The 136,856-nt window shown below is 38.2% G+C and overlaps 3 protein-coding genes and 1 pseudogene across 5 annotated transcripts; 2 read left to right on the top strand and 2 right to left on the bottom strand.

The window, feature by feature from the left end:
* Window positions 1-1,322: 1,322 nt before the first annotated feature.
* LOC306855882 (growth arrest and DNA damage-inducible protein GADD45 gamma-like) lies at window positions 1,323-2,001 on the bottom strand (the record flags this gene model as incomplete). The annotated part of the gene is made up of 3 exons (XM_079394822.1): window positions 1,323-1,436; window positions 1,541-1,748; window positions 1,859-2,001. 3 exons carry the CDS (start codon window positions 1,999-2,001, stop codon window positions 1,323-1,325), a joined length of 465 nt encoding a protein of 154 aa, XP_079250948.1.
* A 2,784-nt stretch (window positions 2,002-4,785) lies between these two features.
* LOC306855879 (growth arrest and DNA damage-inducible protein GADD45 gamma-like) lies at window positions 4,786-5,617 on the top strand (annotated as a pseudogene). The gene is made up of 3 exons: window positions 4,786-5,096; window positions 5,208-5,409; window positions 5,504-5,617. The product of its transcript is annotated as a growth arrest and DNA damage-inducible protein GADD45 gamma-like (transcript).
* Window positions 5,618-8,702: 3,085 nt separating this feature from the next.
* Window positions 8,703-17,375, top strand: LOC306855870 (uncharacterized protein). 2 transcript variants are annotated; one of them, XM_079394805.1, is made up of 8 exons: window positions 8,703-8,823; window positions 9,791-9,842; window positions 10,076-10,143; window positions 10,345-10,384; window positions 12,993-14,047; window positions 14,192-14,350; window positions 14,503-14,595; window positions 16,407-17,375. In XM_079394805.1, exons 5-8 carry the CDS (start codon window positions 13,487-13,489, stop codon window positions 16,731-16,733), a joined length of 1,140 nt encoding a protein of 379 aa, XP_079250931.1. In that variant the 5' UTR covers window positions 8,703-8,823; window positions 9,791-9,842; window positions 10,076-10,143; window positions 10,345-10,384; window positions 12,993-13,486; the 3' UTR covers window positions 16,734-17,375. The 2 variants fall into 2 exon arrangements, with proteins under 2 accessions (XP_079250931.1, XP_079250932.1); XM_079394806.1 differs by lacking the exon at window positions 8,703-8,823 and adding an exon at window positions 9,128-9,150.
* A 47,352-nt stretch (window positions 17,376-64,727) lies between these two features.
* LOC306855887 (ephrin-A5b-like) lies at window positions 64,728-114,523 on the bottom strand. The gene is made up of 5 exons (XM_079394824.1): window positions 113,720-114,523; window positions 74,575-74,867; window positions 65,359-65,424; window positions 65,133-65,207; window positions 64,728-65,015 (listed from the first exon to the last, which is right to left on the bottom strand). The coding sequence occupies exons 1-5, from the start codon at window positions 113,842-113,844 to the stop codon at window positions 64,891-64,893; spliced, it is 684 nt and encodes a 227-aa protein (XP_079250950.1). The 5' UTR covers window positions 113,845-114,523; the 3' UTR covers window positions 64,728-64,890.
* Window positions 114,524-136,856: the final 22,333 nt, after the last annotated feature.

A 136,856-nucleotide genomic window follows, 5' to 3' on the forward strand; every position in this document is an offset into this window, starting at 1 on the left:
GTTCAGATTACAGGCTCTCTGTGCTTTCATTGAAGCCCCTCTCTCAACGCTGAGAGCTGCAGCAATCCGTGCAGAAGCCATGGGTGGTTTGTAAACAATACAGCGACTGACAGGGAACCATACGAGTGCCAGCCCAACACTCACCCCCGCGACACCGCCTTCACCTTCCATCTGCGCTGCTTGGCAGATGGAGTAGCGTCGTGGCTCAGACATCTGCCGAGGTAACAATGAGTTCCTTGTGCTGGGGCCCCCAATTTAATGGGACAGCGCGCTACTATTGTGCTGTCGCTATACATATGCAGATAACCAGCGGCTGCAGATGGCAGCTGACACTATGCTGCACCCAATCCAGAGTTACTTCAGAATAAAAACTTTAGGAATGGCTATTATTCACTGTAGACGTCATTTTATGTTTAGAGAATAAAAATGAAGCTAAAGAATACGCGTGCAGCGAGTTCAAGATATATGGCGACTACTTTAACAAGTTTCTGGAGTAGCCTATGTCACTAGGAAATTGATGCATTTTGCAATGCCGTGTCAGCTAAACAAGTAGGCTACAAGTTATAAAACAACTCAACTTACTGAACATCGATCCAGATATTGTGTGTGAATGTGTTAGAATGCAATGTGTTTTTGACATCTGCTGAAAAGTGAACACATGACACAGTTGTTAAGTTTTAATAAATTTATTGTTTTATGCATTATTTCTACAATGCAAAAGTTGTAATGCAAAGTCTGAAACATTTAAATATGTTTTACTTACATTTCATATTAAATGCTTTTAAAGTGAAACCTTTAGAGATTTCTAAGTTAGTTTTTTTTCTTTTTTATCATATTAATATTTCTAAAGTGAAACCTTTAGAGAATAAGACAATTCTGGAAAGTGGAAAGCACATTGCCGACAATAAGGTACGTTATATTGTGCAGCAATTACATTTTTAAAAACGTCCGAGATGTTAAAGTCCATTTTTAAAAACGTTGCTTCGACGCACCGCCGCGTCCTCTGCGTGTCCAACCCATGCGATATTTGCTCTGTGGAACAGAGGCAAAACTCGCTTCTCCTTCCTCTCCAAACCTCATCCGCACAAAGAATGAGGGCCATTGTGTCGCTCTCGTGGCATACCTGACCTCGTTCACATAAAGAATGAGGGTCATCTTGGCATGGACGGGACGAGGAACGACGTAGAACCGCGAGGGCCACTCGGGCCCGCCTCGCGCTGCCTGGACGGTTCAGCCTCCTTAGGAGCATCCAGGGATGTGGAAACATCAGCATCCTTCCTCAAGGTTTACAGCATCTCAACAGAGAAGAGTAAAGCTCCAGATCAACGCTCGGGCAGAGTGATTTCAGGAACCCACTCATTATAACTGCGACTTTCTTCACAGAACAGGTGAAGCTTCTCCAGAGCTGGATCCTCGCATGAGTCCTCAGCTGGGTTCTGTTGTGATGAAGAAAAATGCAAGTTTAGCACGGCACCCAAAACGTTGCAAATGCATAGTGCTTTTGCTAATGAGTGTAAACTTTTTTTTTGCGCATACATACCGTGACAAGCACGCAGTGAGCATCCTCAAATTGTTCAGCTTTGTCACCAACAATCTCAGAAAGACTTTGCATGTCATTCACTCTAACGATGCTGATGTCGTTGTCGAAACAGAAGGCTTGGATGAGAGTGAAATGGATTTGGAGAGCGATGTCGCACTCAAACTCCTCATCCATCGCCAGGACGCAGAAAGACACGCTGTCTGGGTCACTGAAATGCAAGAAAAGGCAAATTATAAGGACAAATTGTACTACTAAACCAGTCGAAACGCGTAATTAAAGATGTTGCATGAAGGAAAAATCAATAGCCAGCATACTCACACATTCATAACTTTGGCAGACTCGTAAACGCCAATGGTAAGGCAGTCGTTCGCTTTCGCAGAAACCAAAACTTCTTCCAGTGCTTTTCCACTGCACTGAGCTCTCTCGCTGGGCTTCTGGATGAGAACTTCCTCAAGAGTCATGATGATGATGCTGGTAGTAATTCCACAAAGAGCAGATAGCAGAACTGAAGCTGGATGTAATCCGAAAGGATTTGTGCTCTAATGGCGTGGCCTCACAGCTTTATACTCCCCGGGTCGTGGTGGATATGAAAGAAGCGTTCTCTGATTGGTTCGTCTGAACGGTGCATTGGTATGCTAATGTTATTGTCAAGCTCCGGCTCGTGGCAGATGTAATGTCACTTTTGAAGAATTGCTGCAGACTTTAACTAATTATTTAGATCATTTCAGTTTTATCTTAAAACCAAATATACGTTTGACCATGTTGTTTTTATACTCTAGGCTATTTTTATTTAATTAATATTTTTTACACTACATTATTTTGCTATGTTTTATGTTTTTTAGTAATGTTTCTTTCTTTTTTTTTTAACTCCAGACCAAGTAGGTTATAAGTTTAAAAGTAGCCTTATATCTCTCGTCACTCTCTTTTACAAATTTAAGTCAATTTATATACTTGGAATACATTTCTCTTTTAGACCTATATGCTACGTTGTTTGATTTAAACATTTAGTAGGTATTTAGCAATTTAGTAAAGCGAAATATAAATATTACTAAATATTACTGAGGATCAAATTACATTTCTACAAGCTATGTTTTCGCCTAAAATTCAGTATTTCAGTAGAGAACTTAACGGTGAAAGTGAGCAAATGTGGATAAGGGATCGCATCCCCCCGCCCTCAGCGCAAAAGACAGGTGGAGTGTGGCCATCTGTGGACACTGAAACGGCCCTATTGTGAGTTCAGAAACTTCTATTATTAGACGCCTTTACAAATGCAAATAAGATGCGCGTGCCATGACGCCCGCTGCCCAATCTGGCCTGCAACAGCCACGGACCCCGTGATCAGAGGCAGCTTTCCAAATGTATATAGGCCACCCTGAAAATTCTGCAGTATTTATATTCGTATATTTTCCACGTGCAGAAACATTTACATCTTTAACGCATTTAATGATGTGCGTTCAGATTTGGTTTAAACTCGCTGATATTTTGGTCATTTTGGTTTTAAATTTGTATACAAAGATCATTTGGGGGAAAAATACTATGTTATGAATCATGTAAAAACATATGAATCACTGATCATTACGAATGCAAGCTTATATGGAAAGAAAGAAAGAAGTAGGTTATTTGAGAGGCTCGAGATAACAGGTTGACGCTGACTGATGCAGGCCTATTGTTTCCCTGCAGAACAGGAGCAGATGGAGAGGCCTCACTTTAGGATGCCCCCATTGGCCCCTCGCAGCCCAGCAGCGCATACGACTATTGTGTGCAAGTTTTTTGTGTCTAGAATGGTGCATAGATTCAGTTAAACTTTTGGTTAAAGTGAAGCTGCAGATAGGAAAAAGTACAGAATGTAAAATTATGTTTAATTTAATGTTTTGCAAGTTGAGTTTCATACATGCAAACGATATAAATTACAGCCTAAAAACTTTGAAAACAAAATAGAATACACACTTGCAGAATACAGAACGTCCTATAGAGTTTAAATTTGTGCTTTATTTACACAGTACAGAGCACAAAAAAAAAGAGAAGGAAAGAACTGGTTTCAAATAGCAAACACTTGCAATGAGTAGATGCATTGTTCTTGTATCACATCTGCAGTCCGGGCATCCCGTCCCTGCCCCCCTTATAGTGCGCGAGAGTGACAGGTGTTCCAAGACAAACCTGCTCGAGCGCAAAACACACTAATCGAGCAATTGCTTTTACTTGTTTCTCCTGCAGCTGTAGATTACCATTGCATTTTTCTCTATACGATTTAGCTGTCACCAAGTCAACCAAAAGTTTCTTCAGATGTGTTGAAGATTTAAATAAAAGTAACAAGCATAGGAATAAACAAATATAGGCCTATGGCTTACATATTAAACAAGTTAAGGTTATTGGTTCTAAATGCAGTTCAGAATGTTTATATCACGTTTATTTTCGAAAGGCACCATAAAAAGTGTTTGTATCTGCAGGCAGATAGAAGTCTCAATAGCTACATGCAGCAGAAATTTGCTCAGCTGACCCTTTATCTTCCCCCATCAGAAGATGGGGAGTGTTTCCATAGCAAAAGCACGTCCAGATGCCATAAGTCCGGTCATCTTTGGGTATGCAAATTAGCCACGCGTATGTGATACAATCAGCAATAGGTAATAAATAACCTTGAGTACATAAAATCAACACCAAAGGTTTTGTGAATTCACCCATTTGTTATAACCATATTATCCAGATTTTATTTTTTAATAAAAATGCTTGCTGGAGTTATATTTTGTTTGTCATTAATACATTTAAATAAACCAGTTTTATTCGCAGATTGAGCAATGATGGAATGTATAGGCCTACGTGTTGGTTAAGTCACTCATAATGTATTTATTGATTAATTTTGTTTTGATTGTTTAATTTTTTAGGTTAAAATTTATATAAGGAAGGTTATTGTAGGTTCTAAAACTGGTCAGCGTTGGCCACCATCAACATTTTTGTATTCATTAGAGCTCATAAAACAATAAAAACATTTCAATGAACAACATTTATTGACAAAAAAATAGTAAAACTTAGCTTAAATGTTTAAACTTATTTTAGATGATATAATAGCTTGTCGCATCGCAAAAAACATTTCTAAACTAGCATATCTCTGTCAGGCCATGCAACATGCGCGCATTATATTTCTCAGTTTGTTGAAATTACGCCACGTCTTTTGAGTAGAATAAGCTGGTCTATTTAATTAGGACAAAAGTGAAAGGATCAGAGTTTGATCCTTTCTTACAGTTCTATAGATGTCAAGCATGTCTAAAGGCACGCGCCTGGGATACGTCCGTTTCTTTATTGTTCGGAACAGCCAATCAGAATGCGGGGTCCAAACGCGTGCCACTCTCCCACTATAAGTACTGGTCGCGTGTCAGCTGGAAACTCACAACTTATTTCGCTCCGCTCGAGCCACTACTGTACCTCAAACACAGCCACTGCCTACTTCAATCCAAACCAAGATGGTGAATGAAGGAAAATCTCTTGCTGAAGCCCTGCTGTCTGCCAAGGCGGAGGGTCGCCTCACTGTTGGCGTCTATGAATGCGCAAAAATAATGAACGAGTAAGTTTGGAGGAACTTCTTCCATGCGACAGCTAATCCACGTCTATTTGACCATATTATTATGCTACTGTTTGGGGGTAACTCATTTCAATCCAACTTTTGTTTTCACAGGGACCCTGATTGCGTGTCTTTCTGCCTTTTGGCCACTGATGACTTTGAGTGCGACATCGCTCTCCAGATCCATTTTACTCTAATCCAAGCGTTTTGCTTTGACAACGACATCAGCATCGTCAGAGTAAACGACTTGAAACGTCTCAACGCTCTTGTTGGTGCCAAGGGTCAACTTGAAGACGCTCACTGTGTCCTTATAACGGTGAGACTATGTTCATATCTAACATTTAAATGCAAGAGCAAGTTAATTTCTCCAAAGACTTGTTTATTAAACCCCGTCTTCTCTGTTTTAACAGAACCCAGCTGAGGACTCATGGGAGGATCCAGCTCTGGAGAAGCTTCACCTGTTCTGTGAAGAAAGTCGCAGTTATAACGAGTGGGTTCCTGAGATCACGCTGCCCGAGCGTTGATCTGGAGCTTTACTCTTGTTGAGATGCTGTAAACCTTGAGGAATACTCGACTCATCCTTCGAAGCAAGGATGCTGATGTTTCCACATCCCTGGATGCTCCTGAGGAGGCTGAACCGTCCAGGCAGCGCGAGGCGGGCCCGAGTGGCCCTCGCGGTTCTACGTCGTTCCTCGTCCCGTCCATGCCAAGATGACCCTCATTCTTTATGTGAACGAGGTCAGGTATGCCACGAGAGCGACACAATGGCCCTCATTCTTTGTGCGGATGAGGTTTGGAGAGGAAGGAGAAGCGAGTTTTGCCTCTGTTCCACAGAGCAAATATCGCATGGGTTGGACACGCAGAGGACGCGGCGGTGCGTCGAAGCAACGTTTTTAAAAATGGACTTTAACATCTCGGACGTTTTTAAAAATGTAATTGCTGCACAATATAACGTACCTTATTGTCGGCAATGTGCTTTCCACTTTCCAGAATTGTCTTATTCTCTAAAGGTTTCACTTTAGAAATATTAACATGACATAAAATATATATATATATTTTTTTAAATCTCTAAAGGTTTAACTTTGGAAAAATGTGATTTATACAAAAAAGAAAAGAAAAAAAAGACTAAATATTTAAATATGCTCTTAAATTTGTTTGTAGACAAAGGAAAATGAAATGATTAAATTTTTCTGAAGATGTTACTTTAGATATTTTGTATGAGACAAAAATGAATAAAAATAAAAGATAGTTTGAATTACTCTTTTTTGTGAAACAACTTATTTTTGTACATGTCATGAAAACTACTGAGTCGGCAGGAAACTGTCAGTGATATAGGCCTCATCTTTGGTTGCAGAGAAAACATTAATAAGCAGAATATTTTATTAATGTCATAATTTTTACTCACAAAAACTGAAAAAACTATATGCATGCTCTCAATTTTTATGCGATTTGACTTTTATACTAAAACATGACATAGTAGTCTTCCCACAAAGGCCTAAAAACTAGGTTATTTATATTTCTAAGGCTACATTTATCTCTAAATCATCCTGATTAGCCTGTGAGTTCATGATGAGTGAGATGGACATCTCTTATAAAATTAACCAATAACATTTAGATCTTAGAATGAAAGTTGCACTTTTATGTAGACATTTTCTCAACAGAAGCACAGAAGAAACCATAAAGCTCAACCAGTATAATCTGTAATGAGGGACAAACCTGATTTCTCCCCAAAAAAGATGTAATTTATAGTCCTAATTAACTCACCAAAACATATACAGTAATGAAGAAAGAAATTTAGTTATTTAACAAATTACAGGCCAATCTGAGCAAACCACAGTATAAATACAGTGTTAACTCTAATATATATTATAAGCAATAAAACAATATTTACATAATTACATATTTGGAATTATGAAATGAAGACCTTTCTTTTAAAATAAAATAAATTAGAATTTCATAGTAACTATATATTATTACTTAATATCTCAGACTGCTGATGTACGGATGGCCAAAACATGGAGACATGTCTCTTTTGATGTTTGTTGTAAACAGTCTGCAAGAAAGAAAACAGCGATAAAATAGTAAAATAGCAGATTTCTTGCATTAGTATTGTAGAGAAAAAAGTACATAGAGTTACGGATCCTTAGTTAAGTCATAGCTTCTCTTCTGCAATATATTTGATTGCATTATATTATTTTTAGCCAATTAAGTTGAAATAATTAAGCAAAAAGTACACTATGCAATTCAAAGTTGTCTGCTAACAACTACTGCAGACTGCACTGAAAACTTCACACAAGTTTACACAAATTTTTACTTCATTGCTTTGAAGCTTCACATTTACAATTTCTTGACACATTAAACACATTGGTTTAAAGTGCATTGCTTATTATACAATAGTCTCATTCGCCTCAGGCACATTGTGATAGAATATGTTAAATGCATTCTCCAATGAAATTTAAGCCAAGTCAAGTCACCTTTATTTATATAACGCTTTTAACAATACAGATTGTGTCAAAGCAACTTTCCAATATCAAAATAGGAAAATAGTGTGTCAATGTAAAATGACAAGATTAAACACTCAATTTTCAGTTAAAGGCATTTCATTATTGAATTCATTGATGGCATCGTCCAGCTCAGTTCAGTTTAAATATCTGTGCAACCAAGTCGACGATATCACTGGAAATTAAGTGTCCCCAACTAAGCAAGCCAGAGGCGACAGCGGCAAGGAACCAAAACTCCATCGGTGACAGAATGGAGAAAAAAACCTTGGGAGAAACCAGGCTCAGTCGGGGGGGCAGTTCTCCTCTGGCCAGACAAACCAGCAGTTTGTGCTGAGGACTCATCTGGTTCCCGAGGTCTTGTCCCAATTGCCATCTAGGTGACAAGGTCTTTACTGGGAATCTGTCTCTGGGGCTCATCTAGGTGTCCTGATCTCCGCTGACATTCAGGGCTGTAGAAGTCATCTCTAGGTGCTGATCCACCATCTGATCTGGATACGGACTGGATCGGGTGGCTACAGTGATCTCGGAATAAGAAAGAAACGGATTAATATTAGATGCCATTCTTCTTACTATGTAACAAGTACATCGGGTGTTATGGGAAGTGTTCCTGGTTCCGGTTGACCTAATTAATGCAGACTAACAATCCTTTAACGGATTTGAATATTAGAAGCATATTAGTGTGTTATGTGTACGCCAGGTTAAAGAGATGGGTCTTTAATCTAGATTTAAACTGACAGAGTGTGTCTGCCTCCCGAACAGTGTTAGGTAGATTGTTCCAGAGTTTGGGCGCTAGGAAAAGGATCTGCCGCCCGCAGTTGATTTTGATATTCTACACTGTAAATGCAAACATGGTATTTAATTAAAAATAGTAAATTGACCTCAATCAGTTTTTATCAACCTGCTATTAACACTCGCTTTTAGTAAGTTACTTGTACTTTGAGGTTGAAAAATCTTACCAGCTCAGTCTACTTGAGTTGGATTCATTTAGAAAAAGTAAGTTTATGACCTGTGGGCATGCGCAGATCAATCAATAATCCCCAACCAATCAAGCTGCTTCGTAAGGCGGGTCTTGGCGTGGCGGGATTCGTAATTTTGCAAACGGTACGTCACATCATGCCCCAACTGACCGACCAGATGAAGCTGGATCTCGTTGAGCTAAACATCGCAACGGCACTTGTGATTGTCGTCAGCAGCATAACAGCGATTCTTGTGCTTGGCACACTCATTTGGTGAGTAAATATTTTACCATTGTGCAGACCGTTTTGTTTCTGTAAGTCAGCGCCAGTGTTTTGTGCTTGCTAGTAATGATGTGTGTAGTAATGTCGGCTAACGCTAGCTAACTATATTATGGACATATAGTGGCTATATTTTGATGAAACTTGGTCATTACTTTATTATTTTTTCAATCCATAACTTCCTCGGTGTTGAAAATAGGTAACTTTCAAGACTTTTGTAACGTTAAAATTGAGGAAAAACTTTAGTGTAACGGTCGCGGGCGTGCTCGTCACGCGCACGCGCCCGCGCCCACCCGCCATGCCAGTAACTTTTGTCGTCGAGTAAGTTAGCTGCTACTGACTAGCATGATGACAGACTGATCCCGGCGGTTTGTGAGTTTCCTGAGCTTTATAACTGTTGTTTATAAGCTCAGGCAGAACATCAGAACAAGTCTGGATGTATAATTTTATTTTAAGATAGTCTGTAAAGTTAGGACTATAGTGCTACTAATTTAGCTAACTTTAGCTACCAACAATAACAGTCTGTGTTTATCAAAAACAGGATTACCACTGTGTGTCGACATATGATTGGGGATATCACCACAGTCACTTAATGTTTTTTTTATTAAACACTTCGCACTTAACACTAGCAGCTAGTCGAAATTCGTAGCTGTGCTGTTTCCATGGTTACTACGTGTAGTACCCATATCAGACTTGGTACAGACAAGAGTGTTTACTGTTTACCTGTCTGAAAAGATCTTTACACTCAGTTTATCATAGTCTGTTATGATAGGGAACGTATTTGCTGGCATACTCAGTGGCTTACGTTATTCTTTAAGGTCATCTTGTACATAATATGTACATTTTAATACTGGGAACTGTCGTTGTGGGTTATAGGCCTATGTTACAGTTTTCACATGTACTTGTTTGTGAGCTTTGGTTGTGTTAAATTGTAGTATTTTTTTTAACTGTCCCCTTCCAGGCTCAAGCAGATGGTGATCAATCCACACACTCCATAATCCCAGCAATAAAAGGTATTTTCAACTAATAACTGTATTATTATTGCATGCTAAAGTAAAAGTTATGCTTGTATCAGAGCAATTGGATTACAACAAAAGCAAATCAATTTAAGAAAATCAAAATAAATCTATCTTGTGTGTTGAAATTATTTAATCATTATAGTATATTTCATCATACAGAATATTTTGTGCATATTTTGAATTTCAAATATTTGATGTAATTTAGTATTTCTGGACTGTCTCTATAGATACTCTGGGTTCAATTTATAGTCCATCATACCCAGGACTACAGTTCCCTTGATGTCTAACCACATAAGTGAGTCATTTACCATTTACCTTTTGTACTGCTGTTCACTTGTCTTAACGAAGTTCAGTGATTAAAAGCTTGATATTTAGATTTTTGCAAGGATTTAGTTTTTCCTATAGCTCTGGTATTTCAAGTCTGGTACTGCATGTTACTGTTTTTGTCTTTATGTTGCTAGGCTTGATGCTAAAATTATCTTTTCTTTCTTTTCAGATTTTTCAAAAAGACAAACCGTTTCCTATGCAGTGGACGTGTAAGTACTGCACATTTTGTGCTGAAAAGAGGGGTTACTTACTTAAACATTACCGCTTAAAACATGGGTGCCACACTCGAATATCACCACTACCATGCCTTCACAAGGAATGCCTGTGCACATTTAAATCTTTCAATGCACTCAAAGTCCACTTATCAACCTGGCACACTCAAAAGGACCTAGGGAACGAGGGTGAAACTGCTTTCCATTGTCAGCTGTGTGACTTTGTGGAGCCTTGCACTGAAGCTGACTTTTTTACTCATTTACGAAGACATTTGAAGCTGAAGCAAAAGGTTTCTTGTCCATATCAAGGCTGTAACTTTCAGAGCAATGTTTATTCAACCTTTAATGCACATAAAAGCAAAGAACATCAAGACCACAATAAGATGGCATTCAAACCTGAAATTGTGTCACATAATGAACTTGAGGAACCTCCACCTCATACAAATATTCAACCCGAGGATAGTGCCCCTGAAACTGATGAGGTTGAGTTTGAGGTTACTGAGCTCAGTGAAGATGTGGAGAACTTGGAGAGTCAGTTGGAGCATAATGTAGCTGCTCTTTTTCTGAAAATGTCATCAATTCTTAACATCTCTGAAAATGCCCTACAAGAAGTTATAGAGCAGATCAACCAAATTTATGTGCTTTCACAGCCATTGTTACATACATCTGTTGGAAAAATACTAAATCAACATTGTGGAGATGTTGAGGACTCTTTAGTGAGTGAGATAGTTAAAGTATTTACTGAGAAAAATGTATTCCTGAAATTCACCTCTACTGGGGGGTCATTGTCAACCACTAGCAAGCGAACATCATACATTTCAAAAGAATTCTCAGTGGTAATGCCTGTTGAGTTTGTCCTAAAAAATGACAGGCAGACATTTGTGTATATCCCCATACTAAAAATGCTGCAGACATTACTAAACAATGGAGACATTTTAGATAAGGCCATGTCACATGAGACAAATTTGTCACAAGGCTACAGATCTCACAGGGATGGTTCCCGGTTTAAAGACAATTCTCTCTTGACAGAGGAAGAATTCAGGATTGCTCTTTGCTTGTACATAGATGATTTTGAGGTGGCTAACCCCTTGGGAAACTCCAGAAAGAAACACAAGCTATGTGCCATTTACTGGGTACTTGGAAATCTACACCCTAAATATCGCTCCTCTCTTCATACCATTCAGCTTGCTCTACTTTGCAAGGTCAGCAGTCTCAAAGACCATGGTTATGGGGAAATTCTCCGCCCACTCATTCAGGACCTTGTTTTTCTTGAGCAACAGGGTGTATATGTTGAACAGTTAGGAGCCAGCATAAAAGGCACAGTATTATTTGTTGCAGCAGATAATTTAGCTGCCCATTCTTTGGGAGGGTTCTTTGAAAGCTTCACAGTAAGTCAGATGTGCAGATTCTGTATGGCCAAACGGGAGGAAATACAACACAAGGAAGTGCGGACAGGCTCATTTCCACCAAGAACAAAAGAAAATCATGATAGACAGGTGCAAGATGTATTGCAGGATCCTACCATGGCTCAACAATATGGCGTGAAAAGAAGCTGCCCACTTAGTGAAAGCTTGGAACATTTTCATGTTGTCAATGGCTATCCTCCAGATCTTTTGCATGATCTTCTGGAGGGTGTTGTTCCGGCTGAACTGGCCTTGTGCTTGAAGGCACTAATATCAAAGGGATATTTCTCACTTGAAATCCTGAATGTGGCTATTAAACAGTTTCCATATACATTTTCAGACAGAACAAACCAACCCCAGATCATCGCAAAGAACTTTGCTTCCAAAGCAACAATTGGAGGAAATGGTCATGAAAATTGGACACTCCTCCGCCTTCTGCCACTACTGATAGGTCATCACATTCCTGAGGGGGATGAAAACTGGGAGGTTTTAATGAACTTAAAAGATGTAGTGGAATTGTCAGTGTCTGCAAGCTTCTCAGACGAGTCAGTGTGCTTTCTTGACTGCAAGATTGCAGAACATAGAGATATATTTCAGAAAGTTTTCCCGAACGAGAAGCCACGACCAAAGCACCACTACATTGAGCACTACCCTCAACTAATTCAAACTTTTGGTCCATTATGTGATGTGTGGACAATGCGTTTTGAAGGCAAACACAAGTTCTTCAAGAAAGTTGTGCGTCACATTAACAACTTCAAAAACATACCCCTTACTTTAGCTCTCAGACACCAGCATATGATAGCCTTCCATTTAGCTGCTACCTCCTTTTTCAAGCCATCTGTTGAAATTAACAAAGTGAAGTCTGTAATCGTTGCTTCATTTCCTGAAAATGTGAAGAACTGTCTCTATCTCAGGAATAACTACCAGAACACAGTCCTTGTAGCAGCTTCTGTGTGCATAGATGGCATTAAGTACAGTGCTAATATGGTCATTTCCGTTGGATCGTGCTCAGGGCTCCCAGATTTCAGACAAATATCAAAGATTGTGGTGATCAATACAGACATAATATTTGTCTGCAGACTCATGAAATCATGGTACAATGAGCATCTTAGAGCATACGAGCTCTGTAGTAGCCATTTGCCCACGTTCTCTGTCACTCAGTTGTCTGAACTAAATGATGTTTTCCCGATTTCACTTTACAGAGTTGGAGACAAGCAGCTTGTCACACTTAAACGGCACATATTATGCTGAGAGAGTCAAACAGTTATCAAAATGGACCAGAGGTTGTTACTGAGAGTCATCATCGCTGAAGATGATATAAGGAAGTTGACTTTAAATAAGAGACCACAGTCCATTGAAGAATTCAAAGTGCAACTGGTGGATAAACTGTCACTGCAGTATGACTTTAAACTGCAGTATGAAGATCAAGACTTCAGTAATGCCCTCTGCAATTTGACTGAAATAACTGATTTACCTGAAAGAGCTACAGTCAAAATCATCCCTCTTGTGACTCCATTTAACAGCATTGTCATCACCCACCACAACATCAGACACTGAGGGCAGCACAGCAGACACTGAGATCCTGTCGACTGTAGGAGCATCACCATCGCTAAGACAACAGTGGCCAGAGTTCTTTGACATACCCAATTTCTCAGTAGATGTTGAGTATAGGCTCAGACAGGCAGATCTTGCCTTTATGAAAGATGAAACACGTTTGACTCTACCACGAGATATGAAGCATGACATACTAGAAAAGCTTGCTGAGACGATGTACAGTTTCAAGGCATACCCTGAAGATGATGACTTCAGCAGTGTTGCAAAAGCACTGATTAGCAAACACCCCTGCCTCACTGAGCCTGGACCACACAGATGGTATGGCTGGAAAAACAGCCTTAAATTTAAGATGGCCAATTATCACACAAAGCTTCGAAAAGCTGGATGTGAGGATGTAGCAATCAATGGAGGCAAAAGAAGTAAAGGCAACCCAGAGGGAGAATCCTCAAGCAAGAATATCAAACGGCCAAAAAGAGGTGAAGCAAACTACCTGCCTAACTTACCTGAAGGACATGATGAAACAAGCCTAGAAAATGCCAGAATGGTTCTAGTGGAAGAAATGAAGAAAAAACAACCAAATGGCACTCTCATTTCACAAATGATGGACCAATCATTCCCACTACGCAGACAAGAAATTGTAAAAAAGGTGCCTGCTGTACAGAACATGGTTGAACGATGGCTAGCACTCTTCACAGAGAGACAGGTAAGCAATTTTTGTTCTTAACCAATAAAATAATACAAATCAAAAATAAATTCAAGGTGTGTGGCTAAAAATCCAAAACACCTGTTGGAATTTTAATACCTCTGCCACCTCTCCATCCCTACCCACCCCTCTCTACTTTTTCAGGTGTTTGCTGAGTTTAATAGAATCGCCAGTAAGAATCTTGAGGGAGACTTCTTTGAGGCTCTGGACCAGTACACCCCACGTTTCATCGAACTTTTCAAAACAAAAAAGGGAACTGTTGGCCAGAAACTCAGGGAGCTGATGCAGCACATGAGCTGGATGGTAAGTAGGTTCATTTTGCTTTTGATCTGTATGATAGTTCATCAATCAAGTTCTAAATGAGACGATCCAGACCAACCTATTTTATTTCCTGTCTGCTTGTGCTTTGCAAATTACTCAGTTAACTGGTCTTTTCTCTCTCTGTGTATCATTAGACACCAGACGTCACAGTACTTCGCTCTGTTGTCCTCAAAGGCATTCCCATTTTGCTCGGTGACGACTCCAGTGAATTCTACAAGACCTGCTCTGTAAGTACTTGCACATAAGACAAAGTTTGGTCTTGTAGGAAACTCAGAATTGAAGACCAGGAGACTTGGTTCTTTCTTCAGCAGGATTCTTTATTGAGAACACGAGCTGCTGTAGCTGCAGTCATCAAGTCTGACTAACGTAACTTTACATGGTATCTTATAGGCATTCAGTGCAGTGTTTCCCACAGAATTAGATTATATTTGTGGTGGGGTGGGGGTTGGTGATTAAGGCACAACAAAAGGGTTAAATATATCATATATTTTTATTGACAAGTACACATATGTCCATTGCCAACACTTAGTGTCAGATAACTTAAAGACATTGCTATTGCTACATTTTCTATGACTGCTCCACAGACTTGTTGCTAATTTTACACACACACACACACACACACACACACACACACACACACACACACACACACCTACCTGGACCTGGAGGTGGACACACACACCAACCTGGACCTGGAGGAGAACAGACACACACACACACACCAACCTGGACCTGGAGGTGGACACACACACTCAAACTCTCTCTCACACACACACACACACACACACACACACACACACACACTCAAACTCTCTCTCACACACACACACACACACACACTCAAACTTACTGACACACTCAAACACAGGCTCACACGTTCAAAGACTCACACACACAGATTCAAACAGACACACACACACACACACACACACACACACACAGACTCAGACACACACACGCACTCAAACACAGGCTCACACACACTCACACATTCAAAAAGACTCACACACATTCAAACACAGACACAGACTCACACAGACTCAGACACACACAGGCTCACACACACGTTCACACACACTCTCACATTCAAAAAGACTCACACACACAGATTCAAACATAGAAACACACACACTCAAACACAGACTCAGACACACACACACACACACACACACACACACCAACCTGGACCTGGAGGTGGACACACGCACTCAAACTTACTGACACACTCAAACACAGGCACTCACACACTCAAACACAGGCTCACACACACACACACACACACAAAAAGACTCACACACACACACACACACACAGATTCAAACACAGATACACACTCACACACTGACTCAGACACACACTCAAACACAGGCTCACACACACTCACACATTCAAAAAGACTCACTCAAACAGAGATTCAAACATAGACACACTCACACACACTCAAACATTTTTCATTTTAATATTGGCGGTCTTGCCTCGAGACTAGTGAAAATGAAATGTGAAATCACCAATTGCATTTTATTTTTCAATTTGACAGGGATGATGCACTGTCATTGTGATGAAATCATTTCATTTCATTCTCAATTTTGTCACACATTTTGCATACAGTTTTCTGTAATGAAATCGTTAATCTGGTTTTAATTTTAATCATTTAATTTATTTAAATTTGGCAGAAAATGTCTTCCATAGATCTTAAACATATTCTTAAATTTGTAATCCTACAGTCTGCATGATTATAAAACTATTCCTGTGTTGACATAGATGTAATTCTATCTGCTCGATATACAACATACATTTTGTACAGTGATTGATGTATTTTGTAGGTTGAAAAGTCAGTGTCACTGTTTGAGAATGTATAGACCTTGTTGTATCTCCATAGCTTTAGTTTAACCATACCAAATATATTTTGTTTGCTTTATTGTAACGATCCAGTGTGAAAACATATTTAAAGGCATATTCTCTGATACCATTACAACACTAAAAATGAATGTTTTAGAATAGCATAAATTGCAATGCTGAAGAATGTGTGTCTTTGTAGGATACAGCGAGAGGCGAGGCCCTAGAATGCATCACTGTTGGTGTGCTGACAGTTGTCAGTGAAGATAGTCCTCACGAGGGTCAAAGCTCAGTGGACCTCCAGCCCATCTCCACTGCCATCATTCTGGAGGGAGGTATTGTCATGGATCGTATTAAAAACTTGCCTCAGGCAGTTTGTCTGTTGTTTGGGCTTACATATGCATTGCATTTGGATTACCCAAAATGCATGGCAAATACACTCAACTTCATTCAGACTGTGATGCTTGGACTGGGAAAGAAAAACCTCCCACCAAAACTGTTAACTCTGAAGAACAGTCTTCTGGGTTAGAACGGTAAAGAGCCGTCGGCTATTAGATAGCACTTTGTAAGCTTTGCAGCCATTAATGTTCTCCTGTTATCAAGAAAGTTTGATGCTTTCATGCAACTGTTCTCGCTTATTTACGTTCTCAATGAAAAAAATTCCAATGGTAAAGTCTGTACCATGTTATGCATGTATGCTAATGGTGGAAATAGTGCCACGTTGTTGTTGCAAAGAGTTGTTTGTTGTTATTAGATGATAATGTCAGAAAAGAACCTAGCAAGGTTGTCCTGTTTACATTTTTGTTTTGGGAAAACTTTTAATAGTTGTAATGTAGTACAAACACAAACCCCAAGGAGTGATGTTTTTATTTGTGTTGGTTTAATCCTTGGACTGCTTACTTTGGGACACAAAAGCATTTGTTGTACTTTCAGTTTTGATCAGAAATGCACTGATTTTGCATGCACTGAAGTCCTGTAGTTATCAGGTGTTTACCTGTTTAATATTGGGAGACTGTTACATGCATAGAATTAGCTCACAGAAATGTTTTTATTTTTTTTTAAATATTTTTCCATGTCATTTTATACAGTTAAATCAAACCACAACTTCGTTGTTTAGCTGCTGTTTTGTACTTGAATGTGCATTGAATAAATGTTGTAATAGAGCTGAATCAACCCAGTGAGTGTTCTTTTAAATTATATGTTTGTGGTGTGCTCCTGCTTGAGCCTTTATTAGATAGTAACAGCAAAAATAGATAAGAAATGGGGGAGAGAAAAGGCCACATGTTGGACCCAAACCTGGGCAGCTGCAACAAGGACCCATTAAAGGAAATTGGTTTCTTTAATTTAAGTGAACTTGAAAAATGAGTGAGCAGAACTAAAAGTGTTAAGTTGTAGGTATTTATTAATTCTAAGTGGGGTTAAATGTATATCAAGCAATCCACACAAAATGAAAAAATTAAGTTAACACTAAGCATGGCTATTAAGTTACATGAACATAAAAAAACCTGTTAGTGGTACTACTTGATTTAGTACTGCACACTTAAAATAAACAAGCTTTTTTAACTCACTAATCTTAAGTTTACTTTGCTTAATTTTTTTGAGGCAACGAGTTTGCATACTTTTTTTAAGTAAGGTCAACTAATTACATTTTAAACCTATAGGTATTATCAAATGGCCAGAGTTTTGAGAACGCAGTGAATGTGGAGGACTATAATACAACAAGAGCTCACTCAAGTACTGAGGAGCTAAACCATTCAGGGCTTTATAAGTAATTATAAAATCTATATGATGTTTAATAGGGAACCAGTGCAGTGTTGACAGAACCGGGCTAATGTGGTCATACTTCCTGGTTCTAGTAAGAACTCTAGCTGCTGCATTTTGGACCATCTGGAGTTTGTTTATTAAGTGTGCAGAACAATCACCTATTAAAGCATTACAATAATCTAACCTTGAGGTCATTAATGCATGAATTAACATTTCACTGCATTTGACTTTGAGAGCATAGGTCTCAATTTAGATATATTTTTAAGATGAAAAAATGCAATTTTACAAATGCTAAACACGTGGCTGTCAAAGGAAAGATTGCTATCAAATAGCACACCTAGGTTCCTAACTGATGATTAAGAATTTACAGAGCAGCCATCAAGTGTTAGACAGTTTTCTAGGTTATTACATGTAGGGGTTTTAGGTCCGATAATTAACACCTCTGTTTTTTCAGAATTTAGCAGTATGAAATTACTTGTCATCCAGTTTTTTATATTGACTATGCATCCCTTTAGTTTCTCAATTTGGTGTGTTTCGCCGGGCCGCGAATATATAGCTGAGCATCATCAGCATAACAGTGAAAGCTAACACCGTGTTTCCTAATGATATTTCCTAAGGTTAACAGGTAAAGCGTGAAAAGTAACGGCCCTAGTACTGAGCCTTGAGGTACTCCATACTGCACTTGTGATCAAACCTCTTCATTCACTGCTACAAATTGATGGCGGTCAGATAAGTACGATTTGAACCATGCTAATGCACTTCCTCTAATGCCAACAAAGTTTTCTAGTCTATTCAAAAAAATGTTGTGGTCGACAGTGTCGAACACAGCGCTAAGATCCAGTAGTACATTATACCATGGTGTTGGACTCTTTTCCTTAATCTAAGTGTAAAGTAGCAACCGGATATAAAGTGCTAGAAAAGAGAGAGTCCATAGTTTCTGTTACATCATCAAGTTTTTCTGTGCTGTTGGATATGCTGAGGAATTGAGATAAATCAGGAAGATTATTTAGAAAGCAGTCTATTGTGGTAGAAGTGATGGTTCTACCATACTTGTAACAAGGAATAGAATGTACAGTTTTAGCTATATGGAGTTTACACAAGACAAGATAGTGATTTGAGATATCATCACTTTGCTGCAGAATTTCAATACAATTAACATCAATTCCATGTGACAATATTAAATCTAGAGTATGATTTCGACAATGAGTAGGTCCTGAGACATGCTGTCTAACCCCAATAGAGTTCAGAATGTCTATGAATCTGTGAAGCATAATTTCCTCCGCTCAGCTCAGATAACAGAACCTTCCTAACAACAGCATCTGATTGGTGAAGAAAGTGCCATCTGGTCACCCTCCCACACTTCCCTCATACAGTCTCAAACTTATTATTATGTTCTGAAACAATAAAGTAATTCAATATTTTTAGTTGCAGTTTTTTACTCATATAACCTTACAGGCAACTGACCACAGACTTTTAAAAACAAAATTAATATTTGTATATTTTTAAATATGAATGTTAATGAAACTCTCCTATGACTTTTGTATTGTTTTCCCATTTCTGTAACTTTCCTTTTGCCATTTTTACTTTTTACCTTTAAAATGGTTCTGCAGTGACAATTTTTTAAAAGTAAAAATAAATAATTCCATTAACATGAAGCCATAAAAACTGCACCATGTACTATTGTGCCAGACTTAGTTTGAAATAGATTTTGAGCATTTCATACAAGGTATCTGAAGTCATCTACTCTTATACCTCACATTAAAATACTGAGCATGATTGCAGAAGTTATAAGCAACTGTTTCTCAACTTATCTTTTAATCAAGCTATGCATTTAATATTTTTAACATTCAGAAACATATCATGACCTTGCCACAGTGTGCAGCTGAACTTGCATCACCCCTACAACTCACTCTTTGTTTTAAACTACCAAAAGGGTAAAGAAGCAATCAAATAAGCCCCTGCAGAACAATAAGTCAGCATGCAGGCGAGCTCCATTGTGCTCTTTCAGACAGCCAGCACCTGCAGAATACAAATAAAGCCAAGCCCTAAAACCTAAAACCTACCCAGAGACTAGGCCACAAAAACATCTCCATCTGCTCTGCTGCATAATGAGCTGGAGTGAAGGTGCCTCGCAGGGGAGGAGAGGAAAAGGGACGGGGCGGCCCTGTGCCTGGCACAAGCTGGTCACTATACAACCGTCCCCCTGGGATATCTGCCTCTCACCCCCCTCCAGCACAGAGTGGCCCTCACAAAGACCTCCAACGGGGACGTGTTCTACTGGTGTACCACTTTGGAGGACTGAGGGAGGGCCCACACATGTTCCAGAGTCGAGGTCTGCTGTTACGTCCAGACACTGATTGATATAAGAGCATGCCATGTGCGTGGAAGAGTGCTGCTCTGCATACACCCCCACAGCTGTCTTAGTCTGAAAGGGCCTTTAACTGCCTTATAATATTACATTATCCCTGTGGTCCTATCGCATGGTTTGGAGTGGCCTTTTCAGCCAGCCCTCATCCCCTCCTCCCGAAGCGGAGACACCCCAGGAACAGCAGCAGATGGTGATGAAGGGTGAATTGGGAAGGGCTCTCCTGTTGCCCAGGCTACGGCCATTGGTATTTCTGTTGTCCCAACAAACACCATAGCAAGAATCAGCCCTGGGGTGATACAAAACGCAAATGGAGGAATGTTTTAATTGTGATGTCAACAAAATCAACAAGGTTTTTGATGAGCTACACTGTTAAATGTGTTTGTAAAAATCACTATAGTTCACTTTTACTATGCATAATTTCATGTGTTAATTTGAGTATTATATAATTAGATTTTTCAAGATGTTTCAAGATTTTGAAAGGTTTGAAAATTATTAATATTAACATTTATAATGCTTTAAATTGTAAATTATTCCTGTGGTGACAAAGCTGAATTTTCAGCAGTCTTTATTCCAGTCTTCATTGTCACATGATTCTAATATGCTGATTTGGTTCTCAAGAAATATTTATTATCAATGTTTTTACTGCTTAACATTTTTTGTGGGAACCATAATACACTACTATTCAATATTTTGGGGTAAGTGCAGCCAAAAGTGACAGTAAAGACATTTATGATGTTACAAAAAATATTTTATTTTAAGTTGTCCTTGTTTCATGTTACATGATAAAAATAAAGTATGCATAATTACATGCAAGTAACCCTAAACCAAACCCTAATCCTAATCTTAAAGTAAGTACATGTAGTTAATTAATACTACTCAGTACTTAAATGTATAATTACACTGTAACAAGGACACCTTAAAATAAAGTGTAACCAAATATTTATATTTCAAATAGATGCTGTGCTTTTGCACTTTCTACTCATCAAAAAATCTTAAAAAATATATAATGGTTTTCACAAAAATATTAAGGAGTAAAAACACAATTTTTAACATTAATAATAGGAATCATTATTAACAATGATTTCTGAAGAATCATGTGACACCGAAGACTGGAGTACTGGCTACTGAAAATTCAGCCTTACCATCAAAGGAATGAATTACATTCTAAAATATATTAACACTTTTTTAAATTGCAATAATATTACACAATATAACCATGTCACTGTATTTTTTTAAATCAAATAAATGCAGCCTTGGTGAGCATAAGAGATGTTTTTCAAAATTATTAAAAAGCTTAATTACTTCAAACTTTCCTAGTTAATTCTGGCTAATTCATTCTGGTTGTGTGTTGCCCTGGCAGGCTGGAAAGCGGGCCTGTAGATTATAGTGTGCGGTAAGAGAGGCTCCAGTCTGCAGTGTATGGTAATCACTCATTATGTGAGCCAACTGTCTTTATGAACAGGGTCAGAAGGTCAGCCCTCCTGCCCAATGCTTACAGCCCCGCACGAGCGCCAGGGCCTCCACATCACCTGCTCAAACATTCAACTACATTTGGAGCTTTAGTCTCAATAAATCTCACTTTGATTTAGCAGGCAACCCAAACTCCTAGCTTGATTTATACGGCATAAGATGATGCAAATATTAAATTGTAGCATTTAATTTTCAGCATTTAAAAATAATTTATAATGGCAGTGGGCGACTATTTACTCTAAAGGTGGTCATATAGCGCAATTTTACAAGCAAAAATGATCAATAGTGTAAAGATGCTTTCAAAACAAGTAGCTATCTGTTGGTGACCAAATTGAACCTGTTGCGAAATCTGCACGGAAAAATCTTTCATCCTCACAAGAAATTCCAATTTGTGTGGATTTCATATTGAAATAACTAGATTTTGCTGGCGAACTTTCCCTGAACACCAGTAAATATGACTGTAATTTATGTGTAAAAAAGGTAGATGCTAATTACATAAGTGTAAATAGCAGTAGATGTTTGCACCGAGAATAGCAACAAATTGCACTGCATTTTGTTTATAATAATTGCAAGTTGTGATAGATGCTGTTCTCACAAAGTATAAATAAGTAATATGCTATTTGTAGTAAAAGTAAAACATCTGCGCAACAGTAGGTTGACTTAGTGGAAAAAAAAAACGTTGCCAACAAGGTTGGCTATATGCATTCAGTTAAAATTATTTACATTTTCAAAGCACTGAACTACATGGCGTGTAGTGATAGTTCACAAACATGAAGAAAAAAAACCTCTCATGCCATTCCAATCCCAATGTGGCTTTGGACCCCATTTACTTTCACTGCATAAGCAAAAACAGTTTAAACACCCTTCAAAATAAATTATTTTATGAAAGAAAGTGTGTGGAACAACATGAGGGTGAATAAATGAACTAATTGCATATCGTGTCCTTCTGACACTTACAGTGATAAGAAATCCTATTTGTATGTGTACACAATCCATTGTCTCATTACAGAAGTGTCAGCCTCATATCAGCGAAAGATCAAGGGCGTGTAGAGCTGATCTATGCTGGCAACTGTTGACAAAATGCAACTCTATCTGCCAGACAATGTTATGGCTCTTGAAGATTGCTGGAGGCTTACCACACTTTGCAGTCTGTCTTGATAGCGCTGGACTAGGCCGGATCAGTTGTGGTTTAGGGGGTTTGGGTCAGGGAGTTTGTCTGTAGTGGCCAGCTGTGTCGTGGCTCTGTTGTCAGGCACTGCTTGGGCCCTGAGGGATGCAGAGGAGCCGTATCAGATGGTTAAAAGGAGGAGGTGCAGAGAGGCTCCCCCATCTATGAGCAGACAAAAGCTGCAGCCTCCTCTCCTGCTCCTAAACTCAAAGGAGGGGGGGATCAGGGGTGTGTTAGAACAAAAGTGCACAGAGCCTCCTGTCAAAGGAAAAGAAAAAAAAACTCCCCTCCCTTTGTTGAACTTCTGAAAGAATGGCGTGGTTGCAGTGGCAGCTGCTGCGTCTGTACAGGACATTTGAGATGCCCCCTTTCATAAATACAAAGTCTGGAACCGGTGGGGGTTTGTAGAGGACAACGGGTATTGAGGATTTGTGTTCAAAACCAAAGGCACACTTTGGAGATACGACCATCTCGTGGCAGTAAAGGGAGGCGGAGGGAAGGGGGGAAGGTGTGGTGGTCTGATCTGCTAAAGAAAAAAAAACTTTTAGAGATGACAGCCTTTAGCGCGAGTATATCCATCACTTCACAAAAGAGATCCACAGGGCAGCCATATGGGCAGAGGATCCTTGTCTTTTGTCTGGAAATCACCGGTACCTTTTATCACAGCTTAAACAACCACTAAGAATTCAGCAAACAAAAGCTTTGGGGTATTTAGGAATTTATTCCCCTTCAAAGCAAGTTGTGTGCAGTTTAAAAGTGGGTGCAGTTGTGTAGACTTTAGTTTTAATGTTCTTTGGAACAGAACTTATTTATATGACTCCTTTATGAATTTCAGGAATTTAAAAACAGTCTGTGTTTAAAAATACTTTTGTAGGAATAAATATCTGCAGTACATTTATTATGCATGCAGCTTGCTTTGTTTTACAGAGTGCATGTGAGAAAGAGCTACACAGTCGCTATTTTAAGGAAAAAGTTCAAAGAGGCCCAAGATAATTAATCGAGAGAGCCTTGAAGAAGTTTGTCAGATCTGGTGCACTTATGTGACTAATGTATAATGGGCGGCCTCTTGTGGTACTTCTGTAAAATACAGGGCTGGTTATTTTCTTCTGTTTCCTGCACATTTTTTATTTTCTTTTGGAATTTACACTAAGTGCAAATAGCATAGTTTTTGTAGCGATAGATACTATTTACACTAAGTGCAAATAGCAATGGATTCTATTTCCACTATGTTAAAATTGCAAGATTTTCTGCTATTTATATTACTTATTGCTAATAGTGGCAATTATCTGCACCTCAGTATTGTAGTACAATACTGTAAGCGATAATAACGTATTGAGGGTAAATTATAGTTTTAATTCAAATGATTAAATGGATGCCACCTTATTGGAACAATAAAGCCCTCCCTACACCTACCCTAACCCTACCCGATAGCTACTTTATTTTCAACTTTTTGATTAATTTCTTCATTTTTATTGGAAAATAAATGCCTTTCCGATGCGATATGATATTTGAAAAGGGAGAAAAAAAGTTCGGCAAAAGGCGGGCTCGAACTCGGGTCCACCCAAACTAAGAGTAAATGTAAATAGCCTTTACATACAAGGCGGGATATTTGCATTTGTGTAAACAGACACTCCGTTTTTTTTTCAGTACAGCGTGTAAAAATATCTAATATAAAATGTATACATATTGGCCAGGAGCTGTGAGTGTTATAATTCAGCAGATATTAGTTAATAGCGGAAATACTATAGACTCTACAATACACTCTCTAATTCTAAAAACTAAGAACAAATCTTGAGGTATATCATAGTTTTCCTTTTCTGACTTTTCTGACCTTTTATTAGTGCTTCTTCCTATAATAAAAATGATAATAATAATAACAATAAAATTTATTTAGCAGATATGCCACATTTATAATAATTTGTATTTGTTCTGTAATTCTTCATTTATGCATTAAAATACCGGCTACAATTCTATACATTATAATATAATATTTAAATTAAAGACTAATGAAGACTAATAATGCAATAACAATATGTAACTCGTACTATACAATCTCTAAATCTAAATTTCAAACAAAACAAATATCATGTTTTAGAGGCATTATATCATGCTTTTCTTTTCTGAATAAACTAAAAGAAAACTGTTTATGCAACATAAATCCAATTCTGCAATTCTGTACTAGATATCATAAAGCTGATATAACATTTACTAAGACTAATATTGTAACTCATTAAAAAATATACTTTAGTGTTACACATTACATGTACTTATGTACTTAACAGTAAATTATACATAACTAAATGCATTAAAAGCAGCTAACCCTAAATTAAACCTTAGCCCTATATTATATGTTGTTAAGGCTATTGTTACTCAGTACTTCAATGTATAATTACACTTAAAAAAGGACACCTTAAAAAAGTGTAACCAAAAATGTTTAATCAACCTTATGGGAATCCAGTAGAAATACTGAATTGAATTTCTTGCTTTAAAAGATAAATGACATTTGGTGACTTCAGCTGATAGTGACAGTATGTTATGGGTTGCTGTCTCCACCTAGTGGTTACAAAGGACACTTAAAGATGAACTACGTCAATGAAGTAAAATAATCTCAACAGACTGTGTGGTCGTTTGGCTGAGCTAGCCTGAATGATTGCATGGTAGTCTAATTTCACTGCAGGTTTTATTATAGGCCAATATATTTATATAAAAACACTGCAGCTAACCACACAGTTGCCTGGGACTGGATTATATAAGAAAAGACATATGTGTGAACAGATTACGTCAGAGCTACCTTGTTATGTCTTCATTTTTTTGGGAAGATTTTGATATAAAATCCCTAATGCTAGTGCCACCCAGTCCATTTGATCCCTAAAAATAAAATATATATAGTTTTACAACACTGTAGCCAAAAAGTTTAATACTTTAAAAAGTATATATATATTATAAATGACCTTAGCTCATGCGATTCAATTCTTGCATCAGTGATTTGTGGCATCATTAGTACAGTGGCACATGGGATAAAGAGATTACTTGCAAAGATTTTTGTATCTTTTTAACCAAATTACTGAACTAGTTTAACAATCCTGGCCATGACTCAACCCAAAATCCCATACCAGAGCTGTGCTCAGACTCCCTCTGAGGAGCAGGAGATCAAATGAATTCTTGTGGTGTGCTGTATTGAAGTTCAGTGTGGGAGTACACATGGACCACAGCTATCGTACCACTAGTGCCTGCTGAAAATTATCATCTTTCATTTCTGGATGACGTTGTCTATATAAAAAGCAAATTTAGCGGTAAAATGTTTGCAAGGCCTGTGGATCAGACAAGGAAACAAAGAGCATCGGGAATGATGCCTTTCCAGATACAGTATTTATGTCATCATAAATTAAGGTCTTGGCATTTCTTGCATATTGCATGTGCAAATATTTTTTTTCATGCATTTCTTGCATTGGAGTGATTTTTGCTTTCCTCTAGGCATGTTATTAAAAAAACTGTTTTCCCCTGCATCAATGAGACATTGGTGCTCTGTTGCATCACTGATGGCGATTTTTCTGAAATATAACAAGAGCAGTCTTAAATAAATAAAGCCTTAAAATGAATATTCCAACTTCGATACAAGTTCAACTCAACAGAATTTGTGGCATAATGCTTATTACCACAAAACAATTTCCACTCATACCTTGTTTTCCATAAAAAAGAAAAAGAAAAAAAGTACAGGAGGCCACACTTCAAAACCGAATAGGGCATATTTTTGAAAGAAATTTTAAGCTTATAATTAATAAAACTATAAAAATATAATTTCACTAAATAAAAAAAAAGATCCCATTACAGCTCAAATTGCACAGGTTCTGACAAGAACAGGAGTTGTCTCACCCATGTTCTCATTACTTTATAGGCCAGGTTTTAGGCGTTGCATTAACATGGCAACAAAGTTGTGAAACTGGATGTAACTTTACACAGCAATTTATTTTCATATTGAAATCATGTTTGAAGTGAGCATTTCAACATTAACGGATTAACCCCATTCACTTCAGTTGTATTGCTGTTAATTGTAGTGAACATAGTTTTTCTTTAAAAGAACAGTTCACCCAAAAATGAAATTTGGTGCAAATTGACTCAACTGACATTTGTTTAGAACTGTTTTTCACTTGTAAAAGGTGCTTCATCTGTGCATATTTCTCTCTTGATTCAGATGAAGCAACTTTTTCACTGGAGAAAGCAGTATTATGGATAGATGAATCATATTTTAGCCAGAAGCAATGGCTTGAATTTATAAAAGTTTTAATGATGGGGTTGTTTCTTACAAACATGCAGGTTTTGCTTCACAAGATGTTAATTTTAGAAATGGTGTCTTGTCGATTACTTGAACTCTCATTCTGACCGCACCTATTCACTGCAGAGGATCCATTGGTGCGCAAGTGATGTAATGTTAAATTTCTCCAACAAACTCATTTACATCTTGGATGGCCAGAGGGTGAGTACATTTGCAGGAAATATTCATTTTTGGGTGAAAAATTCCTTTAAACTCAGCCACGCTCATGGTGGATTTACATTATTATACAAGCAAAGTGAAAATAACTGTGACTCTGCCTTAAGCACAGCAGGTTATCAAACTTACATCACCTCCTGTAACAAAACACCTAAGACCTCTGCTGTTTAAATGATAGCTTTAATCTGAATCTGAAGTCATATGCTGTGATCTATGTCCATACTTGTATATGTTACGCATAATCAAACAAATTAGCCCACAAGCAAACCCCTCTGAATGTCACATGCCAGATGCCTCAGTGGACCAACAGAAAATGATTATGCACATAATGTGAGCTAATAATGTTACCAGCAAATTATGCAAAGAGGGGGCTGGAAAAGCATCCGCTTCCTAAATGATGAAATAAATAAACCCTGATGAGTTCTTTCTGTCCTGAAGCGAGCGCCTGACATCACACAGGTCAGGTTGTTTAATGAGGCAAAGGGCAGCGTTTATAAGCTTGATTAAAGACATGTAAGACATGTCAATGGTTCTGAACTGCAAGGAAAACTTTGATGAATGTTAATTTGATTTTCATAAGAGGTTTTAGAAGCAGACGTTTGAAGCGCAAACAGAGAGAAAAAACCCCCACTTTGACCTGTTGTGTAATCTACAAATATGTAATGCAGTTTTAAAATTCAGCATTTGGGGGAAACTAATAAAGAGAAACTTAATAGCCTCATTTGTTTTTATGTGCTTGGTAAAATGATTCTCTATCAAACCGATTCTATTGCCAGCTGAATTGTAACAATTCTGTTTTATCATCTTGTTTCTCCTAATTCATCAGTGTGCACTCAATACTCAGTTTGCCCGAGGAGTCAAGCATTAAAAACGCATTGCCATTATTCCCCACATTTTGCTTTGTTAATGTATTCAAGGGCTCCGAGCGTCACAATGTGTCATTGGTGATAAATGGAAGCAAAACAAATGCAAACTTGTTGCATATTTCATATTCCGATAAATGATATGCTGATGGTCCATTATTACCACGCTGAAATGCAGCCGTTCATTTACAGTGAGGAATGTTTTTAAACCCTGGCCATCATAAATTACACCCATTCACACGCACACGTACAGGGGGTGGGGTGCAGGCAGGGGGGCTTAATAAAATCCCAAATAAGAGTTAGTCTTACATTACATCAGAATTCTTAAGAGACCCTTTAGGCAATAAAGCTTTTAGTGTGAAATTTATTACCGCTCAACTTAAGTACATGTGAAAATCTGTAAAATACAGAGAATGTGACGTCGTGATTAGATATTTTTGATGGCTAGTGATACAAAATTTGAAATTAAGCTGCACAGAGCTACAATTACACATGACAACGATAATGTATCTGTTTTCACGACAAGCCATCAAATAAATGTATATGTGAATGTAAAAAAAATTCTGAGTTTAAAATATTTTTTGAAGTTCTCGGCGTTCACTTCTCAACTTTCAGCCGACAACTGAGACATAAGATGCCGCATCCACGGCATGATACACACAAGACATGAAAGTGGTGGCAGTTTCAGCCTTGTTGCACGGTTTGATATAAAGCATTGCCATTAACGACCAATATACAAAATATCCGTCCACTGAATGCAGAAACAAATATTTCAGTGCCTGCCCACTTTTTCCACCAACCTTGGTTCTGAAAGTAGTTCATAAATTTTTCCAAAGGGATTTTTAAAAATCCTTTGATAAAAGGTTTTAGGTAAACCAAACCAACGAGCCACGGGATGAATCACAACATACATTTTGATTTGAAGCAATAAAGTATTTGAAAAACAGACAAAAAACAAAACAAAGATACTTTACAAATTAAATGGAGGAAAGAATAACAATCGCACAAAGCATAGCAAATGACATAATCAGACTTAAAAACAGTAGATGGATTGATACATTGATTATGTATACAGAAACAGCATATACCATTGATTAATAACTGTGTTAACTCACAATAACCAATCTGTCTTTAAAGCTTTACAAGTTATTGTTAACAATCAGTTTGCCTTTGGAGAAAATGAATGGGATTGTTCCACTCTAAGAGCTCATTGCTAAATTGCAGATTGCAGCGATTAACCAACCAGAATCGTGTATTCCAGAGAGCAGTTTAATAAAAAAGTCTAGCGATATGTAAATCCATTTTAGACAGCAGCATTTCTAATTCAGTATAAACGCTGAGGCCCAAACTCGTTCTTCGCGTACTTCCTTTTTCTTTTCTGTGAATGGGTAAGAACTGAAACTCAGAGAGCGATGTATTGACTCAAATAAAAAACAATGTCAGTCTCATCGCTGCACATATGGGTTTTACGAAGGCTGAAATAACAACACGGATTTGTGTATACTAATAGATGAGGTGAGGCAGGCTGTCCCTCCAGGCAGCTTTTATTGGTTTGGCCTCTGTTTTCCTTTTCTCTCCCTTGGCTTTGTATGGCTCAGAACTGGAGGTGGAGAATTGATGGACTGAGTGAAATAATTTATGGAAGGGGGAGTGAAATCTAAGAAACGTTCCACGATAAAAAAAGGTGGAATTCTGGCATGTGTGGGTGAGTGGGTTAGTACAAGGTACATGCATTAAAAGACCTAATCCAGGAGAGACGTGGGGTGTTCAGCTAACTGACAGAGTGTTTGGCAGCTCCTAAAGCCAGCTAATTAGACGGCTTTACTCATTACAACCTTACTGCAGGAGAACCGCGTTCCCTGCCAAATGAATGAGAGCGAAAATGCAGAGTGCACATTCCACGGGTCAGCACTGAGAACCATATGGCTCGAATTGGGTTTAAGCAGCAGGGCCACATAGTCTACAATCCATCGATGTGTTTGGATAGGGTCTGATTCTGTAACATGTCAGTCAGTTATGAGGGCAATAATACCGTCAGTCAAAAACACTTCCAGAGCTCAAGCTGCAATGCTTTCTGGCCTTTGGACTAATTTGTGATATTCTCTGCTGGGTTTATTCTATTCCTTCTGGACATTTTCTCATCCATTTGGCCATTTAATTGAATGTGTACACATGCTGAATATTCACTACTGTTATTTTATGACAAGGTAGAAAACAAACAAATGAAGGCTAAGCCAGGGTAAGCACATAAAGGAGTACAACTTACCTTGTTAAAAAGACATTGTGGGTTGATAGTGCACACTGTACAAAATACAGACTCATGGGAAAACATGGACTTGTTTTGCAAACCATGAAATACACTGCAGTTTGCAGGTAAAATGACAATAACAAATTTTGGTCTGTTTCTCACACAAAGCTATTATGTGGCTTCAGACAACTTAACTCTGCAACAAATTATATTCTTAAGGGGTGTTTAGGTCCAGTAAATGTGTTTATGTCAACTAATTTTCCAGTAAAATTATCCAAACATCATTTAAATAATATAAACTTGAGAAGCAGAAAATCATGAGTTGTTTTTAGAGAATGTATTCAACAAGGTGTTGGAAACATTCCTCAGAGATTTTGGTCCATATTGAGTAAAGTGAACTCATTGTCATGTTCAAGAAACCAGTCTGAGATGATTTGAGCTTTGTGACATGGTTCATTATCCTGCTGGAAGTAGCCATCAGAAGATGGGTACACTGTATTCATAAAGGGATGGACATAGTCAGCAACAATACTCAGGTAGTCTGTGGCGTTTAAACAATGCTCAATTGGTACTAAGGGGCCCAAAGTGTGCCAAGAAAATGTCCCCCACACCATCACACCACCACCACCAGCCTGAACCGTTGAGAAAAGGCAGGATGGATCCACGCTTTCATGTTCTTTACGCCAAATTCTGACCCTACCATCTGAATGTCGCAGCAGAAATCGAGACTCATCAAGACCAGGCAATGTTTTTCCAATCTTCTATTGTCCAATTTTGGTGAGCCTGTGCGAATTGTAGCCTCCGTTTCCTGGTCTTAGCTGACAGGAGCGGCACCCGGTGTGGTCTTCTGCTGTTGTAGCCCACCTGCTTCAGGGTTCGACGTGTTGTACGTTCAGAGATAGTATTCTGCATACCTTGGTTGTAACGAGTGGTTATTTGAGTTACTGTTGCCTTTCTAAAATCTCTAACCAGTCTGCCCATTCTCCTCTGACCTCTGACATCAACAAGGCATTTTCATCCACACAACTGCCGCACACTGGATATTTTCTCTTTTTCAGACCGTTCTCTGTAAACCCTAGAGATGGCTGTGCGTGAAAATCCCAGTAGATCAGCAGTTTTTGAAATACTCAGACCAGCCTGTCTGGCACCAACAAGCATTCCACGTTCAAAGTCATTTAAATCCCCTTTCTTCCCCATTCTGATGCTCGGCTTGAACTTCTGCAAGTCATCTTCACCACATCTAGATGCCTAAATACATTGAGTTGTTGCCATGTGATTGGCTGATTAACAATTTATGTTACCAAGCAATTGAACAGGTGTACCTAATAAAGTGGCCGGTGAGTGTATGCGTGTGTGTGTGTGTATATATATATATATATATATATATATATATTACATGCACTATGGGTTGTATGCAAAAGTACAAAATGTTTTAAATTTAGCAGATTTTTCATTTGACATAATCTATGCCAACAGTTTAAGTGGCTTAGATGCATCAGAAAATGTTTGAATTTGAAATTTAAAAGTATATTTTAAAATGTTGCTAAATTTTAAAATTCCTTTTTTAAACGAATTAATCTGCACTGATGAAAAGGTAATATTTTGGGAACCATTTCTCACTATTAACTGCATTATTAGCATGCATATAACATATTGGCTGTTAATTAGTACTTATAAAGCACATATTAATGCCTTATTCTGCATGATCATATTTTAGATCCCATACCTAAACTTAACAACTACCTTACTAACTATTAATAAGCAGCAAATTAGGAGTTTATTGAGGCAAAAGTCATAGTTAATAGTTAATAGTGAGAATTAAACCTTACAAAAAGTGTGACCGATGGAAAATAATGTATCTGTATTGTTGAAAATAAAACTCACTTAACTGGAAACTGCAGAGATGTGTTCCTAGGGCAACAAATCGCACAGCAAAAACATATGCATGGTCACGTTTTTCTCCTGATCGGGTTTGCATCAAGCATGATCCTGCAGCTTGACCAGTGTTTAGAAGAGAACTGATAGGATTTATGAGTAGGCTGATTTTGTTTTTACAAACTAACACTATTATATATAGCTGTGTCAAATCCAGTTGTTGCAGACCTCTGATCTCCTGAACTGGCAGACATAACAGCAGATGTTAATGAAAGATGAGCTACATGGACTAAATGTTATGGTTTCAAAAGAGATGGTTTATTTTAAATTACCATCATCTGCAGATCTCCAGATTTAACTTGCATTTTTGTCATAACAAAAACAAAAGTAAGAAAAAACAAACAAAAAAAAACTTGTGTTCATTCTTGCAACAGTCTACACAATAGGCAGCATTTTTGGTCCCTCAGTAAAGAAAAAGACAACGTAATGACTATAGAATGGCACATAAAAACTTCACACAAAGATAAGATTCTGTCAAAGAACAACATAAGATGTGGCAAACCACAGTGATTCATGTACAAACTATGTATTATTGTTAGCATATGCTAACAGATAACGACACCAACAGTGTTTTCGATCCTCCTCTACTGTGTTTAGACAAAGGTAGCCGGACTCATTAGTGTCTAAATGGACACTCATACATGGAGAAAGTCAGAGTGCAAAAAGGTTTATTTGCAGCAGTGCCATGCAAATAATTTTTAGTTAACAAGACCGAACACCAGGAACGAGATGTTACATGTCATATTCATGGCACCATTGGAAAAAAACAACAACAACAAAAAAGCACAAAGAGTGCAGTCAGTCACTGAATACTGAAAGTCACCTTTAAAAGCGTCGTCATAGTGGATTGTGAAACCCAAAACTTTTCTGAATCCTGTTAATAACCACTAGAAGGCTAGTACTCACTTGACTGTGATGTTTAAGGGCCACTCATAAACCCTCACGCTCTGGTGCTCAGGGGTCCAATTTAGATACATTCTCTGAGTAGCTCTCAACCAACTGTGAATGTACACAACCTTCAATTCAGTGAAAATGAATGACTCCTAACAGCCCTTAACTGTGCATTGAGTTTCATTGTTAACAATATGCGGTAAAAAGAAACCCGTTCTATCTGCATCTACATGCGTCCTGAGGAGTCAGCACCCTTGAGTGAACCAGACGTTCACGTATCACTTTTCGTTAATTTTCCTCTTTTCTAGCTTCTGCTGGGTTGTTTATAAGCACAATACAAGTCTTAACTCTAAATGGGTCTTTGAGGCAGCAGCTGTGTCGAACAAAACGCATTTCAGACAGTGTTATTATTCTATTTCACACTTTTCTATTCCGTACCTGGAGTTTTCAGATCAGCTGTGGCAAAAGGGAAGCATTACTTGATCCATCTCCATACGGGCTATTATCTTTCTGGCCAAGAGTGAAATAGTGCCTTATTGAAATCCCACAGCCAGATCCGCTCGGTGCCATCACACAAAACATGTTTTGGGTTAATCCCCCTGTAGGAAGCCGAGTTACAGACCCCTGTGAGAGGAACATGATAAGGGCGGTGAAAGTATTTTGGAGGCCAGCTTTCTAAAATGATCCTGTGCTATGCTGTGAAGAAATTATTAATATCAATAATACATTTTTAAACAAACAATGGTGGGAGGGAAAGCGATCAAGCGTAGAATGTTGAGCTTTTGGTAGGAGAGAAACTTAAGGAAGCCCGTTTCTGTCACATAAGAAAACATGCCTTGGTAAATCATAATTATGAGATCAAATGTCAAAATTATGAGATACCAAGTCATAATAAGATAAAAAGTCCTAATTATAATTATTACAAGGTTGACTTTATCTCATAATTATGACATTCATGACATAAATTGAAATTATGAGATTATCATAACTATGTGATAAATAAAAGTTAACATAAGAGTATTCCAGAGAGCTGTGTAATAACTTTATATATTAGCAAAGCTGGGCCTGCTTTCTGAATACAAGTTAATATTTGGGCCAAAGCAAAATCCATTTAAGAGCATATATTCATGCTATTACAATCTCAGTGACCGCCACTGCTTCTGTCTCCCAGCGGCCCCAAAATAATAATTTAATTACGTTATGCTGAAATCAGATGTCTGGCATGAAATCTTGTTCATTTATCAATAGTATCTCATCCAACTATGAAATCCAGTATTTGGGAAATGGGGCCTGAAATGACATCTTCAGTAATACTTGCTGAGCCTTACAGTCTGGTTCTCTAGAGTCGTTCCTCTGGAGCGCTGCTGTCATTCTGCTTAACATCTAAATCTTATCAAAACATGCAGGCGCATCGGGAATACTTGTAGCGATTTTCTGTTTTCGTACATGCTTGAGGTCAGTGGCAATGCTATAATAAAGCAACTGTGGCTCTATCTGGGACCGCTGTATTGTGGTTGGCATGGGAAACTCAACTTCACCAGACCTAAGATTAAATTTAGAGAACAGCACAGTGGCAGTGGAATGAAAAATGGCCTGAGTGAAGTGTAATTTTATTGGTCTGGATATCACAGAAGGAAAAGCTAAAGCATAGTCTATAATTACACTAGAGGGAAGATCAAGCACTAATCCTGCCGCAGAAAAAAGGCAAAATTATGATTCCGATAGAGCAAGTGAGACATGGATCTCACCACCCCTGGGACCCCCTCCCTTCATCCCACAGAATATGTCATTAACAAAATGCTCCCTTGTTTAATAGCCTACTATTAAACAAGGAAAACTCTAATTATGTTTTATGAAAATCATTATTAGCTCATTGCATTAACCTTATTACATAAACACATGCCATAAAAACGTAGGATAGCACCATATGTCTAAAAGCGATAATAGCAAAAGCAAACTGTTGTACATTTTATGTACAAGACAGGTCGAGCAAGAAAGCATTTGTGCTTAACCTTTGTTTGCAATTAAGCTCTAAATCAAATCTCATTGAAATAAACTCCAAATGCTCTTTAGTGGACAATTACTATAGGCTTCCAAGCAGAAAAGAGATAATGTCCATTTAATGCTCATTTATTTACTCAGTGGGCAGCATGCTAAGTGTGGCAGAATAAGCCACAAGTGTATTCGTGAACCAGCAGAGGGTGCAGTAATCAACCGAGAGGGGTTTACATTCTTCTCCACACATTTAGTGGATGATAAAAATAAAATAGCAGCTAAATTGTGGCATGAAAACATGTTTTAGTGTTAGCAAGCAAGTTAGCATTATCACGTCGAAAAAGCCTGTTGTTTTCCTACCATAGTGAATTATTCCTAAAATATTCTTAATTTAAAAAAAGGTTTTTAATATAGAAATCCTTGATTCTCATTCGAATGTTTCATAATATATTTTATACACATAGCTTTAGCACTGTTAGCAGCCATTCTAGAATCTTGAGTCAGTTGCTTACCCCCTCCATCTTCTTGACAAACCCATAAAACTGGGAGGACAGTCCCATAAATCAGCAAATATGGCTAGTAATTTACAGCATTCTTTGCCGCTCTTGATCCATGACTCATTCTCTGTTTGTGTGCAATTTTGACTAATAATGGAATCCCAGACTTGCGCCTTCAATCTGTTTCACCACAAAACAAGATTAATACAAACAATATTCATTAAAAGCCTTTAATGTGTGTCTTCTGCACTAATAGAGGCCAACAACCTGTGCCACCCCCTGCATGTGCCAGCAAATGAAGTATGTTTCAATATGCCTATTAAACCAATCAAAAAGCAATCAGGCCTATTTTCTTTGTAATTATGATCTGTTTGTGTGGCACGGTAGTTCTAGGGGGTGAGCGGGGATTTGGCCTTCACCGCTCTGGAGTAAATATGAAAATAAACCACCTCTCAGGAAAGACCTAATTAGTCTGTCGCTCTTGGTTTTCCATTCGTTTTGTGGCCCTGACAGTTGCGGTCATGAGTGTCAGATTTAATCTGGCGTTGGGGTCGCGTGAGCCCTGGAGCGCTGGCGCGAGATCCATCACTCTGAGGGGAAGCAGGACCCATGAACATTCAATAACCGTCCCTCTATTGCTTGCTCCTATCTGCACTGATAGATGTTTTTTATATAGCTCATTACAATGTCTTCATTGTTTATTGACATCCCCAAGTGACAAAAATATCCCTAATTTTGCGTTTCACAGGCGTCTGCATTTATTTGGCTGGAATGTGCAATCGCTATCCCTAGGCCTGCCTTCAAATGATGTAGAGTTGCAATCACTGAAGCTTTTTTTGTGCTATGTGCGCATGCATTCATTCTGCATTATGATGGAGGGCGAAATATGAGCATTCATAGACCTATGGCTTCATGTGTGAACTCACAGAGAAGTTCACTGATGGGTAATGTCATGAAGATCACAGCTGAAATCAACAAAGAGTGAAATCAGAGAAGTTACCTTCAAATTAATCTTGACTTCTCGTTTGGTAAACACTGTCTTCATAATTTTTTACTTTGGCATGTCTTCTACTTGCACTGAATACTCCCATTGTGTTTTTTGCTCTTTGTGATTTCAGCCATAAGCTTGTCAGCAATAATTGGTGACCTAATTAACAACTTGTATTGGCACCTTACAGGCAAACTCACAAGGTAACAGTGTGGCTATATTTGGAATAGTGTACATACTATTTCTGCAGTATACAGTACGTACAAAATTTCTACATCAAAAGAACACATTCCCAAAACCTTCAGTACCAACTATTCAGACCTGTAAAGTCAAAATGTAAAACCAGTTTATGATTTAAAAATTCTATGAAATAATACATATAAAGACTGGCAAAAATTTAAATATTATCGATATATACAAAGTTTGGGGTCATTTGTTTTTAAATAAGTCCCTTATGTTTGATACAGAAAAACAGTAGTAATGCTAAATATTCCAAACATTCCAAATATTCTAAAACAATTTATTCATATGATGGCAAAGCTGAATTTTCAGCAGGCATTACTCCAGTATTCAGTGTCACATGATCTTTCAGAAATCATTTTAATATGCTGATTTGGTGCTTGACAAGCATTTCTTATTATCATCAGTGTTGAAAGCAGTTGCATAGTGACAGTGTTGAAAGCAGATGCTTTACTGTCACTGTTGATCAATTGAATGCATCCTTGCTAAATAAAAATATTAACTCTTAAAGGGAAAACTTATTGACACTAAATTTTAGAACTGTAATGTGAATGTTACTAGCTATTCAGGTATTTAGTCGGGCTATATGGTTATTTTTGAACTGCCATCCATAGAAAAAAAACTTAAATGGTTTATTTACAGCTTTACTGCCAGTGTTATTTCATCTACAGATCTTAAGTGAACTGACCTCAGTGGCCCCTGTTGAGAACTCCATTGGTCACGCAGCTAATGACCTCAACAGTGAGCTCCTTGACTGACACATTTTCAAATTGCCTTCACCAACATAAACACATTATGCAGATGGCAGACTCAGCTTTTTGTCTGCAATCTTAAAAAAAAGTTAGTTTGGTCCAAGTTTTTTGGTTTATGCACACCTGTAACAAGCATTTTTGCTCATGTGTGCCAACACCTGTACAATCCCTGACAGCATTCTGAGCAAGCAGGTCTCCACACTCATTAAGTTTCATTAGTGAGGTCTGTGAGAAATCCCTGAAAGATGCACACATATGTCTTCAGAGGAAACACATGCTAGTGCATCACTTACTAAGTTGAGGAATTTTTGCCATCAACAACAAACTAATTTATGCTTAATTTTAAACTGGAAAATGGTGTAAATGAATGTATGTGAACGAATTAGTATTTTGTTGACTTTAACAGCACGGCTGCCAGCTACCCATTATAACACTTTAAACTGCATATGTATTAATTCCCTTTTGTTTTTCCTGTGCCAAATCAACTCATAATGGAGTAAATTTTTACTCACAGCAGGTGAACATAATTATTTACCGCATGCAGTGTTTATTCTAAAATGTCTTATGAATTGCTACGTTTCCCTGTATGATGTATTGTATGATTTGTATTCATTTTAATATGTGAACATGTAGAAACTTTTGACTATGACAAAAAAATCTGGTCCATGCATCTAGCACAGAAAATTAAGAATGATTGAAATAAATTGACTGAAATATTTTTTAACAGTATAAATACTAATATGTACAACAGTGTACATGTTAATGGAAAAAAATTATATCTAAATGATTTTGCATTTGCTCTTAAAACTTTTGTTCTCTTGCTAAAATATTGCATTTGCTTGCAAAACCTTTGCATTTTCTCATAAAATTATTGTGTTTCCCTCCCACCCCATATTAATACCATGGCAAAAGTTGTGCAAGCAAACACAAAGTTTCTTGGGGGAACGCTAAGGTTTTGTGATTGGATGCAAAAGAACTGAAATACAAATTTTCATTCGGTATGCACAGTTCAGGGGTGTTTTTTTTCTTTTCTTTTTTTATATTTTGTATCACTATACTAAATGGCTTGGTAAAAAATGTAATGATGTTCGCATTTTATGTCTTGAAATTAAATAATGGTGTGACACAAATAGCCACAAATATGTGTGACACAGAATTCCCATATAAATTACTGCCAGGCTAGATTTTAAGGATTCAAACTAGCAATGCTGGACTTTTTTGCCAAGGCATATGTGAGTAGTTTGCCTTCTTTATTGGGGTTCAAATGGGTCTTACTTGCTACCTCAGAGTGACAGGAGGTTAACCAGAGAGTGTGGGAGACTACTGCCTCACTGCCCCCTCAGGGTGAACGTGTCAAACAGTGCCAAGACAGGACTGCCCTGCTACCCCACAGGTCACTTCCAGGTGTCGGTATTGAAAAGGCGGTTACACTCTCAAGCATATAGGCAACAGTCTGTCAACCTATTTCATCATCATAACCCCCAGGAATTCCTCAGCAGTTGGTTTTTTTACACTTTCGTCTCTAATCAATTTACACATGCTGTGAACACTTAAGCTATCCAAAGTTTCTTTTCTTTGCAGAGTGGTATTTAAAATGCTAAGTCTGCTTGAGGAATACATTCAGCTCGTATATCATTCCTAGGGGGGTCCGCAATTTTCTGGAATACTTTAAATTAATGAACCAGATGGTATTTTCACAACAACACCTGCGATGTTTTGGCACCATATATCCCAAAATAAATTTGTACCTGGAAAATATTCTTGGCAGTGACAGTTAAAATGATCTAGAAGCACCTTGGCCCTTGCTAACCTGTTAATATCTCTCTAACATCTCGACTGACTCTAATGGAGGTGATTTTTTATTTGACTTATTATTTTTTTGGTTGCAGTTCAGTGTAATCTTTCAAAGAGATACATCTGTCTGGGATAAGTTCCAAAGGAGCAGAGGGGCAGAAAATGTAAAAGCCAATTTCCATGTGTCGGGTACTTATAAGTTAATGTGCGGTAAGAGCTTTGCAATGGAAAACCTGCTGTCAGCGTCTCGCTGTTTGGGGTAAATTTATTAGCTGGACAGATACGACCGCATGACACGCTGGGTAGGAATGCTGGAAGTGTCCGAGTGAATGAGTGTACGCTTTGCCATTTATTTTCATTATTTTTCCTTCTGTAAAATTGCCAATTACTGTTAATCTGTCTCAATTTAGACACCCCCCACCACGCGTCATTCAGAATAAACATATTCTGGTATATTAAGGTACAGCGTGCACATGTCAGGATATTTAAGCCACCTGGACTGAGATTGGACACGGAGAGACTATAAAAGCCCTAATGTGTCTACTGTTTGTGCAGACTCTACAAGCAGATGAAATTAACATCAGAGGAATAAAATAACAAGCGCAAATCTTTTTAATCTGGCTAGAAAGAAAATATTAATATTTTTAATATTAACCTAATGTTTCATATTTTTAGATTTTTCACTGTATTTTCATAATTCAGGTGCCAAATTCATGAAAGATTATTAAGAATAAAATCAGCATACATAACCTCTTAGGATAACCTGCAACCTAGGATATCCACAAAGGTAAGAATTTTAATAAAATTAGTGGGTTGTAAAATTAGCGTTACAACAAAATAGTAGCTATAAAACAGTGCACAACTACTCCGAAGTGACACCATTGATAATAATTTAAACAATATTCTGACATTATTGTTGACTTTTTGCTTCAGTGACAATTTTAGGAAACCACTCTAATAGGAACCTGCTTTTGATTTGATAAATTATGACCTAATTTTCAGCAGTATTCAGCACATACAGTATAAGAGCACTCATACAAAAAAGGACATATTACTACTATTATTAAGAATTGCACTTAGGAACATAACAATTATCTTGTTGAAATTTGACAACTTCTTTCTTTACAAGAATTTGGCTCTAGGATTCTTTGATTAAATAAAACGTTCAAATGTACATCATTTATTTGAAACAGAATTCTTTTGTAACATTATACATGTCTTTAGACACTTTTAATCAATTTAATGCATCCATGCTGAATAAAAATATCGGTAGCCTAACACTTTAGTATTGGGACCAATTCTCACTTTCAACTAGTTGCTTGCATGCCTATTATTAACATACTGGCTGTTTATTAGTGCTTATAAAGCACATAATCTGCATGCATGGACATATTCTACATTCCTAATCCTACCCAATACCTAAATTTAAAAACTACCTAGAGTAACTAACTAGAGTTGAGTTGAGTTGGTTCATTTACTAGTGACAATTGGACCTTAAAATAAAGTATGACCAAAGTATTCATTTCTTTATTACATATTGAACGTTAGTGTACAATTTATAGAGAGAAAATGGTGGGAAAAGTCAAATAATATGGGACATTTCAACAGTAAAAGACATCTCAGATGCCTCAGGGATCACAGCGATCTGACAATGAACTTAGCTGCCCTCTCCCCCGGTGGCTTAGCTCAAGACAAGAGCGCTAGTCTAACATCAGGCTAAAGAGTAAAATGAGGAAGGAAGCACTATGACGTGAGGAAATGGATTATACTTTTTAAGTGTTTACACAAAATCAAAACTTTTAAGCTAGCGATTAAAAACAAGCTGGGTGGGATGCAAATGTAAGTGACATACAGCCAAGTATGATGACCCATACTCAGAATTTGTGCTCTGCAATTAACCTATCCAAAGTGCACACACACAGCAGTGAACACACACACACAACATGAACACACACCCGGAGCAGTGGGCAGCCATTTATGCTGTGGCGCCCAGGGAGCTGTTGGGGGTTCGGTGCCTTGCTCAAGGGCACCTTAGTCGTGATATTGAGGGCACTGTACATTCACTCCCCCACCTACAATCCCTGCCGGCCCAAGACTCGAGCCCACAACCTTTGGATTACGAGTCTGACACTCTAACCATTAGGCCACGACTAGTGTTAGTTAGATGGTGTCTTTTATACAGATCTAGTAAATAATAATAAATGAAAATGAAAAAAGAAAAAGTGAGTATGTCTCTAAAATATTCCATAAAAAGTAAGAACTGCAAAGTGAAAACAAGCTAATCAAATAAATCAAATAATTATCTGTGGGCTTTAGTGATAAAGGCCACTGCAGCGCTCAGAGCAGTAATGTGCAGTATCTAGTGATTTAATTAGAGCATAATGGATTTGGCTAATCAGTGACACAATGTGTTGTTTTACGGTCCTCCGTTGAGAATCCTGCTCATTTCAGAGCAGATAAAGAACAGGAGATTGTATCGCTCCTCACTAACAAATTGCAAGCCAATTCATTACCAGACCAGGATGTGTCGGCGTAAAAGATCAAATAAATAATAGTGGCACTGGACAATTCTGTAATTCATGGCTTTTACTTTACATAAAATGTTGGGTTTCCCTCCCTGAATCACCAAGATTAAGTATCGCAAGAGTCACTCTCAGATAGGACCACATGAGAGGCAGAACTGGCCTATTATGTCTCCGTCAGCCTTGAGCTTTCTCCAGAAATCATTACTGTATGTGGCCCACTCATAAACCTTGACTTTTCTTCGGTTAGACTGCCATGACAGTGTTTTTAATCAGGCAAACATCAACAGCCCTGTTTATCTAAGAGTCGAAATCATTTATCTTCAAGAAAAATCACAAAACACCTAAATAAAACTATATTCTGTGGTATTCGCAAACATTAAGCGTTTGGCTTTTTCAAAAATAGAAAAAAGTCACATTGACAGACTGTCCTTTTCTATCTGCCAATCTTTCCAAGTGTGCCCATGTCCTGTCTGTGCTGGCACCATGTGGGGATTCACATGGGGCGCCCCGAGGCATGGAGATGTGATTAATTTAATTGTGTCAAAAAATTTTACTCCCAGGTTTCACTGTGTTTACTGGGAGGAAGAAAATGGTGCTTATAAAATTATATCCAGTGGAAAGTTCACCTTCTGTGACCAACATGGGTAGTGTAATTTCTTTTCTTTCTTTTTGCCATTAAAGCATAATACTGATTTTAAACCTTAATAACCATGTTCTGACTTACTCTTTAATTTACACAGTATGGCATAATTGATATAACACACATTGTTCAGCATTATTAATTTACAAATTACTAAATATTTCTACATACATTAACAATTTTTTACATTCAGACCATTTTCACATTATGATATTTCAGTAATATATAAAAGGCCATCACTTAATTTAATTAATCAGTTGATCCAAAACTGGTCTGAACTCATTCAAGCAGTGTCAGTGAGTTCAGATTCAAACAGGTTTAGTCAAACAATCAACTTCATTTAAAGATCTGACTCAAAAAAAAAAACGATTCACCCATGAATCACTATCCAAAGAACTCTCATGAATAAAAGAGCCAGTGCATATTTTATTTCACTCAAATTTCCATCCTCTGTCATACAAAGCTATAATGTACTTTAGATTTGCTTTGGCATCCTTTTTCTGAAGCTTATTTCATGGCACAAATAAACAAGTCATGCCGGTTTGGAATGACATGAGGGTGAACAAATAATGACTTTATAAACTTATAATGAACTTTATTCAAATAAACTTATACACCTTGAAGTTTTATTTATAAGTGAACTGTCCCTTTAAGAAGAGTCTAAATTCAGACCTAGCCTGTCTGCTTAATTAGCAACATATGCAAAGTCTGAAGACACTCCAGACTTACACAGACTTCTTGGATCCGACTGTTAAATCGGATCCAGTTGGAGAGAGAAGCCTGATAAACAACTGAATTAATCTGAGTTATACTGATGAATCATAAGCAGTTTCTGTTATTGGTAACATTTGTATTAATTTCCTTTCATAATCATATTCCCAAAGTTAGCTTTGCTCTTTCGTTTTAAATGCAATTTACCATTGTACAATGTAAAAATAAAATTTCACCTGATATATAAAAATGCACTGAAGATGAATTCAATTTGCAGCAACACATGATTCACGTTTCTGATTTACAGTTTGCAAAGCTGCATGTCCTCCCTTAGAAGAAACATCGCATTGAAGATCAGTATAAAAACTGTTATTATGTCATCATGACAGTGCGCAGTTTCATATTTCTTAAGGCTATAATCTCAGCGGTGCTGCTGGACTTTTGTTCTTCCACCTCTCTGCAGACACAGAGCGTGTGTCTCTACGGACATGCGGCCCAACACCTAACTACATTTCACAATATACACGGGGGGGGGGGCTGGAGAAATCTTTCACCGACCCCTTCACATGTCAACACGATAACAGTGGCCATGTGTCTTTCCAGTATATTGACCAAAGAAATCAAAACACCATGCCTCATTTGCTGCGCTAGGGGATGGACTTTGACTTCATTTTTGGTTGAAAAAGCATCAAACTACTCTTGATTAAGCTATAAAATGCGTCAGTGACAACAAGCTGCCTCGTGGCTCTAATTGATCTTCCAATCTTCCTCTGCGGAGATCTCTGCTACCTGCAGCATGGGATGGGCTATTTTAAGAGATGATATATTATTCCTCTAAAAGTCAGTGGCTGAGGAGGTGAAAAAAAGGGAGAAATGACGGCTCCCCTTACAAGATGGCATAATGAGCCTCGCCTGCAACCGAGCTGTGAGATCCGCCCATTAAAACGAAACCCCATGTTTGCCATCGTTAAAAAAGCAGCTGCATTTTCACAGGTCATGACTGATAGGCCACTCTGAGCGATCTGATGCAGGCTAAGCTAATTGTTGAAATGCTCATTAAATCAGATAAAGTAGCACATAAATCAGACTGAAGGTTTGAACTATGGTCAGCCTGCGCCGTTTGGTGGGAGTAAATCTCCCAGGAACACTTGTTCAGTGCCTTAGATCTCATTACATCTTTTTCTTGACAAAGTTCCAGCACCTCTGATACTGTACAAAGCCTGGACTTAAACACAGCTGGTTTCTGTGGGCCTCGGATGAAAGTGGAGTTTGACATAATGTTGCAAATCTGAGCATGAAATGAGAATTGTTTTATGTGTTGGATTTGGGTTTAACAGGCTTGTTGGTAAACCTGAGACACGAAAATGGCAACAAAACATAGTATGGGCCATAATTCTTTGCATAAAGTGGCCCAGGCTCCATCGTAAATTTAACCGAACAAGCAATTAAACAATATTGACGTAATGCTGTATATAAATGGAAAACAAATCTCATAAATATTGTTGGGATGGATCTAATATTTGGTTCTGAGAGTCCTGACATGTACTAGGCGACCAGACATCGTAAATAAAGGTTAGAGATGATGAATGAAGCATGTTGGGAGATATGAAGCATTGATTTTATTCACCCTCCTCTGACTCTGATTCGTGACCTGTTGGCAGTCTGAAAGCAACACTCCATCAGATCCTGCTGCTCTCTTGGAATAGCAGGGTAATGCATTAAAAGCCTCATTTGGAGCACATGTTTTGGGTGGGGGAAGCCAAATGTTGTCATGCAACAATTTGAGCATGCCTTGCTAAATCTGCTTTGTGATTAATAACTCACTGGCTTTTGCTAACCACATGCAAACGGATATGTCATCTCTCATTACCGTTTTATTATTGACTAATCGATATTTCACCGCTGTGATGCTTCCACCAGATGTCAACAAGCAAATTGAGATACAGTGATTCTTAGATTGAAAATAATCCAATAGGCTTTGTTAGCACATTTGAGATCTGCGTATTGTTCGAGGCTTTTTACACACAGCCTTACTGCCTACCAAATAGGCATGAACCTGTTGTAGTCACAAAGCTTTATTTAAATTGTATATAAGATAAGAAATTTATGGATGCTTGTTTCTGCTTCAGAGTACAAAATACAAAAGATAACTATGAGATAAAAGTATAAAATAAGAGTTGCAAGATATAAAGTCACACTGCGATATTTATGTTTCCTGTTGTTAAATATAAAGTGACATTATGAAAGATACAAATGCAAGATAAAAAGTGACATTGTGAGATTTAAAATTGCATTTACAAGATATAAGGTCCCACTGACAAATAAAGTCACAATTGCGACATATAAAGTCACAATGTAAAACATGTAAAAATGTTAAAAAAAGTAAAAAAGTGACATTGTGACAGAGTTGCAATTGCAAGATTTAGTCACACTGTGAGATTTAAAGTCACAATTGTGAGATATAGTGACATTTTGAGAAATAACCACATATAAAGTCACAACATAAAGTTGCAACTGCAAGATATAAAGTCGCAATCTGAGAAAAAAGCTGCGATTGCTAAATATAAAGTCACATTGTGAGAAATAAAATCACTTGAGATCTAAAGTCACAATGTCAGATTAAAAATTACAATTGCAAGATCTTAAATCATAATTACAAGAAAAAGTTGCAATTACAAATAAATTTGTATTTGTGAGATAAAGTCACAATCAGCTTTTAATTTTTTTACTCTTAGGCAGAAATGGGTTTCCATCACATTTAGAAATAAAACACAGAAAAACGAAAATACCAAGTTAAATTAAATTGTATAATCAATTCCCAGAATCCTGCCGTGTACCACCTGGGGTAGTCTGTGTACCCCAGTTAGAGAAGCACTGCTCTAAATGAAAGACAGCAGGGTAACTCCCTTTTCTCACACCTCTCTCCTCTTGGCAGAGAGAAGATTCCAGAGACAATGTACAACTTTGACACCAGCCGTTATTTTAGCGAATGCCTAATTTCATGCTGACAACTCCAGAGCCAAGAGAAATATTCATTTCAGCCATCTCCAGGAGTTTAGATAATCTGGCACTCTGAGACGGCATATGGAAAAACTGAAGCCGAGGAACTGAGTGCAACCAGGGTGTTTAAATCAAGACCTCTGAGGAGTGGATAAAATATCTCTCACGAAATGTTTACATTCACAGTATTTCTTTACGCCGTAGCTTCATCTGCTTTTCAAAGGCTCACTCTGTGCAAATAAGATTTAAGTAAATGACACGGTTTGTGTGAAGACCAAGCAAACCAATCGCTCCCCATGCAAAGATGCATAGATCTTTTAACAAGTTTGTACAAAGCGGAAGGCGAGAGGTTAAGTTTGTACTCTCTGTGTTTTACAGTATATCCAAGAGGCAGTACTTACCGAACATATTCCTACGGGACGTAATTGGTCTCGCTACATCTGTAGAAAGGAAAATTCAGATTGCTGTAAATCAGGATAGAAAAAGAGAAAACATCATGCTCTTTCCCATAATGATATGAAGTTCATGTCCGAAAACCACATCCTTCACATTGCATCTGGCTGCTTGGTCAATGTTAAACCATAAACCACACCAGCGACTCAGCACTCATCAGTCCACCCATCTGCATATAATTACAGATACATAGAGCTTGGCAGAGAAAACTTGCTAACTACTTTAAATCATCCTCGAACTGGCAACAGTTATAAGCGCTGGGTTTGAGTAGATGCATGGTCAGGTCATTATATGTCAGGCTCAAAATACATGATCAAATTCCTTCCTGTCATCATGTCTTACTATTTGGCAGAGCAAACACAATATCTAGAGCTCTGACAGTGCCATTTTTTAACAGTCTCTTGTGCCAGTACGATCACCAAGGTAACACTAATAAAGATTTAGGATGTTCATTATTCACAAGCTTGTACAGAAGAAGTATGCTCAGTTCAAAATGAAATGTGTTTTTGCTCTACAAAATGACAATTTAGGCTAAATTGATTTGTCCCTGGCTCTAGTTGTAATGCCGAGCTTGAGTACTTGGGATATTTTTGTTGCTGTACTACCTGTGGTCAAATGGAAACTATACACACAAGCTAAATGAAGCAGTTCTAATGCAACTCTTAGGAAATGCTTATTAGCTTTAAAATATGAACAAATGACTGTAATGTACTGCAGTTTGCTATCCACACAGGGAAGAAATTCAGTTGAGGTCTAGTCTCGACCTCCGGTGGGAAGTGTACGGATGGCCACAATCCGTTTGCTCTCCGTCTGATGCATACTCTACACAAAAATAGCAAGCACTGACTGAAACAATCAGTTCCACTTCAGGAACTCCAGCTGCGTCAGGAGACACTTTGGGGAACGCCTACAGCGTAACCGGCTCTGAATACCAATGAAATCTCTCCAATGGAAGGGAGGGACGTCACGGGCGAGGTGACGTAATGACCAGCTGGTATAAAAGCACGTGCGGTGAACCCGGCGTCAGCTTTCTGTCATTCAGCAAGCGCTCTGTGTTTCTGTCAGTCTTATTTACTGTTGTCTGTCTTTAGCTATGGCTAAGAAGAGCCAGTTTAAGGCTTGGAATATGGGAGAAGCGCAATACGAGCTGTGTGTTCCTCCCTGCAGATGTTTTTTTGTGTATGCGGGGGATACACACAGCTTGTGTGTGTTGGCGTTCCCCGCGGCGCTGCCCACTTCCGCTGAGGCGGAGTGGAGGCAGCGCTCTTGGGGTTCGCGGCGGGATCTGATGGAGGGATCGGAGACGAGCGAGTCTCTATCTCCATCCTCACCTGTCAGATCCCATGACCGCTCCTCAAGTTCGGAAGACCGCCTCGCGGTTACTTCCACTCGGGCAGCGGCGTCGACGTTTCTCTTGTCTTCCTCTGAGGAGGTTGACATGGGAAGCGTCGAGCATGTTGCACCCACTATGTCACCCCAATATGAGGAGCTTGTGGAGTGGCTTGTTGAACCGCAGAGAGGGTTTTCTGCGGTTTCAGACCCGCCTCCACATCCGAGCCTGCATTTTTTTCCCCGACCTCCACACTGAGGTTTCGAGGTCGTTGGGAAAACAATTCGGCCCGCCTCTTCGTCCCCTCTTTTGATTACTACGGTAATGTGATGGGGACGAGTTAGCGCGGTCACAGAGCGATGCCACGTGTGGAACAGACGCTTGCGAGCTATCTGTCCCCTGACGCTGCGTCGTCTCTGAAGGCAAGGGGTACGCGGCAGCAGGTCGGGCCAGCTGCACGCCATGGTGGTGTTGCGTGCATGCCAGGCTGACCTGCTCTAGGAGTTGGATGAGGGCGGGGGTTTCTACTTCGCCACTCTCTAGCTCACTGGCTGCTGGGCGAGAGCAGCCCCTGCCGCGTGCTGGCTCCTCGTATTGGCAAGCTCACCCCTGCTGGAGCGGGTCGTAGTAGACTATTTTGCAGTGTGGAAACTACTGCCAAATGTGTCTCGATGGGTCCTGCGCACTTTAGAGAGAGGCTACAGAATCCAGTTTGATTCTCGTCCGCCTCAATTCAATGGGGTGAATTCTACGTTAGTGGGCCCCGAGCAGGCTCTGGTAATGGAACAGGAGGTACATACGCTCTTAAGGAAGGAGGCCATCGAGGTGGTTCCTCCTCGCGAGAGAGTCCGGGTTCTACAGCCGGTACTTCATAGTTCCAAAGAAGGATGGAGGGTTGCGTCCCATTTTAGATCTGCAGCATCTCTGAACCGCTCAGTCAGCAGATTGAAGTTCAAGATGATCACGCTCACAGGTCGCGTCTCAAATCAGGTCCGAGGACTGGTTTGACGCGATCGATCTACCCCCCCTGACAAAAGTCTTGTCGCCTATCCAAGTTGTAGGAACAACAAATAATAACTTGACTTCTAGTTGATCATTTGGAATCAGAAGTGGCTTATATGAAAGGCAAAGGCCTCTAGATTACGCTTATTTTACCAAAATAAAATCTTAGCATGCCTTGATGTTTAATTATTTAATTAGGACAGAAAGGTCAGACTTTTCTTAGTCAGAGCTCATTCCATGAGGAGTGTGGCGGCCTCCAAGGCCTTTCTCGCAGGTGTCCCTATCCAGGACATCTGCAATGCTGCGGGATGGTCTCCGCCCCTGACCTTGTCAGGTTTTATGGCCTCGACATACGAGCCACTCCAGGTTTTCCATTCTCTTGCCCTAGCTGTGCTCCGTTGGATACACACAGGGCAGGGACTTGGAGGTCTGGTACCGTGGGTATCTCGTTCCCCAAAGCGTCTCCTGACGCAGCTCGAGTTCCTGAAGAGGAACGTCTTAGGTTACGTATGTAACCCCAGTTCCTCGAAGGAACGAGACGCTGTGTCGCGAGGCCACACTTCCGGCATCCCTGCCAGCGCTTACTTCATTCTAGATTTCTAGATCTAGGTTTCACCGCACGTGCTTTTATACCAGCTGGTCATTGCGTCACCTCGCCCGTGATGTCCCTCCCATCCATTGGACAGATTTCATTGGTATTCAGAGCCGGTTATGCTGTAGGCGTTCCCCAAAGCGTCTCCTGATGCAGTGTCTCGTTCCTTCGAGGAACTGGGGTTACATACGTAACCTAAGACGTTTCAATCTGACTGGCTGCACCTGGCAAACTTTGTCAAGTCATATTATTTAATCTTCAAAAGCACTCATTGGATCAACCCAGTGTTTTTGGTACCAAATGTTCAGTTTTGATTTAGGCACTTAGAAGCGAGAGGTTTTCAAAATCTTTGATGCCAAGAAACCCTCAAACATGATTATCCCCTTGCAACTTTCTCAGAAAATAAATGCTACAAAAGCGGGGCGGTATCATTTCAAAAGGCACTAATATGTTCTAATATATTCCATTTAGGTCATAATATGTATCTGTATCAAATTACAGTTTTTCTCTGTCACTTTGGTGCATTTCTCAGATCAGAAATTTAATTTTCAAAACTACTTGTTCAACCTGCACATAATCTAGTCACTTGTGCACATCATAAAATCAGTTTATCATTCTTTTCAACAAGTTGCGATTGCTTTGGTACATTCATGCAACTGATTATGTACATTTGTCTGCGGTTTCCTACATTTTCAGTTGCTAATATCATGTTACTCAAAATGCATTATATAGTTCTCTGTGTAGTAGCAAAATGGTTGATCTAGTTGTCATAAACTGTCAAGCATATTTTCTACACATTTCTATTAGACATTTTTGTAAATTTGCCATGAATTGCGCTCATGAATTCTCTGAAATATCTCAAAGGTGCATCTCATGAACCTCCAATTGGAAAGCATATAGACAGAGGACAACACAAAAGTTACAAATTCTGACAATGGATGAACATCCAGAAAACGATCAGTTGAGAGGAATAAGAGTAAGGATGCATGGTGGAAGGGCAAAACAGCAAGAGGCAGAAGAGGCCAAGGACAGAGGTGCATATCAGATGATATAAGGGGCACTATTGTGGACCATGTTGTCAGTCATGGTTTACAATGGCTGAAGGGTGCAGCTAAATATTGGGAGACCATATCCTCAATAATCCAAACATTTTGAAACAGTCTCTTTCAATCAATATCCCACTTCCAGTAATGTGTAAATTTGTACTTTTGAAAGGATATAAGGCATACATAAGAAGCGCAACCTTCTGCATTTCAGTACAGTAACTGTCATCCAAACTGTTGCCATAATTTACAGCAGGTAACAGAGTGCAGTGTTATATTGACAATGCCAACTAAGCATTTTGCCTATCTTGTTTGTGAACAATGATACAAGGACTTTTCATTCTGATGGCACCGATATGTTCATTGACATAAATACTTACTTTTGAGAGATGAACTAAAGATTTTGAGTAAGTTACAGGCTTTTTGCAGGTAATCTATTGTGTGGTGCTGTTTCTATAAATTATTTTGAGAAATGCACATAATTATTTGCAAATATTAAGGATGATTTGAGAAAAGCACCAAAGCGACCGAGAAAGACTGTATTAGAATATCATCTGAAAAATACTGATTTTGTACAAATGTATCTTTTTGTTCTATCCACTATTAGAGTACGTAGAAACCTGAAGACAAACATTTGACATTTTTATTTATTCATTTATTTTTTGCATAGGACTTTTCACAATAAATATCAATAGCCAATTTGATTGAAATGAATATTAAAATATCTTTATCATTATCCATTGCCTTTTACTGTCCTAATAATACATTTCCATAAACCCCTTGCACCCCATTGGGAGTCCCTAATTCCAAGTTTGATAACCTCTGGATCTGATGTCCAATAACAAAACTATAAAAGCTTATGATATGATATCATAAACTATCATAACTATCATAAACTAAGTTATGCCTGTGAAAATCTGATCACAAAGTCTACACATTTTCTGCTATTTTTTTGTGTGTTTTTGCATGGTCATTTGCAAATATTTTAATACATTTTCTTTTTTACGAAGCTGGTATATTAATGTTGTATAATGAACCATATCACATCTTAAATGGGCCAAAATCAATTCCGAGTCCACTTTCAAGGTCAGAGCTTACTTTTGAGTTCAGGGATTGAACTCAAAAGAGTTGAGGGATCTGATTTTTTCATGTGTTTTTTAAAATCTAAATTAAACTTAAGAGATTAAAAAGTAAGCAGAGCTATTTGCTGTTTAAAACTAACAAAAGTAACTTGATTCTATCATATATACTGCAAAAGAAAAGGCAAATCCTCTCAGCCCATACAAAGCCAGTACAAAGGAGATGGTAAGCAGAACCTCAGCAGACCACAACAGAGCCATAAGAGCCTGGACCAGACAGGATAATGTTCCTCTAACACACTTAGAGCAATTGACTTAATTATACTGCCCTTGGTGTTTGACGCTTTTCTATAGCTAAACATGGTTAAAGACACTTCATTCAGTTTCAAGCTACACACCAGCATGCATCTCACAGGACCTCCCGTGGTAGCTCTCTCCTGAGAGCAGTTTGACATCTCCCTCACCCCTGAACACACACGCTCAGATGCTCTCCTTCCTGTCCCGCATATGACACTGTCCTGTTTATCAGCTTTAATTTCACTCTGTTGTCTCTGCTTACTGCTGTAATTGAGCTGTCCTGTTGCTGAACCGGCCCAGTGGGATCTGTATGTAATCAGCCAGGTGCTCCCAAGGGCCTCTCACTGTCTGTGACAACTGCTACAGATGCCTGCGGCGCTCTCCAGCTCACCTGTTCCACGTGTTGCTTTGTGTCCCACATCTAAAGCATACATGCATTTGTTTTAATTGTTAATTAGGACTTTAAATTGTTTATTAGGACATTTTCCTTAGCAAGAACATTTAGTGGACTCAATGAATGATGAAGAACCCTATCATATCACATGGATAAAATCATCTGCTAAATAAACATGTCAAAGAAGGCTACCTTAGTTTATAGTTTACCTCATTATGTAAAAATTTTTGCGCTCTCAACGATTCAATCCCATTGACCGAATGTGTAGGGGCGGAGCTTATGTGTATTTTTTTTGAGGGAGTGTGAAAAATTACTACAAGTAATGTTACTTTATAACCTTAAAGGTGTCATCGGGTGCAAAATTCACTTTTCAAGTTATTTGAACATAAATGTGTGTTGGAAGTGTGTGTGCACATCCATCCTATAATTTTATATATAAAATAATTTTTTCTATTTTAAAATCCTCTTTCTCAAATCAGGCTGTTCTGAGAGCCCTGTCAGAATAACGTAGTTCCCTATCTGTCGGTCACTACGAGTTATGTCGTGACGACATTAGGGGGGGATTCACTTGGGAGCCCCAATCATCTCTGAACTGAAAACACCAATAAATATTGGCTAATGGATTTTGCTTACCTGAGCCACTCCCCGTGCATACGGGTATAAATAGGCGACAGGTGCATCCACTCATCAGATTTTTGCTTCGGAGCCGAGTGGATGAACGTGTTGATCTCCACAAAGCCATTCATCATCTGTCTGGAAGCTGTTCTGGTTGGCCTCATGGTGCGAACAGTGGTGTCCCTGTCTGCAGCGATTCCCCTGGGCACTTCAACTAAAAGAGAATATTTCCTAAAAGAGCAAATCACGGTCGGTTCACATCTTTTTAAAGACGCCGTTCCGGCCGTGTCCTCTTGGTTGCGGTTGTTTCCTATCCTCCGTCAACAGACACGATCGTTGTCTTCAGTGTCTGGGCTTCCAGCACGCTGAAGCTGCGTTCATGGATGGTTATGTGTTCGTTCTGCGCGTGTAACCATGGTAGCGCTGCGATCGCGCCTCTCTCTCCTTACGGGGATGGGAGGGGCCCCCTCTATCAGTACCCGCGCTGGCTTCTCTGCCATGAGCAGAAAACCATCAGCTAGTGCTCTGGGCGATCTGAGGGTTACAGTGAGAGCTTTCTGCCGGGTCAGTCCCCACAGACCTTTCACTCCTCCCGCAGCAGCTGTTCTGTGCATCTCCCCGGTGATTCTGCTGTGCTGTCTTACGGCGTGCCCAGCGTTTCATTCGGCGCGCCGATAGAGGATTAGATGTCGATCGCAGCATCGGGGGATGGGCAATCATCCTCTGAGGATGAAGATTTGGTGGGGCTGACCCCCTCGGGTGTCGTGGCTGCCGCCGAATCGGACCCAGAGCTGACGGCCGCCAGAGCTGACGGCCTCTTGCCAGCAGCCAGAGATTGTGGTTGGGAGACGCGATGCCTCTCCATGCATCTCTAACCAGTCCCCCCGGGAACCTGGGGAGTTCGGCGAGGATATGTCAGAACGCAACGTCTTCTGTACCATCCAGCTCTGCTCCTTTCTGCTGCACCACCGCGGGTATGTCGATTATCCCTTTGGTGCCACTCGCAGGGAGTTTGGGAGCATGGCTTGCACTGCCCAACCCGTCCTACTGGCTCATTTGCACAATCTGACTCGGCTATGCGATTCAGTTCGCCAGACGACCTCCCAAGGCGGCGCTCTCAAGACTTCGGTGGCAGTCCGAGACGCACTTGTCTTGTGCGAGGAGATTGCTGTCCTCCTGGCAAAGGATGCAATCGAGCCGGTCCCTCCAGCCAAGATGAGGCAGGGATTTTACAGCCCTTACTTCATGACGCACTTGTCTTGTGCGAGGAGATTGCTGTCCTCCTGGCAAAGGATGCAATCGAGCCGGTCCCTCCAGCCAAGATGAGGCAGGGGTTTTACAGCCCTTACTTCATCATACCTAAGAAAGGCAGTGGCTAATCCTGGATCTGCGAATCTTGAATCGGGCCCTTCTCAAGCTCCCATTCAAGATGTTGACGCAGAAGTGCATCATCAGATGCATCGAACCCCAGGATTGGTTTGCAGCGGTTGACCTGAAGGACGCTTACTTTCATGTCTCGATTCGCCCTCGACACAGGCCGTTCCTACGGGTTGCGTTCAAGGGTCGGGCATGGCAGTACAGGGTCCTCCCCTTCGGGCTCTCCCTGTCCCCTCATGTCTTTATGTAAGTCACGGAGGGCGCCCTTACCCCTTTACGGGAAGTGGGCATCAGGATACTCAACTGTCTTGAGCATGGCCCACGCGCGAGCACAGTTGTGCGAACACAGGGACATGGTTCTCCGGCACCTCAGCCATTTGGGGCTTTGGGTCAACTAGGAAAAGAGCAAGCTCTCCCCGTGCAGAGAAACTCTCTTCTCAGTATGGAGTTAGACTCGTGAGTGTGGTGGTGTGTCTAACCAACGAGCATGCCCAGTCCATGCTGACCTGCCTGAGTTCCTTCAGAGGCAGGATGGTGGTACCACTGAAACACTTTCAGGGGCTCCTGGGGCATATGGCATCCGCAGCCGCAGTCTCGCCACTCGGATTGCTTCATATGGGACCACTTCAGCACAGGTTACACTCCCGAGTCCCGAGATGGGCATGTCGCCACGGTACAGTTCGCGTGACCATCACGCCAACGCGTTGCCGCTCATTCAGCCCTGGATGGACCATGTCTTTCTACGGGTCGAAGTACCCTTAGAACAAGTGTCTCGGCATGTCGTTGTCACGATGGATGCCTGTGCTACATGCAACGGGCAGGCAGCCTCTGGGTTCTGGACAGGGCCTCGACTGCTTTGGCACATCAACTGCCTCGAGTTGCTGGCAGTGCTACTAGCCTTTCAGTGGTTCGGCCGCTGCTGCTTGGCTAGCACGTGTGGTCTACTGACAACACAGCGGCTGTCTCGTATATCAACTGGCAAGGTGGTCTACGATCACGTCGCATGTCACAATTCTTCCGCCATCTCCTCCTCTGGAGTCAGATGCAGCTGCACGCCATCCACATCTTGGGGGAGCTCAATCGTGCAACCTATGTGCTCTCACGACAGCTCACGTTCCCCGGAGAATGGCGACTCCATCCCGAGATGATCCGGCTGTTCTGGAGTCGATTCGGGGAAGCTCAGGTAAACCCGATTGCCTCTCACGAGTCCTCCCACGGCCAGTTGTATGACTCCCTGACCGAGGCCCCCTCGGCACGGGCGCACTGGCGCGCAACTGGCCTTGGGTTTTTGAAGTTTGCGCTTCCCCCAGTGAGCCTTCTCGCACAGACGCTGTGCAAGGTCAGCGAGGACGAGGAACAGGTCCTGCTGGTTGCGCCGTTAGCCCACCCGGACCTCCAAGCATTTCGGTGAGCGAAGAGTGCCTTGTGCTCAGGCCGGACTACTCTCATGTTGTCCTGAGACCCCGGCCTGGACACGTGCCCAAGGTTCCCACCAAGCCCTTCAGGTGGTGAACCTGCAAGCACTGCCCTCGGAGGAGGCAGATCCAGCATTGACGTTGCTGTGTCCCGTAAGAGCACTGCGCATATACGTGGACCGCACCCGGAGCTTTAGAAGCTCTAGGCAACTCTTTGTCTGCCATGGAGGTCAGCAGAAAGGGAAGGCTGTCTCCAAGCAGAGGTTGGCCCACTGGATAGTGGATGCCATCTTCATGGAGTACCAATCCCATGGCGAGCCGTGCCCCCTGGGGGTGAGGGTTCAATCCACTCGGAGTGTTGCCTCCTCCTATGCCTCTCTGGCAGACATCTGTAGAGCTGCGGGCTGGGCGACACCAAACACCTTTGCGAGATTTTACAGTCTCCGCGTTGAGCCAGTTTCTTCCCGTGTGTTGGGTAACAGGTAAATGGCGGGAACCTGGGGATGTGAGCGCCTTTTTCCTCCTCCAGTGAGTTCCCTGGACGGCGGACCCTGGTGGAGTTCCTCCAGCACCCTCGGCAGTCAGACTGGGTGGAGCAGTCTGGCGCCAGGCCCAGTATTGATGTTAGCTTGCCCAGGTCTCCGGTCAGCCCTTGTACTGGGCTAGGTGTCCATGTGGCTTGATTCCCTACGGGCAATCCCATATTTGTATTCTTCCACGGTAAGGTTTCCCCCTCTGTAAACCCGTGTCTTCCCTTTGACAGAGCACTCTGTCTGGCTCTGTTGGCAGCTCTCCTCCCTACTCCTAAGTAGGATCTGCCTCAGAGTCCCATTTGGATGTGGCCTCTGTAGCGCCCTTCTCCGGAAGGCTCGCTTCCCCGTCGTTACTGCCAAGCTGTAACAACAAATAGGAAAGACTTGAAGCAATCTTTCGTTGAAGGTCGAAATCCCTTCTAAATTCTGTGGTGAAAGGAACAGCAGCTTGGCTATCTCCAGCAGCGATATACTCACCTGTGGTCCCTGCGGGTACCAAGGTCAGCGAATTTGCGCTGGGGCAATGGGAAGGTTACGGCCTTTGCATGGCGCACGGCGCCTCTCTGGCAGACATCTGTAGAGCTGCGGGCTGTGCGACACCAAACACCTCTGTCAGAATGCAGCGGCACGACTGGTCTTCAACGAGCCCAAAAGAGCCCATGTTACACCTCTCTTCATCTCCTTGCACTGGCTACCAGTGGCAGCTCGCATCAAGTTCAAGACACTGATGCTTGCATACAGAACAACCACAGGCTCAGCACCCTCCTACTTCCACTCACTATTACGAACCTACATCCCCTCCAGAAGTCTAAGATCTGCTAGGGAGCGACGCCTTGTGGTACCATCACAGAGAGGCTCAAAATCACTCTCCAGAACATTCTCGTTCACCATTTCTGGCTGGTGGAATAATCTTCCCACCCCTATCCGGAATGCTGGATCCCTGTCAATCTTCAAGCAACAACTGAAAACTCATCTCTTTTGGCAGTACTTGACTTCATCCTAAACTAACCCCCCCCCCCCCCCCCCCCCAAAAAAAAAAACCTTAATCTTTCCCTCTATCTTTCTCTCCTTCCCTTACTAGCTTGTACTTATTTGAACAATGACTGAGACAATGACTGAGGTGTTACGAGCACTTCCTCTGTCTGATTGCCTCTTCAAGATGAATCGCTTTTTGTATTCCCCAATTGTAAGTCGCTTTGGATACAAGCGTCTGCCAAATGACTAAATGTGAATGTAAAATGCATGGCATTTGTCTGTCACATGCTTGCTTGTCAACATTTGCAATGCCATAAGGTTGTGACGGGGTTCAGGTTGTGGCGCTTTCCATGGTCCCCTAATGTCGTCACGACATAACTCGTAGTGACCGACAGATAGGGAACATCTCGGTTACGTATGTAACCCTCGTTCCCTGATGGAGGGAACGAAGACGTTATGTCCCCATGCCACAATCTTGAACCATCGCTGGGTGCCAGGGACAACTTCTCTGCTCCTCAGCGGGAAACCTGATGAGTGGATGCACCTGTCGCCTATTTATACCCGTATGCATGGGGAGTGGCTCAGGTATGCAAAATCCACTAGCCAATATTCATTGGCGTTTTCTCACCCTCTGATGGTTTGCGGGGTCTTTTTAACCCGCAAATGACTTTTGCTCAATTTTAAAAAAATGTTCCCTTTGTCCAAATGGTATGAAACCTTCTACGGCTCTCAACATGTTCTAGATCTACAAAAAAAAAATGATATCTGTTTTTATGTTAGCGTGACAAAATTTGTGACACTCGTGATTTTCGGGGTCTCTGGAGACCCAGCAATCAAAATAGACAAAATTCATCATCAAAATCAGAAACAACGCAGAACACATCGACAGAAATGGCACAAATAAAGTGGCACACTTCCACCAATGCAAAAACATCCACAATGCTAAATTATATTGCTCACAACACACACACACACATATAGAGGAACACATTTTTGAGACTATAAAAACTGTTCTCTTATCATTTGTAAAATAAAATCATCCAAAATGCAGTACCACCACAAAAATAAATTGGTGACACTGACACATTGAAAATGTGCACACTCACACACACACACAAACACACACACACATGTTGGTTTTTGTGGTTTATGGGGACTCTCCATAGGCGTAATGGTTTTTATACTGAACAAACTGTGTGTGCTATTGCCCTACACCAACCCTACACCTAAACTTAGCCCTCACAGGAGACTTTGTGCATTTTTAGATTTTCAAAAAAACACCATTTAGTATGTTTTTTAAGCCTTTTGAATTACGGGGACATAGGCAGTGTCCTCATAAACCACCTTCATATTGTAATACCTCTGTCATACCCATGTCATTATACACATTTGTGTCCTCATAAACCACATAAACATGCACACACACACACACACACATTTGTAAGGCTATAATTTGTCAAATAAAATCATCCAAAATGCAGTACCACCACAAAAATAAATTGGTGACACTGACACATTGAAAATGTGCACACTCACACACACACACACATTTGTAAGGCTATAATTTGTCAAATAAAATCATCCAAAATGCAGAACCAACACAAATATAAAGTGGTGACACTGACACCGACAATGTGTACTCACACACTGTCACACACACACACACACACACACACACACACACACACACACACACACACACACACACACACTTATTGTTCCTCGTTGTTTGATTTTTTCCCCATTTACTGATTTCTTTTACTAAATTTTATCTTTTTACTGCTTTATTTGCTCACTTGTTATTGCTGTTCAGTTCATGTGTTCATATGTAATATAACTGTTAATTTCTGTTCATTTTTGTTCTGTTACAGTTAGTAACTGAAATGTTGATTAAAATTGTTGAATTATATTAAAAATAGATAATTGAAATAAATGATAAAATCTTAAGACTCCAACATTTCTCTTTGTAACATTTTGTTCAGGTTTGATTGTAATCATAATGTAACATTATTGAAAAACATATTGGGTTTTTCAGTACAAAAAATACAAAACTTTGACAAAAAATATTTTAGTTTTGTTATAATTGTGATTTTATAATATTTAGATATGAATCCAACTGAATCCAACTTGTGAAAAGATATCTTTCAGGTAGTCAAATAGCAAATAGCATATAGTGGAGCTCTATAGCCATCTAGTGGTTAAAGTGATTTTTTTATTTTATTTTAAAACTGCATTTTCCAAAAAATGGGTATAAATGTTACATTAAATCATTTAAAATGATCCATGTTATCCCCATGAATGAAAGTTAGAAATCTGGGCCTTTTATAAACTGAATTACATCCCTAATGTAATCAGGGAACGAGGGTTACATACGTAACCGAGACGTTCTGTACGGGCCCCTCCCACAATAACTGATTGACAAGGCCGTCTTACCTTAGACCTGCCTTGAGTGAGCTGTCATCCGTCCACCATTGTGACGACTACGGTGCAGGGGAAGACAAGAATATCTCCGATTGAGCGATTGAGGTGTTTTGTTGTTGAATGTAATAATGAATAAAGCAGTAATCATTTACTCCCGATATCTGAGCTGCTGAAGACACAGAGGATTAACGTTACTTTCACTTTGAAGTGAATGTGCCGATCCCCGATCTACATAAATGTGTCTATGTTCCTGCAAATCATTCGTGATCCAGCTTCATCTACAGAAGTGAGTATAATGTTTTTTTATGAATCTTTGCACATTGCCTTTCCTAATAACGTGCTAGTTATCCAGTTTCGTGGCTGGAGTTTACAGTCTGCTAGTCACTCCACGGAAGAGAGGGGCGGGGTCAGTAGAGCTCATTAGCATTTAAAGAAACATGGACTAAAAAACGGCTTGATGACAACAGAGCTGATTTTGACAGGGTAAAGAAGGTGTTTTTTACACTACCATTGAGAAATTATAACCAAAGTATGTTGTAGACTTTTTATTAAGACCCTAAAGAATCATATCAACTTGTGGAAAATGGACATCCGATGACCCCTTTAAAAGTGCAATGTTTTCATAGCGTGCCAAGCTAAAGTAAAAACAACGCTTCAGGAAATTGAGATTATAAATTCAGAACATGCTCTAAGACGAGCTTTACATAAAACAAATCAAAGTTTTTGATGATGCAGACAAAAGTTGCTTAAAATACATTTTAAAAGTGGGCATTTTATAAACAAATGTGCTTCTCTATTGGACATTTTATTCTACAAACAAAAACTAAACCTGTACGGATTCAGATGTGTCTTTTGCCTTTTCTCCATGAGATACCTGTAATGGTATAATTTTTCAGGTATGGGAGACAGCTTGACTTCGCATTAATACACTTTGGAACTATACAGTCACTTACTGGGCCTTATTTTCTGCATGATCTCTGGCCTTGGAAATATCACATTGCCCCAGGCTTTCCCTGTATGAAAGGAGAAATGAATCCTCTCAGCTGTAGTGCGGTTATTTTTAGAAAGCTGAATGGGGTTGCAAATACACCATATAAATCCAGATACTGTTTCTTTTTAGAATTAAAGTAAGCTGGCCACTAAAATATTTTGTTTCCATAAATTCCTTATACTGAGATTTTACATTTTCACACACTGATCTCTTTCCTTAGAGGATAATGCTTCATATGGCCTAAAGAACATGGGTCAAGTGTGCAAATGCAACATGCAGGATCTTAACTAGCTTTAATACATTATCCAGCCTCATTTCGCTTAGAGAAAATCAGTTAGTTGCGCAGAGTTCAGAGGTAAATCTTTTCTTTACAGTTCCTTAGCAACCAAGAACTTATTTGCATATAATTGTAAAAGGATGAATAAACACTTTAGTTTTTTTGTTTTAAAGCAATCCTTCACTTTAAAGGCCAACAAGTGGGCGCATTGCGCTTTGAAGGCCAATGCATTTCCAGCATGCGTTGGTTCTCTGTATAACCATAAATAACCATAATTAATGATAATAATTACATGTAATAATAATCTATTTTATGTCTCACCACTCGAGGTGAAAAGCAGGAAATTGCTGAAATGCATAGTGTGGAATAGATTTCAGTTGTTCTTTTTTTTACAGCATTCTGTATGGCTTGTTCCAAAGTTCAGGGGCAGAAACAGAACAGGGCACAAGATATTTAGAGGCAAATCAGTGAGAACACTAGACACCATTCAACACCATGTCACCAAGGAATCCCCCTCAAGCCTACTCTTGTTTAAACTGGCCAATGCCCAAGAGCGTGCACTCGTTTATTAATATTCATTGACTCCTGAGTGTAATAATAATGATGGGCAAATGTTACCATTTCTATCCCTCACTCATAGAACAATCAGCTATCAGAAATCCCTGTATGCCTTGGTATAATTCTCTGTTTAATAAGGATTTGATAGAAAGCTGTGCAGGTTTCTTACTGCTCAGATTATACAACCCTGCTGGAATTTGCTGCAGAGGAATATTTACACACTGTTAGTTCATTGGAAAGCTATAGGAAACTGTTATTTTAATTGTATTATCACCTGAAACACTTCAGAATAAATACCATAAGCCCTTGTATCGTAACTCATTGGATAATACTAATATCTTAAATCAGAATACATAAAAAAAACATCGGAAGGTGTTTCTTACAACAATGACAAATGTATTTAATCATTTATTTGAGCTGCTCCAGCAAGTGTATTTACAAACAATGGCATTTGAAGATATAAAAACGTGTCATATCATAATGCAAGTCAGCGCTGTACCGTCAGAGACATAACAGCAAATGTCTAATATTCAGGCAACACAGCCAAGAAGCTAAGGGTTTAGATATTATATCATCTTCACAGCTGTATGAAGAAGCAGGTGTGGAAAGAATTAAGAAATTATGTCTAACACTGGAGAAATATTCTCTGGGACAAAGACGATGAGAGAATACAGGAACACAACTGCCTTGTTGTGAAAATCCCAGGTTCAACAAGACCTCGTTCCTTAAAACCTCAAGTTTTGCATATAGACAAAAACAGATCCTGCAGTCATTTTACAAAAATAACGTTTCCTGAATTAAACCTACTAAAAATATCCTTCTATGTTTGTTCCCATGACAATAAATGGACGACAGCATTTATTTTCGTGGTGCAACAACAGAACATTGCAGACTTTAAAATGTTCCACAGGAGATAAAAAAAAAAAAAAAAGAAAATTTAGATATGATTTAGCAATGACAATACAGTACTGTTTTTAAGGATTGACCAGAACACATTCCTAGTTGTCTTTATGGATCTGAACCATTAAATATTACTCAAAATAAAAAAGTACATTTATTATGCCTGCAAATGCATTTATTTCCAGAATAAAAATGTTAACAAACGTATTTGATATGAATTTCTGACTGGATTATTTCTTAGCTCCTCATTTATCTCTTATTTATTTTGTACCAGTAGTTCCAAATCACTATATGATATGATTTGCAAAACAACGTACGGATAGCATTCATAGGATCCATATGCTCCTGTGTTATCATTTTAAAAAGAACCATATTAGCTAGCCAAACATAACCACATAAAGTCAAAAGCTATCTTTATGTTGCTTACCAAACTGTTGATAAGTAGATGAGAATGAAAAACATGAAAACCATTCAAGCAAGGAAAACCATGGGATTGGGGCAAATATTTATATATTTTATATTTATATTTAAATATTTATAATATTTTACTATTGATCCCAGCAGGAGATCTCATCTTTCTCCGTCTCTGGCTAAGTTCACTAGAGTAATGCTAGCCGGCGGCTAAACTGGACACCGCGCTCCTCCCGTGTTGCTGTCGATTTTTTAATTCCAGAAATAACCCACATGAGGCCTCGCAGTGCATGCCAGGCACTTTGGACAACATCAAAGAGCCTATTAAATCACGTTAGGGTGTCAGCTGCCACCGGGGTGGAAGCAGCGCTCTGCTACTGTTTCAGTAGATCCCTGATGAGCGTTTAATGCGCACGGCTCCATGTTAAAAAAGTAAGTAATTACAAACGGCACGGTTGAAATGCACTTTGACAAAAGAAAATCCATGTGAGAATTTGTTTTGAAGAAAATAATTTCATTACTTTCACTTCATGCTTAGAAAAAATAGTTTTTACATAATTAACAATTCAATTGGCAAGGTATGAGCTAGTTTTGTTGACCGAATTAAAATGTTAATGCTGTTCATTTTGATTATTCTAGGGTAAAAAGACAGGAAGCATTTACAAAATGAATGCAAAACCATTTCCTCCCTCCTATCCATGATAATGGACCCCTTTAAAGAGCTACGTGACCCCTGACAGACATATGGAAACGTACTACTGTTTTTTTCCCCCTGATATCATTTCAAGGATTGACTTGCTAAAATATTAACCCATTATCATAAGTTGTTATTCATCTAAATCGAGGTAAATTGACTGCAGCTAGGCATTTGTGTTCCTTTCTCCTGAATCCTGGCTGATGACTAGTACAACAAAGTGTCAAGAGCACTAAGACTGAACAATAAATAAGAAAAGGATGATTCACCAAACAAATTAGTATATTCACTCAAATGATCGATCGGCGAGGATCCGTACTCCTAACAAAACATCGATTTTGGCAGCTAGACTTGAGCATTTTACTTCAAGAACACCATATCTGCGTTTCAGTCTCATGTACACCTTCACACAATGTACAAAACGAGTGCTTATCTTTTTCTTTTATCTACAAAAACGCTTCAAAAATTGTCACCGTTCACCTGAGCACCTGAGTCCACGCGGACTACTCCGGTTGAGATATTAAAAAGCTCCCTGCTCTCTGTCTTTACAAGGGATGCTATCAGGCAACAATTTGCCTTGATATCTAGTAGATCCAAGCAGTTGAGTCCATAGTGACGACGTTTTCCCACAATGCACGCGGAGAGATCCCTCAGACAGTCCTCTTGCTCTGTTTTAGGACGGCAACACTGAAAGCGGTCTTTGTCATTTGAAAAAGAGTCATTTTCTTGCTCTGCCCCCAATTACAAGTCCCTCTCCAACGTCACATAGGGGCACCGAAAGGACACGGAACTATTTTTATGTGCGTGTCACAGTTTAGTGGGTTTTTTGTGTGGGTTATTTGAGGGTGGGGCTTTTGTTCATTGAAAACCATCCAGTTATATCGCCAAAGGAGCGTCTTCCTGTGCAAGAAACTACTTTTTAGCGTAGAGAAAGATCTTCTTAAAAGTGCTCGATCACGAGTCCTCCTGTGTATTTCAGGGATGCAGGATGCTATAAGGAGGAGAGGGAAGCCAAAAGAACCAGCACTGAGGCCAACAAGGGCCCTAAAGTTTGAAGGTGTCCGGCGCCGTTGACATCACCTCGGGATGGTTCGGCAGATTCGTGACTCGTTCCGTCTAAATGGAGGAAGAAATAGAAGATTAAAATAGGTCTGTAATGCCTGAGTGTGCAACAACATTTTGACCTTACTGATAGTTTTGAATATGGAAATGACTTTGGCGTACAATACGAACCATTATTATTTTCTATAGAGTTGATGCTTCCATCATCGACTTTGACAACGCGGTCGTGACTTTTCTCGCAGTTGTCTGTGGGAGAAACATAAAACAGGGTGTTGTCAGGGTCGTGACATCATCTTTAGCTCATTGAACTATTCCAGCAGTGATAAACGATGCAATTGCAACCAAATTTTGTCAGAAGCCACGCCAGGATCTCTGCTGAGGGGCTTGTAAAACTTACTTGAAGGTCTGACAAAAACTTTCAGCCTCAAGCAGCTCCGTCTCCCATTTTCACTGACTGTAGAGGCTGTGGAAACATTTTAGATGGTCAATATTAGGCTCAATCGATCCATGCTGCACACTGTTTAATAAGTCAAAGTCCTTTTTTTAGCTTTAGATATATAACAGGGTTCAACAATAAGAATCTCGAGCCAGTAGTGCAGATTTTTACATGCAATGCCAGCATTTTCATCTGCATTTACATTTAGTCATTTAGCAAATACTTTTATCCAAAGCGACTTACAAATGAGGTACAACAACTAGTAATTTATCATAAGAGACAACAATATTATTCACAGTGCACAATGCTTTAAGAGTAGCCCACAAGATAGATCTGTATTTATTATATGAAGTGCCTTTGTTTGGGGTGTGGTTTTGGTTTATTTTCCATGGTGATGGGGCCAGTAAACCTACATTTTTAAACTTTCTATTAAATAAAAAATAAAATAAAATAATAATAATAACACTAGCTTGCTCTATTGTTTTTCTATTCTATCCGTTTTCTTTTTATTTATTATATAATAAAAAAAAGATATTGTCCTCATTTCTAAGTCACTTTGGATAAAAGCATCTGCTCAATGACTAAATGTAAATGTAAATGTAATAATCTAATAATTTTTATTTATAAATATATTATTTAAATTTGATTAATTTTTAATATAAAAATATAAAACATTAAAATGTAGATTTTTAAGAATGAATTTATCATTTATATATATTTATACACTATTTAAAAAAAGAAAATGTACTGGTAATTTTCTGCCAGGACATTATCCATTAATTTTACAGATATTTCCGTTAACACAAACACAATGCAATGAAGTGAAAAATTTAAAATATAGGTAAAACACCTGTAAAAAAAAATACAGAAAATTCTTTCATAGAAATACAGTACATTATGGCCTATATAAATCCATAAAAATAGGGCACAGTGTACTATATATATATTTCCTTCACCTTTTTATGTAAAATGTTAATATTATATTAATGAAAGAAAAAATATTCTATTATTATTATTATTATTATTATTATATAAAAAAAATATTTTTCACTTTATGCCAAATTGAAATACAATTAAATATAATTTGCGATGTTACTCCAAATGCATGCACCACTTTTCACAGTGAAAACAATTTTAATTTGATTATTACATCCAAACAAATGATTAAATCAAGACAAAACCTCAGTGTTCACCAGCAGCAGTTAGGTAATGACCATCATTTTTTTGACAAGCTTTCCAAAATGGTAACAACGCAACAGCTCCACGGTCCAAGGCCATTAGGATCATTTATTTCATGTTTAGTCTCTCAGTACATCTTCAGATGCTCTTTTCCGTTTGCGATTTTCTACATGCAAAAGCCTAATTTAAATACTTCCACTGGCCTCAGAGGAATGCACAATCAGCATTAATTTTGCTTCTTACTGATAGACGCGGGCGGTGCTACTTTGGCTATGCTGTTTCCCTTGTCATCTCAACCATGAGCCATGTTTCTCAATTTGTCCTCTCCATAAAGAAAAGCTCATTAACACTTTAAGAAGAACAGGTAGACAGCCTCTCTCTATCCACTGTCCACTCTTTATGCAGTATGTAATGCAATCTGGCGTAGTCAGGGAGCGATGCAAATGAGGACCGGTGGGGTGAGGGGGAAAGAAAGGCTTGGTATTTTACCCACAGATCACACTGGATGTAAAGGTGACAAAGTAATGAGCAATGCCACGCACTTCAATAAATCTCCTCCTTCAAAGCCTCAATGTAATGAGCATGGACTGCACAAAATTCAATTTCCTTATAGCAACGCAATATGTTCTTGATAATTCAATTGGTGAGGCTAGCTTTCACTGATGTGGACATGTATTCCACTGCGACTCTTCCCTGATGGAAAGAAATAGGGGTTGGACGTCTTGTTTTTCTGGTTGGATGCTTGAAATTTGGATTATTTGACAATAAACTTCAGGATAAATAAGCTAAGACTAATGTTCACAGCACACACGCTCCATTAGTGGCAGGATGATGAATTAGTCTCTCTTTATATTTGTTTACTGGCAGGAAATATTTATTGAACACCCTTATCTTGACCACAGACATCACTAACAGCAGGGTTTTTTTACTGGACAGCAAATTTGTGCTAAACCTTTCTGAGCTCTTTTCCAAACTTCTGCTGGTTGTGACCTTTTCAAAAGCCTCTTAGATGTTGATTGGTCACTACATACATCAACACCTGCTACTTAAAGCTGTACTGGCGGCTAGTAACATCAACAGCTGCAAATGACAGATCACAGGCCGAAAGAAACACCTGCCACTAAAAGCTCTGTAATCAGCTGTGATGATACAAATGACTTCTGTTCAGTCCATAGACCATATCGCCAGTGACTGTGAACTGCTGAACCTTACACTGACTCATGAGTTCACAGTTCTGATTTTGTTGAGAAAATATATGGGTCAGTGAACATAAGTGGCTATGATAAAGAAAAAAAAGGGGGGGTTTTTAATGCATATGGCAAGTTCTCAGAAATGTACTGTTTATGTTGGTATCAAATGATATTTTCAATAAAAAATGCAGTGTAATGACACTAAAAATGTCACAAGTAGCAAGAAAAAAGTAGTAACATTTCCTTACATCTTATTTTAATTAATATTTACTTCTTAAAAAACATGTTATATATATATTTTATTTTATTTATTTATTTATTTTTTTTGGGGGGGGGGGGGGTATTATTTAACCAATTAAATGTTTATTAAATAAAATGTTTATCTCTCTCTCTCTCTCTCTCTCTCACTCTATATATATATATATATATATATATATATATTAGTGCTGTCAAACGATTAATCGCGATTAATCACATCCAAAATAAAAGTTTTTGTTTACATAATATATGTGTGTATACTGTGCACATATATATTTAAGAAAAAAAATTATATTTGTATATTAAATATATTTATATAATATATAAATGATATAAATATAAATATATACATGTAAATACATGTAAATATTTTCAAAATATATACTGTATGAGTGTGTATTTATATATACATAATAAATCTACACAGTACACACACATATATTATGTAAACAATTTGTTTTATTTTGGATGCGATTAATCGCGATTAATCATTTGATAACACTAATACACACACACACACACACACATATATATATATATATTTGATTAACATTTATAAATATATTATTCACATGCATTTAAGGCGATGTAAAGAAATACGTTTTTATATGTATTTTTTACTTGGAACATTTTTTAGAGAGATTTATGTAAAAGTTATAAATGATTCATATCGATATAAATGTCATGGATTGCTATTTCTCAGACAATATTAAGTTTTCTGGAGTCATGACATTTTACAGTTTGAATTTTGTTGTATAAACTTCAAACAACAAGTTGAGAAAACTCAAAAATCTGCTGAAGCTGGTTGCCTTAAAATTTTAAGTTGGTTCAATTTTTTTTTTTTTACAGTGTACTTTTTTAATAAATTAAAAGATTAAAAAAAGTGTCTTGTCATTGACCCATATATCTTTTTAACACTTTAAACCACCATGAAAGTGTCAAGACGAAGTTATAACAGGATCAGTTGCCTGTAGAGGAAAGAAAAAGAAACAAGAGAAAGACATGTCGGAAGAAAAGAATTATAACTCTTTTCCCCATTAGCTGGCTGGCTCATCTCTGAGCTTGCAGACATTCCCATAATGCACCATGGCTCTTCTAGCTTTGACCCCCATGATTCCCAGCTGTGTGGGGTCTCCAGCTGCACTTAATCTGCTGTCTCTCTTCTCTTCTCATCCCAACACCCTCATGACTGCGGGGAGAGCTTGGGTTAAATCAATGTGCTTATGTGCTGTCTGCACTGACATACTAGGGGCTTGTGAACCCTTAATCATGTCCCCACAAGTATATTTCCTTTGATTTGGGTGAAATTGCTTTTGTCCCATTCCTCAAGTCTGGTCTAGTTTGGAGCTGGATCCCAGTGTTGTTTGGAAACACCACTTCACAAATCCGATGTACATCGTTGGCTACTACCAAAATAAATAACTGTCGAGCGTGAGAGTGCAAACGGAGCATTGTATAATGTAGCATCAGTATTGTCATAGTCCAAAATTAACTTTTTACCCAGAGACATTAATAGGATGCCATCCATCAGTGGGCATTTGGATATGTGGGGTGGGAGAGGGGACTGCGGATGAAAAACGTGCAGGAGTGAACATTACTGCTCGGGATTCATGACTGATGAAAACCACAGCGAACCCACAGAAAAACATTCAAAGCTCTGCATTTCAGTGGCAACATTGCACACTAAAGAAATCTCTATTAGTCAAAACCATGACGCAACGCAGATTATTTATGCCTGTTTTTATTACAAAAAGTAAATTCATATAAAATATGAAAATACATTTCTCAAATATGTATTTTAAAGCTGTGGTAACACTCACTTTATAAACTACAGTACTATTAAATAACACCAATAAAACACTGAACTGAAACAACTGACAACTGAAAATAAATAAAATAAATATAAAAAATTTAATAAAAATAAATATTAGCTTTTTTGTAGCAGCATCATATACAAGATCAATCTTCACAGTTTAAACGGTTACCTGTCATCTAAATGTGAAGATGTGATTTAGTTGCTCCAACTTTCCTTTTATTGACATTGAAATCGTTAATTAACACACAAAAAATATTCTGTCATCATTTACTCTACCTTAGCATTGTTGGTAAATAAAATTATGCTTTCTTTTGAGAAAAACTATCGTCATATCATATAACAAAAGTTCAAAATAAAAGTTTAACTTGAAGAAACTTTGACAGAAATATATTAGGCTACTTATAATGATAGCACTGCTACTAATAATAAAATTATAATTAAAATATTATTTTTAAGGAATATTTACCAGGAAAAGTTATTTACTAGAAATTATTTACCAGAAAAATGTAAATACACAAGACATTATTACTGAAAAAAAAAGAAATAAATTAAATAATAAATAATTGTTTTAAATAAAATCAATGAATTAGAGATGCCTTTTATTATTAAAATGTAATGAAGTATTTAAAAGGGAATCCAAAAAATAATAGAAAACACATATTTTGGTAAAAAATAAACAATCTGAGAAAAAAACACAAACATATTTCATAAGACCTTAAAAAATGTAATTTTTGCTAAAAGTTTAATAAATTCATGATTTCAATTAATTAGACATGCTTTTTGATTAATATATATTTTTAATTTAACCATTAAAACAAAGTCTAGAGAATTTAAAATGGAAAAAAAAATGGAATCCAGAAAAATTAAAAAGCAAAAAAAATTGGGAAAAAATAAAACGGATTTCACAAAGCCCTAATATTCTTAAAATTATCATCTTTTATGTTTCACAGAAGGAAGAAACTCATGTTTGGTGAGTAAATGATGACTGAACTGTAATTTTGGTGTGGACTCTCACTTTAAGTAAGAAATATTTCACATTCGTGTTGCCACATGTTGCTCTGCAGATCAAAAGGTTAGTTATGTAAGGTAAAAATCAAAACAAAAGCTTTCTTTAATAAATGGTTTGCTCAAGGTCAGGCTGTTGCTCTTACAGTTCGACTTCAACCAAGTATTAAGTTGCAGTTCCTTATAAAGTTACCCATCACTCATTATTTACTCATCAAAGCCCATTTTTACTCGCAATTTGCACTTGACGTGTGTTAATTTTGGACCTTGAGTACTGTAAATGTGAGTGCATGAATGCTCAATGCCAGCAAGAAAAACACATCTCTAATTTCAAGGCTCTCGCCGAATTTCTTTAAACATAAACTGTGACAATAATCAACAGTCCCAGCCGTATTAGGATGATTTCATGGGTGGCTTATATGACAAACTCTCATTCTGTCAGTCATCAGAATTCCCTTACTGTCAGCATGCGGCATGTAACTGACCTCTCATTGGCAGACATTAAGACTAGACTACTACACCAGCCCTGCTTATTCAAAGACACTCTACACTGTCACAGCCCGGGCTGCTCGTCCATGTCTCCTTTCCCACACGGCCGACACCAGATCCACCCGAGCTGCAGACGGCCAGGGGCAATAAACCTCCCAGACACCACAATTCCAGCTATGGGTTGAGAGATCAGATGCGATGTACCCGAGAAGTCTGATAAATGAGGGAAAGATGGATTGATGCTCCATCTTTGAGATAAGACTCGTACCCATCTCTTTTCTCGTGCATTCTTGAGTGCTCTGAGAGTGCTTTGTAATGCGGGGAATATTTTTAGCTCAGGTAGTGACTACGCCACTTATAAGCAAACCGCAAAGTACAGGATTCTTATCAAAGCTACAAATCAGGTCTTGCTTTAAGCACAAAGTGGGAATGTTTCTGGTTTACCTTACAGCATTATGAAGATGGAGGGACAAGACTACAAATAGCAGGCTCATATCAGACAGCCTGCACTGTCGTTGGCCCCACCCACGCAGGAGGGAGGGGCCGACTAAAAACCTTCCCTTGAAATTGGATTTCTATCCTCTGAGATTAAGATAAGACTTCCACATCGGCCATATTGGAAAAACATGCTGCCTTGAGCCGTTCAGGATTGTGAGTTCAACTGCAGTCATCAGAGCATGTTCACATTTGACCTGTGGGGCCGGGCCCTCTGATCCCCCCCTGATCGCTTCCTGAGCAGGCCGGGCACGCTGACTGACAGCACAGAGACCGTGCTTGTCACCCCTTTGCTCTCCTGGAGCGACCCCTCACTCAGAATGATTAGCCACCACACCGGCTAACAAAGACATTCTATCTAACCAAATCATGACAGGTAGATGTCAAACTAATGAAGAGAATGATTCAGGAAACCTTGCTTCAAATATTAAATAGACAAAAACTTAATTTTTGGCCTCTGGCTACATGATGTATTTTTTTTTTTTAAATATATGTATACAGTTCTTTTATATACAGTATCAAATTATTTAAAAATATAAAATAATTAAATATAAAAACAGCAACTACTGTTTTTACAGACAAAACAAATTCTGTAAAATTATTTTTTTACACAGTATATATCAAATTATAAAAAAATAAATAAACAAATAACTGAAAATGAAATAGTATATATTACTAAATATATAAAAGAAACCTTTTAAAGAAACATACAGACAGCAAATGTTATTTATAAAATTATTTTATATAGTAATAGAAAAAATATTACAATATAAAAATAATAGTTACAAATTAACTAGCATATCATATTAAATACTATTTTATATATATATATATATATATATATATATATATATATATATATATATATATATATTCTAAACACATTTTATTTGTAAAATGATTTTATATGTTATACAGTACATCAAATTTAATTGTAACTAATAATGTAAAAATTTAACAATAAACTCTATAAAAAAAGTTTTTTTAATCACAATTGCTTTTTGGATCACAATGACAATTATTCCACCCATAAAATTATATATTATAAGCTGTTAAAAAATAGGTGTTAAATAAATAAATACTAAAACATATAGATGAATTAATTGACCATATATATCATATTATTTGTTTATAAATATTTATTTACTTTTTATTATTTATATTTATTATATTCATTTTTTCTTAATTTATTCAAATAGCTTGGTAATAAAATAAATTAAAATATTTTCTGCTTTCTATGACAATTTTTTCTCTTAATATTATTATATATAATAAGCTGTTAAAAACAGAAATAATAAAACATATAGATAAATTAATTTATATATATATATATATATATATATATATATATATATATATATATATATATATATATATATATATATATATATATATATATATATATATATATATATATATATATATATATATATATATATATATATATATATATATATATAATTCATTTATATAGTATTTTTTTATTTAATTATTTATTCTCTTAATTTATTCAAATAGCTTGGTTTCTAGTTTAAAATAATCGTAGTGATATGATCAAGGTTACCGAAAGCCACTGTCTACTTGAGATAACATTGTGCAGTCACTCTAAACTGCTATGTTTCAACTTGATCAGACTGACAGGCTGTTTATTTTGTTCCCTTTACTCATAATTCCACACAAATGGAGAAACTTCCTCCTCTCTTGAGAGAGCCCGTAACAGTTGAATCATGACACTGAGTCACACATGAGTGAGACGTGCGCTACGAATCCTTGTTTTCCAACTCGCATTAACTGTAAAACACTTTGAAGTAGTAGTATCTGACAGCTCCATCACTTCAGTCGAGATGCTTCCCATCCTATTATTCTTACTCACAGGCCTTCGGGAAAAAAAGTCAATTTTACTATGTTGCAACGTCTCTGATAGACATCCACATTCATGCAAAACATCCATATCACCTGTTGGGATCTAACCCCTAAATGCTATGTACCGTGCATTCCTATCTGCCTTTTTTCCTCAGTCTCCATGTACTTATCTCCTGTTTCTACCACTTCCCCCTCCTCATTCTCCAATTCCTTCCTTTCACATCTCATAAAAACATGTCCATCGTTTTATGCGCCCATGAGATCTGTCAGATCATCAGGTCGGATTCCGCCAAATCAAACGCTCCACATCTCCTGCGTGCGCCTGCATAAATGAACCCATCGCGGCCCTGAGCAGTCGGACCACTCCTGTGCCTTATTTTGTCTTCCCACTCCCGCCCTGTAGGGATCTGACTCCAGTTGTAAAAACATGGGTTTAGATGCTTCTTTTTAAGAGCCCTCTCACGAGCAAACGAAAGCTGAGACCAGGAGTTCGTAACAAAGACTCTTTAGAGGAAGACCAAGATGTTTTTTCCCTGAGCTTCATGTTTTCCTTGTAGCCTGTTTGCCAAGACTCCTGAAAAACAAAGTCATACTGGGCAATGACTTCCTTTCCTTAATGCTCGTAATCAGATACTTGTCTTAAAAGTATACCATTAAGACTTGAGTTGCATTATCCTCCATGAGGACGCTAATACAACATCCTTTTCCAGGCAATGCAACTTTTTCCACATATAAATCGAAAGCCAATCTAACAAATCTATTTAACGTGCGTAGCGTCTGGTTTTGGATACAGAAACCATAAAACATCATTGAGATACAAATCACTTCTGCACAAAAAAAAAAAATAATAAAGGAGGAAAGAATAATCAACAGGATACTTACAGATATAGTAATATTCTCTGCCTGGCCGAAATTCGAATCCCAGTGAGAACGGTGTGAAAAGCTGAAACTTCTCGGAGAACTTCAGCGGCCCGTTGGATGAGTTAGGCCGGTTGCACTCCCAACGTTTGAAACCTTTCGCCGTGTGGTCGCAAGAGCTGTAGCCATCATAGTTGACCATGTAGAGGATGTAGTGCTCCATTCTCTCCTCAGGGACCGTGTCCATGTAGTGGGGACAGTATACGTCCAAATAATCGTTAATGCATACGTCGATGTGGTAGTCTCCTCGGTAGAACCTGTGGCGAAAAGAAAGGCCGCAGTGAGTATATATATGGTATGAAATATTAGCCATTCAGTGACTCTCATTCGTATGTTTTACGAGCCATTGAGCCCCTACTTCACAGAAAGGCCACTTCTGGAGGAAGCCACTTATTTGAGACCAATTACCGCAAATGTGAAAGCACGTAAATCATCCAATCTGAGTCCGCTAGGGCTCACTGAGGATCACGAGGAAAATTCATAATCCTGTCGTTGACGTGGATGCTTTAAATACGCCTGAAAGAATGAGTTTTCCATGGGTGAGAGATGACAGCTTGAAATATGGCACTCCGAGAAATGCTTCAGCGGAAAAAATGTGCATCTCTCGTGCCAAAACGGCCAACTATTCCTTGTTTGCAGTAAATCGAGATGACCTCCAGAGGATCTAACCAAATATGAATGTCAATGGAATGTGCACGACTTCATTTCGACAAGGAAGTGATTTAAAAAACATAGACTCCCATAGGCTCCATAGTGACGATTGATATGCTCAGGTCAGCTATGTTTAGAGTCGCAGCAAAAAATATTAGATTTACACCAAACCTGAGTGACCATGACTATTGGCTGATATGTGAAGGATGCTCAGGATTCGGTGGGAATTTTTTTGAGGGTGTAAGCTAGTGGACACACAGTAGGAACCCTGGGGAGAGCCAGATGAGCTTCCAGGCTAATGTGAGGTTAGCGTTGCGATCCTGCTGTGGACAGAAGCACAGCTGAGCACGCTGACACAAAGATTTCCACTCATTACGGACAATAAAAGACTATTGAGAGCAGATGGAGCTCGAGACCTATCAGATTATCATTATGTGGATTTCAAACGCACTGCTGGAATACTTACTTTCCCTGTAGGTTTGAGTGCGGGTGTATGTGTGTGTATGCAGGTTTGGCAGAGTGTGTGGATGTGTATAGATGCTGCTCAAAATCTGCAAACACTTTAGGGCTATTTTGAACAGCTATTGTTTACTACTCTTGGGAGCAACATCATTTGAATGAAAAGCAAAATCTCAGCTGTGAAAAACATACATAGTGATCGCGCAGTCCAAATGTTTCCAGCTCAAAATCTGGCATTTGAAAGTGTGTAACATGAAAACATGTCTTTTTACTTTGTCATTGGGTACTGGCAAAAACCAAGCTATTTTCTGATTAAATTTATTGGCTTCCTGTGTTTCCTGTCATCTTTTAAAGTGGAATGATTCAGTCTAGTGCTGACAAAAATCAACAGGGTTATACATTTAGGGTTTCCCAAAACTGGTGTCCAGAGCATAGGATCATGGAAACATTACAAAACAAGAAACACACATTTAAATATAAGGTTAATAAACTAGCACTTATTAATGTAAGTTCATTTTAATTTTACATATACTAGCAAATATTTAACATTTCAGCGTATGCATGACCATTTGATATTTATGAGATTTATTGTTTTTGACAAATGTCTCTTACAAAAATAATTGTTTTCTATTTTACAGTATTATAAAATGCCATTTATTCCTGTGATGGCAAATTTGAATTTTCAGCAGCCAGTCCTCTAGTCTTCAATGTCACATGATCCTTACATATTTTCATAAATATTTTTATCAGTGTTGAAAACAGTTTAATACTTTTGTTGAAACAATAATCATTTTTTTGCAGGATTTTTTGATAAATAGAAACTAGAAAGTTCAAAAGAACAGAATGTGTTTAAAATAGAAATCTTTTGTAACAAATGTATTTTTTTGATCAATTAAATGCATCATTGCTGTAATTTCCCAAACTTTTGAACTGCAGTGTAATTTTACATTATTTAAAGTATTATGAACAAACATGATTTGACAATAAACAACATGAACAGCATATTTATAATTCAACATTATCTGCTGTAAAATTATTCTTTATTGTTAGTTCATTATACCTAATGCATTAACTAACTATTGTTAACAAATTGGCCCTTACTGTATAGTGTTACCCTTTTTTCATTCATCATCTTAAACTAAGCTCTAAATTAGTCACAGAATAGAGTCATGGCTCTATCAATGTAATGGTCATATAGGTTCATTTCACGGGAATGCGTGAACTGATAAAAAAAAATTAATCTTCAATACAATGCAAGCTATTTGGGATAAAAGCACCTGCCAGACACATAAATTCACTGTGAAATGTGGTTTGAGTCAAGGCTAATGCACTTTCACCTGTCTATCATGTGAAATATCTTTGCTAGAGGATACTAAATAACTATTTCCCCTGGGTCACAAAGTTAGAGGACCAGACAACAACATATTAGCTCTCTGGACAACAACACCTAAAGGCAACAGAGTGGTTTTCTATGTCCGTGTCAGAAAAATCAATGAGTGAGAGGGGATTGAGTCACATTGTGTCACTTTATAATATTCTTACGTGGCCTCTAAATTAAATGCCACCTCAGCAATTCATTTTCAATGTGTATCAGATGAGCTCCAGTGGGTTATAAAGAGATCTGACCCCATTAAACCCAATAACAGACAAACAGCTCATCAGTGTTGGGCTTTCTTTCATGCACTTGAAGAGCGGTGCCCCAGCTGGTCAATAAACAACACAATGCTGTGCCAATTCATCATTAGGATTAAAAAAGAAGCTCATCAGCCATTTCTATCAAGGCTACTAACACAAACATGGCACATGGCTGCATCAGAACAAGTCCTACAACAAAAACCTCCCATAACGATAATCCTCCTATTCAGTCGATTCTCTCCATTGCTCTCTCTCTACGTGTTCAAACAGAGGGTTATGGGTGATGACCGGGGCAGACCTGAGTCTAAAGAAAGGCAGGACACCGGGAGGCAGTGGGCTCATGGAGTACATGATTAAAGTTGGTTCATCCCAAGGTCAGACTCCTCAGATTTAACAATGGAATGAAAAATGAAGGAGGCTCTTCACTCAAGAATTTCCAACGGAAGCCAATTAAATCAAAAGAACTCTGAGGAGCTGGCATTGATTTTCCAAAGAATGGAAGAAATGGGCAAAAATATCAAGCTGACTAGACAAGCCTCCAGACAAAACAGCATTATTGTTATTAATGGGAGAACTCACCAAAATGACAATTCAACTGCTCCAACATTCCAAACCTCTTCTATGGAACACAAAAAAATATATGTTGTCGATTTTGTTTCGGACCACATCGACTTTCATTGTATGGACATAAACATTATTCTAAATATCTTCTTTTGTGTTTAGAAGAAAGAAAGTCATACAGGTTTGGAACGACAGTAATTTGGGGGTGAACTATCCCTTTAAGCGCACCTCCTTACAATCCCTTAGAGGGCGTTCTTGAGGCAATGACTGACATGACTCCCAGGGGTGTAGGTCAGCTAAGCCTCAAGCCCTCCAGGCCTTTCACAGTGGCACAGATGGAGGATCTCCTCCTCAGGTTACAGCTCTCAGGCCAGCCATGGAGCAGTTGTCCCATCATTCAGTGGGGAGGCAACGGTACATCTACTAACGCCTCAGATATCACTCATTCACCCCTTCCAAAAGAATGTCTGCCCAGAAGCATTAACATCACAGACAAACAATGGCCTGCCAGGACTTCAAGCTGTGCTGGCTTGGCAAATGGCTCAAAAGATGGATGAAGGTGAAGGAGGGGAGAAAAAATGCATATAAGAGCCGCCTCTGCGAGTTTCCCATGGAAAACACTCCGTGTGAGATTTTCTTGAAGAGACAAGATATATGGCTCGCTACATTAAAAACATATTGGTGTTTGTGGGAGGCATATCTATATTTCAGAAACATTGGCAAAGGACATTCAGCAATAGATTAGAGAAAAAAGGCTAGATATTTGAGCACGGATGTGTGGATAGAAGAAAGCAAGTGAACATGAGTGAGTGAGAACGGGACTATCGGTCTTGGGTGAGATAGCTACTTGCCTAACATGTATTATATGTGGAAAGTATTTGCGGTGCCACAGGCTAATCGTCCCGCTCTCGTGTCATTGTGATTAGTGGAGTGCCATATGGTATATGTCACTCATCAAACAATGAATATCCTGTGGTTAATCCTATGGGTTGATAAACACACATAAACAAATCTATATAAACAGCTGACCTTCATATCTGGCATTCACAAACTCTCAATTCAGCTTGGTTATGATTTTGATTAACTTAGATTGAGTTCTGATTTCTTTTGTAATACCAGTTTAGTTACATGAAAAAAGCTCAGTGTTTCTAAACAATTCAAATGGATAACTCATCTTTTTTTAACTTAAGAGTAATTTTTGGGGAATCAGGCTATACTGGTTGAAAAACATAAACTAAGATTCAAAAATGAAAATTCTGTGATCATTTACTCACCCTCATGCTATTCGAAACCTTCTACAAAACAGAAAAGAGTCATCTGTTCTATTTGTTCTACAGAAAAAAAGCCATACAGGTTTGGAAAGACATGAGGGTGTGTAAATGATCACAGAATTTTTGTTTTCAGATGAACTGTCCCTTTAAGAATCAGTATTGAGATTGAGAAAATCAATATTTTTACCCATCCTTAGAAAAGTCTGTATTAATGATGAAAGGTCACAAATGGGACACCCTGTGGCCTTCTGAACTTCACGGACGAGTGCAAGCAGACGTACTACTTATAAATAACATACTTGTTTAGATTGAAAACCTCATTATCCTGAGTGGATCCTCTTTACTGCTGCAACTGAATATTGAGTAGATGCTTTACAGATCTCAAATAACTAGACTGACATGAGTGCTTGGCACCAAATATACTCTAGTGGCCTTAATGCAACAGTGAGACCACGTGAGGTCAGGAATAGAGTCAGAGGTCATGGTTCGCCCATTATTAATGAAGGCCTCCATATTCAAAAGAAAACTAATAGAATGAAGGTGCTGACCCTGGGGTCGTTTATCTATTGAGTGTATAACATGAAATTTATACTCCGAACAGACAAATGCGAAGAAGAACAAATTATTTGTTGAGGAAAAACAAACAAGCAACAGCTCTGCAGCACAACTGAGAGAGAGGAAAGGGTAAGAATCAGACTACGGACATCTAAGCAAACATGAACCTGCCTCCCACAGCAGGCTGGAGATCTGACCTCTCCCAGAGGGGCCATTGAGCGCCCGGGTCGTTTTACAGTGCCTTGGGCAAAGCTGCTCTGCACCCAATCAAGACAACGTTGAATCAATTAAAAGTAGAGGAGCAGCAGTTAGCAAGCCACAAAGTCTGGCTTCAATCAGCAGCCCTTGCTAATTGTCCACAATGCTCTCCCACTGATTTACGGGTGACTTAAAATAGTCCAGAGCACAACACATTTTGTTTATGTCCTATTAAAGTCCTGTGTGGGAGTATTACTAAGGGTGTTTTTCCAGAAAGTTAGACTCATAAGGAAGCATTGTATATTTAGGCTAAGTTTCTGATTCACCCGACACTAATTTATAAAACAAAAGTAAGCAATGAAATATATAAATGAATAAATTATTATTATCCTGTGATGGCAAAGCTGAATTGCCAGCAGCGGTTATGCCATTCTTCAGTCACATGAGAAATCATTCTAATATGTTAATTTGGTGCACAAGAAACATTTCCTATTATTATTGTTGAAAACTGTTGTGCTGTGCAATTTTTGTAGCAAATATTTTCACGATCCAATTTTTTATGAATCTTTGATGAATCGAAAGTTTGTAAGAACAGCATTATTTGAAATAAAAACCCTTTTTGTACCATTATAAATGTCTTTACTGTGACTTTAATGTATCCTTGCTGAATAAACGAACCAATTTCTTTAAGAAATCATTTAAAAAAAGTCCAAACTATAGTCTACATACTGTACATATACCTACATAACAGCCTAATGAAAATATCGATTTATTTATTTATGATAAAATATTACATATATTAAAAATCATGATTATATTTTAAATAACAAAAACATTCTCCTTTAAAATGCAACAATTTTTGGTCACACTTTATTTTAAAGTCCAATTCTCCCTAGAGACTGACTATTAACTATGACTTTTGCTTCAATAGTAGTTGTTAAGTTTTAGTATGGTCAGGCTGAATAAGGCATTAATAGGTGTTTTATGAGTACTAATAAACAACCAATAAGATACTACTGATATAGATGCATACTAATGAGCAACTAGTTAATAGAGAGAACTGGGGCCGGATTCACAAAAATCTTCTTAAGAAATAAGGTAAGAAATTTCTTAAGATAAATTATACGAAGTTCGTAAGAATGTTCTTAAGTGCAATTCTTGAAAAATTCTTAATAAGTTCTCAAATATATTCTTAAGAACATCTTAATTTTTTTCTTAAGAAGAAAATGACAGTCTAAGCTCTTTATTGTCTTTTTGCGCTTCCTGCAGATTACCCTAATAATCATAGTGAGCACGCACACTCTTTTTGTCACGATTTTGACTGGCGCTCAGCTTTACATTTTTAATGCGGCATGTTTTTGAACAGCCTGTCTCAAGCCGCAGCGATCTGTTTGATTCAGTTTCGTAGTGCTGTGTTTTTGCGCTCTCATCCGAGTGAACGCTTCCGGTATGTGTGTGCGCGTTATACAGTCATATGCGCTGCATACTGCCAAAGATTATGTCGTATTTATAAGCTAAAATAATAGCGTCCAATTAAAGTTACCTATCTTACTCGTTTTTGTAGAGTTGCTACTGAGTTTTGAAGTTAGCAAAAAGTAGTGTTACACACAGGCTAATCATGACCGATCATTGTTTACATTATCAGTCATCGCTGTCGCTTCAGAAAACTCGCGCACATCGCTATTAATAGTCATACTATGTATTAGGCTATATGTAGCTAACGTTGTTTTAATGCTTAAATATAACAATTAATTTGAAATAACCCAATAAATTCATTAAATAATTCTTACTGTTTTGGATTTAAGACAAGTCTGGGGCTGTCCTAAATTTAAGAAGTTATTTACGATGATTTTTAAGAAGATTCTTTACAAGAATTTGAATTCTTCTTCATTTTTGTCTTAAGAACAATCTTAAGAAAAAAGATAAGAATATTCTTAAGAAGAATGTTTTGGAATACAAAATATTCTTAACTTTTTTCTTAAGTTAAAAAATAAGAAGAAAATGGCAGTTAAGAAGAAATTTCTTAAGAATGTTTCGTGAATCCGGCACCTGGTCCTTAAAATAAAATGTTATTACTTTTTTATATATAGAATATGTCAATACAATATTTTTCATAAAATGTAAATTATTATTATTACTTTAAACTGGTTGACCAAAGAAGCTAGGTAAGCAGCCTTGTGGAGACAGAAGCACATCAGCATCCCATGATGGGGACCACCAGCATCTAAAACACAACATACACTGACCAACTATGCTGTTTTTATATTAGGTTTCGAGGGAGAGAGCGTGAGGGTGGCCTAGAGGCTGGCATGGAAGCGTTTTTACCTTCAACAAACGCAGCAGCGCCAGAAAAAACAGCACATGTAACGTAATGTAACATCTAAACATAGAGTCCCCTCAGAGTGCCAAGCATGCCGTGCTCAGGCCCCCCACACCTGGTGCTCTCAATCTCCCACATCCAGCCCAGTTCATCAGAACCCTCAGCGGCCCTGTCAGAGCCTCCTCCATCAGCCAACACACCCTGCAGGGCCGAGAGCCAACAAGCAGCCACACACACATACACAGAGAGGAGACAGAAAACTTGTAGTATAACCGCCATGCAGCCATGATAATTCAGCAGAATGTTTTAAAATCTTTACACATGACTTCAAAAAGATAATGCAAATTTGAAAAACATTAAAAGTACCATTTCCTGCTTCTAAAATCTATTTGTATAGTCCAGGACATCCCTAAACAAACAAAACCATGGTATTGCTGATATCATCAGTGTGCCATTATACCGGCACAGAAACGGCAACCTGCAACAACAACAAAAAAGTTAGCTGAATATGTATTCCCTAGGGGGGGGGGGGGGGGGGGGGGGGGTCGTATGCATGCACCATATGTCACACCAATGGTACTGACTAGATATGGTCTCATTGCTCTGGACGAGAAACATCTCCAGACCTCATTTGACTTCACCTCATACCGATTAGCTCACTTATGCACCACATATTGTGTTGTACGGACAGCATCATCAGATAGCTTTCTGGGAAGGAACCCTTCTGGAAAGTTCATTTTCCCTCCACTGAGGCAGTCTGGGTATGGGCAGCCCCAGTCCATATAATCAGCAGGATTTATAATCGCCATCTGATGACAGGTGATTCAAGTAAAAAAAAAAGAACACCTTTCCATAAATCAGAGTGGGGTGTTCCTGCCTCTGTCTCAACCGAAGATGAAGGGACGGAACCGTCATACAGCTGTTTCTTATCTCCACGATCGAGCTAATAAACAGTGAGTTGAGTATTTATTGCTCTGCCGTGTCTGACTGATCTTATGTTTTTAGTGGAGGGAGCGCTTTCCTTTCATTCCTGATGCTTCCTCTGCTATCTGCATTCAAGAGCCAAGGGCTCCAAGTTCAACAAGTCCTCGTGAGGAAAATATTTATTATGGGCTGTGGTTGTGTGATTGACATCATAACATAACATCCTGGATTATAAAGTGGAATATGGGACGCTGCAGTACTCTTTGAAGTCATGAATTAGAGGCTTCCATGCAATGGTAACCACTCCATGGCAGAGATATATTTTTGTTGAACAAAAATGAGTGATATTTGGCAAAGGTGACATTGTCATGGTAAATTCCCTGAATGTATGTAGAGGTTGACTGGCCTTCTGAATGTTAATTTTGAGGTCAAGTTGAACATAACCCAGGGTAGATGTCAAATTTAATGAAAATGGAGCTATGAAGAATGGAAATACAGCCTGTTTCTTAGATCGTACATTGGTGTTATATAATATAATAATATAATATGATATAATATAATATAATAGGCAGAAAAAAAACATAATACAATAAAATAATAATAGTATTAATCTTAAACTTAATACAAAGCAAATATCTTTCAGATAATATTCAATAACTTATTTTGGCTTTAGTACAATGTACAAAGTCAAAATGCATATATATACACTATATATATATATATATATATATATATATATATATATATATATGAACATTTTTGGGATAAAAATAAGTATGTAAAAGTATGTAAATTAAGACAAGCGACTATTGCTCACAGCCTCATTTGCATTCCCATCAAATTAAATATGGCGTCAACCCTGACTAATGTCCTCTGTCAATATCATAATCCATAGTTGTGTCTTCAGTGGCGTGTCTGGGCCTGCTAAAGTGATTAGCATCCCAGCACAGTGCCGGATTTAATCTGTGGTCTCATGTACATGTCCATGGTATGTGGTAGTTACCTTGCTATTGTTAGACAGCTAAGGCCTCCACTGTTGTCACTTTAACAGATTGATGGAGTGGCCTTGGCCCTCAGACAGCATAAGGGGGGCCACAGAGGGAGGCCAGGAGAGGAGGTGGCAAAGCAGTGTATTAATACACAACCTCTGTGAATGACAGGCATGTTCATCCCCACATGGAAACGGACAGATGACTGTTTTACAGTTTTTGCCTGTTCGCAAGGCCCCCTTAACCATACATAATAAAGACATATTGTGCTACAATGAATGAAACATGTTTTACATTATTAACAATGGGCGAGCACGATCATATGTGGTGGGGGAGCTGTTTATAATATGTTTCTAAGAAAAGCATGGGCATCGGCTTTTGTGTTGGTTCAATGTCAGCACGAGCTATTTAGTGATGTACGGAGAGATAGCAACTCGGCCTTGCTCTGCAAACCGCAGCATCCAGAGGACTGTTGGGAGCGAACAGGTGTCAGTCAACAGACATTACGGAGCTTTTTTAGTGTGCACTTAACACGCATACAGAGGTTCTCAACAGGCTGTTCACCGAGCATCTATCAACACAGGAACTCAACACTCAGATCCTTGTTTAGTTGTATAATGACTCGTAGAGCAATTTCGCTGGCGTGATATGTTGGCTTTTAGGTTTTAAACTAGCGCACTAAAGCCTTTTGAACAACATCTGATGAATACGCATGGTCAATAAGGTGTTATAATGGAAACATTCTTGTTTGTTCTGCAGGCTTTAGGTTTACTAAATCAAGGGTGAATTTTTCTTTCAACAGGTATAGAGAGCAGACTGTTGGGAAATTTCTGCAGACCTTGAGTTAACTAGACAAAGGCTCTCCCAGTTTATTTACCCTTCAGAGGAATTACTTTCCGCCCCAGAAGGAGAAGCGATCACTCACAGTCAGCATATTGAAGGGAGGGTGAAGTTTACAGATGGGTGGTAAGTGGGATTTACCTGTATGTGTGTGTGTGTGTTTGACTTGGAGCACGGTACGCACAAAGGCAGGTATGGGTTGCATTCTCAGCGAGTGTGAATGGTACAGGGCTTATTTGAGAAACAAGTCTTGGCAAGCTGCCCTGTGCAGTATTGATGGACTCAGTGAAAGATCTTAAGCAGTGCTGTCACAGGCAGACCAATGATGTGGCTTTTTTCCTGCAGCAGGTAAAACAGAGCTAATCCTCTTTTCTCTCCAAACTAATTGAAAGCAGGTCAGCATTAACAAGAGATTTGACACTATACTACACCTTCAGATGGAGGACAGATGCCAGGATTTATAAAAAGAAAAAGGAGAGGTCAAAGAGGGACATAAAGCATGAGAAAATAAGGGGGACTATCTATCTATCTATCTATCTATCTATCTATCTATCTATCTATCTATCTATCTATCTATCTATCTATCTATCTATCTATCTATCTATCTATCTATCTATCTATCTATCTATCTATCTATCTATCTATCTATCTATCTATCTATCTATCTATCTATCTATCTATCATTTGTATAGTGAAAAACTGACTATTTAAAAGTGTATATTTATAGGAATATATATATATAAATATACATACATACATACATATATATATATATATATATGAAAATATAATATGAACTGTTTATATAAAGCACTTTTCCCAGCATATATTACTATATATAAATAAAAAATACTTGTATAAATAAATATACAATAAATAAAACAATAATAAATCTAAAACAGTAAATTTAAAGTAATTTATTACAAAAAAACTAAAATAATGTATTATGATATACATATATATATACTGTATATATATATATATATATATATATATATATATATATATATATTTAAATATATATATATATATATATATATATATATATACAGACAGACAGATTTTAAAATAAATATGGTTAAACAGTGTATATTTAATATTATATATTTTGAATGCTTTATTTTTATATTCAATAGTATTTAATATATTTAAACACATTATTTGCTAGAATGTTAAAAATCAATATTTAAAAAAAAAATCACCTTATCAAACTATAAAAGGCACCCATTTCATAGAATGACTCAAATTTCTCTAGATATAATGTGGAACACTAGAAAACGTTTAAAAATCTGCAGTAAGAACCTTAGATTTAGCAACCGAAGAGCGATATCCAAACATTCATTGAGCTTTCTCACCCACACGGGGGAAAGCGCACAAAGACGTAGGCATTCGCACACTTGTGCTGTTCCTCTTGCATTGAACGCAGAGTCCCAGCATTCCTCTGTGCCTGCTGGCTCTTGTCCCTCTACACTTGTCACACTGAAATTCACCCACTCAAATGTTTTAAAGTCTTCTGAAGAGACTCTTGCAGGCCTGTTAGCACGGGGAAGTGTCAGGTGACAAAGCCGAGCTTAAGGACCCACAGGGGGCCTCCTGGCCCTCTCAACTTCACTCTGTCCTCCACACAATGGCTAATTGGAGAGATCTACGGGGTTCAAAGATCCAGGGTTTAATCAGTATTTAGCACCATCTGGCTGCACAAACTCCTCCTCCTCCACCACATCCCTGAATTTAAGACTTCCTGCTCAGGTTTCGGACCTTCAGGCCTTTCAAAATAAAGCTTGGCAACAAGACGACGACGCAGCTGTAAAACCTGAAAGTTTTATTTATTCCTAAAGTGCATTTGGGGGGAAACTTAAACTTAAGTCTCAAGTTTTCAAATGCCAAACAGATGTAAGGCACGTTAAGAGACGTAAAACGTTCTACTCTTATTTTTATTTTCAAGCTACAGTAAATTCCCATACCGAAGGATCCAGTTACATATGCCAGTGACCAGACCCCATACAGAGTCCGTACTGCCAAGTTTCTCACCCGCTTTCTCTTCATGTCTTCTGAAGATGCTGTCAGTGCCTAATGAGCATCGGTGTGCTGTGTGGAGGCTTATATGTGGGTTACCAGTTCTTTCTTATTGCAGTCACTCCTGCTGAGCCATTTAACACCATTTCGACCAAACATGTCAACCAGAAGACAAACACAGCTCTTACTGAGGACAAACGCCATATGTTTAGCTATTTTCCTCAAATCTGAATGTAAACAAATGGAATGAAAGGAGGTTTAGTGAATTCCAGTTCTGTGAAGGGCTTGGAAATGCCAACGTGTGTTCAAAATGACAGCAGCCTGAAAGAAACACCCAAGCACGCATAGAAAGAGCTTATACTCTTTTTAGTACACCCTTTTTTCTGAGTCACTCAACAGGTAGAGATAAATGGCTCTTTCTCTGTGGAGATTTAAAGGCTTAAAGGATTGTTTACACTGTAAAGTCAACCAAAAACAATGTACCAGCAGGTAAAAATGGGCGAGAACCCCACATGCGATGCTCCAAACTGCATTAAAATAGGAGAGAATGCCGACTCCGCACTAGACTCCTAGCTTTAAAGTAAATCCCGGTGCATGTTGTTAGGCATTGTTTAGAGTAAACATAATTATCTCCATTTCACAGCACTATCATCTTCCTCATCTAAGAGGATTTGAAATACGAGACTGGGAAGTCGGCTCAGGCACCTCTAGGCTGCCAATGTTTTTCACTGCCTCACAAATGAGTGTCAGGCAGCTTTCCAAACACAAACACATTCCCAAGCACGTCCCTGCCTCCATTCACACCTAATAAGCTGTGTTCCACACATACGCTCATAAGTTAACAGGAATCGATGCCATGGAAAAGTCTTAACCGAACCTGAGATGTCAGACCAGGCCAGAGGGATGAGCTCAACTAGTGTGAGCCGAGAATTTATAGAGCTAGAAAGCGGGCGTTTTATCAATGGCCTACGCTGTGGCCTCATGGGACCAGACGGAGAAGAGGAAGCCTCTTTTTGCTCGTGGGTGTGGCAAAACAATACAGCACTGTTCCAGGTGTGAAGGTTTCCTAAACCAGCTGATCTGATGCCACGTCGCTGCAGGCAAAAAACAGAAAACGAGGAAGCGAAGTGTGCCAATGATGCTGGTGCTGAAAGTTTGAGGATGATATGTCAGTGTGATTCAGCGTGCATGTTTATGATTTGCACGGCTCAGAATTTCCTGTAATTTAAACTCTAGGAGTGACCTAGAATGGACGTTTTAAGATGAATGAAGGTATGCGAGGGTGCGAGAGGTCAAAAGAATGAATAAGCACAATAGCATTCATTTATCTGCATTCATTTATCCTGTGACGTACCATGTTTGATTGTTTGAACCAAACGCAAGCACAAAAACTATATTGGAGGGACATATTTTCAGTCAAGAGTGATGTAAGAATGAAACTAAAATTCACCCTATCTATTTTCTAAATTAATGTTATTGATCTTTTTGCTCGTTGTAATTTATTTATTTTTTTGCCTTTATTGTTATAGGACAGTGTAGATGAGACAGGAAGCAAAGTGGGAGAAAGAGGGGGGTGAGATCAGGAAAGGTCCTCAAACTGGGATTTGAACTCGGGACGCCCGTAGCGCAACAGCGCATCATGTCGACATGCTGCCCACAAGGCTATCAGTGCTGACCTCATTGCAATTTTTATTCAAAATGTCAAACCTCAATTTTTTGATGAAATGACAGACATGTCATGTCGCTGTTGACATATACCGGACCCATCACCTTATAATTAACCGCAAACTTAAAACATGTCTCCATCCAGTCAACAACTGGTGTATTGAACCAAGTCCCCGACCTACATTATTTTTCGATAAAACAGCTACACACACTGCGTCATTGTCTTCCTTTTTCCATTGTATAACTAGTGGCAACCAACATCAAGGTGCAATACTGCCACCTACTGTGCTGGAGTCTAAACCAGACTCTGCTTCATTGCACGGAAAAGAAGAGCTTGGACATTTTGCATAACATCTCATTTTTAAAAATTACATTTGGAACAACATGAAAACTGGATAAAAAAAAAAAAACTATTCCATTCAATATCATCTGTGTAATTTTGCAAAAATTGCAGCTAGGGCCCCAAACACCCACTCCTTCAAGTCATCCATGACAGATGAACACAAACAGATATTGTCAGTGACACTTGAAAAGGAGATACGCATATATGCGTTTTGGCTAGCACACCCTCGTTAGTGGACCTGCAAATGTGTTGCAGTCTCCGCAACGTTGAGGACTGACCCCTGCATTTATCTTTGGAATGTGGGAATTTAATCTGCGACCCAGGAGAGGACCCTCCGCGTTGACAGTTTGTCTCTTCAGATGGACACCTCGGGCTGGTGGGAATGCAGAAGGCACCGATGAGCCCTGATTATGGTCTGGCTCAAAGTCTCATCTCTCCACACCTCCAACCCTGACCTAAGCGGATAAGAACTCTTCGTAGCCCCTCCACAGGCCAGAGGGAGGGCAGCTGGCCCAACAGTTGCTCTAATGCTTGTCCTTAGGGATCCATCTTTAAATTCTGCAGCTCAATTTAAGTAAACGTTACCTGATATTTAAATATGAGAAAAAAAAAGATCTATTAAAGTGAGCACAGAGGGTAAAATAGCAGAGCAGATGAATTCACAAACCACAAAATAGCAAATAAGCTCCAATTTCTACAAGACACAAACCCAAATAAAACAACAATGTGCTTTCAAAGGGAGAGGACTGAATTTTTATAAGGAATTCCGCAGAGTTATAAAAATATATTGAATGAATCAATTTTGCATGAAACAAATAAGCACAAACAGAAAACAACTTCAGACAGCAGCGTTAAATTGGTGCCTTTTATAAAAGACACGCAAGACCTATGGTTTCTGACAGATGGAGCATCAATCCCAAAGGATGGTGTATGCAATTCTTTCTTCAAGATCTATAATCCTGAAACAAAACAGCTGACTATTGACACAAGGCATAGACCCTCTTTCAGGGCTATCTGTTATCTCCTCAGAGGTGAGGACTGATGGACAGAGACTGTACACCATGTACCCATGATTCTTATTCACACACTCTCTCTCACTCTGTCTAAAAATCATGTCCAGAGGGGAGTTCAGTGGACCTATTTGATGAATGAGTCCTGAAAGACTTGTTTTTTTTTCTCCCACACACTCCCACATTTACCCTCCCACTGTTTCTCTCTCTCTTCCTTTCTCACCAGTACCTCGCTAATGACCGCACCGCTTGCCATCGCACGGTGGCTACCCATCAATAACTCCCACATCACGCAGGTTCAGAGAGGGGAGCCAGATGAGCCTCCGGCAGGCGCACATCTGCTTTCCGCGTCTCTGTGGCTGGTTGGCGCTCCAGACACACGGAATTCTTTCAGAGAGAGCGTGGCATGGCTAATGCATGTTGTTGGGCTTGGGCTTGTTAGCGTGCGGCCATGGGCTGCTTATTTATTACAGGACTTGCACATGTTTTTATTGAATGGAGTTAACACGGCGCAGATGTCGTCTAACGGCAAACATGTTTTAGTGCTGTTTTGCTAAACAGGGGAAATTTCTACCTGCAAGGGATAAAATGGGCTAATCTATTACAAGTGACAAGGCGTAAATGGTGGCGCACTGCTAAAAATCATATTCGAAATCTGAATATTATTGTTGCAGTCCAGTAATAATGTCTAAACGTTCTTCAAACAAGATTAATTTATGAATTTAGCATAGTTTTGAAAGGTATTAAGACTTGTTTTCAAATAATACACAATACACAACGGAATTCGTGCTCTGCATTTATCCCATCCAAAGTGCACACACACAGCAGTGAACATACACACACTGTGAACACACACCCAGAGCAGTGGGCAGCCATTTATACTGCGGCGGCCGGGGAGCAGTTGGGGGTTCGGTGCCTTGCTCAAGGGCCCCTCAGTCGTCGTATTGAGAGTGGACTCATTCACTCTGTACATTCACTCCCCCCACCTACAATCCCTGCCGGACTGAGACTCGAACCCGCAACCTTTGGATTACGAGTCTGAATCTCTAACCATTAGGCCACGACTTCACGACTTTAAATTTATGCTTCAAAAACAAAATCTGACAATGGGTTGAAAAATAATTCAAGACGCATTTTTATTTTTATTTTAGTTCTAAACTAATCTTGTTTTAAAAATGTTTAGATATTTTTAACTGAACAACAAGGCAAAATTATTAAGAAGATTAAGAAAATGATTTTTGCTAACATGTTACAATAGTGACATTAACGCGTTGTGAGTTAACGCATTATTAAAGTATTAGCAGTACTTTTTATAGTATTTATTAATTTGGTTGATTTTACATTATATTTATAATAACATTTAGCATTTTTGTCAATTGTTGGTTCCTAATTCATTAATCAATCTTAACACATTTTTATGTATAAATATGTAGAAAATAACATTTTCCAAAATTAATAAATGTTGTATAAATGTAGTTACAATAAATGTAACTATTGCATTAATGTTTACATGAAAAACCTTATTGAAAATTGCTAAAATATTTTTTTTAGTTTGCAGTCTGAAACGATACATACAAAATATATACAAGCTTTTATCCTTGTGCTTCTAGGGTGAATATTATTTAAGCAATTATATAACAATGAATCAGAATCAGAATCAGAATCAGAAAGAGCTTTATTGCCAAGTGTGTTTGCACACACAAGGAATTTGTCTTGGTGTTAGGAGCTTCCAGTACAGAAAGTACAAACATAGTGCAGACAACATATAATTAAGGTGATACTTAATTATGGATGAATTATGGAGCCTCTAGAAGGATGAAAATAAGAAATGAGAAAGAATGTGCTTTCTCTTACCTAAGCAGGAAATTCCACACGTCATCCGAAATAGAGAAACATAGAGAGACAAAGAGAAAAAGAAAGGCAAATAGTTAGTTTATCAAGTTGTTCTTTTGCATTCGATTTCCATTTTAATTTCTAGCATGGGGAAATGCAGCTGTTAAATAGCTCTGCTGTTTCACTAAAATTATACAGCAAGCTCATTTATGAATTCTATTGATATAAAAACGTGGGCGTCTGTATAACAGTCATTTGCTTAAATAAAATAAAAGGGCATAACAGAAAATACCCTATAAAACACTGACCCACAAATTAACGACACTGCTGTGTATGCTCTCGTAACTTCAACGGCCCATTACAGTCAGAGCACCATTGAGAATGGCGTTAAATTGTAGGGAACCGGGAATTCACGCAGGAACCAACTTCTTGCTCTACCTCAATGCGTGGGTGAAAATCCCTTTCCTGTCTCACACAAAGGATCACCCTGTGACCCTATGGCACTTCATCCAGAGTGGATAGTTATGACTCTGTGTCCATTACCTAAATGGAGGGTACTTGAGCAGTATTGATCAGGGACTTCTTTTCACGCATCACACCATCCTGACATTGTCCTATGTAATAATCCATGGGGTCAAGACTAATAAATCTGTATCATAAATGTTCTGTCTGTGACAAAGATAACAAGCCAGTCCGCAGACATTGGATGATGGACTTTTAGAGTCTCTCCTGAATTGTCTCTGCACACTTGATGATTAAATGCTAAACGCTAACAGGATGCCACAGCTGAGGAATGCCACAATCTTCTGATGACCAGAATACATGAGTGCATTCTGTAATCACTCCACTCCAACACCATTCCAATATAAATTTTTGCTCTTTTTGCTCTATTCATAAAATCCATATACAGTATAGCCTATATGATTGAATTTTGCATTTAGACAATTTAACACCATTTTAACAAATATTATTATGTATTACTGTTATATTAAATATTATAAATATTACTAAAATATTACTAAATTCTCCAAAACATATCCTATATGTTATAATATAGTAATAAAGAAATTTTAAGAAATTTATCTCTCTCTCTATATACATATACATACACATACATTACATATACTTGTATATGTGTGTGTGTGTGTGTGTGTGTGTATACATACACATTGGAGAGTTCAGATGCAAAAGCCTCTAGATTACAAGTATATGTAATGTAATATTCCAATATTATGATCTTTTAGCTAATGTAATATGTATAATATTTAATAAAATTTGAATTTCTTATATAGCATTTATTATAATTAAATTTTGGCAAAAAGCAATATAATTATATTAAATAATTACATGAAGGCAAAAGCATTCAACACAATTCTTCTCTTCGCTTCCTCACTGTACCATTCACATATTCTGCTGATGACCAAATAGGTTGTTTTAAGTGATTCATATTGTCCCACAAAGTGCTGTTTTCCATGATGAGCCCTTCAAATATGCAGACTAAGGTGGTGGAGGAGGAGAGAATAACGTAGTCACGTGTGCATGGTGAGGAGGTGTTACGAGTTACAATGCTGTTGGACAAGAAGCTCAAAGGCAATTTTCTATTGCAAGAGAGATCTACAGCACTAATACATCACACACTGCAGAATCTGCACCCACACCGATGTGCCTGAGTGAGGAAATCAAAACGTTTGTAAAAACTCAACGGTTAAAAAAAAAAACTCCCTCCCTCCCTTTTTTTTCCTCCTCACCGCGTAGAACATCCTCCGTCCTTATTTGCCCTTATTCTGCCCAGATTTCTGAAATGAAAAGTCTGAAAAATTCACTGGCAACGTTCAAGGTTTTTAAAGCACATCTCTTTGATATACTGCTTTATTTGTGAGTATTGCACAGATCTAAGATAATAAGGATGCATCTGATCCAGGTGCTTTGCGATAATAGGAGAGGGAAGCATAAAAAAAGAGTCGTATTCATCCACCGTTATGAGCAGATAACCGTACACACAGCTCTTTCATTAAAAGCACATGGGGCATCACAGAGGATATGGGGCTTTTTTTCATCCAGACAACAATAGTTAAGCTACACAATGCATTTAAATTGTCTTTATGGGATTATTATGGACGTCTGAGTTGCAAAATGAGAGTGGGACACACACTCCGGCACAAACAAAACACAAAGCCAAGGTGCTGATCCTATCACGGCATGGCTCCCGCAGGCCTTTGCTGGAACTTAAATGACACCACATGACTCAGAGAGCCAGAGAGCGTCCTGGTTCATCCAGTTTCAGTGCATCAGGCTGAGGAGGGTTGCGCAAACAGCGCCAGGCTCCACCCCTCACCTAAGGCAATGCTGGCAAAGGCCTCAGCCATCTGATCCAGATGCCATCAAGCTGTAAATTAGAACTCAAGAGGGCTTTCAGAAGCTGATACAGCATGTAAATAAGACCAAGAGACATAAATGGACAGGAATGCTGATAATGCCCGCGATACCCAAAGTTCTCACACTGCGGACAATAGAGCAAAATAAAACTAAAAAGAGTCCTGGAATTTCCTTAAGGAACTAGTGCTGTGTTGTACATACTAATTATCTACCCACAAGGCTGGCATGAGAACAACTGTCTGTTCAAAAGGATCAAGAGAGGAATAAGTAGTCTGAACCACAACCATGTACCTGATCCTTTCTTTCTTCCCTCGACAGAATCACGAGCGGAAAGACGGTGTGTCTGACATTCACACCGCCAGCACTGGAGGACGGGACTCTCAACTGTCATGTTATGATGAGTGACATTTGAGACCCGGTAGATTTCAATAGAGGAAAGGTCAAAGTGTCAGACAGTCCGGTTTCCTGTGACATCACTTCTCAAGCGATAATGAGAGCCGGACGGCTCGTTATGACACTGCATCAGGTTCAATTCGAAACTACTGAACTACTGATGCATTATAGAATCCCTCTGTCGCATAAAAACAGTGCTTGCTTTGCAAGCAAGGCAGGTGATTGTGATAACCCACATGTTTTACTTCAACACAAACCCATACAGGCGTTTTGGATTATACAGTATGGCTGCCATCCGCAGGGTTTCAGTACCCACAGGTGTGTAAGATGGTTTAAAAACAGCTGAAATTACTTTTTAAAAGATATTGCAGAAGTTACAGGGATAGTTTACCCAAAAATCTAAATTCTTCTGACATTATACACTTGCCCTATGACTTTCTTCTGTTAATCACAAAAGAAGGTATTTTGAAACTGATCAATGTTTTTTTTTTTTTTTTTTGTCTTTACAATGAAATTAAATGGGCAAATGTTTTTTTGGACATTATTTACTTTCATTCTTCATTAATTCTTCATCTATGGTTCCATGAAGAACCTTGAACATTCCACAAATGGTTCTTTATAACAGAAAAAATTTAAATGTTCTTAAAAATAAGAAAAAAATGTTTTTTAAGAACTCTTCACTGAAAAAGGTTAATTTGGGAACCCAGAATGTTTATTTGTTTGTGTAAACCCCTATTGGAAACTTCATTTTTAAGATTATATAAACAATAGCAGTAAAAACATTCTTCAGAGTCTAAAGCCATTCAGGTTTGGAACTACATGGGGATGAGTAAATGACATATTTACGACATAATTTTTGGATGAGCTATCCCTTTAATTCCTTAAATATCAAGAAAACACATTACCGCGACATCACTCAGCAAGCCACGAGCCATTTCGCTGGCTCTGAAGGAGAGATAGATGGCCCTTATTTCTGTGTGGGAGTGAGATGGGGGTCCGATAGGGCTGAGTTCTGCACCGAACTCCACCTGCGCCGATGATGAGGTGAGGGTTGAGTTACCGGGACCAGCTTATGCAGACTTCCTCTAAACGCTTTCAGTTCTGGCAGATTTAAAGCCGAGGACGGACACACCTCATACATCCGACCATACACGCACAGAAATACGCCATATCTGTACGTATAAAAGAGAAATAAATTTTTATTTTATTTACAGCTCGTGGAAAAATAGGACCGTCTGAGTGCGAGGCGCAGGAGGTTATCGTTAGGCCAGTGTTAAGGAAAAGCACATGTTTGGCTTTGCTTTAGAGGCTAATGTCAGTTGGATTGAAAGGCTGGGGAAAATCCAGAATGATTCCAGCCAATGGCAGAGCAGCGAGACATTAATAACCGGCATGCAATACTTTTAATGCCCCATCAAATTTTATTAAGCACAGTAGCCATCAAACACAAAATAGATGCTTTTTTCGGTGGGTTACATGCTGTATAAAATATTATATTATAAAAAATTATAACATTTTCTGGTGGAGCCCCAATCCTGAGGTCATTCCAGAGCTTTATTTCCAGAAATGGCCAGGAGAGCACATCACCACGGAGATGTCTGCCCTCATGATCCTCACAGCTTCAAAGAGCTCAGTCCCACACATATAAAACCACAGAGGCGCAGACATATGAAAGGCGTCTGTGTGGATGTGGGCGCGTGTGTGCGTCTGCATAGGTCAGTATTGGCGCGTTTCTGTGTGTGTGTGTGTGTGTGTGTGTGTGTGTATGTGTGTGTGTGTGAAATCCTATCAATGTCACAAAGGTCACGCTCGCTCAAGATAACCTGGGGAGATTTGTGTGAGGTGCCAGGGTTTTTTCTTCTCTTTATTTTGTGATTAGGTGTCACAAGGATTTCTTTGGTGTCACAATGAGGCCTTTCATGTTGTGGGCACCTCAAGGTTTAATAGGCGATTCACTACATTCAGCATGAAACGTAAAGAAAGAAACCGGCCGGCTCACAATACTCGACGAGACCACAATCGCATGCGCGCCGACCCCTTTTTTTTAAAGCGTGAGGAATTCTATCCTTTTTGTTGTAAAATATTTGTGTAATTCCCACAGGAAATCTGGGATCGAATGCTCGCGCACAATGAACACAGAGACGTCCATTTAGCGTGTCACTCAGCTTGTGGTAAAGCTTATTCGGGTGAGTTATGTTTAAGGGGAACTTTTAAAGGTTAAAGTCAGCGGCCAGGATCAGTAAAACGAATGGAAAGGCCTAACGAAATAGTCTATCAAAACAGTGCCTTGCCACAGTTCAACAAATATGTTACCATGTTTACAGTGACCATGACAACAGCTCTGCGGATAGACATGTATTCAGTGATCATGCTTATTTTGTGATTCATGCTCACCCTGAATTCCCATTTTCCACTGTGCGTCTAAGAATACTCCCTGTGTGTTTGAAACAAACTGTGCATTTAAGAGGATCCACAGGCTGACTGACAGTATTTTTACATATGAGGTCATGTACCTCTATTCGACACACAACTCAAACTGTTTGAATTTTAAGGCCTGGTGTGAGAAGGAATCTACATATTTGGCTGTTGACCCAGGTGTTGAGCAAACATTTAATAAATAAATTATGGTTAAATGTTATAATTAATAGGTTGTATAAATACACAAACATACACAGAGCTGGGTGGATTACAGATTCCAAATTACATAAAGCAAATTGTAGTTAGTAAGTAATTCATTACATTACACTTCATTACATTAGACTATTTTTTGACTACTTTTAAATTACTTTTGACCGAACTTGTTTATGGCATTAATTTAAATAGTATAATCTTGTACCATATTGATATAAAAATGCAAAGCAAAAAAATTACATTTGTTGTTATTAACAAAATAAAGTGCATTATACATTACATTACGTCAACGTTTCTCAAACTGGTCTTCGTAAAGGAACTGCAAAGGGTTCCAGAGTTTATTGAATAACTAATACTTAATACCATAAATAATACCATAATACCATACAAATGTAAATTAAAATAAATCATTTTAAAATAATAAAAAAAAAACTGAAAAATGAAATATTGAATTTGTTTAATTGCATGTCATGTGACCATTAACCAACCATTAACATGCAAATGTTTTAGTTAATTATTAACTTAATAATTATCTCAGGGGTTCTTAAATAATTATATTAGGTGAAAGTGGTTTGGCTGACAAAAAAGTTTGTAAATCACCATAAATCAAAGAGGAAATAGGGACAATCAATCATCTAAATAATTTAATGCTATTGTGCGAATAATATGTAATTATGTAATCAATAAAAAAAAGTAACTGTAGTCTGATTCATAGTATTTTAAAATGTAATTTAATCTAATTACAAGTACTCTCTCTCTCTCTCTCTATATATATATATGTATACACACACACACACACACACACACATAAATATATCTATATGTGCAGCTGTGCACTTTACTTGTCATTCTATATTTATATTCTATATTTTTAACTGCATAAAAACATGAAACTAAAATTCAATAATTCTATAATATAATTTTTTCATATAAACAAAGCAATTTGCTTTACCTTTGTTAATCATCCTATCTAGATTTTAATTATAATTAAATAAAAAATAAGGAGGGTCTTTCATCATCAGTAATCCACTGGTATTGTTGCATGTGTATGCATAAGTGTTGCAGATTGTTTCAACCAGCCTCAAATTTTTAAACAAAACATGAATTACATGAAACTAAAAAGAAATGTCAAAATAAATAACTGCATTAACAACATTTTAAAAATTAAATAATTAAACTTAACAACGTCGACAACCCTGATAACAATAAATATTTCCTTGTGATTGGTCGCCCTCTACGCCTGTCCTTCAATCATTATTTTTCAGTAGCAGGGTGTCTGACTTAAGTAAAATAGACAACACTGAAACATATGCAGCCAAAAGGGCAACATACATAAAAGAGAGTCTGCACACAGATCTGAGAGCAGGGCTCTTTAGCAGAGACAGTTTTATAACCTGATTCATTCAGCAAAATTAAGGACCAAAAAAGAAGCTCTCTATCCATGCAACGTCATGGCACGATGACAGGCCGTGTTAATCACCGCTGTTATATGCACATCCAGCAGACAATCTGCAGCCACAACTGAAGCCTGGACTGCATAGCTCAATCAGCCTGAGCCCAGCAGACCAGAGTCGGTAAACCGCTCTCATTCCCAGAAAATTCTGCTGAGGGAAGGAGGTAATATCTTTTCTCGTTATAGCTGCAATGGTCTAGGTCTGGTTCTGATCAGAGATAAATGTTTTGGTGAATGGACTGTGCAGCGCTAGACAGCTCTTTCTGGTTTTAGGGCCTGTATGGGGTCAGTATGGATCATTTTGTTGATAGAGGCCTGATGTGGGTAAATTACAGTGTCAAAAGTATAACTCGAAATGGTCACACCGGGTGAACTCTAAGTACTTGCATGCCGCTCAGTGATTTTCTGTACAGGTCGTCACCAGCAACGGTCTTTTTAGGCAAAAACAATTAGTTAGGTACACATGACTGCACAAATGCTCTCGGGGCTAAATTCTGCATTCAGAATTTAATTGCAGCAAGATAGAGAATTGCAATTTGTATTTAATTATAGGAAGCAAGAAGAATTAATATTGATTAAAACTCAAAGAAATACATATAATGGATATTTTTAACTAGAAACCCAAAGTTTGAATGCTGCTTTACTTGTTTAAAAGGTTTGAAAAAGACTGACGTCTTGAACTTTGAAGGTCTTTCAGAAAGAAAGGACAACAGATAGAATGAATAGATAGAACGACAGAAGGATAGAACGACGGATAGATAGAACAATAGAACGTCAGACAGACAGATAGATAGAAAGGAAAGTGGTGTGTGGCCAAGTATGGTGATCCATACTTGGGATTTGTGCTCTGCATTTAACCCATCCATGTGCACACACACAGTAGGGAACACCCGGAGCAGTGGGCAGCCAATGATGCGGCGCCTGGGGAGCAGTTGGGGGTTTGGTGCCTTGCTCAAGGGTCTCACCTCAGTCAGTTACAAGTCCAACTCTATCCATTAGGCCACGACTGCCCCGTGAAGGAAGGAAGGAAGGAAGGAAGGAAGGAAGGAAGGAAGGAAGGAAGGAAGGAAGGAAGGAAGGAAGGAAGGAAGGAAGGAAGGAAGGAAGGAAGGAAGGAAGGAAGGAAGGAAGGAAGGAAGGAAGGAAGGAAGGAAGGAAGTAGGTAGGTAGGTAGGTAGGTAGGTAGGTAGGTAGGTAGGTAGGTAGATAGATAGATAGATAGATAGATAGATAGATAGATAGATAGATAGATAGATAGATAGATAGATAGATAGATAGATAGATAGATAGATAGATAGATAGATAGATAGATAGATAGAAAATGGTAGATAGAACAATAGAACAACATTAAAACACAAACAAATAGAAAAAGCACCAGCAAATCCAGAAAACATCAATTTGACAACACGCACGCTGCAAATGCTCACAACCAAAAAAAGAATTGTATTTGTAGCGCGTTTCTTTGTTTGGTTGTGTTGTGAATATTTGCAGTGTGTTTCTTTATTTGGTTGTGTTTTGAGCAATTGCAGCATGTTTGTTGTCAAATTGACAAAGTTGTTTTCTTAATTTGCAGGTGTTTTTCTATTTGCAGCGCGTTGAGCTCTCTCGGCCACCGTAAGAAAACCTGTTTAATTTCTTTGAATTACTATTCGGTAAAATTCTTGTTACTACAATGTACATTCCATTTCAACTTTCTGTGTAGTGTGGCCTGAATTCAACTGAATTCAAATTCAATTTGATTTTGCCCAAAACTGCCATGTTTTACACAGACTGACAGTTTGAAATCTTTTGCCTTGTTAGTCAAAACTCTAGATCAGTCGATAAACTGAACAAATAGATAGTACCGAATGATTTAAGGTGCTGCTGACTGTGAATTTCAAAGAGGCAGCTTTAAAAGCGAGGCTGCCGACTATCACGTGTCTACACCAGCAGATAACCTTCGACTCAGCTTTCATGGGGCGTTTGATTCACGGTGGCCCCCTCACTGGCTAGGGTGAGAAGGAACACACCATGGAGAGAGGAAAAGTCCCTGTGATGGTGCAAATAGTCACACTCTCGGTGTGTAGTTTCCTCCATCTGTGAGAAACAGCCTGCGCTGCTTGCTTAGCAGGAAAAGACACACACAAACACACAAGGGCGGAGCCGCCGTTCTGGCCTGAGATTCCAATCATTCCGACTCACATTCTCATCTATTTGTCCCCATCAGACAATGCAAACGGCACACTGTGATATTCATTTATGCAACTAATGGAAGAAAACTCCTAAATTACCTGGTGCTGACGTCAATCCAAACTCAAATTTGTATCGTATGACATTATCGAGAACATGAACCAAACAATAGACTTCTGCGAGCCATATGAGAGTTCGGCTCCTGCTTAGATCCTGCTGATGTGCTGAAACCTCCTACTTGTGCCAATGAGAGAGGTGTCAGACACAATTAGACACTTTGCTCTGCGCACCGTGTGGACCAACGCGCTACTTGTCTCTTCTCATTTACAAAGATTTTGTTCAACAGTTCTTTCATCTGCTTCCACAGACCATCTATTTCAATTGGAAATGAATGCACTCAGACATAACCAAACAGAATTTAGCGAGAAACAGTCCTCAGTTAGAAGCTAAACAAGGCAGGCACGATTATGGTCTCAGCCACTGAACCAAAACTCTCTAGAGAGATTGCAGCTTTTGTGCTAGCTACAAACTTCTGGTACGTCAAACAGCCAGTAAGTGCCATTTTATAACTAGGCAAGTTAAACCAAATTCTCAAGTAAAGTGGATCAGTTGAAACTTGGGCTGTCAACTTTATACTTTAACTTCGTGCAATTTTTTTTAATTCCATGTCATCACCAAAACAAGAACGGAACAGCTAAAAATACAATGACAATGCATTAAAACAAGCTCTCACAGTACTTTTTTTAAAAACATTACTTGGCATTTCAAACTAATATTTAAAGGAAATTCTAAAACTTTTTTCCTAAGACTTTTTTAAACATCCATTAAATAACTTTCTGAATAAAGCCTTTCATTTCTTGTGATTAAGTATATACAAAAGCTTTTTTCATTACATGAACAGAACAGCACAGTTTTCTTTCTTTCTTTTTTTTTATAATTAATATTTCAAAATAATATTTAAACTAATCAAACTAATCATTATTGTACAGCACTTTGGTCAACGCTCTGTTGTTCTAATAGTGCTTTATAAACGAATAAACTAAACTAAACTAAACTAATATTTGATAGAAATTCTACAACAGTTTTCCTAAGACTTTTTTAAACATCCATTAAAAAACTTTAATTTCCTGTGAATAATTAAAAAAATAAAATAAAACAATAATAATTAAAAAGGTTACTTAATTTTACCCCTCAACTAATTTCAAATGAATTCTTTTCTAGTATTTGAGCCATTCAAGCTTGAAGTACCAACTTCATAAGTGATTTTGATAAGTCTATTCAAACTTTTCATCTAAAAGCTTTGAATTATATTTATTTTATATTACTGAATTATTGTATTTCAATTTTTATGATAATTGTTATTTTATCTTTTTATATATTTCTCAAATAATTGATATGTAATTACGTATATGCATATAATGTATATGCATATATTGTGCTGTATATATTTATGTGCGTGTAATTAACTAATGATCATTTTCAATTAACTGACAGCTGTAGTTTGAACTACAGCTGTCAGTTAATTGAAAATGATCATAACTGTTCACTACTATTTACTAATGTAGCATCCTTTCTCATTTCGCAGAGAAAATCAATAGTGCAAGACCACATGCTCTTTAATCAAATCTTGTTTTCTTAAGTGCTATTTATACCTAATGTTTGCGGCAGGTCACAGGTTGCTCATCTGACGTGCCCTGGGAGAGCACAACATATGATTCACATACCAGCACAGATACCAGAGCTACACATATTTTCTCTGAAAACACCATCCTCATGCCCTGTAAAAACGCTCCTGGGATTACCGTAGGAATGTGCCCGAGCACTTTCTCTTTCTCTCTCTCTCCGCTAGAATGGGAGTTTTTTGGCAAACAGACCAATTCAATTAGCACCTGAAGGAAAGTGGGCTCCTCAGTGTAATTATATCATTGGTCTAATTGGAGAATTCTGGGAAGCCTTCTGTTGAACGCAGCCTTCTTCAGCTTCGCCCCGCTCTCTGCGCTGCAGTTCATTTCCACTCATTTGTTTTGAACACAGAAAACCACAGAGGTTGTTGCTGTGATTACACATTTGATTTGGAATTAAAATGACTCATGGTGTTGGCTTGAACTTGATTTATGCCCATCAATCTTGGTGTGGACAACATTTCAAGGTATTATTCTGCTGGTTTTCCCCCACCCTAACAAACATTCTTGTCATTAAAAGCCACCATTCATTTCTAAACATTCGTTTTATATATCCTATTCAAATTTGGTTTTCTTTTAGAGAATACAAATTTTATTTGAACTGATTGATTCCATAGATTTAAAAAAATAATAATTATATATATATCTCAACAGGCAAATAGATAAATTATACTGATTTTATGGTGGTAAATCTGGTACTTTGGCTGAATATTTTATTGTCCTGAGGTTATACATTTTGTTTTGTCCTCAGTGAGTCCCAGACAGTAAACTTATTTATCCTTGATAAAGCAAATCTCTGTGCCATCAAGGGTTATTTGACTGCAGCTGCAACCCAACAGACCTGAATAATGACCATAATGACTGAACACAAACACACAGACACACTCGCAAAATGAACAAAAACACCAGTTTACAATCGGACCAAATATGCAATTGGCAAATTTGCAGAGGACATTCAGAGGACCAAATCAGAACAAATCAGATTTTTTTTTTTTCTGCGAATCATAATTTGGCTGATGTTTGAGAACAGAAAAACATTTGGAGGTGACTTTTATCTTTACAGCAGGACTTACTTAAAGCACGAGAGTCTGTGAAATGGCCTGAGCGATTACCCTTGGCTGTCTTTTCAAACACTTATCAAACACTTTTATTTGAGAGATAAAGCATCCTAAATGCATCATAAACATCTCAGAGTGGTGATTAGCTCAGGCTGGAACCCCATTGGCTGGAGGTGCTAATGGAATGAAGTCAAGAGAGCGATGGGAAGCCACAGCCATGCGGTTGTGACCTTTCTGGCTTTGCCATCAAACTACGTGCCATTAGGTCAGTATAAACCATTTTATTTGGCCTCGCGATCACAATTTTCATTGTCTCACTGAGAAAACCATAAACAATTAAACCCACTGAACTCCCACACCGGCTTCAACAAACCTATTCTAAACTATCTAATTCTGCCGTAATTCTTTCCTACAACAAAAGGGCTGTGAAGAATGAGACGCAATGCAACGTTTTCATTTTTCTTCAATGCGATGTGATAACATTATGAACTGGCATTTTGTACAAATTATCACATTTCAGCATCATTAAATAACGTTCACACCACAAGTGAAAAACCCACCATCCAGGATGTCAGATTAAAAGGGTGCAAATGTGGCAGGACGTGCCGGTCCAGATAAGCACGACCACAATGGGTTCTGTCTTCAACAGCACGTCTTCATCCCACGCACACCAATTGAAATTAGCGCGTCTGTCTGGGCAAAAGCGGAGATGCGCGTTAAAATCGCACGGTGCTACACAATCATCTGAAAAGCATCTGGACTGAGTGATTTGCTCAATGGGCTCTGCCGTACGGGCTCCATATGGCGAATTCAATGACCACCGTGCGATATCGCACCCGGGCAGGGAGTGGGGAGATAGGCAAAATAATCAAACGCAGAAAAGAGAAAACACAAAGTCATTATAAGACATCAGGGATGAGACAGAGGCAGACGGGGATTCATTCCCCCAGTGGGAAGGCAAAAATTGAGAGTGGCTGTGCGCTCGTATCCTAACACCCATATAACACATATTCCCTGCTTTCAAAGGTTGGTATGCATATCGGGATTATTCCTACAAGGGACTTGCCGACAAAAGATATTATCAGTTCGACGGGGTCGCCAGAGGGGATATAAATGACATCAGAGTTAAGGCGGACAATAAAAAGGGGTGAGAACTCGGTTGAGCCCGGGCTACAGCCCAGCGTAAGCCGTTTCATCCCCACCGTATCTGATATCAGCCCTTAAGACAGAGTCCGTGGACGTGGCAGACAACTGGCGACGGAGAAAGAAAGGGGAGAGGGGATAGGGGAGAGGGGAGCGACTGTAAGGGGCCTGCGCATCCACTAACCTCCTCACTTTCACACCAGAGCAAACTTTAGGTTTCCCGAAGTGCGTATGAATTATATGAAGGCTATATGAGAACATAACTTATGAATCACTCTCTGATGGCATGGACCAGCACTAGCCCAACTATTAAACGTTGTAAATTCGACGGTAGTGGTCGTTCTCTCCACTTATGAAATACAGTGGCATGCTTTTAAGGGTGATCGATCTATAAGTGAATTGACAATGCAAATCACCTGAACCTGAAGTGAACTTGAGGCTAATAAGAATGAATGTGTTCTGCATTCAGGCCTCTACTACGCTAGTCTGCCTGAAGATACTCAACCCATCAAAACCTTATTGGTTTCCCCAGATCTGCAGAGCCCATGCTGATGATTCAATTGGTGGGTTCTGGTAACCACTCCCCTCGATTGCTTTGTTCCATGCCCCAGTTTTCAATAGTAAACAGCCACATTATAACATACTCGTAGTAGCTTGCTGGAAATCATGATTGAAAATTAAAAATAAACACACTGACAAAAAAGGTAAAATATTAAAACACAACCTTTCTGGTTTAAAAAATGTAGAAATTATGAATGTTAAAAGATAAATTGGTGTATATGTTATGATAGAATTTATGTAAAATAACTGAATTATATTCATGGGAATTTTTAAATAAACTTGCTTTCAGAAACAAGCTTTGGAAAATCTGTGGCTGGCAATAGCAGTAGCACTTGAACATCCCATGTGTATTGCATGTTTAGACCTGAAAACTGAACTCCCACATCCATCCACATCACATCCACACCAATGGTTGCAAAATACTAAGACTTTTTTTTCCCCAAATCAAATACTCATCTGGCCAACAAAACCACAAAATCTTTCTGACTTTAAATGTTCGTATTTTTAGCAAAGAAAATTCTGTTCATTCCTAAAAACAAAAAAGTAGAAAAATCCTTTTTAATCATACAATATTAATCTATCCATGAAAGCCTGGAATCAAGGTATCACACTTTCATTAAATTTGTCAAAAAAATGACATCAAATCTATGTTTAAAAATATATTTATAATATATCAATATATAAATCTTTCATAACATTTCATTTAATATGAGTAATTAATGTAATCATGTAATTATTAAAACAGTAAATTGCTGCAAATTAGTGCGTGCAGGTTTGAGAAAATTAGGTGATAATTTTAGAAGGATTTTCTTTGTGTCTTTTCAGGGAAGCAGAAATGCCCAGTGGGCCGTAGGTACAGCCATAAAAATGGTTTATTTGTTTCCTGAGCACATTTAGTACTTATGTTTCCATCGGAAGCCTTTATGGCATCGCAATAATATTTATGTCCAAGACAGATGGTTTCCTTTGAGTTACAATGGGATCGTATTTCTGTTCATGTCTTGTGGTTGCACAAAATTCCTCCTGACAAATTTATCGTTTTTTGGACAAGATTTCTAATGAAGCCTGTGTATGCACGGTTATTAATTTACTGGATGAATGGCAGTGGAACATAATTTTTTTTTTTTATTGTTTAACAGGAAAAATCTTTTTGAATTATTTCTGTTGCGAAACAGACATATTGATATAGAATTTAAGCTATTTAGACATTTGAGAATTATATGCAACTTTTAAAAAATAAACATTACATATTAAAAATTTTGTACATATAAAAAAGGTGTTTTTAAAGTATATTTAAATACTAACAAATCAAAATAAGAAAATATTCATAAATATGCATTGCTAAAAATATTCATATGTATCATGTAAATAACAGTACATTTTTAAAAGTTTAATTTTCATATATGTAGCCATAAAAGCAGCTATACAAATTCATAATAAATAGCACAACCGCTCTAAACCAACAAAAGCTCCCATCCTAATCCTATAAAGAAAAGATTTATCTGTGCATTTACTCATGTTTTTAATCACATTTGGGATTATTCCCCCTGCTTCATGCTTCAAAATGTTGGCAAACCAAAAAAGGAAAAAAACAGGAAAACATTTGTCCTATGTTTTCCTGACATAGGAAAAAAAACAACTTATTTTTTTTATCACTGACCATATCCTTATTCCTGAGATATATTGCAATATATACTGAAGAAGGAATGTAATGTTAATTATTCAGCCTAATAAAATGTGACACTTCCAGTTTGCATTATGCAATGTTTTGCTTCACGTCATTTCTTTGAGTCCAAGTGATCGAATTGGGAGGACCAATAATGATTAGTTTCAGTTAACTAGTGCTTTACGATGATTCAAAGAAAGCCTGAGGGGAAGAAACCTTAATTTCCTGCAGACTCCCTGAATGGTCGCGGGGCCGCTTTGAAATAGGATGATACTGGTTAGCAACTCATTGTCTATTAGACAAAGTAGGGCTGTTCGCCCATTAGCACCTCTTTGTACAGACTGCTAAAGGTGTGACGCACAACATGTCACAGGAGCAGCAAGAGCACGCCTGCAGTTTCACTGATTCACATGAGAGTTCAAAGGATTCAAAACAATGGCACACGCCCATATGCATATGAAAATGCCACTTTGATTGCATTACAAATCAAATGAACAAGCAGTGCATCACTATTTATAACAAAAAAAGTCACGTTTAAGGTCACACCAACTGAGTGAACACCTCCGTTTGACCAGCACATATCTTCCATGTGTTTGCTTAGCCAGGTCACTTTCGGAATAGGAGGTGCTTGATTGACTGGCGGCTGACACTTTGTCCTGCTTCTTTGTGATGACCTGTTACTCCAGCTGCCCTCTCATCCTCTGCAATGTTTGCTGCCCCACGCACGCGATCCCACTCCCGGCTGCCAGCAGTGCGCTTGTCCGCCTTGCCGCTTCGCTGCACCCTCTCATCGCATTACTTCTGCTATTCTAACTTTTCCATCAATTATGCACAAGAATAACTGAGGCCTGGCTGCAGCAGATACATAAAAGAGGAGTGGATGCCTCCATGACTCCACCGTCTGCCAGCATGTTCCCCCTACCAGTGATACTAGTGCCAGAGCGCCAGTGTACGGTCGCACGAGTCTGGTTTATGATGTCTGTGGCGTAAATCAAACGTGCAAATTTAGAGTTGTGTTGTGTAATGCAAACATTTTAAAAGTAGTTTACTTGCTTGGAATGGGATCGACATACTAGGGTGAAACTGATAGGAATCAATAAACTGTTCATTCTTTTGCATTGATTGACTGAAAGATCTAAATTAAACAGGTTGGAAGGAAATCAGTTGTAATGCATTTTTTTTTTAAATGGCTGAAAAGGGCTACAAAAGAAGGAAACCTACTCCCAGATCTGCTGCTGTTCCGTTCAAAACACAAGATGGAAGCAAGATTGAAAATGGCCGCTTGTACACTCCTACGTCTGCTAGAAAAATACTGGTAGACTAGTGAAGCTGACAAGAAATTACAGGCAACTAACTCATAGATAATGACAAATGTAATGAAAGTGTCATTACATGACTAAAACAGAGAGAAAATGATTTAATGCAATTTATCTGTGGAAAAATCTACAGTATTCAAAGCGAATGAGAAGACATTAATTTACCAAAAAAGTCATCCACCGCAAAATAGCAAAACGCTGACCTCAAGATTCCAATGATGGTCACACTGACCTCATTTTCTCAACATTGCGTGTGAAGGTTTGTTGGCCAGACTTTTGACTCTGAGATCGCAAACAGCGTTTAATATTTTATGGGTCCCAACGCTCGGAGCATACTCAAATTTGTAACAAGGAAATGCTTTACCACTTAGCACAGACTGATCGTCTACTTTAAAATGCTCCGCAATCTCAAACCACGAATGTGACGAGAACATCTAGATCCCAAAAAGTTTATTTTGACCTTTGTTTTTTTGTTTTATCGAAAGAGAAACACATTTCTAAATATGAATTGATGAAAAGTGCAACATTCAAAAACATCAGCCAAATAAATTTTATGCAATTAACAGTCTAAATAAAGTGTCTTTTTAATTATTATTATTGGGTTTATCTAGACATTAACTATTAAATTACTTACTTCATTATCCTTGGAAAGTTTGCTGTTTTGTGCTTTTATTTTCGTTCATAAAAGGTTTGGTCAATTTAAAAACGTCACATTGTGTTTTTCTCAATATTTAATTAACAATCTGTTGATTTTGTTGGAGCACCACCATAGCCATAATTGCAATATGTTCGTAATAATGCAGCCAAAAATTTTTTGTTTGTTTTAAAGATGTATGTCCTTCACCACAGCACAAAAAATTCATCATCCAATTTTTTAATGCTCTGAATAAGAGAAACATTTCACGGTAGGCAGCTTCTGGATGAGAAAGAAAGATTTAAGGTATTCTTCAACCAAAAGTCCCTCATTTGTGCAGGTGAAAGCAGTTTTAAGGTTACAGACCAAGTTCAAATCAGTGAGACAATTTTTCAAGCTATGAAGCCTTCTCTCTCCATCTCTCTCTTGTTTTCTTGTTCTTTCTTTCATGCTTACTCTTGCCAAGTCAGTCCATTTTTATTAACTTAGCCTGTCGAACAAATGCTTCCTTCATTAGTTCTCATTGCGATTAAATGTGCCGTAATGAAGGGCACAAAGAGCAAACTGGTCTGCGCTTTCGTGGCAAAAGAATGCACAAAGTAGTCATTACCGCATGCTACATTTTCCTTCAATTCTTATCAAGGAGGCTTAGTAAACTTTAGGGTCCTTTCAGGAGCTTTATCAGGTCATTAAGGTCTGAAGCTGATTAATATGAATGGTTGTTGAGGTTGTGGCTCTCCGAGGGAGACACAAAAGGGTGAAGGGGTTCAGAGGAAGTGTTTTGTATCTTTACACAATGGGCCGATGACCTCCTAAGCCCTTTAGTGCCTCTCTGTTAATACCTTCAGCCAAGCCTTCAAAGTCGTCAGCAAAGAAATTTCACCACTCACAATTTAAAAGCTCACCGTGTATGAGGAGCTTACCTCGAGCAAACATAGAGGCCCGAAATGCATCAGTTATCATCTAAAGTTCAGAGAGGACGAGCAATCGCTGTGATGACTCAAGCGTGATTTCGTAAAATGAAAAGAGAACCGGTTGACTTTCATTTTAAAAAAGAGGCACTCCCAGAATCCTCGCTGAGACACAATCTTGACAGTTTATTAGCGGAACGCGAGAGCTGAGCGCAGAAGGAAGGGGGCCAGGCACCTCTTGGTGTGTTAGGGGTCATCAAACAGCAGTATGCTCTAGTTACCCTGCAGGAGAACTTTCTCTCTGCTGGAATGAGTCTTCCGATACCCCAAATCTTTTGAGAGAGCCAGCACACTGCCATCCAGCCCTGGAGGGTTAATCGGGATGGGGTGTGATTGTGGGACTCAAACCGATGAGGCCTGCGGTTCCCATCTGTAACTCTTTCCAGTCTTTAGTCGGTCTATATTTCCTTCTACAAGCCACGTTGTATGCACTTCCTGTATGTAAGAGCCTAAATACTTTAAACTCTGGCAGAGATCCACTAAGACAGGAACAATGGCACCCTTTCACGTGGGCTGGGAGACGACCGGGGTCTTCAGACCAGTCAATATTTGGACATGATTTTTTTCGCCCCATTTAAAATCCAAGCGGAACCGAGCAGCAGGAGGCCAGAAGTGCCAGTGAGGGAAAAGGAGGGTAAACATGCAGAACAATACAAACTGAACCCCACACAATACCACCAAACAGCGATCACAATATCAACTGGCCACAAACCGCAAACCATGGGCTTTGTTTTTAAAGTGGGGATTAAAACTGAGCCGGCACATTTGAGGTCATATTGCGCAAGCTAGAGTTAAGAGGTGAAAAAGAGATGGCTTTACGGGAGATCCATGACATTTCCCATTTCTGTAGTGAAGAAATGAGCAGGGAAAGACAAACGAGAAAGCGTTTAAGTGTGAAATATTACAAAAAAACCCAAGTCTAAAGAGGTTGGACGTACAATTCACTACACCACCCGACTGAGGCGGCTTCAAAAACTGTAGGAAAAGTGCCACATCTGTTATTGAGAGATTTGAGAGGCATTATCAGTGATTAAAACGGGACTCCGTCAGAATGCTGAAATCCCTCTCCCCAGCTGTTAGGTCCATTCGACAGACCTCTTTGATGGACAGAGGTATTGGCTTCCATGGCACCACATACACAAACAGCCAGAAGATTAAGGTAGGAATTCAATACTGATTCCTGACTGATCCTGCCTATCAACAACAAATAAACAGGTTTCATTTTCAACATAAGACTTATTTGAGTTTAAAATTCCAGGAACTAGCAGAAAAAAAATCTTGACAAATGAATATATTTGCGATGTGGATCACATATCTGGATTACACGAACACTACTTTCTCAGAACCACAGGATAGAGAAGGAAACAATAAGCTCTCTATCTCAAGCCAATCCAGTAATGCCTACGAAAGAACACGTCTCGAACTAAGAAATGACTAATCTGAGAACTAGCTGGGAAACTTCAGAGGAAATCTGCCAACTTGAATTGAATTTGTAATTGCAAACGGCGTGGACCGCATTGGAGAGGGAAAAAAAGAGCCTCCGAAACCCAGTGAAGCTTGTAAGACCACCATATGTAGAGCAAGACAGAGGCTTACATATGAATGGGTGCGCTGCAAATCTCAGGCCAAAAACTAAAGGAGCCATTCCCCCCTAAATCCTCTAAAGAATCTCTATAGACTCCGGCGTACTCACTCATGTGAAAATACTAGCAATCACTCAGTATGTTCGCCGCCGCAAAGTGCAACTCCTACGCTTGCAAAATAACGATTAAGAGATAAGCCTGTCTGCGTGCTTTGAAAAAAAATTAATAAACTGTTATGTTTCTTGTTATTATATGTTGTTAGTCACTAAATGCCATTGAGCTATTAAGAACTTCAATTAAAGCTCTAATGTAGACAATCTTTCTGACAAATTAATATTTCATGACACGGCTATCTAAATCTTTGAGTTGGACTCTTGCACAGCTGTCTCTAATGTTGGTAATTTAGCCATGTTAATGAGTGACATTAAGAGAGGAAGATGCGGCACAACACAATGAACCGATCAAGCATCTTAAAAGCTACCAAAGAACTGTTCTTTAGAGGGTCTGATAGTCTAAATCAATGTCTAAATGAAAAAGTCCAACATGAGATCCATGTACAGGCACATTCTGATCAGAAGGTTACTTGTTTTGTGGGTTATGAGTGACATTCAGGGCCCCAAGGTCTTGCCAAAGAGTGCTGCTGCATTATACAGCACAGCCAGATTTGAATTAGGCCATTGGGTGAGTGTATGAATGTGAATGAGAGATACTCATTTGAACTAACTCATTTATTTGCTAGAGGGGCCTCATTTTGCCCGGACAAAACCTAGGCAGGGAGCCTCCAACACACACACACGCTGATATTCACGATCACACAAACACACATTTCTGCCAAGCTATAGAAACCAGGCTCGCCCTCAGATTCACCCTAACCAGAGCTCAATACTGTCCGATGATGGTTAACCGCAGCCTTGTGCTGTTATCACTGAACGTGTGATCCCTCTCTCATGAGCAGGCACCCAACTGGGCATCAGCCACTCCTGAAATGCCTCTCTGGGTTTGACCCATTGTGTAAAGCCAGCATGGGGCTGGGGTGCAGGGCAGAGAGAAAACCCCATGGCAACTGAAGAGGGACAACCGAGAATGGGGATGAGCTGGAATCACAGCGCTTTCAGGCAACTCAAGATTTGCAGCAAAGAGAAAGGGACAGCAAGCCTGATGTAATTTCAATCTAAATATATTTCTTATATGTTAGTTGTTAAAAAGCTGTTAAGCAAATTATTTCTCACATGAATTATAATATATTACGTTATGAATACTGGCTTATTCAAAAAGCTCATTGACATTTAACACACCCAAACTATTAACAGCCATAAAATCAGCTTATTCAGGTATTTCACATTCAGCCAGAAAAGTACTTCTTTCGACTCCTGATGCTATTTTTCATTAACACCCTTCACTGCACAGGAAGGTTATATTACCTTATTAGAAAATCTTTGTTAAAATCCATTACTAGCCCATTTTCAGCCACACATTTTAAAAATACTTCAAAAGAAATATAAATTGATAAAATTGTGCCCTTTTAGAATTATGATAACAAGCAAAATCACATTCAAAGAGGTAAATTGGATTTTAAAGAACAACTGACCAATGAGCCATGATATTTATTTCTAATGATGTTTCTAGAGGGCAATGTCTAGGACGAGATAGTGGCATGGGGTATGACTTTTTACTTTGAAAGAGCAGAGAACTTGCCTGTCAACCTCCCAAAAGCAGAAAGAAATCCCCACCCATTAACTGGCTAAAGTTATTGGAATGAGATAAAAAAAACAACAACAAAAAAAAACATTGGCATTAAAAAGTATATTTAGACTTATATACACTTATATACATTGGCTACATAACTAAAGCTGTATGAACTAGTTAGCTTGTTAGTGTGGTTTTAGTGTTAACCTCTACATCAGACAGCTAACGCACAGATTTTATAACAATTCACGCTTCATTTATTTTCGCAATTCCGAGCGCCGTTTCTTTCCATACCTTCATATAATTATGCCATAGAGTTTACTGTAAAATAACGCTGTTAAGTGTCTATCGCGCATTTTGTTGTAAGTTTCGCCCTTACAATGTTGTGACTGTTGTATCATTAGTGAAAATTCGCAGCCGCGTAATATGTTGCCCGATATTCTGCGGACTGTGGTGCTTCTAAATTACAGAGAAACGGCGTTTCAGCAGATCAACTGAGCAAATAACTATAACTCACCTTGGGTTTGTTCGGTTCCAGTAGACAGCGTAGCGATCCGCCACAACCTTAGACGCCGGTTCCAGGCCCAACACAGACATCCACAGGCTGATCAACACAAAATAAAACATCTCCACCTGCGGCATTTCTGAAAGTTTCAATCGCAGCCCCCTTCGATACAGCGTCCCGGCGATGAAGAGCTGCGCGACCCGTCAGCTTTTCCTTGAATATCCCACGCGTGGAATTTGTTGGCTTTAAATTGTTTCTTTTATTGTAAAATAGATTAAAACAGATCTATAAGACCGCAGTGCAAGGAATGACAGAGTCCTTTAAAGAGTCACCGTTACATGTAAATTATTATTAGGAGAAAAACTAAGAATGCGCTCGCTGTCTGTCAGTAGTCCAGTCTGATAAGGTGTTCATCTCAAGCACATCCTTTCTTGCGATTTATCGACTTAGAAAACCATTAGACAAATTTCAGGTCCTTTAAATGTTCACGTCTCATTCCAAAACCCATAAGATCTTCAGCGCGGTTGGTCACTGTAGTTAGTTTGAGTGAGTGTATGTCCACTGGCACCTCATTCTAAAACATGTGAATGAAGACCAGCGCTGTTTGTATGGTCAGACCTTGACGTTTATAAACTCAATTTATGTAGACGCTGTCCTGAAGCGCTGTCTTCTGGTTAGGATTTGGAAACCAAGCTATTTTTCTGGACGAAACGCACAAAGGTTTCAGCGTATTCAAGATTCAGTGTTAAGATATAGTCCACAACAGTAACCTTCCAGGCAGCTGAGCTGGTCAGGGTGCATGAGCCATGCTGTCTCAGAAAGAGAGAAAGAGACGGTACAGCTCCAGCGCTCGCTCTCTTTCTCATTGGTTTGCATTTTGAATGATGGGCGTCTCTGTTACAAAAACTACATTCCGCCTCCAAAGGTGGTAGAACTGCTTTTTTACGGCGTATACAATATATTCACAGGGAAGAATATATTCACAGGGAAATATTAGGCTACTTGAAAGAGTTCATACTTTTCTTTTCTTTTTCTTTTCTTTTCTTTTCATTTCTTTTCTTTTCTTTTTATTTTAAATTTATGTTTTATTTATTTATTTTTTTATTTTTTTGCAGTGGCTAGACAATATATTTTGGAAAAAAATATTAGATTTATTTTACTGCATACATTTTCATTAACATTACATTTTCTATAGATTAAAAAAGAAACACACACACACACACACACGCTATAGGCCCTATATAGGCATATATATATATATATATATATATATATATATATATATATATCTATATATATATATATATATATATATATATATATATTGCTATATATGTATACATACAGTGGGTATGGAAAGTATTCAGACCCCTTAAATTTTTCACTCTTTGTTATATTGCAGCCATTTGCTAAAATCATTTAAGTTCATTTTTTTCCTCATTAATGTATACACAGCACCCCATATTGACAGAAAAACACAGAATTGTTGACATTTGTGAAGATTTATTAAAAAAAGAAAAACTGAAATATCACATGGTCCTAAGTATTCAGACCCTATACTATACGAGGCAAGTTGAAAAGAAAATGCATTTTCTGAAGACCGTGAGTTTCCTTCTACATTAACATAGGCTAATCATCCAATTGAATAAGCTATTTAGGATTTTCAATATTTTGTGCATCGTGAACAGTGCTTGCACATTCTCGTACCGTCTCTGGCCTCTGTTAACGTCCTGTTTATAGACTTAGTAATAGTTCTACATATTTCCAGGGTTGAAGTAATAAAATACAAACCAATGGGAAGCTGTCCCTGCATGATGGGCAAGTCCTTGGCACAAAAAAAGGGTAATTTTTACCAGTAGTGTTTAAACTGGTGGTGACACAAACCGGTCCTAACCCATAAAACTGAAAACTTTTTAACCTCATCCCGTTTAATTAGGAGAGCATGTTGGTCATTATCGGTTACATATACAATTTATAAAAAAATAAAGTGAAATGTAAATATTTTGCAAAATTACCACACAAGAAAGGTTTAAATGAACACAAGCGTCTGATCATAAATTCCTCGCAATTTAATGTTCAAAAAGTGTGTTTGTTTATGTGGGTGGTTTGTGTGTTTTGCTTTTTGATATACTGACGCACATTTTCTCAAAACCACAGCAGTTCCCACTCGCTCTCATCTCAAGTAAATACATGGTTCAGCCGAACGGTTGACATTGCCCGTTTGTAGACATTAAAGCCCTAATAGGCCCCATAGTGGAGCGACTGAAAACCGCCCAAGAGAACACGTGGGCATGTGCTCAGCATGTCAAGGCTGCAGGATGGTCTATTGTGTTACTTCAGACCAGCCCCCAGCTTTCTCTGTCCTTTTCGTGTGAGCGGTTATCTAGAATAAACTGCACAGGGTTATCATTTTGACATTTTTGTGTAATTTCTTGTGTAAGAGATCTCACACAGTGTTTTGGACTTCACCGAGCAGGTGTGGAGATGTACTGTGTAATATATCACGCCTACAGGTCAGACCCATCAATCCTAGCAGACTAATGCACTATTATTCGCTTCATCTCAGACAAAGGAGCTTTTTAATTAGGGTCAGAGAGTGTCAACATCTTGCTACAATCTCATCACTGCATCCTCCTTTTCCTTTTCCTGTTTCTACATCAGATCTATACACAAGCATTTTTACTTATTTTAAACGATTGCAATATTATTACATGGTTCTTTGGTTTTATTTTCTTGTGCAATAAAAGATGTTTTCATGAAACTGAAAGTGTTTACTTTCTCCCCTAAAGCCTCATTCCAGTAGTGTGGAATAAACTGAAATTACATAATAACTGTCTATTGTTAAATCCAAAGTCCCTAACTAGATTTTATGTACACTGATCATGGTATTTGAGGTGATTTATGAACCATGAAGCAATTTTTTTTAATCAGTTTTACTGTTTTACTACATGATGGACGAGAACAATAACATTTTACACCCATGTTTATTTTTATGTTCCTTTAATGGATTGTATGAACTATTTAACAATACAATGTAAAGAAATCTATCGTAACAAATGACAATTTCCCAGTTTTTTCTTTGCTAATATAATCCTTTCCTCCTCTCATCCTTTGCTATATTCCTATCATATGCTTCAATGCCTCTCTTCTCGTCTTACAATCTGCTGAACAAAATCCTGGAAGAATAAATGTTTATATTTCCCATAGTCACACTGTTTATTTCTATTTTTTAGAGCCTGGTCTTGAGCAGTTGAAACTGATGTAACTGACTCCAGCTGGACTGTCTGATCAATTTCTTCCATGCAGAACAACAACATATACACTGCAATCCAAAAAAAAAAAAAAAAAAGTTTTTGAACACTTAAAGTCACACTTAAAAATGTGTGAATTTCACTGCATTAAATGAAGAAAAAAAAGAAGAAAGAAAAACATAGCTATGTAACTTACTTTTATCTACATACTTTGTTAAAATTACTTTTAACTAATTGATCCCAAAGAAAATTAATCACAAACTCCATATTGTCAGTCCTCTGTCGTGTGTGTCATGTGTTCCCGCCTCTTGTGTCCATATTTGGTTTGTTTCCTGTCCTTGTCTGATGTGTTTATTAGTTAATTATTGTCCAGCCGTGTTTGTCTAATTGTCTATGATTATCCCTTGTATTACTCCTGTCTGTTCAGTTAGATATCGTCTGGTCTACTCGTTACCCCCGGTGTTTCCTGTCTGTAAGCCTTGCCTTGTCCTGCCATGTTTTGTCCTACCTTGTTTTGCCCTGCCTTGATGTGAAGTAAAGACTATTATTTGAGTTCACGTCCTCGTCTGCGCGTTCTTCGTTCCTCCCTGCTGTGTGCACCGTGACACATATAGAGTAAATTATATATTATTTTTAATTAGCCTATATGCCCGTTGTTTTATATATATATGCTATTATTGTATATAAACCTGAAGCCTTGCTAAATGTGTTTGTAAAGCACGCTTATGCTTTATGTCTTAAAGATAATGGCTTTCAGTTGGATATTTAAAAATTGAAAATGATCATTCAATAATAATCTAATACTTTTAATAATCACTAATAATGGAACCGAGATTTACCAGTTGCTGTATAACAAATAAAATGGTCTTTTTAGTTTAATAGTGAACTAGAGTAAAAGTGCAAATGTTAATATAATTAACAATGATAAATGTTTAATATTAACTATTATAAGTTTATTAGAACTCATGTGGCATCTTGTAAATGGTCACCTAAAATAAAACATGAACCGAATCATCCAATTATTCTAAAATTAGAAGAAAAAAATTGGGGGGGTTTTAGCCACACAGTCAGTATATAATGAGATGATTAAGACCTTAACTAATAATGAGAGGTTATTTTCAGATTCTTGGAAATAATTCTGCCCTGTCTGGGATTATGGACTATGTCTCGACTATGGCAAGGTACGTCTGAATGTTAAGCTTGTTTAAAGACATGATTTATTTGAGTAACGTGCAAATGTGGTGAACCGTCTGACCTCTATTATCTCTACATGACCTGTGATTCACACACATCATGGTTCTAATACCCTTCAACTGGATGGACGGTGCTCAGCACGTTTTCCACTGACAAGCCAAAATCACCAAAAATCCTCGTGACCTACAGAACCTTCCCTGTTCAAGCTCAACCTATGAAACGAGTGCTGCTGACATCGGAATGCCAGCTATTCCAAAACGGGAAGTTCTCACCGTAGTTTTACATTACTGTGGAGACTGAGCGCATGTCTCTGATCACAGGCGTGACAGGCATAGGAGGGGAAGAGGAAGCTCTCGCTGCTGCGGGCCACTCGCCGGATCAGGACAAGACTCAGATTCATTTATTCAGCTGCAATCAGCTCACTTATCAGTTTCAGCTGACTTCTTTCGTGTAATCTCTTTCTCCCCGAACAAATTTTCAGATGACAGTCTAACAGATAAAGAAGTGCATGTCAGGAGGTATTAGAGGAATTTCTTTCAACATATACTACATAAGTCAGGGGTTTTCTGAAGTAGAGTAGACTGAGCAGGAAAATATAAAAGAAATACTTGATGTAACTCTGAGCAAACCCAACCAAGCAAGGAAAAATAAACTTAAACAAGACTTAAGATGAATGGACACGCATTTAAAATTTATTTTAAAATACAAAAATATTAGGGACACACAACATTAAAATTCTGGCCAGACAATAAACCAATAATTAATATAATTACATTATTTTACTTATATTTATAATAATTATTAGTATTCAAATTACATTTATAATTACAATTTTGTGTAAATTGAAGTAAAAACTAACAAAATATACAGTAATAAACAGTTTTTGTGGCTTAATATTTTTGTATAAACTGATGCATTTTTCAGGATTCTTTGATGAGCACAAAATTCAATGAGCAACTTTTACTGGAATTAGAATTTTTGTGTGTGTGTGTGTGTGTGTGTGTCAAAATTGCAAATATTTTTAATGTCATAATTGATAAATTTAATGCATCCTTGCTGAATAAAAGTATAATTTCCTCAAACACACACACACGCACACACACTTATCCCAAACATTTGAATTGTAGTGTATCATGATTTTCAACATTGATAATAAGAAATTCTCCAAGCATTGAAAAAATAGGAATTATTCCAATCTTTGGACATTATGCACTTGTGTATGTGTATATATATATATATATATATATATATATATATATATATATATAAATATTTATTTTAAAAAATTGCATATTTATTTTGAAATTGGCTAAAGAATACATTTGATTGGATCATGTACAAAATAAAATAATATTTAAAAAATAAAAAATAAAAATAGGGGAACTGACCTTGCATGAAAAATAAAATAAATACAAAATTATAAATAACTCATAAATAATAACTAATCCTGACTAATAGTCAATATGATATAATTTGCAGGCCTACAAAAATGTTTAAGTTTTCATTAGATCTTTTGACATTTTTATATTGAGATTTTAAAGGGTTATTCCCATTAACACAGCTGTGTATGAATGCAAGCACTTGACACACTCACTCAGCACTCTTTGATGGCAAAGTGTTTCTGCTGAAAAAAGACACTTGTTGACGACATGTCTTCAGGGACAAATGAAAATCCAGTCTATGGAGATGTGGAAGTATTAGCAGATGTAGTTCTGTTCTAGACCTTGTGTGTGTGAGATAGACAACAATCTCCTTATCAAATCAAACCAGCTGAGATTTCCCTAACACAGTCAGAGATATACACATTACAGGCCCTGTGCTTGTAGAAGTGGGAATACACTGAAAGAAAAAAAAAGGAATGTCTGGCTTCATTTCCTAGAGATACCTGACCCTCCGGTGGGATCTGCAGAGCGTGAATGAAACAGGCAGATGTATTTTAATAAAGTCAGAGAGCCAGAGGTGGCCTTTTACTCAGACTGAAAAGACTACTCAAGTCATTCTTCGCATGTCCCGCTGATGATGACTGACACATCGAATGGGAAAGGGTCACTACTGAGAGGAATTTTGAGAAGATAAAAAGGTAATAGCAGTGGAGTCCTGCTTGCATTGTTTAGTGAATAGAAGCATAGGTGTATCTAAACTGAGAGAAGATGTCACTCAAGTCATAGTAACTTGGCTTTTTGTTCTTCAGCTGTAAGATGAGAGAGATTCAGAGAGATATTACCCATATGCTGTATGAGGATATTGTATTCATATAAAAAAAGCAAAAAAACACAGCCTGGAAAGCTTTAGAAATTATGCATACTAAATAAATAGTTCACCCAAAAATGTATGTTATTATAAGTCATAATTTACCCACCCTTATGCTGTTTCAAACTTTCTTTATTGTCTGTGCTGGTCAATCCTTTCCATGCAGTTACAATGAATATGGGTTTCAAGCTTCAAAAATTATGCAATAAAAGCATTATAAAATTAACATGGTTTATGAGACTCTTACACTATATTCAAAGTCATCTGAAATCATACGACAGATTTGTGTGATCCACTCTTGAGAGCTGCAGTGAGATCAAGATGAACATGAGAATCGGTTCAGTGTGATTCATGAATTAATAATTCTAACCGGTTTTCTGAACTGGACCAACTGGATAATTGGATACTGAAAAGATCTGAGTCAAAAGAATGATTCATTCACAAATCAGACATCACTGCTTGTCAGTGTTATTTTTTGTACTATTTATATACTATTAGAATATGTATTAAAGGTACACTTTAACTTTTGATGCTCTAGTGGTTAATAAATAAAACTGCATGCTTCTTGTGGAATAACATTGTAGACAAGATAAAACAAAAAATGACCAACTGCAGCTTTAATATTTTGAATAGCATTTATTTAAATATTTTCACTTTTCATAATAAATTTAGTTCAAATATGTCCTTTTGTCATTTTTATTAGTTTTTGTTTTCTGTTTAGCTTTATTTTTATTTAGTACTTCAACTGGTTTAATCATTTCTAATTTTTGTTTAAGTTTTTATTTTTTCCAATTAATATTAGTAACTTTAGATTAGGGAACACATATTCACTATTAACTAAGAGTTTTCCCTCAGTACACTCTTAATTTGCTGCTTAATATTAGTTAGTAAGGTACACGTCGGCGGCGGCTCCCACGGCGGTAAAAAACACGTTCTGGTTGTCCATCTAGTTTAGGTATGGGGTCGGGTTAAGGGATCTAGAATATGGTCATGCAGAATAAGGCATTATTATGTGCTGTAGCATCTGCTTATGATCCTTGATGGTCATTGAGACTTCATGTCCTAAGAGACCCTTTTAGCCTTTTGACATTTGCATATAATTCACAGCCTGACCGCACATTCTACCTTTATATGGGTGCTAAATTGCCCCTTCCCCCCAAAAAAGACGCTAAACAGAATTGACTATCTGTTCTCTCCATCGGACTTCAAACACATTCCAAGAGAACTAAATGACCCTCGGTACCAGGCCTGGCTGACCAGTGGACTACCCCCCACGATTACAAGATACATAACACACGCATAGAGACATTTCCTTTATTTAGACCATAATTAATAAGTTACAAAGGTATCTGGTATAGGCATGTGTTGTTTGTATGTTTCCTTATTATATTAGCCTAGTGACCACTCGTTATTTGTATTAGTAAGCTCTAAACACTCATATTCAGGTGTATGAATGTATCTCTGGTTTAATATCTTTTAGATGTCTCTTTCTTGATATCAATATGATCTGCTCTTTATTTCTCAAACAATGATGTACACTGTGACCTCGTGAAATGCATCATACTATTCTTAGGGTACTGTGGGAAGAATTACACCGATCGAGCAGAACAGTCATAAAACATGCAAATGAGATGTCAAGTGAGACAAAGAAACACTTTCCCGCTGAAACTATGTGCCTTGTTATTGGTAAAATTGACCAAAATGGGTGTTACAGGGTTAGATAAAACTTCTCCCACACAAAAGGCGAGTTCTTCTTCTCTTTACCTTCGGTGCCCTAGAGACACACATCACCGTGGCAACCTCGCGACTCCCCTTTTGGAGGGAGTCCGAACTTCTGGCAGTCTTGAGCTCAGTAACTTTGGCGATTTAACTTTGGACCAATCAACCCGTGGCTGCAATGACGAAGCTTTCACTCCTAAAGGAATTCATCAAGAATTTACGCATTATATATGCAGCAGGACACTTTACTCAGCATCAACAAACCAGTGCAAGTAACCGCTTGTTAACTATTTAGATGTGCTTCTAGGCTTCAATCCCTTTTGATTAAGGTGATGCAATTCTTTGATGGTTCAAACAGGTTGTGTTTAGCTGATGTGCAAATCATGCCATTGTGCTCTCTCTCTCTCTCTCTCTCTCTCTCTATCTCTGTCTGTCTCTCTCTCTCCATGCCTTCCTTCCGTTGGCATCTATGTTTAATGTGTGTATGTTTGTGTTTAGTTCAATATTACATGCTCCTCTGTAGTGTAGTTTAATAAACATCCATATGTATTCACACTTGGCTGTCTGTGTCTGCAGCTCACAGAAATGAGGTCACTTTAACGTTCTGGTTAAATAATTTTGAAATAATGAAATAATTTTCCTTAGAGTCAATAGGCGATTAAAACTGTCCGTACTGCGGACGAACAAATCATTTTATTGTACTATTAATGCTACAGTTAATTCCTGAAGATGAATATATAATTGATGACAGCCCGTTATGATTAATTATGTTCATCTCACTTTGAGCTAATTTGCTACAGTGCCTAATAAGTATTACTAAACAGTCAATATACTATTAATATGCATGCTAATAAGATACTGGTAAATAGTCAGAACTGGTCCTCAAAATAAAGTGTTAGCCAATTCTTTATGCAATAATTCTGCATCTCTCATCACCTTTCATGAAAGAAGAGCTATGGATGTCAGTGAATTTTCAGTAAAATTACTCATTCATTCTGTTTCTCAAACGAAACTAACTTGGAATATAACGTATATGCGTCATATGAACCACTTTCACTATCAGTCCTTATTCACTTTCATTATATTTCAATAAACTGCATATTCCTCCAATATTACCCATTTTACTTTCATTGTGGGTTTGGAGCAACACAAGGGTGACTAAACACTGAAAGAGTTCCTTTAACCCACATCCCGAATGAGGATACCGTATCAGACTCCATATCTGATACATATTCCTCCTCCTCACACCCTGACAAGCTTCAGAATCAAACTGTGCCTTTTTAGCCATTCCTCTGAGTTAAAATAACTACCTATCCCTATCTGCGCTCTGCACCAAGGCACCACGTAACATCTGAGCGAAGATAATACAATAGGGTCTGGCTGCAGACTTGCACTTGCACTCTCAGTACTTGCACTCTCAGACACTTGCGCTTCCGCGAGTGACGTCACTTGCAGTCTTTTTTATTTTTTCTTTTGTTCTATTTATTGATTATTTTTTTTGTTTAAATCGCTCAACATTTAACAACAGTAGCCAGGTGGTGAAGACAAGAAAAAAGAAACTAAATTACAATGTCACTTGCATTCAACACAAATCGTGTGCGTTGTCAATGGAGACGAGATGCTGTGGTGGTTAAACGATTAATAATAATAATAATAATAACTCATTACATTTATATAGCGCTTTTCTGCTTTTCTAAGCACTCAAAGCGCTCTACATTGTGAGGGGTAGTGTCTCCTCGTCCACCACCAGTGTGCAGCATCCACCTGGATGATGCGACGGCAGCCATAGTGCGCCAGAACGCCCACCACACACCAGCTTACTGGTGGAGAGGAGACAGTGATGAAGCCAATCAGTGTAAGGGGATGATTAGGAGGCCATGATGGTCAGAGACCAATGGGGAAATTTGGCCAGGATGCCGAGGTCACACCTCTACTCTTTTCAAAAGACATCCTGGGATTTTTAATGACCACAGAGAGCCAGGACCTCGGTTTAACGTCTCATCCGAAAGACGATTAAAACTAATTTAGTACAATAACAAACAGGGTCCTGCAAGTCATCTGTAGGAGAAAAAGACAAGACCTGCATATCCATGGCTACAGAACAGCAGAATATGAATGCAATGCGCAGTTTCTCGTTAAGCGTTTTCCTTCAGCAGAAAACCATAAACACTTAATATGGCTTAATGTGTTAACACAGTGTTGTGGAGTAACTAGCTACATGTAACGGAATTACGTCATTTAATTACAAAATAAAAGTAAGTAAAAAAAAAGCCATATTTAAACATGATCCAGAAGCGCAGGCGTTTTCTCTGGGCCAAGGCTTATTTAAAATAGACTGTGGCAAAGTGGAAAACTGTTCTGTGGTCAGACGAATCAAAATTTGAAGTTCTTTTTGGAAAATTGGGACGCCATGTCATCCGGACTAAAGAGGACAAGGACAACCCAAGTTGTTATCAGCGCTCTGTTCAGAAGCCTGCATCTCTGATGGTATGGGGTTGCATGAGTGCGTGTGGCATGGGCAGCTTACACATCTGGAAAGGCACCATCAATGCTGAAAGGTATATCCAAGTTCTAGAACAACATATACTCCCATACAGATGTTGCCTCTTTCAGGGAAGACCCTGCATTTTCCAACATGACAATACCAGACCACATACTGCATCAATTACAACATCATGGCTGCGTAGAAGGAGGATCCGGGTACTGAAATGGCCAGCCTGCAGTCCAAATCTTTCACCCATAGAAAACATTTGGCGCATCATAAAGAGGAAGATGCGACAAAGAAGACCTAAGACAGTTGAGCAACTAGAAGCCTGTATTAGACAAGAATGGGATAACATTCCTATTCCTATACTTGAGCAACTTGTCTCCTCTGTCCCCAGACGTTTGCAGACTGCTAGAAAAGGAAAAGAAAAGGGGATGCCACACAGTGATAAACATGGCCTTGTCCCAACTTTTTTGAGATGTGTTGATGCCATGAAATGTAAAATAAACGTATGTTTCCCTTAAAATTATACATTTTCTCAGTTTAAACATTTGATATGTCATCTATGTTGTATTCTGAATAAAATATTGAAATTTGAAACTTCCACATCATTGCATTCTGTTTTTATTCACAATTTGTACAGTGTCCCAACTTTTTTGGAATCGGGTTTGTATTATTAAATTACAGTTACTTATAAAAATGTTAAGGATTACAAAGGGGGTTACATCTGATTTTTTTACACACACTCCCACATAGAGATTTAATTGATTTCTTTCATAAATTGCAGTGATTGCTCTAAAATATGAAACACCAATGTTAAACGTATTTCCTATATGGGTTTATGTATATGTTTTTCTAAGGCATCGTTATTCCAGTGTTTCCTGTCATAGCTATGCAAAGATTTGATTAAAAAAAACTGTATCATAGCTATTAAACTATTTCATGTTATGATTTTAAATCTGTATTTAACCTCAGAATGATTTTAAAGCAAGTCTGATTTTGTGGTGGCTGTGCTTCAAAGGGGACATCGAATGCCCATTTTCCATAAGTTGGTATGATTCTTTAGGGTCTTCTCGAAATGGTCTCAGTGGTTATGTATAACTACATCCTTTTTACCTTGTCAAAAACAGCTCTGTTCACAGCTACTCATTTCGGTGCATAACTCTTTACACGCTAATGAGCTCTGCTCAACCCAACCCTCTCTTCTGTGGAAGAGCGAAGGCAATTCGCAAATAATCATAAAAGATAATATATGTGAGACTTACTTCTTCTGGAGGAACAGTTGGATCATGAACAATGGGTACTGCTCCATCCTTGAGTTTTAACTTTTTAACAAAACCTGTCTTTCACTTGTCCTCTCATACAGCAAAATGCTTATTGTGGCATAATGGACTAAATTTAATAATAATATAATAATAATAAGGGACTTGAAGGTATTCTGTAGTCTTTGACTGATAAAGACAATGTTGACGACACAAAAATACAGACCAGCAGATATGAACGTGCATTATGAAATGCATTAAGTGATATTAAAAGGATGCAATGCATTAAATTGCACGTTAAACGTTTTCCTCTCATAGAAAATCATTTTAAATAAAACACGTAATATAGCTTAAGGGACAAAGACAATGATACAAAAGAGCTGTAGACCGTTTATTCTATTAGGAAAATGCTTAACGTGAAACTTTGAGTGTTGCGTTTATTCTGGGCTCACCTGCCTGTACATTAGTTATGTATATTTTAATAATAATGAGGAGCATATTGAGTTTGCTCTTTATCATCTTAGTCCATTATGCCACATTATCCCATGTTTTGCGGTATGGGAGTAAAATACTATATACATATTCATTATATTAATAAACTGTACTGTATATTGAATTTTATATTTTAATAGATTAAGCCATATTAAGTGTTTAAGTGCTTAACGAGAAACTTTGCGCCTTCCGTTCATATTCTGCTGTTCTGCCACGGATTTGCAGGTCTTGTCTTTTTCTCCTACAGATGACTTGCAGAACCCTGTTTGTTATTGCACTAAATTAGTTTTAATCGTTTAATCACCACAGCGTCTCGTCTCCACTGGCAACACACACGATTCGTGTCGAATGCAAGTGACGTCGCAGGTAGCGGAAGGTGCAAGCGGCGATTGCAAGTGACATTATAATTTAGTTTCTTTTTTCTTGTCTTCACCACCTGGCTACTGTTGTAAAATGTTGAGCGATTCAAACAAAAATAATCAATAAATAGAACAAAAGTAAAAAGTCTGCAAGTGACGTCACTCGCGGAAGCGCAAGTGTCTGAGAGTGCAAGTACTGAGAGTGCAAGTCTGAGAGTGCAAGTACTGAGAGTGCAAGTACTGAGAGTGCAAGTACTGAGAGTGCAAGTACTGAGAGTGCAAGTACTGAGAGTGCAAGTCTGAGAGTGCAAGTACTGAGAGTGCAAGTCTGAGAGTGCAAGTCTGAGAGTGCAAGTACTGAGAGTGCAAGTACTGAGAGTGCAAGTCTGAGAGTGCAAGTACTGAGAGTGCAAGTACTGAGAGTGCAAGTCTGAGAGTGCAAGTACTGAGAGTGCAAGTCTGAGAGTGCAAGTCTGAGAGTGCAAGTACTGAGAGTGCAAGTCTGAGAGTGCAAGTACTGAGAGTGCAAGTCTGAGAGTGCAAGTACTGAGAGTGCAAGTCTGAGAGTGCAAGTCTGAGAGTGCAAGTGCAAGTCTGCAGCCAGACCCTTCTCAGATATTATGGCATGTAGAACAGTAAGCAGCTGGTGTCTCTGTGTAGTCATGTCACGGGTGAACGCCTATGACCTTTTTATCCAATGCGGTAGAAAAGCAGCACAAGGTGACCACAGCTCGTCCAGCGAGCATCAAACACGACAGAGCCACAAATTGCCAGTGCCATGAAAGCTGCTGTCATTTCTTTCTGACTTCTCTCATCTCATTACTAATCTATGAGCTAAACACTGCTGACGCGGAGAAATGATTTATTGGTTGCTTGATGCGTTTAATAGCTTCCTTATTAAGATTTACGACATCTGTCAGGCCTATGATTCATTAGTTTGAACTGCTCTTCTAAGCACAACTCGGACTAACTCGCAGATCTCAGAGTGGGAAGTGTCTGTCGAGAGTTGATCTAAACTTCACATTTACTTTACACGCTCGGATATCACAGGGTACGTTTCTCTCTCTTTGTTCCAGTGCGGTTTCGGCCATAATGCTGGCAGTGAGCGAGTGAACGGTGGGGCTCATGTTCCGGAGGGTCTTTATGGAGTCAGGGGTCAGTGCCAGACTCCTGATGCGTGGCATAATAATGAGCTGCCTCTTCACTCACCCTGTCAGGATGCATTAGCGCTGGAACGCCTCACACTCTCGGCCTCACTCTCTCTCTGTTTGGTTAGCACCTATTTTATCCAGCCAAAGCCAGTCGGCTGGCTTGGTCCCATATTGGTTTGTATCAAAGATTAATTGGCTGTTAAATCAGTGAATTATGACTAATCCTTGCTATATGATCTATGCAGCATTTCTCCCTAATCCCAGAAATGTACCAGTAATCCACAGTGCAGTAAACATGGGGAGGTGAATTAATCGCCCAGGCCTGTATTTGAGGGTGGCCTGGGGAGTCTGGACATTGTCAGGTCACTAGCATTCCGTGCAAGGGTCGTTTTACAGAGTTTCACTCTCTCACGATAAGTACAGAGCAGGGTTATTGTCGTAAACTACTGCATAACTAAGAGACAACTAAATATATATTTTATAAACTGAAATACAATTAATGCTGTATTTTTACACAAGTAAATGTGAAAGTGAAATGAAACAAAATGTTTAGTTAAAAACACAAAAATAAATTATTTAAATCACATAAAATTATAAAATATAATTAATTATATTTGTACTTTTTCAGATATACAACTAATAATACAATAAAAATAAAATAAATAGAAAAATAAAATACTGCATTTGGTTATTGTCATAAACGACTGCATAACTAAGAGACAACTAAATACATTTTCATAAATTGAAATACAATAATTAATGCAGTATGTTTACACAAGTAAATGTGAAAGTGAAATGAAACAAAACAATAGTAGTTAAAAACACACAAAATAAATAATTTTTCATATAACAAAATTGTAAAATATAATTGATTATGCTTGTTTTTTCAAACATACAAATACAATAAAAATAAAATAAACAGAAAACAAAAATAAATAAAAAATAAAATTAAAATGTAAAGTACATTTTACAATAACATTAAGTTAAAAAGGTAAATGCAAATAATGCATGTGAGTGCGCATCTTAGTTTCAGTTTCTGTTTTACTCGCTCGTGTCCTATAAAGCAATCCACGTAATCCGTTTTCTGGTTCAAAATATTGCTTTAATCTTGACTCAGAGATAAAATAATAAAATAAAATAAAATAAACAGAATATAATCTTAAATCTCAAATATCACGGATGCGGTAAAGAAAACTGTGACTCCACTGTATTCCAAAGAACGCATTGCCGCCAGACTTAACTGGTGCGATTCTTAAAGAGCCAGTACACAATTTTGACATACTACTAATTTTCTATGTAAAATACAGAATATTTATCTAAATGGCACATATGAATAAAGTAAGTTCACAAATTCAAACAATCCAAACAAAAACATTCAAAATTGAAATGCACCACATAATATAACATTGATTACTGAATTTGAACAAAAATAGGCTCCTACAATGCATATACACTGTAAAACGTTTTTTGAAGTTGCAAATAAAAGATGATTGGAGTGCATTTTACAACATCATTTCAGTTTTTTTTTTTACGTTAAAAGTTTATGTTCAGTTCAGTATGTTACTTGCCTTTCCTTTGTAGCTGTTTTTGGTATTTACTACTTTTCTTAAATAAACCGTTTTATTCATCATGGATGCAATAAATTGACCAAAGTGACAGTAAAACTATCATTTTAAAAATATATTTTTTTATGTTTATATTTCAAATAAATTATGTTGTTATGATCTTTCTATTGATCATAGAATCCTGTATAAAATGTATTATGTTTTCCACAAAAAAAGTTAAGCACTGAATACTAAAAAGTTTTAACACTGACAATAATAAAAAATGTTTTAAGTACCAAAATCAGCATATTAAAATCATTTCTGAAGGATCATGTGACACTGAAGACTGGAATAGTGGCGGATTAAAATTCAGCTTTGCAATCACAGGAATAAACAGCATTTTAAAATATATTTAAAACATATTAAAATAGAAAACAGTTATTTTAAAGTGTCATAGTATTTCACAATGTTCCTGTTTTAACTATATTTTTGATAAAAAATACGTGCATATATATATGAATGCATTAGTCAAAGGCAGAAAAAAAAGTTCTCAGACGGAAAGGCGATGGTAAGTGAGCGCTGACCTAATGCATCAAACACGCTCAGCTCAGAAGGGAGAAAAATTACCTTAGGTTTCACAGGTGACAGTTTAACTCACCCAAAGCAAACAAAGCCTCCCCACTACTATAGCATGTGTGCACCAAATACTATGACTTCTATGCATATATGATCTAAAGCAAACACACATATACTTCCACAAACACACCTTGAGCTCACTTTCATACTGTAAACCAGTTTACAAGCAGGGGCCGTGCAGCAGTGCAGTTTTAGTAGCGGTGAAATGGTCATTTTCCATCTGTGCTCCCAAGAGACCTTCCCAAAGAGCTGGAAATAAGGTGTTTTTTTTTAAGTGCAGTGCTTTTCTTCAAGCGGTAACTGCAGAAATGTGCTCAGTGGGATTATAGAGACATTCTAATGAGACCAGGGGGCCGACACTGGATCCCATCAAGGGGCTCTCTCACTTCACAATGCCTTTCTTTTGTGGGAACAACTGCGGTCAGGAAAATGGCTCGGATATGGAAGTGAAGCATGTTGAATGTGGCGACTGAAAGGTAGAGGAAGAGAAAGGGTTACTGTGATTAGTGCAGGAGATGAGATTTATGGTCTCCAGAGACCTGTCCGTAATGATATGTGAGAGGAAGAGCGCCTCATTACAATGCTACACACCGTCAGTCTGGTCATGGGCCACCATCTTTCACAAATCCAATAACAGCCCAGAAAAGTGGAACATGAGTGGAAGAATAAAAATTGTCAATTGCATTGCACGAAAAAATTATTGCAGCAGCTGAATTCAAAGAAATCTCGGGCAAATGAAAGCTGGGTACGATTAAAGGAAAATAAGCATGTATTGAACAAACAGATGTTATCGGAGATGCAGGAGTGGTTATTTGAATAGCTTGAATTTCTGAGCCAAATGCAATATTCGACTCCAATATTAACATCTATAACGAGAAGGTAATCTAGATCTAATCAAACTAAACAGATCTCTAAAACAGAGTGTGATTCTGTTTTATGGAGGACCAAAGAACTGTAAATTAAATAATTAATCAATTAAATTTACCAATGTATAACAACAGAAACCATTAAACCAACAGAATTTACTGTTTAAAACATTGCATAATATTAAACAGCATAAAACTCAAGTTTAAATACATTAATTTGATATATTATTTAAATAATATCAAAAATATAGTTCACAAATTTTTCACAAATGCCAATCAACAGACATTAGGTTCTACTTTGTTAAGCTAATCATTAATGAGCCCCCCCCCCCCCCCCCCAAAAAAAAAAAGTCAGTCTATTATTATGATCAACAATGGAAATAATATTTTTTATTATGAAAAAATATTTTAAAATTAAAAATAAATTATTTGAGCTTATTACAAAAAAAAAAAGGAAAATTAAATTGCTGGTTAGTTAAATTATTTACTGATTTAATTATTATTGCTTAGAATGAGCAGAATAAGGACAAACAGACAGGGTCAGGAGTTCTGATGAACCATCACTGGAAGAGGAAATCACTGGAAATATTCACAAAGTGAGAATAAGAATCACATTCAATGGACTTTGGCGATGCACAATTTATGACTGCACTCAATCTACGCCATTTACTCTTTATGAATATGCTGTTCTTTCCCATTGCAAATGTGATCCAATTAATAAATTACAGCAAATTATGTAGATTGTTTGGCCCAAAAAGCTGACAAAAGGCTTACAATTCCAACTGGCAATATGCCAAATATTAACAAAGCAATTACAAATGTGCATAGTACTAAAAAAAATGCCAGAAAAGGGGTGAAGGGAGGTCATGGTGAAGTCAATTGTGTTTTATTGTATCAGACTTGTTATTATTAACAGCAAAGGTTATCTCTTCTCTGTGTTATCGTGGTTTTGTTAAAAGCCCCAATGGCGAACAGGGCACACAGCAAACATGCAAAGACAAATATCTATCATCCTGAATAACAATGAACGACAGAGCCTCATGTGGACCACCAAAGCATAATTGATTGTAAAAGACGAACAACCAGTCAGATAACTAAGAGCATGCATTTGTGCTTCATAAAGAAGACTGAGACATCTTATGAAGCAATTTCACAGTTCAGATGTCTCGCCGCCAGTCAGTATAAAAGAAACCTCTTGCCCTTTACCATGTGGCTGATCATTCAGAAATGACCCAGTACTATTTGCCCGCTTGGCACAGCGATGACCCCGGTGGCATTTACCCCCCATCCCAGCGAGAGCAGCGCCTGCCATTTAGCACCACCATAATGACCGTGGTATTTACCCAGGGTTGTAGGATTTTATAATGGCTGCAAGCTGTTTATTGGGCAAGACAGATAAGAGACTGGCTGCAGCGCGTCGTGATGTCACAGCCTCCCCCGAGAGGAGAGACAATTATTTGTTAAGGGGACGTTGGAGTCGAGCTGAGCGTGTCAGGTGGAAAAAAAAACGACCAGGCTTTGAGTGATGGACAGTTTCCCCTGCCTCCCTGGAGGTCCCTGATGGATGTGGATTGGTTTAATGAGCCTTTACAGACGAATCCGATTCATGGCCGCATATTTTATTCACATATCCGGCGCTTTCGCTGATTCATTCGTCACAATCCAAAGCGCACCTTGGAGTGGATGTGTGTGCTTTAAGAGGGGGAGTAGAAAAAAGAAATAATGCATGGAAAATACATTTGAGTTCATAGAATTTTCTCATCTTCGCTTTGAGCTTCAGTGTCAGGGACACACACTCTCCATTCAACCGGGATCCTCTGAACTACTCCAGCACTAGATTGGCAGATGAAATATCTCAATGATTACAATAATACGCATCTTAGTCTGCAACAATGAGAATGGGCCTTGAGTAAAGACACTCTCATCGATCAATATCGCCCCTCTGTTAAAAATGACTATTGATCTTGGCTACTTCAAGCTGTTTTACACATTGAGCCTGAACAAATTTTCAAGCTACAAGTATTGAAGATCCAGGCTGAATATTGAAAACTTTTTGTACTTATTTCCAGCGTACAGCACGCGGCGGGGCCTCCTGTTGTTTTGGTCCCTGTAAAAACTGAGAATTTATTTGACATTTATTTGAAGTGTGGCGTTCAGCCAAGTTGGTGGATATAACTGATATATCACGAGCAGACAGGGGTTATAAAGCCATCCATCGAGTGACATGCTTGTTAAACATCCATTACTCGTCTGCTCAGGAGAATAACATTTCATTTACCTACAGCTCGGCAGAGATGCAGCAATGGAAATTGAGTCCTAAAGACTTCCAACACCACAATTCAGACATTTGTTCCTGTTTTTTTCTGACAGCTGAACCATGTTGAACGTGTTTATAATGACAGAAGGCACACATAGGATAATACGTAGAAGTTAATTTGGTTAATTGGATAGTAATAGGGACTTTAATACATTTTAGGATCTTCAAGTCGATCCGTGTGTGTGCACGTTGAAGTCGTTAATGTGACAGCCGGCGAAGAGAGACCATTTTCCAGACTGACACATGAAACGAGGTGCAAAACAAAGAACCGGCTCTCTCTTTCTCTCGTAATTAGAGTGTGAGAGAGCAGTGAGCAGAAACAACATGTCACAGGTATGCTTCGTTTAGCAGGCTGTCCTCTAATTAACAGGCCATCGCGGCACTCCAGCCAAATCTCACCACAAGGCAATTAAACATTCCGGCTGATATTCTCCAGAGTTTAATCCTGAGATCTGCTTCTTACTTGTTGATTTCACACAGTGACCTAATCAGTTCAGGTATTTATGTAGCATGATAGCAATGCGCCACCAATAACTTCTCTGTTTGCCTCTCTGTGAAAACAAGTCAGAGTTTTTGATAAGTAAACCTACTATGCAGTATGCAAGTACTATGTAATAGTATAAATTTTCATGTCTCTATCAAATATATTGGATAAAATACTAAACCTATTAATTTTAAAAAATTTGCACAGTATCAAAATTAATTGAAAAAAAGAGGTACATTTTTAATAATTTCACTACTTTGGCTTCTAACATTAAAAAAATTGGCAAATTATGAAGAAATATTCCACAAATATTCACATTTTCATTTGTTTAATCAAAGCAAAACATGTTTTTGTCTTGGGAATATTACTTTTGTCATTAGAAATGTGAATAAATTGGTATGATAATTTCAAAATTTAAAAAACATCAAAATTTCCTGTTGCTCTCAATCCTTCACTAAACATCAACTCTTTATTTTCATCTGGTTAAGCATCCTGTTCATTTTATTATTATGAATGCACCAAAATTAATATTCTGGCCATTGCCGAGCTGATAACTATTTTCAAGTTAAGGTTGATAAATGGCTAAATATTATGTACTATTTTGTCTTAATGAATTACAAACAAAAAAAACTAAAACTACAATGAATTATTTTAAATGCCACAAGTGAATTTAGTGGGTAATTATTTTAAGATTTGTTAAATTATTATATTAATTATTAAATGATAATTTTTTTTTTAAAGATTAAAAATAAGTGTGCACAAATAAATATCTAATATCAATTGATATCAATAAATAAAAAATAAATTAATCCATTATATCGGCCAATAACCAATATGCATCCATAACTAATACATTTTGGAGTAGTTTTAGTTAGGGTATTTTTCTGAGTCTGGTCTAGTATGCTATTTTATAGAAATGAAATAAGGTACAAAACATGGCCCAAAATACAAAAATAAAATAAATTATGTTAAGAAAAAATATTTTAATGATACATCATAGAAGAAAGTCAATTTAATTTGATTGCAAGCATGATTGTTCCCATGTGCAAAATTATCTATGAATGTCCCACTGACCATATGTGTGTGCATGACTAAGCAGTGGCATTAGCTCACATCTGACCTGAATCTCATGTTCTGGATGTGACGGCTGGAGCCAGGCTGTTATTTCATAATCTCTGTGTGAAGCCACTACAGAGCTCTCAAACAGAAAAAGGCTTCTTATCCTAAAATGTCCTTTTTCTCTCTCGAGTCATATGCTTCTGGAGCTTGCAGACTGTACAAAAGCACAATGATTAGATTTGCATGATCTTTAATTTAATGATAAGGTCTGATGACCTGCATTGCTATTACCAGACATCATTTGGAAGTGAAGTATGCCTGTCAATGACTACATCTGCCCCAGTCACTCTGTTCAGTCAAATGAAACTCATTCCCACGAGACAATTCATCTTGCACAGAATCAGCGATATAAATAAAGCTGTCGTGTTGGAGAGAAATATAGGAGAATGTTCTCAGTGATAAAACATGCGTCTCTCTACTCTGTGAACAGTCCGAGTTCATTCGTCTGAGCTGCCTGTTCTTTGCCCTGTTGTCTGGCCTGAGTAGATGCTCTGACTGATAACATTCACGCTGAGGAGGGTCGGATTAAACAAACTCACCTCATTCGCTCACCAACCTGAGGTGTGAGGGTACAAGGGTCACAGCTGAATCCACAGATTAGTTCACTGCTCTCCGTTAGGTAAATCGGATCATTCTTAACCCCTGAAAAGGGAGGCAATTCATCATAGGCGCCTATAAATCATGCTAGCTTGACCCACTGAATGCATTCCAGAGCCTCAGGTCCCCAAACCTGTTTATCTTACAACTTAAGCAATCTATAATACTCCAGGAGGGCGAATTCAAGGCAGCATGCTGGGTAGGGAGTCATTTTGAGTGTAGTAAAACAATCATTGTAGCACAAATTGCAGGGACAAAAAAGGAAGAGATCCATAAAGGGGGCTGTAAATGAGTAAGAATGTCCACCCCTTTCCCCCACCGAAGGGCAATAGAGGCGGGCGGTCACTGTGGGTTTTCTCAAAGTGTGGCTAATTTAGATAAGCTAAGCTAACATACTTCAGGCCATGGTGCTTTACTGCCTCAGACAGCGGAAGAATGTAAACAGAGAGCTAGAGCTGAGGCCCCCGTTCAAAGCGGAGACCCGCCGACTCTGAGCACCTGCGTGACTGCAGGAGATGCTCTGTTCATGCTAAGCATTTAATGACTGACTTTAATTGGACTATCCATACTGACCACAGACGGGCTGACAGAGAGCGGAGTTGCTATCCATGATCTTATTTCATTAGCTGGCTTCCTAATGACACATAACTTCCTGTAGAGTGGGGGGGGGGGGGGGGGGGGGGGGAAAGGATGAGTAAAAGGGGGAAGAGAGAAAATGACAGTGCTAGGGACAGAGTCATGATTTTTCCTAAAGCCGGGCTCACACTGTGCGATTTTTAATAGTCTTTTGCGATTGTTGCTTGTCACACTGTACGAACATGATCCCCATGTCAGACTGTAGGATCTCAGTTGTCTTAATATCAGACTGTACGACAGTCAAGACGCGATAAAAACGGACGTACTCAAGAAGACTTGTCCGGAGTTTTACGTCATCAATACGTGACCCGCGTTCTCTCGCTATAATGGTAGCTAGCAAACAACAGCAACGTGTAGCGTTAGTTTTATTAATTACATGCCTTGATGTAAAAAAAAAAAGAAAAAAAGAAAAAGACGACGTGTGTGGAGCAAGTCATGGCTGGGCAAAAGAGGACTTTATGGACTTCCAGTTCTACAGAGCAAACTTGAGGTAATTTTGTTATTCGAGTTTAAACATCCTGCCCCTTAATAAATAAACTTTACTTTGTACATATATTGTTTTTACAAATAATGAATGGTTTGACGTTGTCGCGCTAATTGCGTCATCAAGTTCAGTGCTCCTATTGGTTCTTGGTTTGACGGTCGTCGTAGGAGATGTCACACTGCAGGAAAGTGTCTGAAATCTTCTGACACTGCCAGAATTTAATCGGAGGGAAAAATTGATCGCAACGGCCATTAAGCGGCTGTCGGTGAACATGTCAAACCAGCGATCTAGACAACCGATTTT

This window comes from Barbus barbus (genome assembly GCF_936440315.1).
Source record: "Barbus barbus genome assembly, chromosome: 36".
NCBI classification, from domain to species: domain Eukaryota; kingdom Metazoa; phylum Chordata; class Actinopteri; order Cypriniformes; family Cyprinidae; genus Barbus; species Barbus barbus.

Bases quoted from the DNA above. Each gene is read 5' to 3' on its own strand.
- LOC306855870 (XM_079394805.1), top strand. From the start codon at position 13,487: ATGAAAGATGAAACACGTTTGACTCTACCACGAGATATGAAGCATGAC. The intron at 14,048-14,191 runs GTAAGCAATTTT...CTACTTTTTCAG, and splicing joins CACTCTTCACAGAGAGACAG to GTGTTTGCTGAGTTTAATAG. The intron at 14,596-16,406 runs GTAAGTACTTGC...GTGTCTTTGTAG, and splicing joins AATTCTACAAGACCTGCTCT to GATACAGCGAGAGGCGAGGC.
- LOC306855887 (XM_079394824.1), bottom strand. From the start codon at position 113,844: ATGCCGCAGGTGGAGATGTTTTATTTTGTGTTGATCAGCCTGTGGATG. The intron at 65,425-74,574 runs GTAAGTATCCTG...ATGTTTCCACAG, and splicing joins CAGAGAATATTACTATATCT to CCTCTACAGTCAGTGAAAAT. The intron at 65,016-65,132 runs GTTCGTATTGTA...TCCTCCATTTAG, and splicing joins CTCTATAGAAAATAATAATG to ACGGAACGAGTCACGAATCT.